Here is a 136,584-nt window from a genome sequence, read left to right as displayed (position 1 = left end):
TATCAACCCATGCCCTGTTGGTTATTCCAGCCAGCCTCTGCCAGTTTTAGGTAACTCTCGCTGTTTTGTCCGCTCATTCGGTGTTTTGCTGACACGCCAATGTATTTGGCTGAGCTGCATCCGGGTTGCCAATTGCCCTTCGCTCCGATCTCTTTTGTGCCCTGTGGATACGGTGACCATATTTTCTTGGAAAACATAAAAGACAACCCTGAAAAAGTGGCAAACCTGAAAGAGGTTCATAAGGACCAAAAAAATTAATTGTTTATGTCTATAGCTTTGCTTTGCAAAGGAAAATGCAAGAGCAAAAACAAGAAAAAAATTACATAACGCATATTCTAATTTAAAAAATCTAAATCATCCGTCCGTATAAATGCATTTTAAAAAGACAATTCAATTTCCATATTTTTCACATGAATGTGAAAAACTGCATTAAGTGGTAACATTTGTATGGTAGACGTTAAATGACCAAAATAAAGGACAAAAGTGAGTTTTTGAAAAATAAGTACATCTAAAGGACAGCTTTCTGAAATAAAGGACCATCCTTTATAATAAAAGAAGGTATGGTCACTGCACCTATGACAAAGCACCAGGGGGGCCTGTGACGGTCTGCCATCGAGATGCCACAAGGGTGCCCCTGTTTTCCCTGTATGGACCAGCATTTGAAAGTGGCCGTGACATCACGCCAGGAAGGAGGCTTGTTTAGCAGGTCCGGAGCAGGCTCCGAGACACAGCAGAGACACAGCACGACATAGTCTAGCTCCCTCCTCTGACAGAAGCAGGGCTGCCGAGGCACCTCCCCAACAGGATAACCTCTGGGAGCTTTAATGCCACAGTCCCCAGAACCTGCCCCAAGGCAGACACTGACTTCTGCCAAATGATTGTGCCAACCCTGCATAGCGTTTTCCAGATTTTCACCAGCCGACTGCTAAACACAGTTTGAAAAATGCACAAGATGGAAGGAGAATGGGAGGAAGGGAGAACAAAGGAGCTTGTGACTCAGTTACAGCACAAGAATCTTTTAGGGCCCTTCCAGATTAAGCCAAATTATAACTGGGGGCTGGGATCAAGCGATGAAAACCAAACAAAGGATTAAGAAGGGAAAAAAGAATCACAGGAGGGGGCAATTTGCAAATAAACCCCTGAACCCATTTTTTGGCAGACCTCTTTCAAGCTGCACAGTTGATATCAAGCTGCATTTGCTAACATTGGTTTCCTGCCATTTTTACATGAAAAACACATGAAAACTAGAGTGGATGTAAAAGAAGCTTATTATTGTAACATTGTAAGTGCACACTGTAAAAATTCCCCAAGCTCAGAAAACACAAAAATGGAAAATCCCAGTTGGCCTCCGTTCTCCACCCATCGCGGCCCTGGATGTATCAAAATGTGGTGGCCTTTGGCAGAGTGGCTTCACACCTGGCGTACAGCTGCTTGCATTGCTGCAGTGACATCTGGGCTGGATCTGTTTACGAGCTTCCTCAGCTCACCTGAAATCCCCATCTTTTCAGAAACCACCCAGCCTCTGCTCCTAACCGTTTTTGTAGGCTTACAGTGAGATTCCCCTTGCACGGCATCGCAGGTAACCCTCCAGTGCTGAGACATTACATGATTGTTCAGCCCCCAAAAACAGAATAGCAAGTGATGTCATCTTCATTTAATAAATCTACCATGTTTTCCCCTGCTTTGTACCTGATTTTTTTAAAAAATGCAGATATCCCAGAGACTCTGAAATATTTTAGTGTGCCCTCCAGCGACTTCTAAAAATTACTAGCAAATTTTTATGTGACATAAGAAGGGGGGGAGGGAGAGATTAAATACATGACTGACTAAATACATGAAGAAAACTCATATTAATTATATTAACTCTTAATTCATTCAAATTAAATAAAAGCCAGCGTGGCGTAGTAGTTAAGATGTTGGCCTGGGACTGAGGAAATCCAGGTTCAAGTTCATTCACAGCCCCGGAAACTCAGTTACGGTTGTGGGAATAAAAATGAAGGGTGATTCTCATCTAAGCAGCCTTGAGTTCCTGGATGGAAAACTCAAGAAAGAAAGAAATCGAACAAATGAAATATAATTTAATCCTGGACTACTATCAATTTTTGACCGTCATTCCAGAAAAGTTTTTTTTAACCTTAGACATAAATCTCTTTAACCATGATAAACATTGGTTTCATTAAAACAAAAACAAAAACAGTTTCTAGTTCCTGTAATATCTAATGCAGTAACACATGCTGATTTTATTCTGCCCAGCACCTATCTGCTTCTTCCTTCCACCTCTTCTTGTAAAGAAATCACAATTTGCAACTGAGGCTAAACATAAAGATAATATTTATCTAGGTATGACTGGGAAAATAGCATCACCAAGCCAAAACAAGAGGCTGTAGCAAAGGCAGAAGACAATGTGCTTTCATTCTTCCTCCCTTCGAAAATCCTCCTTCAAATACTTTTCCTGCCCTGCAAGGACATCATTATTTTACTTAATTTCATTCATTCAGTTTAGGCACCACCTGAATCCAAAGTGACTGTGTGCGGTGCACAATTATATGCATATTATGTTTGAAGAATACCGAGTAACAATCCAGTGTTGTTATCTAATCTATTGTGGGATGGATTTTGTTTCTTTAGATAAATGAAGACAGCTAAACAGTCAAAGGATCAAAATACAGAAAATGTCAAAAGGTTTTACCAAATATCCAAAGATACTGCAGACCAGCGTTTGGTAGGGCTGGGATGAAGGCCTTGGAAAGTATCTTCACATGCCTTGATATGATAAAGGATTAGAATTGTTCACATAATTAGAATTGTTCCTGTGACCTTCTAAGCTGGCCTCAGAAGAAGCAGAATAGAAAGAACATTGATGCATTTCAACTTCGGGGCTGGAGAAGACTTCAAGGATACTGTGGACAGCCAGGGAAACAAGTAGATTGATCAACGAACAAATCAAGTGGAAATTCTCACTCAACGCACTACTGTAGCAACTAATGATAGCACTGACCATCATATTTCAAAGAGATCGTGTGGAGCCCAGTTCCCTCAAGAAGTGTAGCATGCTGGGAAAAGCTGGGGGGAAAAGGAGGAGGAGGAGGAGGAGGAGGAAAAGGCCATCAGCAAGATGGTTGGACTTGGTTACAAAAGCAGTGAATGCACCACTGTGTAAGTGAAAATGCAAAGTTGAAGATTGATCATCCTGGAAAGAATTCATCTATCTAGAGTCATTAAATTGATTGAAGTAGAGAGATATATATGATGGCTGATGGCTGGCTGGCTGGCTGGCTGGCTGGCTAGACAGACAGACAGACAGACAGAGAGTAATGGACTGTGAGAATAACTTGAGTAGCAGGAGGAAGAACCGCAACCAAGATAACGGTCGGATAAGAGAAACCTGAGTCCAAAGCAGAAATGTAATTTGAGAAAGTGTCTTAGACTTGACCCTCCCTAGTTCTCTTTAGGATAAAGTCAGGGTAGGAGGAGGCACATTTAGACTTGCAAGATTCTGTTACTGTAAACCTACAGTATAGTAAGAATAGTTTTGGTATTCATAATTTCATAACTGGTCTACCTTGAAGGGCGGATGGATGGATGGATGGATGGATGGATGGATGGATGGATGGATGGATGATATAGAACCCTAAGAGTAAACACCACCATGATTACATTTAATCAATCCATCATCAAAGTCACTAGAAGAAAGGAGGGAGGTAGAAAAGATATTTTAGGCTGCAATTAAATTCATATTTCCCTAAACTATCTCAGTGAATGCAGCTTGACTTCATTCTAAGTAAATATGCCTGCAAGAGAGTTGTAAGCTTCTCAGTTGCTTTGCAATCATGGTCACGCGGATGGCATTTGGCAAATAAAAAACCAGGCACCATCACTGTCCTTTATGCACTCTCACCGTCCCTCGGCAGCAAAGCCAGCTGATTTCAGGCTAACCAAGGGGCAGGATGAACAGCTGTGAATGCCGTTCTGCACTTGGGACCCTGGGACACTTGAAGCTGGCCGTTTCCAATTAGCAGGGACCCTTGCCACGTCACGGCTCCTGGCAGCTTAGTTCTCCCACTTCCCTGATGGAGACAAGGAGCTGTGGCATCTGCTTACCAGCCTTTTGGAAATGGAAAAGGGCAGGGGGGTCTACAGGGGGAGGTCAAAAAAGTCAAGATGGTGGTTGCGAATGTGTGATCACATGTAAAAAAGGAGTGGGGCTCTGGTCACCCAATCCGCAGCCATCGTTTTGACTTTTTTGACCTTCCCCTTGAAAGTAGGGGTATCTCTGCAAACCCCAACTCCACAAAGTCGTCTTTTTTAAAAAATATTTTTTCTTTTTTAAAAAGAGAGCCAGTTTGGTCTAGTAGTTAGGTCTAGTGGTTAAGGCACCAGGCTAGAAAGCAGGAGACTGGGAGGTCCAGGCCCGCCTTAGGCATGAAAGCCGGCTGGGTGACGTTGAGCCCATCCCTCTCTCTCAGCCCAACTCACCTCACAGGGTTGTTGTTATGAGGAAAATAGGAGGAGGAAGGAATATGAAGTATGTTCATCGCCTTGAGTTATTTATTAAAAAAATAATAATAAAGGCGAGATTAAAAAAATCTAAAAAAAATCATGGCTAAAACAAAGTTTGGATTCAGAGAGGAAGGGAGGCTACTGGTTGGCCGCTGACTTCTGTAGCCTTGATGGGTCAGCTGGACAGAAGGTTGGTCAGTGCACAATCAGTTCATTGTGTTGCAAGATTGGCAGATGCATGAATAGTCACAGGGCACAGTGGATCAGTCTTTGAGTGCTGGGATAGGGGCGGGGGGAACACTGGCAGTGTGGACAAACCCTCCAGTGGCATTGGAAAACAATCCCCAAGTGTCTCCACTTTGCTGGATTCAGAAATGCAGAGAGCCACTAATCACTGCCTTGCCCCAGATTGCTCTGGGGCCTTGGGCAAAAAACCAAAATGGAACAAAAAACCCTTATGCGTGCCCCCCCCACCCACACACACACGCAGAAAAGAGAAAGAAGCAGGGAAAAGCAGCTTGTCACCTTGCACTGGAAAGAGAAGTGGGGTTCTAAACGAATTTTATTGATTTCCCCCTGCTTGCCTGGCCTGGGCTACTGAAAGGGGAGCTGCAAAGCCCTCCAGCCAGCATTCCTCTTACAAAAGTCTATCTTTAGATTGGTATATAGTGTTTTTCAACCTCGGCAACTTTAAGATGGGTGGACTTCAACTCCCAGAATTCCCCAGCCAGCATTCTGGGAGTTGAAGTCCACCCATCTTAAAGTTGCCAAGGTTGAAAAACACTGGCATATACAGCCCACCTTCCTTTTCATAAGCCCTCGATTTGGCCAGCCCTGAGGCTTCATCCACACTTACACCAGTTCCCTTTATTTATTAATTAAATGCACCACCTGCCTTCTGGCCCTTCCACATTCCTGATGGCTTACTGCGATTAAACATTCCAGTGCTAAACCCTAAGAATAAAAACAAGGCGATTAAAATCAGGACAAATTTAAAAGCACTGTCCCTAAACTCCAAATGCAATTCAACTACCAAACGCGAGATGAAAGAGATTTTCCTTTGCCATTTTCCTAAACATTTTCAGGGGGGGGGTCAAACAGGCCCTCTTAGGGAGATCATACCATAGCACGGGAGTTACGCAGCTGAAGGCCCTTTCCTATATCTTAGATAAGCAAAATTCTGGCTTCTTCCAAACAGCCTTTCCTGATGATCTGAGTAACAGAGCGTCAAAAAATTCAAGATGGCAGCCATGACCATGTGATCAAAGTCCTACCTCTTTGCCCGCATGATGCATGTCAAAACAGGGTGGGACCTCAGTTCCACAGTCAGGGCTGTCTGGCGATGCATTTGATTCCATACCAATGGAGTTGTGGTTGTAATACATCAGGAGTTGGAGAAGGCTGGACAATCATTTCTGTTCCCATGGGAAACAAAACCAGCTCTGATTGGATTTCCCGAGGCAAAATTTGAGAGGCCGCGCCCATTGATAGAATGGGGTTGCCGATAGACCGCAGCTCTATGCGCTTACTCCCATGCATGCAGATGCAAAAGACTTGAAATGGAACATGAGCATGGCTAATTCGGCTCCCTTTGAACAGATGGCCGTGTGTGAAAACAGAGTGACGAATGCAGCATGACACGGCCTTTCATGTCTGCTCGGCACACAGTTGGATCTTTGTGCCTCTGACCGTGATGCTCAAGACTCACACTCGCGTGCCAATAGATCAAGGGGCCCAAGTGGGCAGAGAAAGACCATCAGTGAAGGCTTGCATCTTTGCTGTGGCTGGCACAAAATTGGGAGATCCCCTTATAATATAGTTTAACTTGAAATAAGGGGGAGATGTCAGCTAAGAATTCTTTTGTGCAGCTCTGAGGCTCTCTCTATGGTTGACCCAGAGATTGTAGCAGATGCCTAGCCCAACCAGCGGAGCTAGAGTCACGTTCTCAGTTGCTTGGTTGGTGTGCATGAACAGCCTTGAGAACATTTCCTAGTCTGGTGTCCTCCATATCTGGAAGGCTGCGAGGGTGTGGTGCATTCTTATAGGCATGAACATCTGAATACACTTGAAATTCTTCATCGTAACACAACCACTTGCAAGCTTCAGCCCATGTAGAAGTTTCCAACTAAACATTCTCAATACATTTAAAAATAGAACACATTAAAATCAGATTTAAAACTAGTCACAGGAGCATGAGCAGATACATGCACACACACAAACTTACTTAGGAAAATGACAATATACCAAAAGTTGGGTAAAATAAAAACATTTCAGCAGCCTTCCAAAGGTCAACCACAGACACAACTCTTGAAAAGAAATTCTGGCCCATTATTTTCCTGTCAGAGATGTTGGTCAGGATTTTGCTCACCCATCCTCAAGGAGGCCAAAAAGTCTACCATGCTGTCTTCACTGCTGATCCCTCTCCTGCCTTGACTGACACTGTTCCCAGATACTCCGGTCTCAGTGAAACGGATGACAAGGCTTAACAAGTCTTAGACACCTTGAGGCTGCTGTTGAAGGGTGTTGGAATGAGAGGTGAAATACTATTTTAACATGCGTGACTAAACTTCTTGTCTCATTCATGGGCTGGGAGCAAGAAGATGAAGGGATCATCAGGGAAACCCAGAAAAAGAGGTCAAGAGAACATGTTTATGCCTTACTGGTTGGTGCCAGTAAGGAAAAGCCCTCAGCAAATTTCACTTGAGGATGCACTGGAGACTGGAGCTGGTGACTGAGAAGGGCAGATCGTATGTTGAGAGGTTGGTTAGAAGCTTCAGGCTGCAGACCTCACCTGGAAGATTTCTGTCAACCCTATGGGGCACACCAGACCAAGAAATAAACTCCATGGAAGACTAAAGACTACTTTTATTGAGACTGGCTCCAGTAACAAAATCTTGCAAGTCTGATTGTGCTTCCCCTCTTCTCTCTTTTATAACTGTGTGAATTAGGGAGGTGTCTGACTGAGACGTTTGTGCACACTTTCTACAAATCCCAGACTTAATTTGTGTTTTCCTTCTCATCTCCTTGATAACGGTTCTCCCCTCTCTCCCTCAAGGCCATCCTCTTTACACTCTACAGTGTCTGGCCAGAGCAAACTAGAACAAAAAGCCCTTGAACCACACACGGAAACAACAGAGCATATGCTTCTCCAGTGCCTGTACCACAGAAACTTTCATGCTAGCCTCATCTCACCACGACTGCATAAACACCCAGGGCACACAGGGCAGTCCTGCGCCTCCCTGCTGCTTCCAGATACCAACCCTGCCACAACATACAGTGTTGCCAGGTTCTGCGCAGCAGCGTTTAAAATTCATCGGATGAATTTTGCCATAAACTAGACTTAATGAGCATCTAGTGTGCTCTGTAATTTGATAGATATAGTCTGCCATATACTAATCTTTATGCTCCCACACACCCATATAATGCTCCTACCTCCCCTTTTTTAGATCGTTTTAGATCTTTTTAGACTCTTGTTTTTACATATACGACTGTTTTATATCTTTTAGCTTTTCAAAACTTTTTTTTAATAAACTCCAATGTATCTTTTATGCTTTTTAATTGACTGTACCCCACCCTCCTTATGCTGCTCTATGACCGTAATAAAGATTTGATTTGAAGCCCTTGAACCAAAATAATCCACACCAAGTTAGATGCACCAGGAGACGACAGAGAAAAAGACTCTGTGTATCACTTAGTATTGATTGTGTAAACTGGCTAGGATGGCATTTAAGAGAATCTGGCCAAAGAAGAAAAGACAGAGTCCTTATTGCCTGGAGAGCGTTGACTTAGGCTCCTGCTTCCTTCAGGAGCACCTTCTCCAGGTAGAATCTGTCCACCCAGCAAGGTTGCAGGGAGAGGATGCAACAGAGGCTCCATCCAGAGGCATCAGGGTTGGAGAATGGCATTCTCAGTGGAACCACTTGCCCCAGAAACCAGGGTAGCCCCCACCCATTCATGTTTTAAGAAGCTGGTAAAAACAGTCTTCTTCCATAGTACATTGGGGGAGAAATATTCTGTAGCAGGACAGCAGTAAGAATCGCTTTTAGGCTAATATCAGATTGAGTTTATGGATGTTTTAATGTGTGGATAGTAAGCCGCCTCAAGTCATGCAGTCAGGTGGCATACAAAGATTTGTAAAGAAGTAATATTTAATACAAGGGTATCTCATATCATTATCTGAAAAATCCCACTCAAATTACTTTTAGAAACGATCCCATCTTAATGCTATCCTTTCACATGGGGATCTTTAGTGGAAGGGTGCATCCTATGCCTCTGTCACAGCCCGGTACCCAAAGGCAGGAAAGATTAAAATGTTCATAGCTGAAAGAGCGCTCCTTGGTTCTGAGATCTGTTGGAGATCTACAGCAAAGAGCTCTCTAAAACTACGCCCGTTTCAGTCAGGTAGTGCAATAGAATAGTCCCCTATAAGCTTCTAGCAGTCTCCCTCATGGTTCCCCAGAAACCTGTAGAGTCCAACGTGCAGTCTGTCTCTGACTGTAGAGGTGACATACCTCACTGTGGTCTGCAAAGTTATAATGATCATTTTGATTTTTTTTTCCAGTGCATCCAAAGCCACTAGAATCAGTAGCTTCAATGATCAACCAATAGTTCCAAAAGATGAGCATCTAGCCTGATGATCAAACCCACACCCAGGGGCATCTGTAGAAGGGGTTCCAAAAAACCAACATGGCAGCCATGATCATCTTGGCCACGGCCACCATCTCGACTTTTTGACCCCACTCCCCAAAGATACCTCTGCTCACAGTATACGTGAGGCAAAATTGGAATAAAACAGGGAAAGTAATAGGAATAGGTAACCTGAGCTATATACTACTTCATTTACCCAGCTCGGACCCCCAGCTTCCTGTTTTACATCTCTGGAAAGGGTACAATCAAAATTTATTAGAGCAATTCTCCAGATGCCTCGTTGTGTTTCAAATGCACACCTACGGCTGGAGACTGGGCTGATAAAAGTAGAATCAGGAATCTGTATAGCTTCCTTAAACCTCTAGCTAAAGCTTAATTCTTTTCCTCAAGGCCTTGCACCATTAATCCTCCAAGACAAATTCTCCTCTTCAATATATTGCCTAGAATATTATACTTATTCCAGATAGTTCCTATTAAGTTCTTTGACGACTTAAATAAAATTGTATTGAAATACATTTGGCAGGGTAAAAAAGCAAGAGTAAAGCTTAAATTACTACAAGATGCAAAAGTAAGAGGTGGGTTTGCCTTGCCTAACTGGGAATTATATTATCAGGCGACAAATTTGATGTGGGTAAAGGATTGGATAACTTTAAGAAATAATAGATTATTGACGTTAGAGGGACATGACTTGTTGTTGGGCTGGCATGCTTTCCTATGGTATAAGGGAACAAAAACACAGGGCTATTTTAGAAGGCATTATATTCGAGAGGCATTGTTTTTAAACTGGGAGAAGACAAGAAGACAATATTATTTAAAAGTTCCACGATGGATATCCACTATCGAAGCCTTCTCTTATCCAATAACATATAAAAAGGAACAAACAGTTAGATATACTGAGATATTGAATGAAAAGGGTGAACTTAAAACTATGCAAGCGTTGGAAGAACAAGGTATAAAAATGAATTGGTTTTCATATTTGCAAATACAATCTAGATTTGATAAAGATTTTAAAGCAGAAGGTATTTATGATAAGCTGACTGTTCTAGATAAAATTTTGATGGGTACTGATGAAAAGGTGATTAAAAAACTTTATGGACATTTACTAGAATTTAAAATGGAGGAAGAACAGGTTAAAGAAACAATGATTGCATGGGGGAAAATTTTTGGATATGGAATTGATTTAGAGAAGTGGCAAAAACTATGGTCTCAAAACTATAAAATGACAATGTCAACTGCATATAAAGAAAACTTGTATAAGATGTTTTACAGGTGGCATTTACCCCCAGCGAGGATCGCAAGAATGTGTAAGAACAAGTCCGATAAATGTTGGAAGTGTCATCAGATACCCGGCTCATATTACCATATGTGGTGGACATGTTCAGAAGCCAAAAGATATTGGATTAAAATCCACACATGGTTGGAAAAAATGACAAAACAACACATAGACTTTAAACCAGAGACATTTCTACTGGGAATTATACCAGAAACATACAGTAAAGAATTGAAATATCTGATTGTAAATGTTTTGACAGCGGCTAAAATTGTATTTGCTAAGAACTGGAAGAATGAAAAAGTACCTATGGAGGAGGAAGTTATTAAGAAAATTATGGAATGTGCTGAGATGAGTAAATTGACATTTGAAATTAGAGAGCAAGAAGACAAACAATTTTATATGATATGGGATTTGTTTTATCAATGGTTGGACGAAAAGATACAGTAATGTAATAGATTAGGAAATTTTATAATAGAAACTCGATAAACTGATATAAATTAATATATATATATATATATATATATATATATATATATAATCAATGGACAAAAATGATACAAATCTTATAATGAAAGCTATAATTTCTCGTGTTATAGATAGACTAGTCACAAATGATTAATAATTGATAACTGATAAATATATAAATATACGTTGGATAGATAACATGAGAATCTATATAAATGGTGAGTGAAGACTATGAAAGGATGGCACAAATGATTGGTAACTGGCTGACACACAGTTTAAGATGGAAGAGGGTTTTTATGTTTTTTATGTTCTTGTTTGTTTATGTATGTTTGTGTTTGCTGTAAAAAAATAAAAAACTTAAAAAAAAAATTCTCCTCTTCATGGATCAAGGCTGTTGAGTCTAACCTTGCAAAACTAGGCTTTTCTCCTTCCTCAGTACTTGAACAGGCAAAACAAAATTTGAGACAAAGAGTAGAGGACATAGAGAGAGAAATGGACTTAGAGAAAGTTCCATCATTCCTGTCTCCAGACCATACCAGATACACTGTCAATCCTGGCAGATATCTTAGCCAGTTACAAACAAGTGCACCACCGGAAAGCCTTCTCGCTTGCACAATGCCCTGCGCTCCCCTCAGCTGTTCTGGATGGCAAATATGAAAAGATACCATTGGCTGAAAGGCTCTGTCCCTGTGATTCTGGAGAGGTAGAAACCACTGGCCACGTCCTTCTTCGGTGTTCATTCTAGAGACGTTCGAACAACAGTTATTCACCCGATGATTAATAGGTATCCAGGCCGCTCCGATACCGGCTATCTACAGTTCCTGCTCAAAGACGAACAGGCTATAGTCACAGCGCAGGTAGCCAGATTCTGTGCAGCAGCATTAAAGATTTGTCGGAATCTGATGAATACCTTATTGTAAATAGTTTTATATAATCAACACACTTCAATTTTAGATATTATCATTTTATCATCACCTTTATTATAGTTAACAATCAATAATTGTAGGATAATTTAAGGAGTAATAATACACTACGGTGTAGGCTGCTTGACTTCATGTAGTTAGGCGGCCAAATTATAATTATGTTATAGATTTTATTTGGTATTATTATATCTAAGAATTTTTAATTAGATGTGTTTTGTGCATTTTTAGTTGTACTGGTCTATGACTGTAATAAAATTGATTGATAACTACTTCATTTATGGGATTTTAATTGTCCTTCCTTCATACCCCTCCTTCCTTTTCCTGCTATAACTTCTTCCATCAATTTTGTTCTAGGGAAAATCCATTCTGGAAAAAAAGGCAAAACTGCTACATAATGGGTTTTGGTAGGTAATGCTAGGAATTTCCCATCCAGAAGAATCCAGGACTAGCTTACAGAATAAACTCATAAACCGCAGTTTTCCTGCCTTCGAAAAGGAGATATCAAAAGCAAGCAGATACAGAGAATGGAAATGGCATTTTATGCCTAAGTATTATATTTTGGCTGAGAAGATGATGTTTTGAAAAGTTGCAGAAAAGGAGGTAGAATGTTTGCAATATATACTTATTCCAAAAATCATGTGAAGTGTCACTGAATTTTGCATTCGGGCTATATGAATGCCAGAAATATTTTCTTCAACTGGTATTTAATTTCAAAATCAGATATTGTGAACCAAATATTTTGTAATGCAAATTGCAACTGAATTCTCTTGTTCTCATCCTTTGGTACTATGAACATAGGATAGAGATAAAGTTGTTCCTTACCTATACAGATTCAAACAGAAGGGTATTCCTTGGCAGATCTTAATAGACGTTAAACAACACTCCTTGAAAATTAAGTCTGTCTGCCTTTGTGTTATGAGAGCTGTAGCAAGCAAAAACATGTCAACTTTTAAGAAAGAAATCAGGTGAAATTTGTACACCTATTGTTTAATAGGAGAAAATATTTAGAGTAGAAAAAGTCATTGTGAGAACATTAAAAAACATGACAAATAATCTGGTTCTACTAAAAGATGCTTTTAGTGAATGCAAACTAATCATATTGGCAGATTATGCTCAGGAATTTAAATAAAACTCTGGACAAGTATTGATTTTATTGAAATTACTTGCTGGTTGATTGCTAAAAATTAGAAGCAGCTGAAATGTGCAAATCACACTTGCAAAGATTTTTATCTACACAATGGATGCGTCAAACCACAAGCTATCTCTCTATCAGAATTATATTAATGCCATTAAGTGATCTGCAAGCATCATCGGAGCATGTAAAGCTCTAAACCACAAAAACCAGAAAGGTAAAGAGAACTTGTGTCTCAGGAGTATATTTAGATGAAACAATCACAGGCCGGTCCCTCCACGTTCCAGATGGAGAAGGAGCAGTGCCAGAAGCTCTTTTGCATTTAATAATAGTTCTTATTGTCTCTATTTTCAATGGAACGCTCATGCCAAATTAAATAAAGCTTTCACTGGTTCTGCTTGTTTTGTTTATATACTTAACAACATCAGATTAACACTTTTTTCAGAATTCTCTAAGTGGTTTATGGAGGAAAACAACTCTCTTTTTAAAAAATCACACACAAGAGCACACACAGATTTTATGAGCAGGCACCTTTAGTTGCTTCTACAGGACAAAAATTAAACTCTTGTGAATAAGCACTTTGTGATTCTGGGGCTATCTCCAAAATGACTGCTGCTTGTGGATGACAATCAAATATTTATAAAAGACAAATTGGACAAAGAACTGTTCAAAACATGGTTCATACCTCATCTAGGCTGCTTCCTCTCTCCTTCCTTCCTTCCTTCCTTCCTTCCTTCCTTCCTTCCTTCCTTCCTTCCTTCCTTCCGTCCGTCTCTAGATCTGATCCTGTCTTCCAGTCTAGTTTTTTGTAATATCTCTGACAGGGCCACCTCTTCATCAGCAAACCTTCCTCCTTAAATGGCCTCCCATTGAACTTAAATTTTCTTCACAGTGAAGTATATTGTTTATAACAGTTATGTGTTACCAACTTAAAAGAACTAAGCAAGCAAAGAAGACCTAAGCAAGCATAGCTCTTTCTGTTTGAAATGAAAATAAAATTATGTAAGTCTCAAAGAATCCAGAAGAACGTCTTCAGCTTCAGGGCTCGTGGCTGCTCCAGAGCATCAGAGGAACCTTTGCTCCTCCTGGTGGGACATCTATCTTGGGAGAAGTAGGGAGCCCAACTTCATTTTATTTCCCAACAGTATGATGTCAGGACAGCTGCTTTGAAGCTGCCGCAGAAAGAGTACCAAGTTAGTACAATATATACTGTATTCTGCATGTCTCTGAAGTACATTCCAAGATTTTAAAAAATATGTAAAGCATTCAGTGCACAAGATCCTGTTTTCCAGCTTCTTAAACCAATAAAGGAATAAAAAGCAAGGAATTATTTGCAAGCCAAAAACTTAATGCAGGTTTCTTACTGTTGTCCCCAGCCTTTGGCGTGTCAACCCTAATAAGCGTAAGGTGGAATCCAAAGGCTCTGGGGCTTGTGCAGTTATGGCATGGCCAAACTGTTGTTTAGATGTCTGTAATTAACCATTCCCATAGCATCCAATGATTCAAAGGATCCCAAAAGTACAATGATTATTTCTAGGCTTCCTTTGAACTCCTACGGAACGCCAAACATTTGGAATAAAACATAATAATACAACATTTTAAAAACATCAGAAGTGGAAATAAGTTGCCTTGCCACAATATTAAAATAAAGAGTTATAGCTAAAATCCATAAAGAAAAGTAAAGTTTCTTTCAATCTGATACTGAATCCTGGTGATGTCATGGCCATCACTGATTTGCTTTGGTCTTCATCACAGGATTGCCGGGACCTGCCAGAAAATTCCTTGAACAAGACATAGGTTGTAGAGAGTAAAAAAGATGACCTTGATGGAAATATGCACGAAGTGTTACCCAGGCAAAGGGGGCTGAAACAATTTTTAAGCTATGACAAACGAGATGACACCTGGAAGAAACTCAGGCAGACCCTTCCCTGATTCACAGGAGTTTAAAAAGGAGAAGGAGACTCAGGACCACCAGACTTGCAAGATGCTGTTAAAGGAGTTTCAGCCTTCCTGTGGAGTTGATTTCCTGGTCTGGTCTACCTTGCAAGGCTGACATAGACCTTATCCCAAAGTACCTAAGGCTTATTTTTAGGTAAAAACAATTCCCTATAATTCAGATTATCAGAAGCTCCAAATTTAGGGTAAACTCCTTCTTTTCTGCAGATGCTGGTGCATAACTATTTTGCATTAGGCTTCGTGTTTGATGTGAAGTGAGTAAACTGGGAGGGAAAAAAATAAGGTACCTTGTCCAGGAACATGATGGCAATCCAATCCATGGCAAATGTTAGTCTCAAAAGGACATTAGCAGGCAGGAGAACAAACGGCCTTATTCAAAGACTAACCAGTATCTTGCAATATCATATTTTAATAATTGTTGATTGCAGTTTGGGTCTTACAATATCTGGGGCAGACCAAGAGATGCAGATCATAGAAGAGACGGAGGCGAAGTGAAAAATCATTGTTTTTCCCTTAGATATGAAGTAGAAGGTGTTGGATATGTATTGGTGTGTATGTATGTATGTATGTATATATGTATGTAAAGGTGGTACACTTATGTTAGATTTTGCACTATCCTTGTGTGTGCGTGTGTGCACATGAGCACGTGTGCTCGTGTATGTATTTGCCACTTCAAAATAGCCAGGACCCATGCCATTAAATTTTGGCAACTATGGTCAGAGAAGAATCCCAAAGTTTCAAAAGAGCTATTTAGGGACACAATTTAGCTCTGAAGCTGGAAGTTGCCTGTATCTGGATTAGTCCCGTGTGTAGCATTCTATTCTACTCTTTCACCAATAAAGCTCTTAAGATTAACTCTGCAATCCTGGTGGCTGTTTTTGCCTAACATGTTACGCTTGGTCAGTTTTCTTGTATAGCTAAATGTGTTGTGTACACCCAGCTCCTTCCCCCGGGTTAGTTTATACTCCACCGTATTCTCCACCATATTCTGCAAGCCCAGAAAATCACTGAGTTCACTAAAGCGAGTTAAATCTGCCGTGTGAGGCCAGTCTTTGAGTTCTTCCCATCAAAAGTCTCCCACCATCAAAATACATCACAATCATCTCTTTTTCTTCCTCCTTAACAGGTTTTCTAAAGTGAGAAGATAGGAGAAGTGATGGAAAACGAAATTAAGATGGTGGGATTTGGACGGGCTCATTCTATGAACGAGGTAGAATAGCAATTGGGCAGCCAAAGCTTTCCTCTTGTGTAATCTCAAAGTGACCATTCCTGAACTATTTAGAATAGGACTGATTTCGCAAAAGATATTAGGGAGCCCCAAAGCATCTTTGGACAATGGATGAAGCAAGAGACATTCTCCTTTCCAAAACCAAACCCTTATCAGATATTCACAACTGCTTCGGATTTTTTAAAGCCAGAGAAAAAAAGGAAAGGAAAATATGGCAGTTCTTGTCTTAACAAAGCTCAGATTAATTTTAGTTCAAACAGTAGGTGCAGGATTATGGAAATTAAAAGATATGGTATTAAATGGGGCTGGAATTCAGTTTGCTCTTCGGGGTGTCTGCAAAATATAGTTAAAAAACGTCAAGGTGGCAGACACAACAATGCAATCAAAGATCCACGTGAGACACACATAAAAATCAGGCAAAGCTTCGATCACACCATGATGGTCACCATCTTGACTTTTTTGACACACCCTGCAGGTATTTCTCTTGCTCTTTCTTAGATTCTGTCCCAGTATTACAGACTTGTATCACTCTATTCTTTTCAGATAAGCGATGATCTGAAAAACACAGAAAAAGAATAAGAAATAGCAAGCAAACGAAACTTAAAGCAGGAGGAAAAGGAAAAATGGAAACAGCTATTTCTAGTTTACCCCAGTGGCGTTCACTGTACCTGTCTGTACCTTTCTGTCCTTGTAAACCATCTTACAGCCCTTCTAGGTAGACCAGACCAGGAAATCAACTCCACAGGAAGGCTAAAACTCTGCTTAATGAAATTGTAATAACAGCATCTTGCAAGTCTGATTGTGCTGGACCTCTTCCTTCTCATATCCATGTGAATTAGGGAGGTGTCTGCCTGAGCCACTTCTGAATGTTACCTCATTGTTTGGGGCTTAAAAAAATGCTTTAACCCCTTTTGCCCATGCCATGGTTCCCACATATCTACCTCAAGGTCATCTTCTTTACTCTCCACCCCACCTACACACTGTTTCAGACATGACCTTTGGTGCTTTAAGCTTTTCACCTCTCTGTCTTTTTGTGGATCTGATTAACTCTGTCCCAATTGCTTTTTCTGTACAGCACTGTATTCTCTTGCCTTGTCCCCATCCATCCATTCAGGGCACCTGTCAGCCCTTCAAGGTAGTCCAGACAAGAAACCGAAACCATGAGTACTAATATTACCTTTATTGTAGGGTTACAGTAACAGAATCTTGCAAGTCTGAAAGCATTTCTTTCCTCCCCTGCCTTTACTGTCCAGAGAACTAGGGACGGTCCCTTCTGAGATGCTTTCCCCACCCCCCTTCCTTCTGTGGGCTGAGATATCTCTTGCTTGGCCATTGCCTAGGCTCCGGCTCTTCCTCCTGTCTCCCAAGGTTACTCTCACAACTGACCTGGTTGGGTTTCTTGTCTGGTCTACTTGGTAAGGCTGATGATAACTTTCTTTCTTTCTTTCTTTCTTTCTTTCTTTCTTTCTTTCTTTCTTTCTTTCTTTCTTTCTTTCTTTCTTTCTTCCTTCCTTCCTTCCTTCCTTCCTTCCTTCCTTCCTTCCTTCCTTCCTTCCTTCCTCTCTCTCTCTCTCTCTCTCTTTCATTCATTCATTCATTCATTCATTCATTTCATGGGTTAATTCACGCTCTTTTACTTGTCTTCACATTTCAAATCATAGTCTTCCATACAATGTAGTAATCAACAGACCCATAAATATAGACCACAGTTGCCCGTGATGACTTTGGTCAGTTGAGGCTTCCACATAATACTTTTTAGTAAGAGAAGAAGGTTGAATCCAGCCCATCCATTCCCTGCTAGCCATAAAGACGGTACTGGCCAGTTGGGTGCATTTCGGCAGCGTGCCATATGCACCACCAAGCCTGCTCACTCTGTTCTGTGCGAGCTAATGGCAAACCACTTCCAAAAAATCTTGCCAAGAAAACTGCAGGGGCTTGTCTGGGCAGTCGCCAGGAGTCAAGACTGACTCGAAGGCACCCCCCGCCCACAAAGGAAAAAAAGATCCCTGATCTAGAGGCTGCCTTGCAAACCAACCTAGGAAGTACAACTGTTTTTTCCCTTTTATTGTTAATGTTATAAATCTTGATACGTTGTATTATTTCAATGCAGATTTCAATGCGGTAGCATTTATGTAATGTGATTAAAAATTACAGATAGTCCTTGCTTACTGACAGTAATTGGGACTGGCAACTCTGTCACTAAGCAATATGGTCATAAAGCGTGACATCATGTGACCGCGCCAATTTGCAACAGCAGTTCCGGCACTTCCAGTTGCTGTTGTTAAGTGAATCCCATGCAGTTGTAAAGCACAACATCATGCAGTCGCCATTTACAATTTCCTGCTGGCTTCCCCATTGACCTTGTCGGAAGCCAGCAGGGAAGGTCACAAATGGCAATCACATGACTGCAGGATGCTGCAACCATCATAATTGTGAGCTGGTCATGTGACCACAGAGACACTGCGATGGCTGCATCTTTGAGGACTGGTCGTAAATCTCCTTTTTCAGCGCCATCATAACTTCAAAAGGTTGCTAGAACAAGTGGTCAGTAAGTGAGGACTACCTGTATGGGCATTGTATTGTTTAAAAAGCTTAAAGTATTGAAGATAGAAAGAGAAAAGTAAAAATTCTATCAGTATTAATTGCAGTTCAGATTATCAATATTACAGACATAAGATTATGTACTTCATCCAACGTTAAGTATGACATAAAAAAAGAACTGCTGCAATTCACACCAAAATATTAGTTATATAATAATAGTTTCAGTCTTGAACTAATTGCTTAATATTAAGATCTCCATTGTATTGCTACTTAGTCTGGGCGTTTGTGTGCCTGTGTGTATGTATATGTTTATATATTGATAAAAGGAAATAAAAGACATAAATGAAAGAAATTTAATAAATATTAAAATGCCTAAAAAGTAGGAAAAAAAAGAAAAAAGGAAGTAATAATAATGATAATGATTAAAAAAAAAAGCAATGGATTTCTGACTTCCCCCTTTGCTGATCTGTGATATTTGTAAGCATTCAGGCCCCCTTAAAAGCCACACTGGAAGTGGTTATATTTACCAAGCTGCAGGATATGTTGTGTGCCTGGGGACCATTTAGTTAAACTTCTGTAGGACGTACAACCTTGTACGGGCACACCCTCAGGATACAACTCAGATTCGTGGCTCCGTTGATCTCCAGAGGGAGCTGAAAGGAGAGCCAGTGGAAGTCTGGCAGTGGGGTGGCCATCGTGATGCAGCACGTCGTCTTCCCCAGTGAACTGGAAAAGCAGCCGAAAAGTTGAGGGCAATACAAAATCTATTCTCAAGTTTCCAATCCTCTTCCGTGTCTTTTTTTTTCCCAGACTAGACCCAAGTCTATGATCTAGCAAACTGGCTTGATCATGGGACATCATAAAAATGTACCTTTGTTATCCTGTTAGCAAGGTTTGGAGAGTATTATTGAATTCTCTTTAGGATTGTCTAGTGGGTTTTCAAGAACTTAAAGAGCATGATTTAGTTCTGCAGCTATTGTGCAGTAGAAGCTATTTTTGGCCTGTCAGCTGTTTTGTTTGTGCGTATGCAATCAATCCTGAGGTTTCTTTGTGCAACTCTGATCTCTCACGGTCCCAGACTCTGCACAGGGCAAACAGCGTGCCTCAAGAATGAAGGAACCATCAAAGGTGTTGTGCACGTCCTCACTGCTTTGTCTACAATTCCTATCTCCTAGCAACCATTTGCAATGCTGGTGTTATATCAGCTGATGCTTAACCTAAACCTCAGGTTAACACAACACAGTGGCTTAGTTCATATAACATACTGTGCCCAGACAAATAACCACATTATGGGGTAACATGATGGCTCATTCATTCAACCTGGGAAGACAGTGGCTGGGTTCCTACAACCTGCTGAACTCTAAACTCAGTTTAACACGGCAGAATCCTTGTCTTCACAGAAGATGCTGAGGCAGCCCAATCATATTAAGGTTTACCACAATAGCCTGGTTCATCCAATGAACTAAGACAAGGGTAGCATTTCCACAACATGCAGAAACACAAGTGACTAACTCTATAAGAAATGGATTACAATAGTATGAGAGAAAGTGAATCACAGAATCACAGTTCTGAGTTTGTCTTTCTTTCTTTCTTTCTTTCTTTCTTTCTTTCTTTCTTTCTTTCTTTCTTTCTTTCTTTCTTTCTTTCTTTCCTCTCTCTTTCTCTCTAACATGATATCCCATATAAATAACATGATATACTCATATCACACCATATCATCTTATAATATGAGAAAGAGCAATCTGAAAAGTTATTGATTTAATCCATTAATTTAATTCATTTGGATTAAATCAATAACCCTGCAGATAAATGCCTGAACCTCTCCTTTTATACCCCTATTGCATTTATAATATTCTTCTCCTTGAACCACCAGCAATGTGATGGTTCTTTAAAGGCTCATATTTTTATTCTAAGCTTCCATGGACTTTAATCCCTCTGATCAGTTGTACAAAGATTTTGTCCTGACTTAAAGGTTGATTTGCACCAAACTGTAAGCATGTTTAACCTAGTTGCTTTGCATACAGCCCTGAAGCTGGTTAGTGAATTGACCCATGGCCTGGGTTCAAATCATAAACTCTCCTAATAGGTTGGGGTAGCACAGTGCACTACAGGAACTGGGGTCAGCACTCACCAAATGTCATGTGCTGTTCCAATGCTGCCATAGGAGTTTGATTCTGGTTAAGCACCTTGTGTGAGCCGAGCTGTGCCATGTAATTTGAATGAAACAACCCATCTTTCAGTTCACAACTGTTTCACCCACTTCCTGATAATTACCTTCTCTTATCTTACCTCTGATCTTGTAAAATCCCCAGATTTCTATCTCCATGTTACATCATAGTCTGCTTTTTTTCTCACTACACCTATATGGTTTCCTTCCATCTGATCTCCACCTACCTTTCTGACTTTCATTCCTCTTCCCCACATTCTTTCTTTCCTCCTTCATGTCTCTTTCAATCTGTATCTTGTTTGGATCAAATACTAACAATTCTCACATTTACCAACAACATTTTTAAAAACCACTAGATTATGTAAGCTTTGTGCATCAACTTATCTTTTTCTACTTTACATTCCACAAGCTCAGGGCACGGCACGTAATCCTGCCCCGTGTTCTTTCTCATAGCCACCCTGCAGAGTAGGCGAAAGGCTGGGAGAAAGTGACGGGGTTGTACAAAGGGAATAGATTGCAATGCCTTCCGCTTGTGAACCTCCTGCATCTTCTCACTGCTGATTCCATCTTTTCTTCTTTCTCCAAGAATGATTTCAATGGAAAAGACAAGAAATCCACAGGGCCTTTCCACAGCAAGTAGCATCAAGAAGCAACCTGATTTTGTTGAGACTAAACTATTCTAACATGCCAATCTAGTTTTCCCCCAGTTTGGTCCATTCCAAAAGTTGGATCAATTCCCACAATCCTATACCCCTAGGGATTATGAGAGTTGACATCCAATACATCTGGAAAGCACCAGGCTGGGGAAGGCCATTTGCGGTTATAAAAAATAACCAACGGTCTATTGAAGTACCATCACGAAGAATGTAGTGAGTAGGAAAAAGAGTTACACATGCCATGCCTGTCTAATTATTTGGCCATCTGCCAGCAAGATGGCAATTCTCCAAGAGATGCCTTAATTGGAAATGCCAATGGTTGAAATTGGGATCCTCTGGACCATATGTGGACAACTGAAAGCTCTTGGTCTTGTTTCAAAAGCCTTTTGCCAGAAATCAGTTTGGTCTTCTGATCAAAGCTATCTCACTCTTCCCTGGAAGTGGTTGAGAAAGACAATGAGAGAGAGAGAGAGAGAGAGGAAAAGGCATTGTACAGAGGAGGCCAACAAATGTGGAACAAGAAAAGTCACCATAACCCCAACCCATTTGAGGTTCTCACCCTGCCTACCATAAAACACCCAAGAAACTGCCCCTAAGGAAATACAGCCCTGGACAGAACAAGGAGGCTTTAATTTGCATGCAAAATGTGGGTGCTGCTGCCGTGGAAGATTGGTTCACCCATTATATTGTTTTCATATCAAACTGAACAACATCCACCAGAGCTAAAATGAAAACGAATCAGTGGCAAGATCTCTTTCTAGCTCTCAGTTAACCAAAGAGCAGAGAGAGAGAGAGCGAATGCATTGGCTGAGGTTCATGTCCTGACAAAGGGAAAGAAATGGAATGCACAGGTACAGAATGGGGATTTCTTGGGTCAGTAAGAGGATGTCTGAAAAATGACAAGCCAAGTACTAGTCTGCAGTATGATGTGATTGAGAAACAGAGCAGGAGATTTTAGGCTACGTGAAGGAAAATATAGTTTCCACTGTATTCTGTATTAGTCACCATCCACCTCTAGTCACAATGCACATTTTGCCATCATTGTGGCTAGAGACAGACGGACACCTATGGGGCTGATATTTCAAGAACCACAATATTTGGAGAAATGCCTCTTTTCATATGTTTCTACATCAAGCCTACATCCTGTGTGCAGTTCTGGTCACCACAATACAAAAAGGAACAGTGCAGAGGGCAGAGAAGAGCAACAAAGATGGTGAGGGGCTTGAAGTTTCAATCCTATGAAGGATGGTTAAAGGAACTGGGTATGTTTGGCTTTAAGAAGAGAAGGCTGAGGGGAGACGTGATAGCAGTCTTTTGATACATGAAGGGAGGTCACAGGGAAGAGAATGTGGATTTATTCTCCCAGGGCTGAGACAAGAACCCATGCGTGGAAGCTTAACAATGGCCTTGGTGCCCTTTCAAAGCCCCACTCCTTTTATATGTGCATCCAACGTAGAAAGGGAGAGATTCAATCACATGGTTAAATGTGATTCAGACTTTTTTGACCTCCCTCCCACAGACATCCCTGACACCACCACATTAAGGCAGACAGTAGTTTATGATTCTCTATTGTGGGAAGCCACAATGTGTCAATTCAGTAACCAGGTTAAGTGTATTGTGTGAACCTAGCCTGTCAGGCTCACTAATAAGAAGTTGGCAGTGGTTCCCAAACATTCATTATGACATTGCTTGGAGAGGTTCATAGTCGTGAACTTGGCTGAAGTCTCTCAGACACTACATAGCATAGCTGGATGAGAACCATTGACCAGGAATGAGTTCCGAGAACTTGAAAAGGTCAGAGCCACAAACTCATTGATGGAACATCTTTCAGGATGCACAAATTATCACACCATACTGTTTGCACCAATTTCACAGGGAGCCCTGATGATACTGCTATGGTATTACATGCCCACCCAATACTTAATGTGACTGCTTTGATGATCTTTTAGTCCATGACAAGTCCATTTCTTTGTCTTGGGGCACCTGTCACATTAACTGATGCAAGGTATGGAATTTCTCCACTTTGGGCGGAGGAGGGGGTCAGTCTTGCCACGACTCTGCTGCCATATCTCCTCCTCTTCCAGTGTTTCTGCACCAATGAGTGTCCTCAAAATGGCACATTCTGAATGCAGACCGAGCAATTCCCATTTCATCTTCTCAGGAAGATGCTGTTTCCCAATATGTCTATTTGTATTCAGAAAGGTGATAAAACCTTTCGGCCAGGAGGAGGAGTGTCCCCACTTTGAGGACTTTTAGTAGATTTCAGTCCTGATTGCCATGTCATTATTAATTAGGTTCTAATTATACATTGCTGCTTTGGTATTTGTTGGGGTCTGTCCCCTTCCTTCCTTCCTTCCTTCCTTCCTTCCTTCCTTCCTTCCTTCCTTCCTTCCTTCCTTCCTTCCTTCCTTCCTTCCTTCCTTCCTATACACCACCCTGTCAAATTGCCTAAGTTGGGCAGCCATACAAATGCTATCAATCAATCAATCAGTTAATCTCTAAGCCTTATGCTCTGCCTGTCATAGACCTGATTAACTCTCTAAGATCTGCATTTCAAAAACGATTCCCTCCTTGATGATTATTTCAGAGTGCTTTGCAATTGGTCAGTCACTGGCCAAATGTACTTTGCACATTTATGTACAGCTTCATCCTTAGTTCTTGCCCCCCCAAATGTAAATGATTAATCATGTGCGAAATGGGGTAATAAGGGCGGGGGGAGGCAGAACAAGATACCATGTTGTGGTTCCCTTCATTGCATGTGCTCAGATGCCAATAGAAAAGGGGGTGCAAAGAGCAGAGACAATATGGGCTGACCAGTCAACATCCTGGCATCCGATAATGATCAGAATGGAAGTTGATTCCTTGTAGGTCAGGATCCCCACAATAGCTAGAGATCAGTGTGCGATGGTATGTGAGAATGACCTTGGGAGACAGAAGGGAGAGCTGCAGACTGGACAACCAGCATGTAAAAGATGTCTCAGCCAAGGAGGGAAGTTGTGGGAAGTGCCTCAGAAGGGACCCTCCCTGGTTTTCCAGAAAGTAAAAGGAGAGGAGGGGAGAAATACCTTCAGTCTTGCAAGATTCTGTTAACGTAACCTTATAATAAAGGCAGAGTTGGTACTCCTGGATGTGCTTCTTGTCTGGACTACCTCGAAGGGCTAACAAAATTAGAAATTCATTCATTTCCCATTTGAATGTGAACTGATCTGATGTCACCTTTTCAAATTCAAACAGGTGGGCTTAAACATAGGCTCCTGTCTGAAAAGGGGTCTGCTTCTGGATGCAGGAGCATTAAATTGCCACCATGGTTGAACATACAGAAATCTTTTCTGGATGAGGCCAAAGGCTAATCCGGCCTATCATTCTATTCTGTCCTGTCCTTCTTGGTCTGTTTTGGTCTGTTATATTTTGTTCTATTCATTTTATTTATACTGACACCAGTGAAGGAAGCCTTGGAGCAGTTTATGTCAACAATCACAAGTAATAGCTTCTTGGAAAGGTTCTCAAAATATTTTTCCCAGGATGTGGTAGAGCAACACTTGCATGCTGTTGCTTCTATTTGCTTTTATGTTTAAATTGTTTTGCCCCCAAAAGCTAAACCGTGTCAGATCTATTTACTACCTGCATGCAAGGCCAGCAGCAAATCCCATGGATCAGCAAAAGACAAAAGAAAAATCTCAGAAAACTGCAAACGGTGCACCACTTTTATACTGTAGCCAAGAAAATGACATGGACATGGCTGGGATGTCATCGGGAGTTGACCTGAACTGAAAGAAGACCTTACTTTCTACTTTTACCCGTAGAGTAAATTCTACTGCAGTATGGAATCTGGATACAGCCACGTTCTCCTATTAATGGTCATTTTCCACCCAGGACACCCTACAGATGCTCCTCAATATATCATGATATTTGAATTGGGGAAGAAACAGGTGTTTCTAAGACATTTTCCCCAAGGGGTGTTTTGCGGCTGGTCTTTTAATGCCATCTAGTGGTACTTTTCTCCCATTCAGTTCTTTCTGAGGCTTTATATTGTACTTAACCGAAGCTAATGCTTTCTTTAGGTTTTGACCTATCAAGGTGGAGTCTAAACAGGGGCTGGATGTGTCCTGTCCTACATTCCAAGGTGATTGGAGAGGCTGAAAATATACTAACCCCCACCTAACCTAACCAAGATTAAAACTAATCAAGCTTACCCTGTTGGATATTTGAAATGGGAGGTCTTTAACTGAACTGGTTGAGGGTGCCATGGGTTAGTCCTGCCTCTGCAGCATCAGTTATGGGCCACTTTCAGCAACCTTCTTGGGCCATGAGTTAAGGGTGGACATCCCTTTGAGGTCTCTGATTAGCCAGTATGCAAAGCAAAGATGGAACACGAACAGCCTCCAGCAAAGATTGGTTTATGCTTTTAAATGGTTTCCCCTTTTAGCCATGTCAGTTGGTCAACAAAAAGGTGGATGGATGCTACAGTCAAAATGCTATAATTTGGCATGGTGTTGTAGCAGTCTCCAAAGTGGGCTTCCTGTGCTCCAGGGGCTTGCAGGACCATCCATTGAGGGCCAGGAAGAAAATACAATGATCTCTAATCATATTTATTCATCTCATCTTCTGTTTCATCCTTCTATTTTTGGCATATGTTTTATAACATGCATAATATAGTAGTGCAGTGGTACACTTATCTAATTGATAAATAAACAGAAAAATATTGGGGGTGCACGCTCAAACTTTTTTTACTGATCAGGTGTGCAGTCAAAAACATTTGGAGACCCCTGTTCAAGAGAAATCTGAGTGGCTCTTCTGGACTGTAGAAACCTGGGAGGAAACCCAGCAAGGAGGGTTTGTGCAGGTAAAACAGGGGCGGGGCATCGGCCATGCAGGGTCATGGCCACCAACTTGACTTCTTTTGGCCCAGATGCCCTTTAATTATGACAAGGACACAAGCCTTGCATCGTATCTTCGTCTCCTGCTGACAGCCCCAGGATGGAAAAAACAGGTATTCCCTATTGAAGTCACAAGCAACGTTCTGCATCCCAGAGCAGCCCAACATGAAGCAAGTTTCTTAGGAGGAGCTGAGACCATCATCAAGTCCCAGAGTGGGTTGAAGCCTGTATTTATTTATTAAATTTACAGAGAGATACCAGAATTAATAAGGAGAAATTAGAGAGTCAAAGGGATGCAGTAGTTAACATGTTGGATTAGGAACAGGGAGACCCACCATCTAGTCTCACTTCAGCCATGAAAGCTCCCCAGGGGAGTCTGGGCCAGTCCCTCCCTCTCAGCCCCACAGCAAGTGGAAGGTAGTGGTGAAGGTGCTGGACTAGGAGTGTGGAGACCCAGGATCTAGTCTTTTGTCAGCCACGGAAACTCCAGAAGCAGGGCCAGATTAAGGCCAACTGATGCCCTAAGCACAGCCCAACAGTGGTGTCCCTCAACAGAAGCAAAACTCTCACACCATGAGACAGAAACAAATGTGATATCTGACATCTCCAAACCAAACTTTTCAACTTTAGTCACTCACCATGCCAAGGAAAACAGTTTTAACAATGTAGATAAAGTCAAACATGGCAGATCAGGACAATTACAAAAAATTGACTACAGTCGAGTGTGCAGTAAAAGAGTGAAGGGCTAGGAGAAAAAACTCTGTGGTGCCCCCCTTCCCTTGATGCCCTAAGCACGTGTCATCCCTCTGAGGTAGACCAAACAAGGAAACCCAAGTTATGAATGTTACCACTACTTTTATTATAGGGTTACCGTAACAGAATCTTGCAGCTCTGAATGTGCCTCTCCCCAACCTGCCTTTATCCTAAAGAGAACTAGGGAGGGTCAAGTCTGAGATGCTTTTTCAAATTATATTTCTGCTTTGGACTCAGATTTATCTGATCATTATCTTGGTTCTTCCTCCTGTTCCTCAAGGTCATTCTCACAGCCCTTTATAACATGTGGGTTATTTTGCTTAATGGTTAATCCAGGGTGATTCTGGGGGGACTTTGGGCCAGTCATAGAATCATAGGATCATAGGGTTGGGACTTTGGAGGTCTTTTAGTCCAGCCCAGTGCAGGAATCCTCATTCTATCCCAAACAATTCTATCCCCAGACAAATGGCTGTCTAGTCTTTTCTTGAAAACTTCCAATGATAGCACACCCATGACCCGGGAGGCAGGCTGTTCCACTGCTTAAGAGCTCTCACGGTCAGGAAATTCCTCCTTATTTCAGCTTTGGCTCTCTCTTTGTTAAGTTGCCACCCATTAATTCTTGTCCTGTCCTCATGGGCTCTGGAGAATAAATCCACACCCTCTGCCCTGTGATAGCCATTCACATATCAGAAGACTGCTATCATGCCTCCCCTTAGCTCAGCTAAATGTACCCAGTTCCTTTAACCACTTTTCATAGGATTTAGCCTCCAGTCCTCTCATGATCTTTGTTGCTCTTTCTCTGCACTCTTTCCATTTCCTCAGCATCCTTTTCTGCACTGTTGTAACCAGAACTGGACACAGTATTCCAGGTGTGCAGCATAGTCCCTTGCTCTCAGACCGGCCTATGTCATAGGGGAAAATAAGTCTTGTGCTGTTCTTAGATAAAAGTGCATACTACATTAAAATATGAATACAAGATAAAACAGCTAAAATAAACAGCAGTGTGTAAAGAAGAGAAGTAGAGAGGGTGAAAGTAAAATTATAATAATAGTAAAAACAATAGTAACAATTAACAAAAGGCCTACACAAATTTCATAAGCCAGTGTGGGAATTGTGACCCCACTACTGTTCAGACCCATCAACTCCTATCTGATATTAGGAATTTATGCCCCAAATGAAGATAAAGTAACATTTCATAAAGGACTTACGGACAAATTATTGGATTTATTGTATGAAAATTGGTGCCTAATGGGAGACTGGAATGGAGTGGTCTGTCCACAAAAAGATAGAACCTCTGAGAAGGACATTAAGAGAACACAAGTCAAACTACTGAAAATATTTTTTGATATGATGGACAATGTAGAGCTTGTAGATGCATGGAGACATAATACCCGTACTGTTCTGAAAGACACAGATCTTTTTCCAAGAATTGATATGTTCTGGATTTCTAAGAATTTAGCTACCAGTGTCAACAAAGTGGAGATATTGCCAAAGACTTTTTCAGATCATAATATAGTGATTTTAACACTTAAAATGAAAATCAGTTCCTTCAGATGGAGACTGAATGAGACATTATTACAAAAAGAAACAATAGTAGAGGACTGTAAAAAGAAGTTGAAAGAATTTATTGAGAATAATCTTAATAAAGGTACAGATATAAGGACAGTATGGGATGTGAGTAAAGTTTTTATCAGAGGATATTTTATGCAACATAATAGCAAACTTAAAAAGCAGAGACAAGAGAAAACACAAGCAGTTCTAGATGAGATAAAGATGAAAGAAGAGGAATTAAAGAAATATCCAGGAAAGAAAAATATTTTGCAACAAATCGAACTTTTACAGCAACAGTTGTCTATGTACAATAAGGAAAATGAAAAATGAATTATGCAAAGAAAAAAAAACCTCTGAATTTGCAGACAAGCTGGGGAAATGTTTGGCATGTAAATTATGAAAAGAAAAAGTCCAACCTAGCATTTCTCATCTACTTTCTGGTTTACCATACAACAGCAGTGCTCACACCAATTGGGTGGCCAAGACTGTAGTTTGGAGCAGAGATAGAAGTCATAGGGCCTGATTCTGCCTCTCTGTTAGTGCAAGGCAGAATCTTGTTAGTGCAAAGCATGAGCCTTGTCTGGTGCCTCAGACGTCTTCCTTCAATGTCTTTCAGTGGGAGGCGTCCTTGCACAGGACTTTCTTGTTCTTTCTACTGCCATGAAGACAAAACGTTCTTCCTTCCAGACCCAAGTGAGGAGGAAGAGTGTCCCACAAGGCATGGCATGGGACAGCAGTGCCCAGATGTCTTCTGGGAATCTGGGTGCAATCCTCAAGACCTTCTTTGGTCCAGTGGTTTCACAAACCAGGTGACATTGCAGTTATTGAGATGAACGAGAAAATCCACTTGAGAGTCTTGATGGTGAATGACACCGTAACAAGCAATACCAGAGACAAATTATGGCTCCTGTAAGAAAAAGAAAGGAAGCAGAACATTTTGCATACTGAAATATACTTGGGTGGGGGGTGGATGGTGTAGGATTTCAGTGATCTGTAGTTTTTGCAAACCTTGGAGCGTATTGAAGATCGTAAACAGAAAGATCTGTGGAACTAAGAAGACCCCAAAGGACATGAAGGCCAATATCCAGGTTGCCCCCAGGAGGCAGGTCACCACAAGAACTGTTCCCAAATCTTTGCAGGTGTGTTCCTTATGCTGATGGAAAGGGTGGGCTCTAAGCTGTCTAAGTTTCTGCACCACTATAATCAAGACAGCCATGTTGAAGAATATGGTGCCACCAACGTAAGCAAGGGTGGAATAGTGCAAGGTGGAAGAGGTGATCCAACACCTGGAGGAGAGGAAAACACAGTGAGATACTTCTGGGATGCTCCTTTATGCTTCCATAAGATAAAAAGAAAAGTTGTGCAAGAAGAATCCAACGTCAACCCTTTCCACAAGATGAGAGCAGTCACGTTCACACAACATTTTTAATCTAGTTACTAAATTAACTGGAGTTTACCTCATAGACCAAACAGGCCAAGTTTGAACAACACATTAAGTCACACATGCACAAAACAAAACAAAAATCTAACAAAGATTAACACCAGCCAAGTTTACCATGTTGTGTGAATGCAGCTCCTAAGTCTTTAGATGAGTTGGCTAAGTACACTGTGTGAACATAACCTAGTTTTCAACTTTTGATAAAGCTTTAAATGAGCAAGCAATTATTCTTTCTTGTATCTGTTCATTACAGGACAATAGCAGAAAGATGTGAAGATAGGAGAGCTCTGCTAGGTCAGATGGAAGGTCTTTCTGGTATAGCATTCAACTTCCAAAATGCAAATCAGATATTTGGTTATGACAAGGGCAGAAAACTCACGGTTATGGAACTACAACCCCCGGTGTTCTTCACTACTGCCCATGTTGACAGGAAGCTCTTAGAAATTGTAGGTCAACCTTTTGAGGGCCCCAGGCTCCCCGCTCTAGGCCTACAGGAAGCCCATAAGCAGAACATGAGAACAAAAGCATTCTTTCCCCATGTTCTTTAGTAATGGGGTTGAACAGCTTCTTTGCTTTTGATCCAGGAAGTAACAGAGTCTTTAGACGTGACTAGTAACCACTGGTAGCTTTGTTCTCCACAATCCATATCTCCTTGTCTCTTCCAGACATCTCACAGAACGTTTTTGACACAAGCACATCTAAAAGACCAGATTTCATGACCTTGAGCTAGAACACCCACTTGCTTCATCAACTATACAGGAATGCATCCCTCGTTTAAGGGACAGAGGCTTTGTACTGTCACCCCTAAAACAATTTGCAACTCTACTCAACCTCCCTGGTAAGTACCCATAGTGTCCTAATCCAGTGCCTGTGGAGAAAACTAGTCTTCAAGGCTCTCTTGAATGCAAGCAGAGGTGGGGCTCTGTGGACCTTGGGGAGAATGCTGTTCCAAAGGCATGTCTCCTAGGTCCCACAAGATGGCGTTGCTTAACAGACAGGACCCAAAGCAGGTCAACTCAGTTGGATCTTACCAAATAGGCAGACGCAGTGGGAGTCAGGCAGCCCCACAAATACCCAGGTTCTATGCCATATGGGGGTTTATAGAGGACAACCAGCTCCTTGAATTGTATCTAGAAGCTCACTGGTTACCAGTGCAGCTTGTGAAGCAGAAGTGTTACATGAATGTACTGAAGCACACCTATAACACTGCCACATTCTGAACCAGCTATAATTTCCAAGTAGTCTTCAAAGGACAGCCCCATGTAAAACACATGTCAGTAATCCACATGTGAGGCACTAAGGCACAAGTGACTGTGAGTAGGGTCTCCCCATCCAGGAAAGGGCAGAATTGGCACACCAGATAAATCTGTGCAAAGGCTCTCCTGGCCACTGTGTCTCCTTAAATTGAGCACTAGTTGTGTCTGGGAAGTGCAGAGCTCCAGCCTGTTTCTCCCCATCCATGGCTGTGTTTACACCACACAATGAATTGATCCATTTTTTAAAATCTCCACAATCACTGAATCTTAGAATGATAGGATGGAAGGTTGAGCTTTGAGATAAATTTAGTTAAACCCATGTCCAGTAGAGCAACGCACTAATATAGGATTTCCAGACTCTTTTTAAATACCTCCAGCAAAGCTTGCCTTCACTGCTAAACCGCTCTGATCATTAGGAAATTAGGAACAGGAAATCCTGTTCAGTCAAAATCACCTTCCTTGTACTAACTTCTAATGTAAGCTCCATAGGTTGACTTTGTACAGAGCAATAAGCTAAGAAAAAAAGTTAACCACAACAAATTTGTATGTTTGATGCACTCTAGGCCTTTTATTGACTTGGCTCTTTCACCAACCTTGCACCCTTGTTGGAAGTGTAAAAAGTTTGGTTCTGGTAACTGGAAATCCTGGGGGTTACCAACCCTTCTAAGGGGCTCCAGATTGTGAAAGGAGACTTTAAAGACACCTCCAAACTCATGGTAATGGTGAGCAGGTCGATTTCCTGTAACCTGTTTCAACTCCCTCTCCTTTTTTTTTTTTTTTGGCCTCTTCCCTCTGGTCTAACTATAGTCTGTACATTTCCTGCCACTGCCCCCCTCCCCTCCTCTTTATGATGCTTATTAAGGCACAGGGGCAGCAACTTAATATATAATATATACCAGTTAAAATTATGCATTTGAGGCAACTGCTTTCCTGCTACTCACATGGAGCTGTTCTTGTACAGAGAGCTGGTTATGATGGTATAGGGACCATAAATACCTTTCTTGCTAAGGAAGCTGATCAGGATTATGAAGCCAGGGAACCCTGCAGAATGACAGAAGAGATCACGACTGACTGCAAAGCAAGAGTTCAGCAGGCGCATGCAATGTTTCTCCAGAGCAATTACCTACAGAAGTCTCAATCCCCACCCCGGAGGCCCTGCATGTTGGCGGTGGCGCCATCTCTTTGCAGCCTTTGGTTCATAAGGACACATGGTGAGGCCCCAGATAGAGGCAGAGTGTTCACACCACGCCCTGTGGCTGCCTTTCACCTGGCCTGTGGTAGTTAAATGAGTCCCTACGTTTAAAGGACAAAAGGAAACTTCCTCTCTCTCTCTCTCTCTCTCTCTCTCTCTCTCATCAGAAAGAATCTGGTTGCACCTTTTCCAGCTAAGACATTTTATTAAAAGGCATCCACTTTCATGAGCTACCGCCCACCATCGGATGTAACAGAGTGACTAAACTGATATAGAATTTAAACCAGGGTGAGATGGGGAGGGGAGGGAAGGGAAGACAGGTTGGTGATGCAGACACAGGTTACATATGAGACAGAATATAGCTATCTTATCAATTAATAACTGTAATGTGTTAAAAAAAAAAACCATTGTGTTTGTTGAGACCTTCTGGGAGAAGGAGAAGGAATTAGTCACCTCCATCATGGTAGCCATTTTAAAGGAAAGATGATAACATTCTCTATTTCAAATGTACCCACTGGCTGAAAACGGCTGAAGAACCCTGCCCTAACTGAAGTCTGAGTTTCTGCCTGGATTGCTCAACCATCTGCACAACGACTACTAGTTTAAGAGCTAATAACCACCCCACCCCACCCCATTTTAGACTTGCTTTGATTTTTTACTTCCCAGACAGGGTCTTCCAGCATAGCTAAGATAGTATGTGAAGCGATCTCGAGCACTTGGACTCAAAGTCTGGCTAACAGATGCCTTTGCTGCTCTTTCAATGCGAGAGAAGTGGCCGAGACAGGCTACACTAGAGAAGTGCTACATTATGAAATGAGCAGTTTGATGGCTTCTAGTAGGACACACATCTGAATGTTTCTCCTCCTCCTCACTTTATTTCATTTCTGACTTAACCTGTATGCAGCTGCAATGCGCCCCCAGGAAGCACCATTCCCGCTTGAATTTCTGCAAAGGAATGGGGAGCGAGATGAGGCTTTGGAAAAAGGGGGTGCTTTATTTTTGACCTATTTCAGATTTTCATGGCTTCAGATTGGGAACCATTGCTTCATCCAAGCTGCCTAGTCAGGCATTAAGATCTTCACTGAAGTTCTCCTTCGGATGCCTCATCAGCTGAGATGCAGTAAGTCAGCAACAAACAAACAAGGAAAGGGAGCCAGAAGAAGTTCTTCACCTGGGAAGAACTAAATCCTAGGGAGATTTCTTGCCTAGCACTTTTTTTAATGACTTTTGTTTGATTTTATTTATATCAAACCTTTTGGCTCTGGTGAGAATTCAAGACAGGGAGGAGATAGAGCTTGGCTGCAAACAAAACCATGGCAGGCACAAAACCCTTTGATCCACATTAAGCAACCCTGCTAATGGTGTTTCCTCTTGCTCTTTAGAGGACTTCAACTCCCAGAACTCCCCAGCTGGCATGCTGGCAGGGGAATTCTGGGGGTTGAGGTCCATACATCTGAAAGTTGCCAGGGTTGGGAAACACTGATTTAGAGAGTAAGAAGCTGCATCTGAAGCAAGGCTAGATCAGTTGCCATCTTTCAAGCCAACCTCCCTACAGGCTTCTTGTTATGGGGAAACTGGAGGAGGGTGTGCTATGTACATTCCCTTGTGCTCCTGGAGGATAGGAAAGATATAAATTAAGTTCTTGTCATTGTTCCTCATGCCTTCCTTCTACTACTCAGATGAAAAAAGATGTCTTGCTCCCACTGGAGAAGTCCAGGGCAAAGAATTTTTCAACAAGCTGCAGACACTATGTTCCTTGTTTCAGAAAGCAAGCAAGAGACAAGGGAATTCAACAAGATGGGCAGTGACAAATCCGAGATATATATATATATATATATATATATATAAAAACAAGCAAGCAAGCAAGCAAGCAAGCAAACAATAAAATACATTCAGAGGGTTACTTCACTATGATGTGTTTTCCAATACAGTCAGCATACTAATCCTTACCCCACCCCACAGCACCCAGCTTCAGGAGGTAACGGCTTATGTATGCGTTGTAGACTTTGATCACCAGCAGGTAGAGATGGAAGCCCTCCATGGCCATCCAGGTCAAACTACACAGCAAGGAGTAGTGGAGGAAGGCAGCAATGGTGCTACATGGCCATGGGAACTTCACCAAGAGCTGGCTGATCAGGAATGACATGTTGAGAAGGAAAAGGGCTCCCAGAAGATTGATGTGGATCTTTGTTGTGGAATCGTGATAGATTTTCCTGCAAGGAGAAAGGGGAAGAAGATAAATTGGAGAGTTGGAGCTGATAGGGTGCAGAAAGGGGAGAAACACCAGTCAGCCAAGGTCACATCTGCAACATCCAGGACAGTTTGTTGACATTCTCAGTAGCAATTAATACCAAGTGGGAAACTGGCTTTAGGCATTTCACCCATCAGGGATTAGCTTTTTGTGTGTGAAAACAGCCAGATTACTATATGTCAACCATGTATATACCCAGAACTGGGCAACTGAGCATCACATTTAGTTGCGACTTCTGCAAAAAGGGTTGTGCATGTGTGAAAGACCACTCGCCCATTTTGTTCAATACTTTACAAATCCTTCACCCCTTTTTTACCATTATGTATAAAAGAAGGGGAGGGCAGAGGGTCGCCAGTTAAATTTATAATGTGAATCTCCTCAGCACATCAAGAGCAAAATTCCAAACCACAAAATTCTAAACCACAGTGCCATGGGTCAGTTTCCAGAGTAGCGGCACTATTTTCAAATTTCCTCCCAAAAAATCCTTCAAGGAGGACAGAGGATGTCAGCAGCCAAAGCGTGCTCACCTGCTAAATGAAATTATGCATCCTTGTCTTTGGAATAATCTGCTTCTTTGTTTTTGTTACTCCATTGTAAGTCAGAAGCAGAGTTAAAAACAGGCATATTTTACTGATAATTGCAGTGAGTCTTTTACACACTCAGAGGTGGAAAGACTCAATATTATCTACAATGGAAGAATGGATGGTAAAGTTGATGGAGCTAGCTGAGAAAGTGAAATTGATAGCTTTGATTGGAGAAAAGAATGGCTAATTTTAATGCTAATTGGAAGCCCCTTTTGGACTTCTTGCAGGAAACAGAAAAAAAATGAAATTATGAAATATGGATTCAATGATTAGTAAAATTAATAGATTATAGAAATAATGGATGTTAAGTTGTAACCCTAGAGTAAGAACTTAATGTATGTTTTACTCATATCTGCTGTAAAAGAAATCAGAAGTCCTTTTTTTGTATTTCTGTTTCTTTTTCTTTCTTTGTCTGCACTTCTGCTTTCCTTCTTTCTCTTTATTCTTTCTTTTCTTCTATTCTTTTTCCTGATTATTAGTTCTTGTTAGTTTTTATCTTTCTGTTTTTAAAATTTAATAAAGTTATTATTTAAAAAAACAGGAATATTTTACAATTGCCCTACCCGATTGGATTGGATTTCAGAATGTAAAACTTGCAGGTCATTTATGTTTTGACATCCTTCAGAATCCACTGCCTTCTCTTAAAGCAGTGTTTCTCAAGCTAGGCAACTTGAAGATGTGTGGACTTCAACTCCCAGAATTCCCCAGCCAGCTCAAGGCATCATTTGGGAGACTCCACGGAGTAAACAGTATCGGTGAGGGCAGCTCCACCATGTACCTGCTTCCTCAAAGACTCATTTTAGGCTCAGAGAAAGCATTCTCTGCCCACCCTTAAACCAGCAGAAAGCTACGCTGGCTTAACATTTCCTAACCCCACTGCTGATCCCTGTTCTTGAGTCTAGTCTCCATTTCCTGCATTTCTGAGAGTGGGGTGGCATACTGTACAAGTTTAATAATAATTTTTTTTTAATCAACTTGCTATTGGATTGTGATTGATTTGGTTGATTGATTGATGATGACCGATTTGATTTTAGTGTGCAGGGCATGTTAAGCTGAGCAATTACTGAAACCCTCTGCCTCTGCTTTTTCCAATGTCATCTGTTGGTAGGAAATCATCTGCCACTCGCCAGGTTCAGACTATGAGCGAATCCCATACGAACCCATGCCTACTGGGGTGGGCTGTTGTCTAATAACAAGAGAGGGGGGGGAAAGAAACATGGAGCCCATTTGTTCCTTCTTTTTCTTCACAAGCTGCTGCTGGAGACATTTTTCAGAGATTTTGAGAAGGGTTGAAAGAGGGACTGCACAATTATGGTCTTTATATGTATGTATCTAGGTCGAGTAGGAACTAGAGGTTGTTCTAATGTTCTAAAAGCCTGCAAAATCTGAGCAGAGATCAGGGCAGGACAGAATTAATGAGTACACCACCAACTGGGAAGCATTGCTTAAGCCATCTGCCATGTTATGTTATTTTATGTTATTTTATTATTTTACTTTATTTTTAGATATTTTCATTTTATTTTACTTTCCTAAATTAAATTACATTAAATTATTTAAACAATTTATATGGCTACCCATCTCACTAATGTGACCCTGGGCAGCTAACCAAAACTAAAACTGGAAAACAACATTTCCTCGTTTCTCTGTGTCTCACTTTATTACTGTGTCTGGGATAGCCTTTCTCTGACCCCGACCCTGAAAGAATTCGGAGGTTACCTGGAGAAGATGTACAAGAGGATGGTGATCAGACAAGCTGAAGCTGAGACTCCGCAGCCAATATTACTAAGATAGGTTAAAGGGGTCAGTAACTTTTCATCCAGAGGGTCTGAAGAGAGTTGCTGAATAAGGAGAGAAAGAACAAAAGGAGAACCAATTACTATGAGATGCATGTGTATGTCTTGGGTAGGTAATAACTCCTGCCAACTGGATGTCCTCCACTGCAACCCCCATTATCCCAGTCAGCATAGGCCACACTAGCAGAGACTGATGAGAATCACAATCCTACACATCTTCTGGATGGTATCCAGTTGAGGAGCAGGGTCACCAGATTCATCACCTTCAACAACATGTTAATGTAGCAAGTGGCAAGAGACTCATATTGTTGCATAGGGTGGGCAATATGATTCTCAAGAGCACCACTGTGTACCAGATGTTGCTTTTTGGCCTACCAGGCTCTCTGCTCGATTGAATATAAAAAAAAAATCCTTTTAATTTAAAAGTTATTTAGGATGTTGACCTACTACAAACAAAGCAGCAACCTCTAGCATCATACTGAGTTACAGGTATTGGAGTGTCTGAGGTTCCACAAAGATCTCTCTGGGATGGAAGAGAACATCCTGACCATTAGTTCCCCTTCTAGTCAATGGGTGTTTTATGAGTGGCTATGCCATCATATACTTTCCAAATTCTAGAGCTGCTCTACTCCCGAAAGTTGCCTCCTCCTATCTTAGACTGTTACTCTCAAGTAGGCAAATGACACGACTGAACAAACTGCAGACAGAAATAACATCTCAGTTGCCTTTCCTTGGGATTCAGCTTTATGCTAAATAAAACTGGAACTGGGCACACTCTGCCCCAGTATTTTAGGTGAGATTACAAGATAGCTGCCAAGGGACAATATGGAAAAAGACGGAGGTTCTCTAGTCAGGAGAACTTCATTTCCATGGAGGGGCCTTCAACAGAGCAAAAGTTCTACCTGAAGCACTCCAACTTTCCAGAACACCTTCTCAAAAAGGAGGTGATGCAGCAGAGACCTGCAGAGCAACAGCCTTACCAGAAGGACAGCAAAATAGGTGAGATGGCTGCATTTGCAGAGAACAACACCCTCATGGCTGATGCTGGTTTCACAGCCTTCTCGTCTCCATTCCCCCAGGTTGTCCTGTCCTGCAGAACAACAACCACTGTGCTCAGAAAAAGAGCTACAGCTGCCTCTTTAAAAAAAACAGCATGAAGGCTCCATTTGCACAATGCTAGGCTCAGCTAACATGGTGAATTAGGTAACTTGTGGTTCAACACATTGTGAGATCATAGTCTTAGCATATAGTGTATGAATCAAGCCCTCACATCAAGACAGACTTGGGTTTATTTCTTTGGGCATGACATTTTTTATAAGCCCATCCACTGTATTTTCTTAACTCAAGTTTAAGACTAAGCTTGTTGTATCAACCCAGCTTAAGTGTCACACAGGACAGGATGTCATTCACATTTATTTTGCAAAATAGGTAACAGATACAGGAAGCTTGATCCAGGAAGAAAATATGACATGGGGAGGAGGCCTTAGTCTTCACCGACTATCGATAGCCTCAGTTGGGGTCATAGCGGTTGCTCTCTGCTTGGTGCATCTGTGGTTTGAAAGCAGTCTGCAAGTATGGGGGGCCTTACTTCAGGTTGGAAACTGGGGAAGAAATAAGATGCCTTTCTACTAATCACATAGAGGTGTTTTCTTTTAAGTCTTGGAAGTCCCAAGGTCAGCAATCCTGTGAAATACCCCAGATGTTTTGTTATTGGCTCTGCTGGCTATAGCAGCCCTTCTGTGAGGGTGCCCATAATATTCTTGCAAAATGCCAGATGGATCTACTGGTCCAAACACGTCAGGAACCCCTAGTTGATATGCTGGTTTGTTCATTTGCAAGTCACAAGCGGGGGGGGGGGCTTTGATTTCATTTTATATAGCAATACACAACAGTTCTCAGGAGTTCAATAAGTTCTTCAATTATTTATCATCATCAGTTATACATAAAATGTGTTTTATATAAAATGTATAGGCATGTGCACGCACACGCACACACAAAGTTATACTGATCACACGTTTTAAACTCCATCTGCAGGTTTACTGTCTAAAACAATGTTTCTCAACCTTGGCAGCTTGAAGATGTGTGGACTTCAGCTCCCAGAATTCCCCAGCCACCAAGGCTGGCTGGGGAATTCTGGGAGTTGAAGTCCACACATCTTCAAGCTGCCAAGGTTGAGAAACACTGGTCTAAAAGATACAATGCAAAGTATATTGAAAATCAACAGTATGACAACAAAATTAGAAGGATCAGCAAGCATGAGATAGATCTCTACCTATCTGAAAGAGATCTGTGTATGTATTCTTCCCCCTTCCCCAGACACAGAGATACACACCATCCATATTAATCTGGCACTGCAGGGGAGAGCCATGTTACTCCATGGCAGCCTAAAATCAGGAGGAGTCTGGTCACACCTTTTCTAACAATGTACATCAAAAGGCATAAGCTTTTGCAAGTTACAGCTCACCTCATCATGAAAGCTCATTTCATGCACCTGTCAAAGTAAGCTGCACCTCACAAAAACGTACACTTTTTAATAAAATATGTTAGTTGGAAAAGGTGTGACCAGACTCCTTCACATCAGCTGATCCTAATAAAGATATTACCAGACTATGGATTCAAAGTTCTGGGTAGGCTTCCAGATTGTCCAACGTTCAGTCATCAGACTGAATGTTATGCCGAGTGAGGGTAGAAATAGGGGTAGGAGAGATGGAATGGCATCACTATAATAGAAAAAAGCAGGTGAGAAAGGGAGACAAAAATAATTTTGACGTTACCTGTTCCTTCCACCCAAAAAACACAGGTCAGACTGGAATTAACCTAGAATGGTTGAGAGAGAGAAAACAAGAGAAACGCTGATGCAGTTGCTGCTATGGAGATTGGGCAGAGCTCATTCAATGGGTGATGACCTGTAGCAACACTCCTCTCTCCACTATCGTCACTCAAGCTCTAGCCTGGGACCTTTCAACCGTGCTTGTGGCACCTGTTCCCTGCAGGTTTTATGGAAACAGGTTTTTTTAGATATTTCATTCTCAGGGCATGTTTTAGACAACTCCTCAAGAGAGACTGTGAAGTTTGTGCAGAATATTGTTGATCTAGTACTGTAGTTAATAAAGACTGTGACTTTTGGAAACAGTCTTCTGAAATAGTTGGAATCCATTGGCTACTTCCAAACTTCGGAGCTCAGGAGGACAGTTGTGATCTAAGTCCTTTTTGGGAAAATAAGAATCTAGAGTCTCAACCTACAGATGGTCTGCTAGAGTTAGAAGAAAAGCCCTGGAAAAACTGTAAATAATGTTTTTCTGCTTTGCTGGGATCTTCTGGTGGAGTTACATGACTTATCTAGTCTATTGTCTTTCTGCTATCAGCCACAGCTTTACTTTCAGAGGAGCTTTCTCCTTTGTTTCCTCCAGGAACTCTTCACTTCCCACCTCTGATCCTGCAGCGTGGCTCTCTTGCCAAGGATTGTCCTACTAACATTGAGGACCAGTTGTAAATAGTGTACCACTTGTTCAGCACCATCATAAGTTCAAACGACTGCTGAACAAGTGGTTGTTAACTGAGGACTACCTGTATCATACAAGCATTGTATCGTACATTGATTCATCAACTGCATAAATCCTGACCTTGTGGCTGGTCAAAATACTTGAGGATTATGCCTGATGCAATGATGAGGTCTCCATGAGCAGACCCCCAATATCTTCTCTTTTTGGAGCAGTTGAATTTCTTTCTACCAGAGTGCTAAGAGCTATTAGAGACTGATGTCCATGGCAGCGTCGCTACTCACCAATTTATGATTATACCAAAATCGGATTTCCACAGGTTGAGTGAGGTTTGCAATACTCATGTTCCCAAGAGTGGCCCCTAAGATGTCATCATTCAGCAAGGAGCTGTTTTTTCTATCCTGCAAGACAAGGAACAGAAATGCATTGCGCTAAATTAAAATGGGGTGGGGTGATTTATGCTTCAGTATATTGTGGGTTCCAAGCTTTGACTTAGCATGTTGGATGAACCAGGCCATCTCTTTAAGCCATGGTTTGTTTGGGCACAGCATGCTATATAAACAGGACAACTGTGTTTTGCTAATCCATGTAGGGTTTAGAATATTGTATAAGCTCAACCAGAAAGTTTCTGGCTGAGTGAGGGTCTGAATTCTGTTATCTAATCTGATATTCAAATTAAGAGTAGGGAACCTGTTTTGGCCACAAGGGCCAAATAAATTCTAGACAAGGGGCTGGTGACTACACTTCTCAGCAGGCGGGACCATCTCAAAGAAGATGGAAATTCACTCCAACGTGATTGGGGACCCAGTCCAGGCAGCCAGCCTCTGATTCACCTTCCCAGAGTCATCCTGTGTGCACACTCTCACTCTCTCTTAGACACCTTCTCCCATTTAATTACTAAAACGGGAGATGGAGAAAAATCTTGGGTGAGAATTCCAGGCATATAAGGGCAAGGTTTCTGCGGAGAAACAGACTAGAAAAGCTGCCCCATGATATACTCAAGTTTTCTCCAAAACTCTTTTCTTTGAAAAAAAAATGTACTAACTGATTTGATTGCACTTCACTCCATATATTTATGGCTTTTGCATGCCACTCCTTCTATGGTGGTAGAGCTCAGAGATGGGAACGGTGTGCCCACTATGGAGTCCAGCGTTCTCATCTTTTCTACAAATTAACTCACGTTCCTTCTGTGCACGTTGCTATGAATTTGGCTTGACTGTAATGTTTTCCTCAGCAAATTACTTGAAGCTGAAGAAGAATTCTCTCTTTCCAGGAGCTAGATTTCAGGGAAGTTGTTAGCTAATTCTTCAAAAGAGTTGGTTTATATTTTCTCTGTTTTTAAAATAATTTTATTAGATTTTTAAAAGAGAAAGTAGAAAAGAGAAAAAGGTAAAGAATGAAAAAGAAAGCAAGATCAAAAGTGCAGAAAGAAAAAGAAATACAAAAGAAGAATGACTTGGTTTATATTTTCTCAATGACAGAACATCCCAGTTAAACCCTGGGTGGTAGTCTAAATCCGTATAAAGCTATATTTTTATTTTGAGAGTGAAAGACAGAGTCAGCCTGCAGATAATGGCAAAACCTACATAAATAGGACAGAAGATGGACTGGGGTAAATCCTTAGCCAACAAACTAATGGTTTAGTTGTGTTAAGGAGTTGAGTTCAATAGATCTGAGAGATGCCACCTTACAGAAAGCTCTCCAACATAAAAAATATTTTTAAAAAGGGAGAATTGCTAATAAGGAAAGTGAGAGTGAATGCAGTGAGGGTGAAAACAGGAAGACACTGTCGTAGTGCAGCACAGGCTGGCTAGAAAATTTATACCCAAAAGGGGCGATTCCATTGTTCTAAACTGGCATCGTTCATGAGCGATGTCACAAGGAACAACAGGTACTCTTTAGGAACAGAAGCAGAATCAGTCTTGGCAAAGGAAACACAACCAAACAATAAGCGATGTTGAAAAACAGACCGGGGAGGGAGACACCAGGCGAGAAGGCTGGTTCAGGGTCCTTTCTCATTGCTCTCCATGCCAAAAACTCTACCAGCTGGCCCCATTGTCCATCCCTCTCCTGCCCCGACTAATTTAACACGGGTACCACTACGGATGATTTAAGCCTGGGCCACAGACGAGGTGAACGCACTGCCATGAGAACACAGCAGGAAAAATATGCTGCAAGTGGGGAAAAGCCCTTATGTTTGCAGGACTTGGCCCATCTTGATCCCATCTTAGCCCCCAACTATCTTTCTCCATGCAGCAAAATGGAAGAAATTGGAATTTTCTTCACTGTTAGCAGATTCTCACAAATGTTTTGTTACCCGGCTAGGTTACATCTTCAGTGCTAGGATGGAGTGGGGTTTGCTCTCTGCTTATGTACAATAGCTTGCCTCGTCAGTGTTGGAGGGGGTGTTGTTTCCTCCTTGGTAGTTCCTTGATTAGACTGTTGTTTACTGCTTGATTGTTTGTCTGGTGTTAATCCTGGTATTAATCCCTGCTTATCTGGGTGTTGACTGCTGGCATGGAGATGTTCTGGTCTTTTTGTTTCCTTTTAATTGTCTCTTTTGAATAGTGTGTAGTTGTTGTTTATCTCTGTGTGCCTGTTGATGGCTGCCTTGTCTGAATACCAAGCTTCCAGGAATTCCCTAGCATTTTTGGATTTGGCTTGGTCTAAGATGCTGACAGTTTCAGGGATGGGATTGAACACAATGGTAAAGTACCAAGGTTAAAGCAAACTAAGTGCATTATTCCTTTGTTGTAGGCCCATCCTTCTGTCCTAAGATGTTTGTGGCTAGTTGTCAGAAACAGAATCACAAGCCCCCCTGGAACTCTAGTGTATGGTTACAAGTTACAACAGCAGGATCTTGAAAAGCTGACAGAGACTCTCTTATACCCAAGAGAATCAAGACAGGGCAACCTTGAGCTTCTTCCTCACTCCCGTCTCCCTTCCAAGGCTAAGCATGTATCTACATAACAGCTGTTGGATCAATCAATCAAATCTTTATTACAGTCACAGACCAGCATAAACAGCTGTTGAATTCCTTCTTCAAGGCTATCTTCATACTCCTCTACAACAATGGTGTTCATGCATTATTAAGGAGGAAACCCTTTTCATATTCTCAAGAGCATCATCAACCTTCTGCTCTTGCATGTCTAAGGCCAAAATGGAGCTAGGAAGTTGCCACCTGGATATCTTTTGTCTCCAAATGCTAGGAAACTTTGGATAATTGGTGACTGACACTCTATGGCCAATTCCCATCTCCATCTCCTCATGAGAGTTGCAGCAATGGCCTACCTGAAAGAGGCAAGAAGCTTTCAGGTAAATGCAGATCAGCCTCATCTCCTTTGCAGACCTGCTTTGGGCCTTCTCCATGAGTGCTTCTGGAAAATACATGGAATGTCGGCTCTGTCTTGTCCTTGAATCATTGTACTCCTGGAATGCAGCATGAAACAGACATTTAAACAAATTACCATCACTTCAAAGACTAATTGAGCAAGCTGGCAGAACTGCCAGATAGAAATGTGAGCAAGCCCTCTTCTCTTGCCCGTAGCTGCCCCATTCATTTCTGGATGTCAGCCTGACTGGAATTTGCTGTCCCATCACACCTGGCAAAGTGGGGAATTCTGCTTTTTGTCTTTTTTCCACTTCCCTTGGACGCCTTTGCTTTCTTCAGCCTGACTGGAAGAGAACTTACTGGGGTGCAGCACTCTTCAAACAGTCCACTGAGAAAGCCAGAGGTCCTCCCCTGGGGAAGCTTCTCAGGATGTCCTCACTGAGATCAGGAAGAACATGCAAGCTTCCTTGAATGCTGTCTTGTCCATCTTCCCTGTGGCAAGGGCAATGGTGGGCATGTTTTGGCTTAGGGCTCAGTTCATGGGTGAGAGCAAGCACCTAGAGGTTTCAGTGGCACTGATGTAAACAGAGAACCCGCTCCTGGATCTTTTGCAAGGTAACCCCATGGGGAGAAAGAGACACGGGAGGTTGCAGCAGCACAACTGAGCTGTGGTTAAGCGCAAGTGGGGAAGGATCTAGAAAGAACAATCCAATATTTGGTAATAGAAATCTTGTTTGCAGAGCAGAAAATCCCAGGCTCTACACCTGGTATCTCCAGGTAAAAAAGGATCAAACAGCAAGTAACTGGAAAGATGTCTGATTAAGAGCTGTCTGTGTGCAAGATAAAAAGGGAGGCGTACATGCCCTCTAATGTGGCTTTATCTATCTATGAAGGGGTGAACAACCTTCTTCTTGAGGATTGCCCTACTTCTACAAGACTAATGTACTGGAGGCTGCATTATTATGTCAACAATGGGCAGGACTGAAGACAGCAGTGGGTGGGACAGGTCCAAATTTCAGTGGATCACAGGACTGTGTAGGCAATATATTTACTCAATGGCGTCCAAACAGGGTGTCAATATCAGCAAGAAAGCAGACAGAGCATGCTGGAGGTTGCATCACAACACTCCATCCACCATCTTGCCAATTTTGACCCCCCCCCTCCCCCAAAGACACCACTGTGCTTATGGAATTAGCCCATTTACTGTGTATGCACAGTACTGAACCATAAACCAGCAGACTTATAACAAGCTAAACAAAGGATCAACCCAGATTTAACACTAGCTAAGCGTAGACATTTATGTGAACACAGAAATTAGGTATTTCTCTGATCTGGTTAAAGGTATTATTTAAAACAGCCACTCTTTCTTTTTTGCCCCAGTCCTTCTTTTTCTACAAGGGGCAGATAATTTTTGGTACAGATATGAACAAACTTTTCAGAATTGGGCCAAAGACCACTTGAAGTTACTGCTTTTGTCAGAAATGTATGTAGATTCCTTGCCAAAGAAGAAATGTGCTTCAGGCCATACTTTGCAGACTAAGATCTTACATAATCAGGATGGTAGACCTTACATTCCCATCTGCTTAAGAAACATCAAAAGGATTTTGCACAGGAAGCAATTTTGCAGTGAAGAAGCAACAAGTAAGACAGGCTATAACTGTCCCATTGCTTTCATGTTCTTCTACTATAACCGTCAAATAACCCTTTCCCCTTCCCACCCCCAATTCACAAGATTTAAAACCCTGTGTAAACATGTTTGGAACTCCAGGACTGGATAAGGCTGAAATGGGGTTGGGTAGTTGTGGATCAGCCTAGGGAGCCAACTACTGTCTTAGGATGCTGGGTGGGACCTTGTTAATCACATTAATGATAATTAATCACATTAGTTAATATTAATCATGATATCAGTGATAATTGCATTAATGATAATATTCTTTGTATGGGTGCAGTAGCATGCTATTTGAACACAACAACTGTGGGTTTCCAGTACAGGATTTAGCATTTTGTGTGAACCCAGGCTGTGTGTGTAAACAAAGAAAAGGGTGATAGAGAGGAGAAGAACAATACACGGGGGAGCATTAAGCATCTTTCCTCCTCCCCCTCCTCCACTCCAGCATGGATCAAATAACCAGACAGACGGTGAGGAGAAGGAAAAACACTTACCAGTAAGTCCTCACTCCTGATAGTCATCCCTTTGAATTCAGTGGGGTTTATCATGAATATTAATGTTTGAACATCAGGATGAACCGTAGTGAGATTCTCACTCAGATCGACTTTCATCAAGGTCTCCTCCAAATTCTCCATGACTCTATGAAAAGCAAGAAAGAAAGCACAGGCCTTATGAGAGGAATATATTCTGGTGCAATTCAACGGTCAGTCTTCATATTAATTAATTTGTACAGTTGGTAGAGCAACATAAACCCTGAGGATCCAGCTGACAAACAATGCGTCGTCAGCTAGAAAGAGTAGGAAACATCTCTTTTATTTCATTGCTCTACAGGATCCTCCCCTTCCCCCACATTCAAATATGAAAATACTTTGTGCAAGGGTGGACAAATCTGACTATTTCACTCCCTCTCAATTATTCAATTTTGTGACTGTTTTGTTTTTTTCCCATTTGTAAATTCAGTTCCATTCTCATGCTAAAGTAGTTTGAGACTTTTTAACAGCTGCTTTAAAAGCTGCATCTATTTTATACACATTTCTCCATTTTTCACTGGCTATTTTACCTAACACACTTGGATTTTGCAAAATCGTTTTCCCTATTATCATATATTGTGTACATTATTTTTTATAAATAAATGCATTTTGATGCAGGCTTGTCCTTTTTATCAATTGGCAAATCCAAAGAAGTGATAATTTCAAAAGGTAACTATATTTCAATTCATATGTGATTCAAAAGTATGCAATTAATTAATTATTAATTAATTAATTATTAATTAATTAATTAATTAAATAATTAATTATATATGCATTCATATGCAAACTAAACTAATTTCTCCTGCATCCTTAACTATGGAACGAGATAGTATTTTAAAATTATTCCTTTCTGCTTCCCAGAACAAAGTATGATTTGTCGAAGGCTTTCACGGCCGGCATACGATGGCTGGGGTGGGTCTTCCGGGCTGTGGGGCCATGTTCCAGAACACGGCCACACAGCCCAGAAGACCCACACCAGCCAAGGTGTGACTGGGCTATTTTGTTTATGCGCTGACTAGCCCAGTGTTTCTCAGCCTTGACAACTTTAATATGGGTGGACTTCAACTCCCAGAATTCCCCAGCCAGCAAGGCTGGCTGGGGAATTCTGGGAGTTGAAGTCCACCCGTCTTAAAGTTGCCAAGGTTGAGGAACCCTGCCATAAGTCAGTGTTTTTCAAACCTAGCAACTTTAAGAAGGGTGGACTTCAACTCCCAGAATTCCCCAGCCCACCCATCTTAAAGTTGCCAAGGTTGAGAAACACTGGACTAGATAGTTGTTTTCTCTGTATAGGTTAAGTTTCTTCTATGGTTTCCTTTTAAAAAATGCTAAATTCCCTCTAATAAACATCTAAATTCCCTCTAATAAACATTCAGAAATTATACATTCATACCTTCAGATTACAAATAATAAGAACATACTTCTCTCTCCCGACGGAAGGGCACCCTGATTCTAGGTACTGTTCAAAGCTGTTCATAGCTGCTTTCACGTCATTTTTTCCCTTTTCCTGAATGAGATATGAGTCCTGGATGTCTACTTCCAAGTTGGGTGATAAATACCAGGGTCAGCACAGAACGTCGGAAAGAAGTGCCAGAAAGGAGAAAGAAGGGGTCCCCATTAGCATCATAACAGCATGGAGAACAGAGGTTCCAAAGATCTGGACAGGAATGGAAATGTTGGTGGTGACCTTCAAGAGAGATTAAAGGCCTTCAACGCTGAGTTCACCCTCTGTGTGAGGCTTCCTCAAGTAGACATCTTCCAGATGCTTTGGGAGTGCAATTTGCAGAAGTCCTTGCTTGGCTAGAGATGATGGGAACTGCATTCTAACTACTTGGGAGCAACATATGCTTCATAGTGTTTTCTCCGCTACTAGATCTCTCCCAAGAGAATAAAGGGGCACTGGGGATTTTCTAATGCACCTTAATGCACTCAGGGGGATTCAGAAAGTGCCTGGCTTGGCCCCATCTCTAAGCTGATTAAAGGGTAGAATATAGAGGGGAACATTGACTAGTCTGACCTATGTATTATTTTGGGAGCTGAACAAGAAACCCTAATAAATAGAGGAGGATCTAATATGCCAGAAGTTTATTGAAGATGGAGACTTCTAGGCCCTTGAGAGTTGGACAGTGAATTATTTATTTGGTGTGGTTAATATCTGCCTTTGCTGAAAGCACAAAATAATCTGTATCTAAAAAAATTCTTTCCAATGAAACTCGACTCCTATTTGGAGTTTCCTTGGCAACAGCATGGCAGTGATTTCCCTTTTTCTTCTTCCCAGATGATTATTTGACTTCTCAGTCTAACCCATAACCCTCAGATTTTCTGGCAATCTCTCCTCCAAATCCTAAATAGCCCTGACCCTGCTTAGCATTTTTGAAATTAGGCAAGACCAGCTGGGTGTTGCCACCTGCTACGATGAAAAAAAATGCAACATAAACGTTCAGAAATACCCCCGAAAAAAAGATTTTAAAAAATGAAGGATTAACACAACAAAATGAAAACACATTCAAACATACAGATTGTATATCAATGTGGCTAAAAGCAGATGCCCCATTGTGAAAAGCTATGCCTGGAAGGCAACAAGGTGTTAGTGCAGGTTTTTCAACATAGCCTTAACATGTACATTCAATGGGGAAAATCATGAACATTTAGCCCAGGCCCATCTGCGGGGGGTGGGGGTGTGTGTCAAAAAGTCAAGATAGCATCCAAGATGACATCATTTATTTTATTTTATTTTTAAAAATATTTTATTGGTGAAATATAGCAACCAGAAGGTATGATGAAGTAAAACCAAAAATATAACAGTGCTACTAAAATCAGAAGAGAATATACAGAATGGTGATTAAATTAGTGACATTTGAAGAAACTAAAAATATATCTATAAAGTGTTAATATAGAACTAGCCCAATCCTTTAACCTCTTGTTAAATCTAGCCTTATAAACCATCTATAGATGGATCTATTGCTCCATCTTCTCAGTTTGGTACAATATGTTCTTTCAATACAATGATATTTATATAATATACTTGGATTCTTAATATTCTACCATTTAGGTGCCTCTGAGTATTGAATAGGGATAAGAGAAAGAAAAAGTAGATCTTCTATCAATATTAATTTCATCATTGAAGCCTGCCCTTTTGTACATGTATGTTTTACACATGTACAAAACGGGTGGGGTTTGATCGCATGGTCACAGACACCATCTTGACTTTTGTGACACACACGTGCACACTCAGACCCAGGCACAGACACACACACCCACACCCACCCCTACCATGGACATCCCTGTTTCACCACTCCACCCATTGCTCCAACCAAAAATGAGCTACAAAGGTGCTTTCCCGTTCATAAAAGAGAAAATACCTGTTTCGTCTGGAAATGAGAACCATATTGGACTGAGGGCTGGAAGAGAAGGATCAGAATTAGGAATATGGAAATTACTAAGTCAAACCATGAATTTAACCAACCATCACGGAAGCACGCTCAGCCACCCACTGCAGTTCTTAGGCACAACCCTTGCAAGGGGAGCGGCACCCCAACTCCTCCTCCTTAGCCCACCAAGATGTCTCTACCTGATGCAGAGTTCACAAAAGTCAAGCAGGCAAAAAAGCAAAGGCACACTCGGGAATCCATTGCTGCATCACGTAGCACACTCCAAACAGCTGTGAAAAAGAAAAAGAACCAAGATAAAGTTAGGTTTGGGGCATGTTTCTGGCTCTGAACGCTGATAGAACATTGATTGACTGACTGATTGATCTGAGTTTATTATAGCCACCCAGCTCCAATGGACTCCATAAGACACGTTCATGTAACATGTTGTCCCCGTAGCTCAACATGCAAATTCAGTGGGAGAATCAGTAGGGAAAGTGCGTCTGCAGGGGAGTTCAGAAAAGTCAAGAAGGCATCCGCAACCATGCAATCAAAGTCTCATGCTTTTTTGACATGCATTCTAGACTCCCAAAGTTCAACCCAAAGAAATAAGCTATATTTTGCTCATTTATACATCCTCAAATCCATAAAAACAGATACAACAAAACCACACAGGCAGCCCAGACTAAAGTGATCTTAAAAATAGCACAAATCAAAAAAACAGGGCCCCCCAAAATACAATAATACACTCATGCATCAACCCTAGGCCTGCCTGGGGCCAACCCAGGCTTTAAGAGTTTTCTGGTACCCCAGGAGAACAGGTGCCGTCCGTATCTCTGTGGGGAGCCTGCTTCGGAGGGCGGGACGGGCAGCGAAGGGCACGCTTCCTCGGCCTCACCAGATGACAGCCTTTACAGAAGAGACGTGGAGTGCACCCACTCTGCCCGGATGTGCTGGAGGTGGGGGGCAGAAACAATTTCCTTCCTGCTGCAGAAGCAGGATATGCAAATGATCTGAGCATGTTTACTTGCCATTAGAAGAGCTCTTTGTAGAGTTGCCTCCTACAGTCAACTTAAGCTTAAGCTCAGGTTAGCAAAACATAATTGCTGCATTCGCATAACAAGTGGTCCCTGCAGCTTAACATGTAAATTCAGTGGGAGAAATAGTAGGGAAAGAATGTTTAGCCCAAGGGCACCTGCAGGGCAGGTCAAAAAAGTCAAGGTGCCGTCCACAACCATGCAATCAAAGCCCCACCTTTTTTGACATGCATTCTAGACTCCCAAGGTTAACCTCAAAGAAATCAGCCACATTCTGCTTATTGATACATTATTTATAATAATATAAATAATTATTTTTAAAATAACTATAAATAATGCTTATCGAAGCTCTGATTCAACAAGACTGCTGGGCCTCACAGGACAGTCTGCTTCTTGGATACTCATCCTCCCTCTTTATTGGTTTGAGGAGGACTCTTGAGACCAGCTATGACGGTGCCATCCAGACATGCTGGACTACGACACCCATCACCCAGGCCCCTGCTGGAACACAATGAAGGGGGTTTGTAGTCCACACACTTCAGGGGGAAACAGGTTGGGGCCAGTTGGAATAACCAATATGGTCTGTTATGTGAATTCACAGCTAATGGAATATCAGTTGCTCTTCTTGCATGATTTACAGTTTTTTATGTGTAATTGTTTCTATGTATTTATTCTTTTAATTGTTGTATGCCGCCCAGAGTCACCTTCTGTGAGATGGGTGGCTATATAAATATGATAAATAAATACATAAAAATAAATTGTAGGTTGATGTTTCAAACTTTATTTTACATTAAGCTAGAATAATGACATCTTTGGAATTCCCCAACTTTCACTGAGATGCAGCATAACCACAATGAGGAAGAGGACTTCCAGTTTCCTGTTTTTGAGATACTACAAAGCATCTTCGCTCTAAACCTGAAGTCTTTTTCTCTTCTTCCTTCCTTTGCAATCTTGCTTACTTTACAAAAGTTCGCCATCCTTCCCAACTGGAGCTCCTTTTTTTTTTTTTTATAAATTTTTTATTTTTTTTTACAACAAACACAAACAAACAATAGCATAAAAAACATAAAAACCCTCTTCCATCTTAAACTGTGTGTCAGCCAGTTACCAATCATTTGTGCCATCCTTTCATAGTCTTCACTCACCATTTATATAGAGTCTCGTATTATCTATCCAACACATATTTATATATTTATCAGTTATCAATTATTATTCATTTGTTACTAGTCTATCTATAACACCAGCTTTCATTATAAGATTTGTATCATTTTTATCCATTGATTATATATATATATATATATATATATATATATATAGTAATTTATATCAATTTGTCAAGTTTCTATTATATAATTTCCTGATCTATTACATTACTATATCTTTTCATCCAACCATTGATAAAACAAATCCCATATCATATAAAATTGTTTGTCTTCTTGCTCTCTAATTTCAAATGTCAATTTACTCATCTCAGCACATTCCATAATTTTCTTAATAACTTCCTCCTGCATAGGTACTTTTTCATTCTTCCAATTCTTAGCAAATACAATTCTAGCCGCTGTCAAAACATTTACAATCAGATATTTCAGTTCTTTACTATATGTTTCCGGTATAATTCCCAGTAGAAATGTCTCTGGTTTAAAGTCTATATGTTGTTTTATCATTTTTTCCAACCATGTGTGGATTTTGATCCAATATCTTTTGGCTTCTGGGCATGTCCACCACATATGGTAATATGAGCCGGGCTTCTGATGACACTTCCAACATTTATCAGACTTGTTCTTATACATTCTCGCAATCCTCGCTGGGGGTAAATGCCACCTGTAAAACATCTTATACAAGTTTTCTTTATATGCAGTTGACATTGTCATTTTATAGTTTTGAGACCATAGTTTTTGCCACTTCTCTAAATCAATTCCATGTCCAAAATTTTTCCCCCATGCAATCATTGTTTCTTTGACCTGTTCTTCCTCCATTTTAAATTCTAGTAAATGTCCATAAAGTTTTTTGATCACCTTTTCATCAGTACCCATCAAAATTTTATCTAAAACAGTCAGCTCATCATAGATACCTTCTGCTTTAAAATCTTTATCGAATCTAGATTGTATTTGCAAATATGAAAACCAATTCATTTTTATACCTTGTTCTTCCAATGCTTGCATAGTTTTAAGTTCACCCTTTTCATTCAATATTTCAGTATATCTAACTGTTTGTTCCTTTTTATATGTTATTGGATAAGAAAAGGCTTCGATAGTGGATATCCATCGTGGAACTTTTAAATAATATTGTCTTCTTGTCTTCTCCCAGTTTAAAAACAATGCCTCTCGAATATAGTGCCTTCTAAAATAGCCCTGTGTTTTCGTTCCCTTATACCATAAGAAAGCATGCCAGCCCAACAACAGGTCATGCCAACTGGAGCTCCTAAACCAATCCATAGAATAGCCAGTTTAACCTTGATGCCTTCCAGATATTGGGGGATTATAGTCCCCAGACTTTCCAACCAGCACACCGGTGCTTTCTTTATTCCTAAGAAACTGATTTTAACTTGTAGAGGAGCATACAGTGCAACAGAACATCTAGTCTGCTCTTCTCTCCTTAACAAAAGGAGTTTGTTCTACCAGTTTGACATAGCTCTTTTTAACACCCTAAATACTTCATAATTGTCTTAGAAGACAGTCCCATTTCTTTGGTCTCATTGCTCTGTTCGCTGGTCATATAGATTTTGTGGGGTATTGACCCATGAGGAGAATAAAACATTGTTCCTGAAGACAAGAGTTTCAGTGTTAAACAAGATGGCACCAACCTCTAACAATATGGCACAGTCATGTTCCCTGGCCCTTGGTCCTTGCCAAGCTCCCAGACTTGGCTTTTTTGCTTTCCTTTTCATTTTCCACTGAATTCAGTGAGGCATACTCTTAGGTAAATGACTAAAGAATTGCAGTTTTAGGCCATAAGCCAGTCTAGACTCGTTTTCTTATTGCACGGAGGCCCGGAGAGACAGACTGGGTGTCAGTCCTATAAGGCAGACCAGACACTATGTAGGCCTAAAGCTACTTTTATTAGAACAGCTACAGTAACAAAATCTTGCAAGTCTGAATGTGCTCCCCTTCCTCTTTTATCTTCATGAGTATTAGGGTAGTGTCTCTCAGAGGTGTTGTCATAAGCCACTTCCTTGACCTGGGCTCAAGTCTTGTTTATCTCATTGTTGCGCTGGTAGTGGATCTTCCCCCTGTCCTTCAAGGTCATCCTCTATACCCACTACACTGGGTTTGCTCAGCACCTGAACCAGAACAAAGCCCTGCCTGCAGCATTCCCACAACTTGGTCTGAACGTGGGTTGACATGTCATGGGACAGGGACTTGTTCTCATTTGTCTTATTAACAGTCTGAATTGAAGGGTCTCAGAAATCCTTCAGCTGACTCAAAACACTCCTGAGGGAAATTTGCTGGTCCTTCCGCTTTGCATGTCCTGGGCATGGCCAGTCTCCTGATTCTCCTCCAGGGTTTGACACCTCTTGAAAGGCATCACATTAAGGAGGAAGGTACTATTTATACAGCTCAGGATAATTGAAGCCTGTTTTACTCATGGGCTGGGGACAAGCTGAAGGCAAGGTTATGGGTTTCACCCTTCACTGCTATCAACCTTCACAGCTGATATATTTTTAGTCTTAGCAACAATTTTGGTTCCAATGAATAGTTTGTAGAAATATTGGGCTCATAGTTGACACTGTCGGAGGAGAGCTGTGTTAGTCACTCATAGCAAAAAATCACTAGTCTGGTAACATCTTTTCTGACTCACAAATTTTATTAAAAGGCAGAAGCTGCAACTCACAAAAGGTATGCCTTTTAATAAAACGTGTTAGTTGTAAAAGGTGCAACCAGACTCCTTCTGATTTCACGTCCATAGTTTGGTGCTAGTAAAGCTAGGTTTTATTTATTTTCTACATTTTACAATTTAGCTCACTTTTGTCCAGCAATAGCTATCTTTTTGTTTTAGGTGTCATTTTACAGATCTATTAATTATCTGATACAGTATTTTATATTTATAACACATTTTATATTTATAATCTAACACATTATTTTATATTTTACTTTGCATCTTCTTTCTTCTATATAGTCTTAGCATTAATATTTAATAATAGGAGACCTGTGTGAGAGTCACACTAATACTTCAGTCATTTTTTATATTTTATAGACTAGATCAGTGTTTCTCAACCGTGGCAACTTTAAGATATGTGGACTTCAACTTCCAGAATTCCCTAGCTAGCATGGTTGGCTAGGGAATTCTGGGAGTTGAAGTCCACATATCTTAAAGTTCCCAAAGTTGAGAAACACTGGTCTAAATTGATAAAGTTACTGATTGTAAGGTTTACAGTTTTGTTATCTTAAGCTGGTCTATGACCAAAATAAAGTGTTTTTAGTTCAGGGATATGCCAGAAATAAGATGCTGTCAGAGCAGGTTTGTACTGTGGTTAAGTGCAACTGGAACATGGGAATGTTATCAATTACAATCAGTCAATCAATCAACCAACCAATGATCTTACTACCAGCATTCCTGCTTGGAAGATCATTGAGAAATCTGGATGGTGTGTACTCATTTATATGCTTAGTTTCCCTTTTTTTTTTCTACTGACAGACCTATTACTGTAATTACACAGACATAAGTGACCTGGATTTGGTGAGCTTTTGTTTGATGGGGGGTTTTGTTGTCGTTGTTCATATTATATATTTTTAAAAGTTTTTAAAGCATAAGCTTACAAGCACTGTTCCCCACAGCTAGAAGAGACTCAATTGTCTCTATGCAAATAGCCATCCAGGCAGCAAGTGGTGGAACAGTTCCTATTCTATAAAAAGTACAACCACATCCTTTGCATGATGAATCACTCCATGAAATTTCCCTTAGGGTTTTCTTTTTAAAACCATAAAGAAGCAAAGAGACTTAGAGAAAGATACATTTCAAACAATGAAATATAAAGGAGAGCTGCAGAAAAACTTGAGCTTAGAAACCTTCCCCAATCTGATGCTTTCCAGATGTGTTGGAATACAACTCCCATCTTCCCCAGTGCAGCAGGACCAACAGCAACAGGCCTGATGAGTTTTTCAGGCCCTGTTCAAGGATTGTCATTGGCAGTTCCCACAGAACCCTGGTTTTTATAACCTCTCAGGCTGATATAGCTGACTTTATTCTAAATTTTCTTATCCTGCAATGTATCTTCTTTCTTTGTGTTCATTTTCATTTGATTCTGTTGGGAGGTTAATCTACTATTTTTTGTTTGTTCTTTTTTTAGATGTATGATTATGATAATGTGTCAGCTCTTAATGACCACATGGATAGATCTATTCCAGGACAATTTGTCTCCAACTTGGCCCTTCGGAACTTCCAGTAGTGCGTTCAGCACCACTGTAATGGAGTCCATCCACCTTGCTGCTGGTCGTCCTCTTCTTCACTTTCCTTCCACCTTTCCTAGCATTATAGATTTTTCCATAAAGTGTTCAAAGTATGATCATTTGAGCCTCATCGTTGGAGCCCCAAGAGAGAACTCTGGGTTAATTTGTTTGATGATCCATTTGTTTGTTTTCTTAGCTATCCATGATATTCTCAGGAGTCTTCGCCAACACCCAAACTCAAAAGCATCAATACTCTTCTTATCCTGCTTCTTCAAATTCCAACATTTGCTTCCGTTGAGCGTCACAGGGAAGATCACTGCCTTCGCTATTCTAATCTTTGTAGGTATAGACACATCCTAGCACCTGAATATGTTTTGCAAGGCTTTCATTGCTGCTCTACCACACGCTAGTTTATGGCACCTATCAAAAATACTGCTGCTTATGGTCCTATTACTACTTCATAATGGACTTGTATTTTCTCTTTCTGCTGTCATTCTACTTTCACACTCGATTATTTCACCTTTTTTCTTCTTTTCTGTTCAATTTTTCCCCAAAATCCACTCTAGACATTACCAAAACATGGGCTTTCCCACATTTAGAACTTCTCATCATTTTTCAGCACAAATAACCAAATCAATCATGTTTTTTATTTATATTTATTCTTTTGATATGTGTATGTATGAGTAGATTTATATTTAAAACCATATAGTTGAAACAAACTTTTCTAAGCAAACATTCCCTAGATACTATTCTCACTCATTCCTGGATTACCTAAAGGCCCATTCTCTTTTTCTGTATTATCTTTTCATTCCCACCCATCCCTTCATATCACCTCATGTCTCTTTCCTCCCCAGATCACATTCATTCAGAATACTGTACATTTCCCCCCAAAATTCATCCCATTATCACCATTCACTGGAGCACAACATGCAAACCCATAGATTCTTCTTTCATATTCACCAATAATTTTATTTATTTATTTAAATTTATTGGCTGCCCAACTCCAGTGGACTCTAAAACTAAAAAAAAAAAAAAATCAAAACAGTAAGGTAATAAGAATAATCTAGATGACCCATTTTTTCTGACATTTAGCTCTTTCAGACATAATTAAATCTGTGTCTTTTCTTTCCTCCGTGAATTAACCAACTCTAGTCCTCTAGATTACACCACTTTCATTTATATCTATTATTTCCTTTCCCTTCCTCTTAGTTTCAGAGACACACAACCTATTTTTCTTTCATTCATTTCATATGTTCATTCATAATTTTTACTGTTTGCTCCTCTTCCATTCCAAGTTACAATCTTCCATAGAATGGCTGGCGGGGGAATTCTGGGAGTTGAAGTCCACACATCTTAAAGTTGCCAAGGTTGAGAAACACTGCTATAGATATTGGTCTCTACCACTCATCCTGGGTTTGCTCAATCAAGGCTTTCGCATAAAGCTTTCGAAGAGCAAGGAGAAGTTTAGGCTAAGTGGCCACCCTTAGTTGTATCTGTGTCACTGAAAATACCAGTCAGTTTGGGCACACTGTGGCAGGCATACCACGACCACAACCACAGCCTAGTTTACCTCATGCACAGTCACACATTGGTTCACTACTTAGGATTTCTAACCTGAGCTATCAACACTTGCAAGCCAACATACTGTTGCCTGCAACCTGCTAACTATATTCAATACACCTACACACCAGGCTTCTTTGTTGACTTTCAAGCGGCCCATGCTACTTGCTGCTCACGCAGGCACAAACATGCTTGGACAATATATTTTTCCTGAACATGTCCCCATCTTGTCCCCAACCCATGAACGAAGCAGGCTTAAGTCATCCTTAACTGTACCAAGGTTAACAGAGTACTTTAATCCGATACCATCCAAAGGCACCGTTGAGGGGTATAAAATCTGTGTGTCGCCCCTCACTTGGAGAGAAGTCAGGAGATCGCAGGGAAAGGGAACTGTAAAGCTGGAGACGGCCATTCCAAGGCCAGATAAGGCCGTAACAACATACCACAAATCTTTGTCTTTGACACCAACTATTGTGCCAAGAATCGATTAATTCCAAAGGGCCAGAAGAACATACAGTGTCTCAAATTTTAACCTTTAGATCTATAGAGGTCATTTATATCTTGGCACCAACACTGGGCAATCCAGTGCTGCGTAGGCTTCCTTCATGTCTACAAGGAATTATGTCTACAAGCGAGAGGGTAAAATATAAATGCATTTATAATCACAGTCAAAAAGATCGGAAGACCTTTTCGTTTTAGGACTAATGGATAAACAATTAGAAAAAAGCCATGGAAGATTATTTCAATATATGATTACGCCGGCGAGATTATTATATCCACATTGATGGAAAGATTTGGCAATACATACAACAGAGGAATGGTTGGTGAAACTAACAGTTCTCGCTGAGATGGATAAATTAGCTTGTTTGATTAGAAAAAAGACCATATCTACGTTTATCACTGACTCGAAACCTCTTATGGACTTTTTGTGTAAAAATGAAAAAAATGAACTTGTGATTTATGGCTTTGACAGCATAGATTATAGAAAGAACAGAGTAATTGTAACTTTAGAGAGAGAAGTTCAAATGTCATTATAACTGCTGTGAAGAATATTGGAAGCTACTTCTTATATCATTTTTCTTTCTTTTCTATTTTTCTTCAACTTTTTTCTTTTCTTGCACTTTTTACTTTCTCTTTTATTTCTTTCTTTTTCTTTTTTCTTCCTTACTTTATATTAGTTTGTATTAGTTTTTATCTTCTTTTTTAAAAAATCTCAGAAAAATAATAAATAAAAAGATCGGAAGCTGCTTTTTTATAATCTTTTCTTTCTTTCTTTCTTTCTTTCTTTCTTTCTTTCTTTCTTTCTTTCTTTCTTTTTCTCTTTCTCTTTCTTTTTCTTTTTTCTATTTTCTATTTTCTTTCTTACTATTCTTTCTTATTTTGTTTCTTTTCTAATATTTGTGTAGTTTTTATCATGTTAAAAAAATTCTTCAATAAAAATTACGTTTAAAAAAAAAAGGAGCACAGGAGAGCTGCTATTTACTACCATGTCCAGGTCAGGAGTCCAGAGAGGAGCAGAGGCAAGGGAGGTAGGATGGGGAGTGGCAATGGAGGCAGAAAATTTCATACCAGTCTAGTTCTTGGCTGACTCAAAATCACTAGGCTAAGCCATAAACATGGTTCACGCAACATGCTAAGTCCAAATCAAAGGAATTGCATTATGGTGTAAATCTGGAGGTTGAGTCATGGCAACTGGACTGAAGAAGCAGACTGAAGAAGCTGCTTGGACAAGCAGCGCAATGTATGAAACCAGAAGAAAAGAAGTCCAGTTGCCATGACTCAATCTCCAGATAATTCCACCGGGATGACTGAGAATCTTCATCAACATTATGGCATAAACCAACAGAATCCCACAATATGCTTTGCTTTCTTGTGAAAACTGAGTAAAAATTTTCTGATGTCCAATTAGCGCAGCCACTGACTATGCTGCCTGAGGATGATGGGGATCTCAGTCCAACACATCTGGCCAGCTTGCGATTGGAGAAAGCTGCTCTGGCTATTATTTTAACGCATTAAAAAACATCCGCTACCAAGACAGAGACACACTGCACTTCAGACAATAGAACACAAAAAATCTGGGTTGTGCCTCCGTGCACATGGAAAAGCGTTAAATTGATCGTTGCATATCCCGTCTCACCCTTTTCTTTGGGGGTTCCACTGAACCCAGCACACATGGACTCACAGTCAGTCACCCTATTCAAGACCACTTTGCTAGTCTCGTTTTTTTTAATATTAGAATCCATATTGATACTTGCACGACTGTTTGTACAAGTCAACACTCAACTTACCCTCACCCAAAAGAGAAGGAAGGACATTAGGACCTGGTGTCAGTGAGGACTTGGAGTCAATCCTGGTCTGGTTACGCCTTGATCAAGCACTTTAGTAAGAAAGTCTTCAGATGCATCCTGATTCTCCCGTGTTTGGTTTACTCTTTGAGTTCTTTGCTTCTTTGAGTACTTCCCATATCTCAACAAACATCAGCCCATTTCCTGACTCACAAAGACAGCAGGAAAAGGAAGTACAAATGTCAAAATCTGCAAAGCGGCCAGCAGGCATAACCTGCACAACTCAAATCTCCCCTTTGCAAGGTAACCCTTCCCACCTCAGGGCCCCCCAATTGTATTCAGGGTGCGACTCCCAACATGCCTAGCTCCAGCTCCCATATGGAATTCCTGCATATGCCAATTGCATGAACATGTGAATATACTGTGCCCCCCTCCTCAAAACACGCAGAAGAAGAATAAAGAGAATGGAATATGATATATCAAAGTGCGAGGATCACCATCTCAGACCTGAGGACCACGGGGGGCCCTGAAAGTCTTTGGGGTGGGTCCCAGAGACTTTCCAAACATTGCTGCCAAATTATATTACTAAAAATGGGATGTAATCTTATTAACTGCCCATAAATTGCCTTTAATTAGCCTTAAATGTAAATTAAATTACATTTATTTTTTGTCCTGTCCATTTCTTTGGCTCAGCCCTAAGGTTTGGAGCGCAGTCCCAGAACGCCACTCAAAAGCTGGCCAATTTTGGGCTCAAATCCATATATTAATTCAGAAGATTTTGAAAATTAATATACAATCAAAACCAGAGACATTTCTTTTGGGGCTGATGGATAAACAATTGGAAATATCTCATGGACCTCTGCATCAAGACTTTTATATGCTCAAAGGTGGAAAGAATCTATATTACCTACGATGGAAGAATGGATGGTAAAGTTGATGGAGCTGGCTGAGAAAGTGAAATTGACAGCTTTGATTAGAGAAAAATTGGCTAATTTTAATGCTAATTGGAAGCCCCTTTTGGACTTTTTTCAGGAAACAGAAAACATATGATATATGGATTTGAAGTTTAGTAAAATTATAGATTATAGGAAAAAATTGATGTTCAGTTGAATCTTAGAGTAAGAGTTTAATGTATGCTTCACTTATATCTGCTGTCTTTGTGTTTCTTTTTTTTTCTTTACTTTTCTGCACTTTTGCTTTCTTTCTCTTTATTCTTTTTTTTCTATTCTGTTTCTTATTAGTTTTTGTCAGTTTTTATCTTTCTGTTTTTTAAAATTTAATAAAGCTATTATAAAAAAAAAGTCAAATGTGGCTCACAGCCCTGCATTAGCAAAACATCTTCTCTACTTTCCTGGAAACAGAAGATCTCCCACAGCTTGCCATTTTGGAGTTTTGGGGATCCTCTCTTGGGATCCTCTCCCTGCGCATGGACGCCAACTCAAACCAGGTTCAGCTTGAAGGCCACAACTCATTTCACTGGGTGAGTTGCAAACGATTTGCTCAACATCCTAAGCTTGATTTGCTTACATTGCTGTTGAGTATCTTTTGTGAACCCAGCCTGTGTGACTGGTTCAGGGTACAAACTAATGTGCAAACCCAGAAAATGGGTTAATCTGGTAACCAGTGGGTCGTGTGAACACTTAACATACTTGGAAGCCATGTTGGAGCATGGAGCTCTGTCCCCAAAGCAGACAGAGTTAGAACCAAGGATTTGTAAACAGCCGGATGATCATACCCACCATCGTTCTACTTAAAGGTAATGATGTTGGAAGTTGGCAACAAGTCAGGCTGCTCAACACTGGCATCAATCTTAGGTGGCAAACTGCATCCCTGAATTAACGAAATCAATTGAAGAGCCATCTCGGGGGGGCGAGGGGACACACGGGCAAGCATTAGGGGCTGTACAGGACACCCCCCCCCCACGATGTAGAGAATTATACATATTTGCATTTAAGTGGACAATATTTTCTATATAAGCCAAACACAGATGTTTCCATTTAAAAGGAAAAGCTAGTTTGGAGTGATGCCCAGATTAGTTTTGGACATGGGGCTCTGGGAGAACAGGGTAGAGCTGGCCTTTCACGTGCTTTGCCAACGAAGGAGCGATACATCGATCGAATTAAAAGCCCAGAATTAAGACAAAGCAAAGGCAAGACCCTTCGTTAGGTGATTGCATGGGTCATGGAGGAGCTGGATCCCTCATGGCTCATGTTCAACTAGCTTACGTATATGATTTCCTTGTAATTTGGTGCAATGCAGGAAACCAACCCTTGTTCTGGCGTGTTATTGCAAGCCAGGGGTGTCCACACAGTGTGGTCAAAAGTGGACATCACATACACTATTGTAGCCATCTTGAGTTTTTTGACCACACCCTACAGAACCCCGTTTCAAACAAACCTATGTTAAGCCATAACAGGGTTTGTGCATTTTATTGTTTGACCAGTTTTGTGTGTTAATCTGTGGGGCAGGGGGCAGGTGTCAAAGCGACAGATGTATGCTTGACCCAGGCCAACCCTGCGAGTTCTTCAAATCCCATAATGATTTGCCACCCAACTGCATCTCAGGAAATGTATTAAATATTTCTTGGCTAAAGGAGAACCACAGACTCCTTTTTCTGTGGTGCAAAAGTTAGTGTGCGTCCAGGAAACACCACTCACAGAGGCACAGTAGCAAGAACATCTGCTAGCAACTAGAAGGTAAGTAGCATTTCTTCACTAAGTGTCTGGCTGTGTTTGCACAACTCATTTCAGCAGATCAGTTAAAGTATGTTGTGTACACACAGACAATGGCTGAGTTTGCTTGACAGTCAAAACCTAAATCCAGGTCAAAAACCATAATTGTTGTATTCACGGAACATGCTGTGCTCCCCCAGACAAATACAGCAAATTATTGTTTAACCTAAACAACCTGCAAAGGCAATAGCTAGATTCCCACAACACAACGAGACACAAATTGTCCAACCCCATTTGAGCCTAATCTAGTTCTTGGCCTACATGCCCATATTGTTATGCCCATAAAAAGATCTCTGATATTAAAATCTTGATTCTTTATTCTGCTTTAATCAAGTATACATTTAAGGAAGTTACACTTTAAAAAGAATTCAGAGAAATTGGAAATTTGATTGGGTTCAAAGAAGGGCCACAATGGTCAGGGCGTTGGAAATGTATGTATGTATGCATGCATGCATTGGGTTTATCTGCCACTCCAACCACAGGGGGTGTCCATATGCAATATTTATAAATCAGGTTAAAAAATATCAAAATTAAAATATGAAAATCAAAGTATATTACAGATATAAATACTGGAAAAATGGATTATGTTAGACTAGTGTTTCTCAACCTCAGCAACTTTAAGATGTGTAGACTTCAACTCCCAGAATTCCCCAGACAGCATGCTGGGTCCACACGTCTTAAAGTTGCTGAGATTGAAGAACTAGAGAAATACACCAATATAAGTATTACAACATCTCAGCCTCCAAGCCTCCTGGATCTTTGGAACTTGGACATGGCATAATGGATTTAAGTTACAGGAAGGGAGATTCCAATTGAGTGTTTGGAAAGCTTCCTAACAGGAAGTGGAACTGATGGACCAGCGATAGCAGACCCCGCTTCATTGGATGTGTTCAAATAGAGGCTAGACAGCCATCTGCCAGGGACGGTTGAATTTGTTCTGCACAGAGCAGAGGTAGAACTTCAAAGTTTCCCCATTCTGGGATTCTGCAATTCTATGAGAACCAGAGAGAAGACCACCCGGTGCCACTTGAACACTTCATCACCGTACCCCAAGATAAACTAAGCAAATGAAGACACTGGGCCTCTTGCTGCATTGCTAAGGCAAAAGGGCAACGCAGAAGGAGATCTTGGAAGGGTATTTCCAGTGGTGTGAAAGTTGACCGCTGTAGCCATGGTATTCCCTGTGATGCTCTATGGAAGCGAAAGTTGGTCTTTGAAGAAGCAGGAGGTGAAGAGTATTGACACTTCTGAACTTTGGTGTCGGAGAAAACTCCTGAGAATACCATGGACAGCCAAGAAAACAAACCAGTGGATCATCAAACAAACCAACCCAGAGTTCTCACTTGAGGCACAAATTACCAGGGTAAAATTATCGTATCTTGGAGGACGCATTATGCATAGACCTAGCTCTCTGGAAAAGTGGAAGAGAAGATGAGGACCACCAGCAGCAAGGGGGTCAGTAAGGTCAGTAAAAAAGTAAGGTCAGTTTCATCTCCTGGTGACTTTATGAACACCCTGGAAATGGTTTGCCACTGATCTCTCCAGGGATATTTTTCAACTGCTTAGTTGAGCCTTCAGTCCTGGGATATCCTGGTAGTCTCCCCTCCATCAGGTCCAAGCAGGCTTAGTCTTTTCAAGATCAGCCAAGTCTGGCAAGAGTTGGTTCCACCTGCTGGAACCTGCGTACATAAAAGTTACAAGTAGTCCTCATTTAGTGACCACAATTGGGCTCAGCAATTTGGTCGTTAAGAGAAGCAGTCGCTACATGAAACTATGACTGTACTTACAATCTTCCTTCAGCTTTCCTTTGCTTTACAGACCTGCCAAGATCATCAATGTGAGGATTGGTCGTAAAATTACTTTTTCATCACTTTTGTAACTGTGAACAGTCACTAAACAAGGAGTAGCTGTATTAAAAATCTCTCTGACCCCAACCCCACGAAGCCACTACTGACCCCTACTGGACAAAGGAAGCAATTAAAGGGGGGACAGGCATGGCCCCAGCAACCAGGGGTTCTCACTGCTTACCCCTTTGATCTATGAGTGGAAGGACAAAACCCGTCATTCACAACCTCCTGGTGGTCCAGTAAGGTGTAAGCATCCCTTCCACCTAGTAGTATTTTACATTCTGGCTGGATTCACAGAACAGGATGGGGGGGGAGGGGCTGTCAATATTTTAGACAAATCCAGCCAATATCTTAGCAGGTTGTGTAACGCTCATCATAACGTGAAGCTATCATTCGGCTTGTCTGTACATTATTTGAAGAGAGAAGTTGTGGCTTGTTAATTCAGGCTCAGGGGTTGTCTGATCCCTGAGGATGGATGGTCACCAGACTTGAGCAGCCGAGTTCAGTCATCACGCTAAGCCGCATCCTGGCCTGCTGGGGTTTCGCTTATCAATATGTGTAAGGTAAGAAAAGTCCACCTGCAGGCCAGAGTAGATTTCATGGTATTATTTAAGAAAACAAAAGCATGGGAAAATAATGTTCTGAGCTTTATGCATTTAGAGGAAGGTACTGGATTCTTTTATTGTACCCACTTTGTGATGGCCCCTAATGAGAAGCAGAATAAATAAAAATAAATTTTAAGCTAATAAAACAATCAACATGATTTTATGAAGTTGACTCAATGCTTTCTTAGGAAGTACATCCCTCAGCCCACTCCCTCCCCTACGAATAGAAATGTCAGCTGGGGATGGCAGAGAGCATTTCGGAGGCAGAGGAGATAGCAGGACAGAGGCACCTATCTCCTGGCAAGTATGTGTTTTGTGGCTGCATTTTATGCATGGATCATCTCCTCCCCCGTCGCAGCAATGTTCTTATTCTCCCAATTCTGGCCGTGCAAACATCGAGAACTGCAAAACATTTCAGAGGTGCAAAAATGCAATGCCCCCCAACTAGATCCCCAATCTAGTTGATGATCTAGTTTAGTATTTCTCAACCTTGGCAACTTGAAGACGTGTGGACTTCAACTCCCAGAATTCCCCAGCCAGCAAGCTGGCTGGGGAATTCTGGGAATTGAAGTCCGCACCTCTTCAAGTTGCCAAGGTTGAGAAACCTTGATCTAGTTAATCAGGCGTCTAATGCTGCTATTGCCAGAACAGCAGAACACGCAAATGCCAAACTGCCTTGGCCAGACCCGTAGGCACGCTTAGTTGCCGTGGTGGAGGGACGATAGGAACTGTCCCCCACCCACACATCTGGTGCGTTCTACAACCTGCGACCTCCCCATGGTTAGGGCGCATGCTAAAGAGCAGCACCAACTCTGCTTCCCGAGTCTACCCGGGGTGTCTGTGGTGCAAAGCAGGTCCCAGGCCTTCTTCTGCTGATCCATTCCTCAATTTCCCTGAAGCCAGCAGAGCACCCTGCTTGCAACGGCTGCCTGCCTGTTTTCCTGGCTGCACTTTGATCTGTGGCAAAGGGGAGGAGGCTTTGCCTGCCCGCCCCCTCCGTAACTCACTCCAATCCTGGTGGAAAGACCGCCTCTGCCCCGGGGCCCATCCGGCCACCCGCCAGGAATGGCCCTGCACACTGTCAGCAGTGTGGGTGCAATACCACCCCCCACCCCGCTGATTCTGGCAGCAGACTGGAGTTTCTTTCCAAATCTTTCCAGGCAATTTGCAAACATGTGTATTATTTGCCTTTCTCCAAGGAGCTCCTAAAAGCACCCATTACTTCTGTCCTACCTCATTTTGACAACCTTCTTGTGAAATTAGCTGACAAACCAGGGCCAGTTCCTCTAAGTCAAGATTTGTACCTATGCAGGGGGAGATATGCAACACACGCAAAAAACAGGCAGAACTTGGATGGCACCATCACGATTACCATCTTGACTCCTTTGACCGTAACCTGCAGATATACATGCAACTATGGTTTGTTGAATAAGCCACAGCAGCCCATCTCACACAATAGGAGACTATTTTTAACGATGACACCAACATGACAAAATATTTGTCGTTAGGATTACATTAAACAGCTAGTTGTTTTATTCAATAAACCCAGTTAAGGAGCTTCATCAAGTGGCTACATTAGGCTGGCATACAAAGGTCCATACTGGCTGTGTCTGTACGACATTCTAAGCCTGGTTTGCTTCAATCTCAGTTTGTTATGCCACCTCAGGCAATGATGGTTGTCAATAAACCCTGGTTAAACAATTATTCAGTTTGTGTGAATAAGATGATGGATCTCACTACCTCAGGGGTTGAGTCCACACATCATTTTAAGCCATATTGTGGTTTCTTTGGCTCTAGCTTAGCACTTTGTGAGACCAGCCATTTTGGTTTCTTCAACAAACCATGGGTAAAGCAAAGATGGGCTGATGACAATGCTTAAACGCAGAGAGGACATACATACTACAGGATCCAAGTAAATCAACCCTGTGTGTAACTCTCCATAGTGGTTAAAGTATCAGATTCATACCAGGAAGACCTCAACCCAACCCCCTCTATGGCCATGAGGAGTTCTGGGTGATCTCACACCGGTCTCTATTTCTCAGCCCAGGCCGACCTCACAAGGCTGTTGGAGAGGAAGGTGGGGAAAGAGAACCACACGCACTGTTTTCATCTTTGGAGGATAGATGGGATATAAATGTACTGTAATAAACAAGAGGAAATCAGGAGAAATCAGAAGTATCCTGCAGGCAGCCATTAACAACGATGCTCTATTGACTGATTCGGTTCATAAACTGCTTTGACAGCCCAAACCAATTGTGGACGCTGTTCAAGCAACACATTTAATTGGGGTATTCGGCTGGGTCTTGTTCTCGGTCACTGACCGTTAAATCAACCGATGGCTGGATTCACAAAACCCTAAACGAACAGCTGAGCGGCGGGTGAATGGTCCTAGACCATCCAGCTCGGCCGAGCCAACAGAGCCGCGACGTCTCAACGTCCCGCCGCTTCCAGAGCGAAACTTCCCTGCAACTTTCCCGGTCCAAGGCCGAGCCGGCCGGGGATTATGGGGCCGGGGCCAACGCATTGGGAGGACCCGAGGCGGGACGAGCGACCCACGGCCGGTAGCGAGGAGCAAGCAGCGCCCGCGGCCCCTTCCCACGTACGACCGCGGGACGACCCAGCTTCGAGCGCTCTCGCCGGCGGCGGGCGGGCGGGCGCGGGCTGGTCCCTCCGCCTCTCTACCTGCTCCTGGGCCGAGCCCGGCCTGCCCCCGAAGAGAGGCGACCCCCGCCCTCCATCCCGGCCGCTTCCAGGGGGAGGAGACTCCCAGCTCTCCCGCTCCGCTCCGCTCGCGCCGACCGAGGCAATCCCCTCCGCTCGCGCTGGCCGACGGCCGCGGCTCCCCGCGCGCAGTCCCCGCCGCGCGCCGGGCAGGACGGAGGAGCCCCGCCGCGCCCGAGGTGAGCCCCGCGGGCAGGAGGAAGGGGGGAGGAGGAGGAGGAGGAGCGCGCCCGGCCGCCCTGCGGGACCCGCTGGGGAGGGGCGGGGAGGGGTCCTTTCTCTTCGGGACGGCCGGAGGCGGCAGAGGAGAGGACCGGGGAGAGCGCGCGCCGATCGTCCTCGGAAAGCGGCCGCGCCGAGCTCGCCAAGTGCTCGGGCAGGAGGGGGTTAAAATGCGGGGGGGGGGTAAAGTTAAGCATGAACTTTCCCCGCGCGCTGATTCCTGCAGGGGGCGGAGGAGCCCCGAAATCCGCCGCCGCCGCCTGGAGCGCCTGGGTGGGGCGCGGCGCCCGGGGACCGGCGGGCAGCGGCGCTGGGTGCCGGACCCGGACCAGGACCGGCCGGGCGCGCCGAGGCGGAGGCGGCGGGGGCGGGGCGGTGGACGGCCGAGCGCCGCCCGCGGGGAGGTCCTTCCGAAGTGGTTCCTCTCGGATGGACGGCGGCTCCGGCCAATGAGGCGCGGGCGTCCGGCTTTGGCCGCGGCGGGAGGCGCGTCCGGCCAATCGCGGGCGGCGCGGGGCATCGCCGCCAGCCTCCCCCGCAACCCGCGGGCGAGCGGCCCCCAGAAGCTGGCGGGCCGGTCGTGGAGGGCGGCGCTGTGGGGCGTCCGGGCGCCGTTCCTGCAGCGGCTGCCGGGGCCGACGGCGAGCGGACGGGGGGGGCGCCCTCTTTCCGCGCGCGGTTGCGCCGGGTCTGCCCCGTTGCGCTCGGCTCTCCCGCTCCGTCTGGTGGGCGCCGCGGCTCCGAAGTCGCTCCGGAGTCCGGCGGATGCGTGCCGTCGTGCTTGGCGCTCGGTCTCGCCCGCCGGCCCTGTCCGCTCTGCCCCGGGCGCTGGGCCTCGGTGGGGCCGGTTGCCCTCGCCTCGACGGCATCCGGCCCTCGGCGGAGTGGGAAAGCCGCTCTCCGGCCTCTCGTCCGGGGAACGGCCTCATCGCGCGCCCGTCGAGGCGGACCCGATGCCCGCTCGTGGCGCGCGCGCTCTTGCAGCCGCTCTCGGGGGCCGGACCTTGCAGTGAGCCCGGCGGTGGCGCTCCCCCCTCCCCATTGCGCCAAAAGAGGCCGGGTCGCAGTGCTGCCTCGGATGACTTCTGCAAGCGCCCGGTTTTTCATTGTACCCTCTTTCCAGGATCCATTTTCATTCCCATGTTTCTTTTCTTTCTTTCTTTCTTTCTGCATTCTGAATCTGAATTCTGACTCTGACTCTTAATTCTTGCTAGCCATCTTTAGTGCTGGGCTGTCAGACTGCCTTAAAGGGATAACCACAAGCTGTTACATTTGGGGTTTTATTTCATTTTGTCAGCCAAATCACCAGGGAGATGCACGCACTCTTGTGCTGGCAAGCAAGCAAGGCGGTGACGAGAACTTTCAGAGTTCTTGGTATGGTTTATGACAGAAAAGAACAGGGGAGATATTGAGGAAAATAATCCGTTGCTCTTTTCTTTAGTATGATTCCAACTTCATACTGGGCATCTCCACAATTGCTTGCATTTCTCATGAAAAGCTAATTCATGATGATAATAAAAATATTTTATTATTAATAATATAATTATATATATATATATATATATATATATATATATATATATATAAAAATTATTTTTATTATTTATTAAACTTGTATGCTGCCTAACTCTCAGCAGCTTGGCAGCTCAAAACAATCAAATGTCCATCAAATCAATAAAGCATAAAAGTTGCATGTCAGCTAGCTAGAGTTTTGTGGCTTATCTTCTGCATGATTTAAACAGTAAAAAATTCTCTGAATCCATTGAAGACTTTGCTCTGGTTGAAACGGCTGGATTTAGTTACATGTTGCGCTAAAGCAGTGTTTCTCAACCTTGGCAACTTGAAGATGGGTGGACTTCAACTCCCAGAATTCCCCAGCCAGCCATGCTGGCTGGGGAATTCTGGGAGTTGAAGTCCACCCATCTTCAAGTTGTCAAGGTTGAGAAACACTGAGCTAAAGCATCATGTGGCTTTTTGGTTTATACCTTAGAGTGATGTTTGAATCCCCCTCTTACAGCTTGGCTGCCAAGCCCACAAAGTCCAAACCCCAATTTAGAAGAATTCTCGTGAAACCAGGCCTGGTTCAGATAAATGCTCCTTTATTGGTTGGTACATGCAGCTTGAAGCAAAGCATTGCTAAAAGTAAAGCCCGTGTAAATTTCCCTCTACTTATCCCCCCCCCCCACTACATTGGCGCCAAACTCCTTTCTCACAGAATGGTGGCCTTGTGCATTCCTCCCATCGATAACACGGTTCTTCCCAGCCTTCAGACCACCACCGGTTTTGTCTGCCTTCAGGTCTTGCTGTAAATTCCCATATCAGTGTGAGCGCCTCTCCATCTCATGGCAATAACCCAAGCACAACTATAAACTACCATCCCCCCCCCCAGGTACAAATGGTAGAATCAAATCGAGCAAATACCCATTGACTGCTATAGCTTTTTAAATTGACATTTGATTGATGCAGGTTCTGACATGGGCACAGTGATTCTCAAAGTGTGGTTCACGAAGGTCCCCCCCCGCCCCCCCCACTCACTGTCTCAGCCCCCTGTCCCCGCAGGCCTCAACAGCCAGCAGGCTTGTGCAAATGAATCACTGGCTGAAAGCTGGTTACTTGACTTGTACAAACAATACTGCAAGTATCAACATGGAATCTAATATTCAAAAAACTGAGAATAGCGAACAGGTCTTAAATATGGCGACCAACTGCGTGTTCACATGTGTGGTGCTGAGTGGTACCGTGTGATTCTCACATAAGTGACCCCTGAAGAAAAGGGTGAGATAGGAAATGCATTGATCAATTCCCAAAGATGGAATTTCACAGAGCTGGATTTATGCACACACAAACACACACACTGCTTAGTACTCAAAGATTTCTGCTGAAGAAAATTCTAGACCAGGAAATCTGCTGTGAGTCGCTAAAATGATACTTAAATTTGGATTCATTTTTTAGCGACTAATTTTTAAAAAGAAGTCTTTAAAAATGAAGAAGATGGAAAGGCAGACACAAATGCAACCATAATCGTCATCTTATTCACCAAAAAAGGTGAACTCCCATGCTCTTAAAGGTGAAAGTATAATAAATAAATATAATGTACTAAAAAGTTAGGGAGAGGTGTGTTCATTTAATTGTGTATTCCCCATGGTTTTCATTTCTTTAGTGGTCCACAAGTACAGAAAGTTTGAGAAACAGCACTGGATTATTCAAGAAACCCCATTTAAAATTCTTGGTTAGTGTTATGTGTGAATATTGTCAACGCATAGATTCCCTGTTAACTGTGGGGTTTTATTAGTGGTCTCTGTTTCAGGTAACCATATAGAAAAATGCATGCCTGGACATGATTTTGGATTTTCCTTCCTAATCTGTTTGTGGAGCCGAATTATCAAAATTTGGCAGATCTTTGTAGTTTACAAATTAAATCTGGAGGGCCTTTTTCTTCCACCGCAACTTTAACTGCCTTTCTGCTCCAGCATACCCTCCCCATGCAAAAACATTTAAACAGTTTGAATTTTGTTTCGCTTTTGAATGCCCTCCAGACTGAATTCTTCAAAGGAACACTTTGAATTCTTCAGTGAAGTGAGCAGTTGGAATGAAAGTTAAAGGACTTTTATCATCTGATAACTGCAAGAGATTTTTGCTGTGGCCACCAGTCCCTTGTTGACTGCAGCCACACAACATGTTTAACCAACTCGGTTGCAATATGCTAGCCTTGGTTACTGTTAACATGGACAGTTTTTGAGGCTTAGGGTGCTGTGTGCACTCAATTTGTTTAATTTTGAGGTCAGCATGTGGTGCAAATGCAGAGAATTTGGGTTCATTTGGTAACCAAAATAACTGTGTGGTATGAACATGCAGCCAGTAGATGTGGATGTCGTGAATCATATCATCTGATTCAGTTAACCTAGGTCACTTCTTTTATTAAGTTTTCATCTTAGGTTTCTGTGACATGAGGGGCTTGCTAGATAGCCTTCGCTGAGCTGGTTCGTTTCTGGTTTATTGCACACAACAGCCTTAAAACCTCTGTTAAACTCCCCTTAAAGACTAAGGTGAGAATCAGGCTACAGTGTCAGGGCTGCAGAACTCCAGGGATACGGAAGTCCCCATACCCCTCTGCCCTTCACTGATTCTCTGGACTTCTGGTGCCAGCTGTTGCTGGACTCCTTGAGAAGGCCTAATCAAGGACTGGACTCAGGAGGCTTCGGGAACAAGGCTTCCAAAAATGGTTGCAGCTCTTGGATAGAAGTGGACAGCAAGGATTAGAAATCTCTGGGCCTCAAGGCTTCCGTGGTGGCTCAGCTGCTCCCTCAAAATTGCCAGAGACATGTCACATCTTAGAGCCGTGGTGGGGTTAGCCTTTCCCCAGTTCCTACATTGTCAGGTCCTGATGCGCCAAAAGAGACGCTGTGATCCTCAACTGTGAAGGCTAAAGGTGGGGGTTGCAGCCTTCTCTGCTGACCCACACATGCACTCCAGTGGAGGCCCAACCAGTGCAACATCCAAGAACACCAGCCCCACAGCTGGCCGTCTCTCCTCCGGGTTACTGCAGATAAAGTGGATTTCAGCAATTAGCCTGGCTGGAAAGCAGCGGAGTGACCATTCCCTGCATGCTGTACTTATCCAATTAGGACACTCCGGCAGCCTCCCATTAAGGTTTTCTGGGCCGTTTTCTCAGCTTGGCTCAACTGCCTGCTGCCACACTCTGGTTAAAGTGCTTTCCAAAGCCCATCGCAGCTGTCAGAAGCGAGGCAGAAACGCACGAAGAGGACCTCCACAACGCCTCTGAGCTCGACCTCCTGCGCTGCATGGAAGAGAGACTTGTTCTCGGGTAGAAGTGCTTCAGAAACAACTGTGGGAAGTCTTCTGGCAGAAAAGTAGCCGTTGGTCTTGGGAGGGTGGGAATTCCCACGACTTTGTGCCTCTGCGTGGGCAGCCCTTGGCTGACGTTGAAAAAGCAAAGTAGAGTCAGACATGGTTGCATTTGGATGGGAGATCACCAGGAAGTCTCAATCTATGCCTTACACTAGAAGGTAAGAAAGAAAATCCAGAAGGGAATGCTAATTGTTGCTAAGAAAACAACTGGCTACATCCATGTTGCCAGCAGAAGTTAAGGTGGATTCAACAGAGCCCTCACTCTTTTTCCTTTCGTCTGCAGAGAACATAACAATGCCAGGTACTCAGTGTGATTCCTATGTTTCTCTGCTCAAATTCCTTCCCGTAACAAGTGGTGTTTTGTAGCTTGCAAGAAATGTACAGGTTAATTATACTTCTGGATTTTTTTTTTACTTTGTATAGTTGGCTTCCTATTTTTAGAAAAGGCCTTATTTTTCCCTGCTTGGTGCTACTCTTTGAGAAGAGAAAAAAACATAATATTCAGCTATTTCTGAGAATTTACCAGGTATTGATACCGTCAGGCAACAATAAGGACTAAAAACTTGCCTCTAAAATAAATGAAACAATTCTGAAATGATACAGCCACAGCTACATTCTATAACTATTCTATATTTTAATGGATTTATCTACTTATATTGGTCACCCACCTGAAGAAGCCAAGAACAAAAGCCCCCAAAACTATTTCTTAAAACAAGGCAGTATAATAAAGAATGCAACCGTTGCAATATTGTTATCTTTTTAAACGCAATTTGGTCCTGTAGCTGTCCTTCTTCTTCCAAAGGCAGGATAAGCAGGGATGTTTTCATCTCAAAAAAGACCATATGGGAGCCTCCCTCTCAGGCCTCTTACAGAAGGTGGTTCCCTAACTGGGGTGCCACCATTGAGAAGGCCCTACACCACAAACCAGACCAGTTAATATTGGCATAAATTATGCCCTGATATTGGAGGAGTTTCCTGGAACATTTGCTGCTGCTGCTGCTGCTGCTGCTGCTGCTGCTGCTGCTGCTGCTGCTGCTATTGGAAGAAGAGGAGAAAGGAGGAGGAAGGTGGAGGAGAAGAGGAGGAAGATAGAGAGGAAGAGGAAGATGAAAGAAAGAAGGAGGAGGAAGGAGAAGAAGGTGGAGAAGAAGAGGATGTTGGAGGAGAAGAGGAAGGTGGAGGAGAAGAGGAAGGTGGAGAAGAAGAAGAGGAGGACGGAAGAAAGAGAAGGAGGAGGAAGGAGAAGAGGAAGGTGGAGAAGAAGAGGATGTTGGAGGAGAAGAGGAAGGTGGAGAAGAAGAAGAGGAGGACGGAAGAAAGAGAAGGAGGAAGAAGGAGAAGAGGAAGGTGGAGAAGAAGAGGATGTTGGAGGAGAAGAGGAAGGTGGAGGAGAAGAGGAAGATGGAGAAGAAGAAGAGGACGGAAGAAAGAGAAGGAGGAGGAAGGAGAAGAGGAAGGTGGAGAAGAAGAGGATGTTGGAGGAGAAGAGGAAGGAGAAGAGGAAGGTGGAGGAGAAGAGGAGGAAGATGGAGAAGAAGAAGAGGAGGATGGTGGAGAAGAAAAAGAAGAGGGAAGAAGGAGAAGAAGAGGAAGAGGAGGAGGAGGATCTCCTCCATGGTGGTCAATGAAACATGTTACATACATAAAATTGATTAACCAGTTAGGTAAACAGATCAGTCAGACAAACTGCTGTGCATCTTACATATAACATGACAAAATTTGGTCACACTTAAGAATCTGGAATCATTTGAATCTGAAAGTAAAAGTTTTAAATCCAACTGGCCAGAGTGACCAGGATATTTAATTAGGCCAGCAGCTCATGGCAAGTGTCAGCATAAAATGGACAGTATAATAAAACATGTGGTGGTTTCAGTGACTGCTTCACCGCATGGTCCAAGTCTGAATTTAAACAGGGCCCCTTTGTATCCCCCCTCTAAAAGTGCCGGGCCAGCTGCACAGAGCCGTCTCGGGAGTCGGGACGCTCACGCAGGCCCTTGACAGGATCAGGACCTGGCTGGGAACAGAGAAGGATTGGGCCCTCCGAGTCACCTCTCAGCTTTTGGGCTGACCTTGCAGAACTGTGGAGGGAGGGCAGAAAACTCCCTGGCTGGGATCCTTGTTTTCAAAAGACAGTTCAGTAACCAGGGTTACCCTTGCAGAATGAAAAATACCATCAAAAGAAATCAGGCTTCGGGATCAAAACCCCTTCATCCCAGTCCCCATCCCTTCCACCAAGTGGCAGGGTTCCCACCATGCCGCCGAGGCTCACAGGGGGCTGGGTCTTTGGAGGTTCACTTGATTGTGGGAACCCAACTCTTGTCTTCACATGATGTGTGAACTAGATGGTTGCATCAAGCCAGAATATGGTACTTGAATTATTATTCTGCAGCGTACTCTACAAATGCAACCGTTGATTTTATTAACTTGGGCTTAGTGTGTTAGCTGACTCCAGCTAGCGTGTATTAGGTTTCAGCTTCAGTGCTCAATTCCACCCATTCCACTTCCCTTCTTTACTTGCATTTCAGACAAAGGAGAGAGGAAACAGACTTCTTCAAAAGGGGGGAGGCATGGAAAACAAATGCCTTCGTGGTAGGAAACGTGCTTTGTTCGCGCAGCTGAGTTAGTCATTATGCTCGGCACACCACGTCTTGGGCACCGGCCAAACAAGCTCCCTCTTTTGCAACGGCCATTCCTGGTGGAGGACTGGTCGCCTTCATTCTCTTTTGCTTCTTTGACGCAGAACAAAGGAAGAAAAATGCATCAGAGAAGGTTTGGTCCCACTTTTGCAATCTACTGAATATGGTTTCCAACATGAATCTTCTGCTTCCGTTTTGCAGACCATTTTCAATGAGGTGGCAACCCCTGGCTGACATTGGCTGGTCTTGGGAAACTAAGCAGGGTTGGCCCAGGTTAGCACCTGGATGGAAGGCCACCAGCGAATTCAAAAGAGGCCAGAAGAAACCTCCCAGAAAGGAGGCATAGTTGCTTCTGTATTGTTCACAAGGAAACTACATGGTCAGTCCACACCATCCCCAAGAACCAAGCTTGATGTCAAGGCTTTACATAAAGATTACGTGGTGATTCCAGTTTAAAGGGATGAGCTCTGAAAATGGAAAGGATGCAGTTGCTTTAACGTGCTCCACATTCATTCCATGCCCTACAAATCACACTTCGCTTTTTTAATCTGGATTAGCCTGATATTCTGTGCCTGCATCATGGTTGATTTCTCCAAATTTCTGTTGACCAAGCAGAATGATAGCTAGAGGTGGCAACTCCTGGGCATCACAATGCCAAATCGGGACTGGGAGACAGATCTGCTTGCTGGTACTTGTCCCCATGGGGTTGCTCTCAATGTGTGTCCATAGATCTACGTGTTTGTGCATCTATATACACTTTAAAATCAAGACATTAAGAGCAGTTCAACTGTGGAACCAGTGAACCTCTCTCCATCACTGGTTATGTTCAAGTGGAAAGCTGGACAGCCATCTGTCAGGGGTACTAGAACATGGAATCCTACCCTGAGGAAGGGGTTGGACATTATAGCCTCTCTTCTAGTTAATTTAGTTCCTGGGTTAAGAACACTGGTTTACGGACGACCCATAGTTAAGAACAGAGCCTACTGTAGCAAAATTTGAGCTAAATACACAATGATTCGAGTTAAATACACAATGGTTCAAGTTCATTACACAATACTACAATAATACTGTTCCAGCTTCCATACAGAGTCAACTTAAGAACAGACCTTAGGAATGGAACTCGTTCTTAAACTAGGAACTACCTGTATTTCAATTTTGAGGCCACCCAACTCCACAGCCACTCTGGAGAATTACAACTGAAAGAGAATGAATTAGAAAGAAAAACTTACATCAAAGGAAGAGAATACAGGTAGTCCTTGTTTAGTGACCACAATTGGGACCAGCAACTTGGTCGCTAAGCAAAGCGGTCACTAAGTGAAACCACAACTGTGCTTATGATCTTACTTCAGCTTTTCTTTGCTTGACAGACCTGTGCAGGTCATAAATGTGAGGATTGGTCGCAAAGTTATTTTTTCATCAGTGTCATAACTGTGAACAGTCGCTAAATGAGACAGTTGCTAAATGAGTACTACCCGTATGACTGACTGGAAGGCCTACCCTGAAACACAAAAAGACCAAAAAATACCCCAACTCAGAAGGGCTCAACCACCATCCTAACCTGGGAAAATAATCAGTATTTCTACAATTTGCGAAAAATCAGTAAGGTAGGAACACTATGGATCTTCGGGGAGATATCATTCTGGAGGGCAGGAGTTGAAATTCAGCAATAACCAGGAGGACACAATTCCTGCATCCCTGCAGTAGAGCTGCTGAAAAATCTTTTCCTGCCTTCCTTCATATATATCAATTGTGTGTGCGTATATATGCACATATGTCCGTAGATAATGCGTTTCCTAAAAGTAAGAGCAATTTGACGGTGGATGTGATAACTCTGAGAGATCATAGGCTATCCTACGTAGCTGCATTTAAGCAGAGGCTGGACAACCATCTGTTGGGGATGCTAAAGTTTGGTCTCCTGCACTGACCAGGGAGTTGATCCTGGTTGTCCTTTCCAGCTCTAGGATTCTAGCTTTTCCTAGCTGGATTCTTTTCCATCACAACTGCTCAGGGAGTAAATTTATATAACAAGAATTAGTCTTGGCTGAATGTGTGCTGAAAAGGAGGAGGTTTTTTTTAAATTTTCTTTTCTCCTGAGCTGGAACTTCATCCTTCCTCAGCCTAGTGCATAACAGATGTTTTGGCCTACAACCATCAGGTTCTTCTGCTTGAAGACCAGAGGAGTGCAGCTGAATGCAGAGAAGGTATCAAATTAGGGATTTGTGGCTGATGCTTTATCTTCCAGGAACAAGACGTCTCCAGATGGTGGCCATTGAAGAACTCCAGCATTGTCAGATCTCACCCGGATCTCTCTCTCTCTCTCTCTGTCTCACTTGCACCATTGCATGAGACAATGCTTGTCCAGATCCATGTTGGTTTCTCTTGCAAGACGACGCTTTCAGATCTAGCTTGGGTCTCTGTAGGGCTCCCAAAAGTTTTAACAGACAAACATAAAATAGAGATTCTTGCAAAAAGTGAGATTCTGAGATTCTAATTCTGCCTCCAAATATTGCATGAAATATGGGACCATATCTGATTACATCCTAGGTTGGGATGGTGCCAAAACAAGCTGCAGTCTCGCTCCCACCATCGCAGGGAAAAGGTGGGAGTCCCCAAAGGGCCATTTTATTCTACTGCAAATGCAGCTTTGCCAGACCATCCAAATCCATGTATAATCCTCCCATACTTTGCCACCATGGGGAAAATGAAGTTCAGACTCCTCCCTGCAACCCAGCATCCCCAGAGGATTTCTGGGCGAGTCCACCTGGAATCTTGCTGTGGCACAACCAAGGCTGACCGCAAGGGAAGGGGATGTCCAAAAGTCAAGATGGCCATGACTGTGTGATCTGTCTGCATGTTAAAAAGGTGTGGGATTTGGATTGCACAGTCATGGCGGCCATCTTGACTTTTGGGACCCCCCCCCCTTGTAGGCGCCCTTGGGCACAACTGTGCCTTTGCTGTTGGACTCAGTCCTTCAGCAGAGCCTCGCCAAAGCTCTGCAGAAAAGTAGCAAGCCCCAGCTCTGGCTGCTCCGTGTCTGACTGCTGCAAGCCAGGAACTTTCATGTGGGCAAAAGCTTTCAGGAACAGGCCAGTCTGCTAGCAATTAGCGCTCCTTGTGGTCGTCTCGCATGACTCTTGTGGTTGGGGATGGGAAGCCAGCATAAGGGGGCTGTTTCCAAAGGGGGAAAAGGCATGTCTGCGTGAGCTCCCTCCCTCTCTCTCTTGGCTCCTCGTGTTGCCGGGCGTCCCATTTTCTGCAAAACTTTAAGCCTCCATTCGCACGATATTCTATATTTATTCATTTCTTTGTTTGTTTATTTATTTATTTATCAAACTTATCCCCACCCATCTCCCCCCAATCCTAACCCTGCGTTAGCAAAACACAAAAAGTGAAGCCCAAATTCAATACAAGGGTCTAATACAAACAAAATGACTAATATAAGGGTCTGATAAAAATTAAAATGTGTAGGTAGACTCTTTATAAAAATAGACACAGGTAGTCTTTGCATAACAACCACAATAGGGACAGGAAAAATTTTTGTTATGCAGGGTGGTTAAGCAAATTCTGACTGATTTTACAACCTTTTTTGCAGCAGTCATTAAGTGAATCACCACGGCCATTAAGTGAATCATGTGGTCATTAAGCGAATCATGTGGTTCCCCACTGATTTTGCTTGCCAGAAGCCGGGTGGGAAGGTTGCAAATGGCAAACATGTGACCCCAGGACGCTGCAACCATCATACGTGAGAGCAGGTTGGCAAGTGCCCAGATCGCAATCACGTAACTGCAGGAGTGCTATGACGGTTGTAAGTGTGAGGGCCAGTTGTAGGTCCCTTCATTCAGCATCATTGTAACTTCAGACAGTCACTAAACGAATGGTCATTAACTGAGGAGTGCCTGTAGACCAAATAAAATATCCTGCTGCTCCATTGCCATCTTAGCTTGTGTGGGGCTGAGATCTGAGGGTGGGATGAGAAGGTTATTGTCCAACTGGAAGTAGTCCAAAACAGCTTCATTAGGAAGATTTTGGGGCTCCCTCAGGGCACCCCCCACTGCCTATTCCCATCGCTGTTAGAATACATCTTGCACTGTTGGGGCACTATATGAAATGAGAAAGCCTTCAAGAACCCCATCTTGCCAAACTCTTTTTTCTCCATTACACAGCTGGGAATTGCTGGATCAAACTTGCCACCCACCCTACAAAGTTCTCCCTACCACCTTGGGGAGAACATCGCTCTAGGAACAAAGAAAATATTTGGCATCCTTTCAAAAAGATAGGCTTTTTGAAAGGATGCCAATGAAGATGCCACTGCAGTTCAGTCATCCAAATTTTCTTCTTGGCACCATCATTATAAAAAACTAAAACACCCCTCCCAGTACCTGGTTAACAGAGCCAGTGCCTCTCTGAGGAGGGCTTGAACTGAAAGGCTTTGCCTGCAGACCCTGCCCTCCACGTATCTCGAAGAAGGGAGGTTTTGTAAGCTCTGGCTCTGTCCTTGTGGTGCTGGTCAAGTGGAGGACATTGTCCATTATCCACTGCCCCATTTATAATGAGCTCAGGGCCAAGTTACCGATGGTAGGTGAACTCCAGGGCTCAGACCTCGAAAAACTGAACTATCTTGGGGATGTGTTCTCAACTGTCAGCAACCAGGTTGCTACTTTTGCTCTGCTGTCATTTAAACTTCGAAAGAAATACTTGAGTTCTTAGCTGTAGCTTTGGATTTATTTTGCTGTAACCTTTTTACATCTAATACTCTTTTATAAAAAATACAGTGGACCGGTTTCCCCAGCAGGCTGCAACTACAAATGACTCTATTTTAGCATAGTCTGTTGTGTGTGATGAACTCAACCTCAAAGCGCGTAGACTGGCACCTTTTTTAAAAGCTGCATTCTGCAAAATAATAGCCCTGCCTCCCAGCTGTGTCTTAAGACCCAGAAGTGGCAGGTTTGATCCTTTATGGCTCTTCTGTTTCCTCCTTGCTCAGAGCCCAAGGACCAGTCAGAATCCCGTGCAAAGTAACGGTGTTGGGCAAAAACAGATGTAAGTGTAGAATTAAGGGTCGTGTATCTGAGCACAGGTCAGTCCAGGAAATCATGTTTAGTAGTAGTAATGACTTTACACGTCTTTTTACATAGAAGTCTACTCCAAGGTTTTCTTTGTTTCATCCGCCGAGCTGGGGATCTTCTTCTGAGCTATTGCCAGATCGAGTCTTGATGATCATAAATCAGGAAGGAAGGAGCCCAAAATATTGGTACTGCCCATCTCAGCCCAGTCTTTTCCTGGGCCCTTGGGGCCTGAAATAGTTATATAGGAAATGTGGTCCCTAAAGGAAGTTCAGAATTGTGCAAGCCATAGGACTCCCTATGGCACTCTATGGAAGCAAAAGTTGGACTTTGAAAAAGCAGGAGAAGAAGAGCATTGATGCTTTTGAACATCCTGCATTTTTCCCACCCCCCTGCTCTAGTGGGAGATAAGTAACTTTTGCTAGCCACATTTCAAAGAAAAGCTGCAATGCCTTAATTACATTTTAATTGATGAACCAGATCTGGCTTAGTTTTAATTTGTTAATTACTGTACCTTTGCAAATGTAGGCAGAAGCACAAAATGTCTTTTTCCTGGTTTTAGGTCTCATTTTGGAAGAAGCTTTCCTTTGTGCCAGAGAGAACAGGAAGTGTGTCTCTTTTATGGTGTGATAACTTGCTTCAATTTGCAAGGACTTTGATTTGCAGACTAAAGGGATTTGACCTAATTTGCCCTTCCCAAACTGATGGTCTTCAGATATGTGGGGATAATAATTCCCACTTTTCGCCCAGCGAGGGACATCTGCAGAAAGGGGGGCAAAAAAGTCAAGAGGGCGGCCATGACCATGCCATCAAACTCTGCTGTTTTTTTTACATGCACTGCAGACACAACACACCTTTCAAAGACAGGGCTTCAGCTGCATAGCTGTGGCTGCCATCTTGATGTTTTTGCCTCCCCGGGGATGGCCCTGCTCTAGAGAACAGGAGAAGTAATCTGGAGAGTTTGAAGTTGAGTTTGGCTATCCTGTTTTTGTCCTGAGCTCTCTGATTGACTTTTCCAGCTCTTTGCTCCTCATATTCTTTGCAAACAGCACAATGGTGCCTCCAGTTGTGGAACAGAGACACAAATGATTTCTCCCTTCCTCCCCTCTTTATTTTCAAGGAAATCCTAAAAAGGCTCAAGAACCTAGCCCTTCCACAGCCCCAGGTGAGGTGCCTCCAGAGCAGATTTACCAACTTGCCAGTGTCTCCTATCCTGTTTGATTTACTTAACTTAATATCTGAAATTGTTATTCTTGTAGATAAGTCTTCTTTCAGCACAAACGGTACATGTCTAAACTCAACTTTAAACACTGGGAAAAAGATGGTGATATGGAAAAATTGGATGGAGGCAGGGATATTGACTTTGGACCAACTAATAGATGATGAATTTTTAACGTACTCTGTGTTAAGAGATAAATATCATCTATCAGATGTAACCCAATGACAATATTTACAGCTACAACATTTGTTAACAACGTTGTTTGGACTAGCAGCATTTTCACCTTCTGAGACACCTGAGATACTAGAACAACTTGTTAAATCCTTTAGAACTAAAAAACCTACCATTAGTTTGTATATACTGTATATTTGTTATCAATAAATCAATTTGATATGCAGATGTTAATGGATGAGTGGAATAAAGAATTAGAGGTTTCTATATTGCCTAGACAATGGGACAGTGTCTTAACTTCTATGGCAAGAGTGTCAGTGGACCTTAAACTATGACTTATAGAACAAAAAATAATATTTAGAATTTACTGTTACCATTACATTTGTATAGAGAAGGATTGTCAAAACCAGCATTTTGTTGGAGATGTAATAAGGACAATGCCTCTTTAAAGCATATGTTTTTACAATGTCTTATACTTACTAAGTTTTGGGAGAAAGTAGTGGACTATATAAATATGATTGCGTGACAAAAGCTAAAATTTTCAGAGGATAATATTCTTTTGAACTATATACCTAGTTCATGGAATTTGACATCTGGACAATGTAAATGGATTCTCTGTGCCCTTACTATGGCCAAAAGACTGACATTGCAGCACTGGAAAGATAAATGAATGGCCCCGTTTATTCAATGGATTGAAGACCTGATTACATTTGCCACTTACGACCGGATTGCCTATAGACGTAGACTTCGTATGGGCAAGTACAGTGAAATATGGGACTCATTCATACAAAATACAGTAGGTTAAAAAAAACGATAGTCATATAACTCTGTTAAAAATATATATGTACTTGAATAATATTTGCATTAGATAAGCATATATAGAATTGAAATTGTTTGTTGTTATAATGATATACGAATACTTTTTTTGTTGTATTTTTTCACTTTTTTCTTAAACCACTTTATGTATATTTTTTCTTCTTTTTGTAATCAAAAATTTTAAAAAATAAAGTTGCCGAGGTTGAAAAAAAAATAAAAAGCAGTGCGTGTATGGGTTTGCAGAGTCCCGCACTGTGATGCTCCCACCCCGCAGGAAACAGGTCTGTGCCCCAGGCTGGGGATTTCTGAGGTGGAAGCTGAACTCCTGCGGCAGTGCTGATCTTCGCCATGAGAAGCCGGTGATGGTGATGGTGGGCTAATGTACTGCCTTGCGTTTGTCAAAAGCTTTCTCCCCTGTGAAAGAAATTTCGGTTACCTAATTCAGTGTTTCTCAGCCTCAGCAATTTTACGATGGGTGGATTTCCATTCCCAGAATTCCTGGAATGCTGGCTAGGGAGGTCTGGGCTTGAGGTCCACCCATCTTAAAGTTGCCAAGGTTGAGAAACACTGGTCTAGTGCTATGGAGAGTAAATCCACGCCCTCTTCCTTGTGGCAGCCCTTCGTGTATTGGAAGACTGCTATCGTGTCACCCATTTGCCTTCTCTTATTTAGGCTAAACTTAACAATTTCCTTTAACTTTGAAGCAGTGATGAATTTTCTTTTAACTTCCTTCATAGGATTTCACCACCATAAATAGAATCTTTGCTATTCTCTGCACTCTTTCCAATACCTCAGATCCTTCTTGCATTGTGGTCACGAAAATTGGACATAGTATTCCAGTTCTGGTCAACACAAGAGCATATTCCAGTCTTGCAGTCTTCCTGCTCAATGGTTTTTCACCTTCCCTAAGTAGCATTACCTGGTGGTCTCCCATCAAGATATAGTGAGGTTCAACCCTGTTAGCTTTATTGCACGCCATACAATGGGCTACATTTATATAGGGTTGTGTAGTTTGCTATTTGTCATATATCACTGCCTCAGGAGGCTGTGTGAACCAGGATTACAAGACACAAAGTTGTTTATTTGTTTGCACATAGCATGGGATGTGGACACAACAATTATTCTTTATTCTTCTGGAGTCAAGATTTAGCCTTTTGTCTGAACCTGGTCGCACATTTGAGATACAAGTTCGTGTCCCATTTGCTTTGCATAGAAGGGGCTTTTGTAGAACATCAGCCTCTTTCTCATCCTTGTTGCTGCAAGAAGAAATGGGAGAAGACTTCTAAAGCTTTTGACTGCTGAAAAAATCCTTTAAGACAGTGTTTCTCAACCTCAGCAAATGTGTGGACTTCAACTCCCAGAATTCCCCAGCTCAGAAAAAATTGCTGAGGTTGAGAAACTCTGCTTTAAGAGTAGTTATTATGAGTGAAATGATTACTATGGCTAGCAAGATGAAACCTTGGGTGTGTTTTGGCATGGACGTTTGTGCAAATCAGTGGCCAGTGGTAGTAGCCCTGTTGGTAGTCGGAACCCTGGGGGTGAAGGAAAGGGAGGGGGGGAGCCTGAATGTCAGGCCAGAGGTCAGGCCAGTTGATCTAGGCTTGTTCTGGGACAAAAGGGAGGTGTCCGTTGCAGCTGTGCTCCTTGGAGAACAAAGGCTTAATGAACTGATTAGTAATTTATCCAAATGGCTGGGACTGGAGGGCGTTGCGGTCTCTGGAGTTGAAGGGAGAACTTTCATAAATCCAAGGTCTTTGATTCTGGATAGAAGATCCAGATGTTCTTATTCATCATTTACCAAGTACCAGCTGGATTTGTCTAACATGCAGGCAACCAAGTTATGGTATTGTGGGTTGGATTGCTTAATCCTCTTGTGACAATCTTCCTGCATCTGGGGCCTTCTAGACCTGGGGGGCTGTAAATCCTGTTACTCCCCAATCCTACCCCCATCAGCATATTCTAGGAAGGGCCGTGCACCCCTGAGAGCTCCAAAACACCTTTTTGCCTTTGAACCCAAAGGTGCTTTGGTACTCGGGGGCATCATGGCGCACCTGTCGGCAGGTCTTCCACAGCTGACCTCTGCAGGATCTTTTTGCTTTCAGATCCGAAGTGCAGCTCAAAGGTATCCTGGCTGGAGACAGTAAGAGGAACCTGAATATTCCTGCCATTTAGTGGCTTCCTAAAACAAAAGATCTAGGAAATGATGTAGAAGTACACGCCACAGTTTATTGCTCTGTTGCAAGCATTCCTCTTGCTACAACTGTAAGATGGTGTGAATTTTCTGGGCCCAACCCAGCCTTTGGCAGACACTCTGGAAGCATCTTCAGACTCTTCAAGGCCCTCGGCATGTCTTCCCCAAACCATCTGCCCGGCTCCCATTCACTCTTCAGTTCCCCCTGCCTTTTTCTCTCCACCGCCGGTGATTTATGCCAAGTCTCCATTGATTTAACAAGTCATCTCTTTCTTAGCAGCCTTTCCTATAAAAAGGATCAAAAGTCATGGGGGTGGGAAAAAGACCCCTTTAGAGATGGGAAGGGCTGGCCTTCCTTTATTAACACTCCCCCCCCATTCCTGGTGGAATTTTTTAAACCCCCCCTTCCCTCACTTCTGACATCTCAAAGGTACCAAATCAGCAACCACAGGTGAGTCTCTTGAGCTTTTCAACCTTTCCAATGTTGGCTTGGAGTTACCAACTGTTGTGTGCCTGTTGTCCAATTCTTATAGTGTAGACATCTAAGTTCAAAAATGTGATGAAGGAGGCCAGAAGAGAGCAACCAGATTCCCTGTGGTCCTAGTGTGCTGGTCGATCCTTTTCTTGGCATCTGTCACGCTCTCTGTTCCCTTGCTCTATATTTTTGAAGAATCTGCTTAGTTAAAAATAAGTAGATGAAAAGCTGGTATGATGCAAAGCAAAGCAACGTGAATCATCTTGATTTCTAAGACTGTCTCCAGCCCCGTAGATATTTTTGGAAGAGAAGCACAGCAGGTGGCTGCCGCTCGGTATTCTAGTAGCTAGGGCACGTGGCTATCCGTTTGTCTTTGGGAGAAGTGAGTTTTGGAGCTGGCCACACTCAGCTTGGCAGGATCTTTGGTGAATGCACAGCCGCCTCCATCATGGCTACTTTATGAGAGTGCACAGAACAGGTTCACTATGAATAAGCAGCTGTAGAGGGCAACTGCTCGATCCCAGGAAATGAGGCGGCTGCTTTAAAGAGCCGCCAAGAGGCGATATGTTTGTGCCCCCTACATCCTGCAAAGCAGCTTTTTGGAATGGCTTCTGAATACTTCACATCCCCAGTAAGTGTCACCAAGTCCATGCCCTGTTAAGGAAAAGACAAATTCTGCAACCTGCATAATATATGCAAATCACTTCTGCTCTGCCTAGGTTGGGTCACCTGGTGGACTTCATTCTGCTTTTGTTTCCTCTGGAGACAGCCCAGCAATCCAGCTTTACATTCCTGCTGGCTTTTCAAATTCTGCCAAGCTTTTGACACCTACAGTAATTTCAGCCGTATCAACCTAGGCACGAGGGCTAGAAACACTCTAGGAAAAAGGAAAGCTGCGTTTGTCAGAATGCAATGTTCTGCATGTGGTGTCGTGTTCTGGGCCTGAGCGGAGCGCCCAGCACCCTGAACTGAGTTCATCTGGTGGGTCTTTGCCTTCGTGGTTGCTACGGACAGATACTTCTCTAATGGATTTTCCATGTGAGATCAGTTTTCCACAAAACGGTCAACTGCGTATTTTACAAGCTGACATACTCTTGTTCATGCCACTTTCAGGATTTTAAATACACTGTGTCATGGTGCCTGTTCACATATTCATTTCACCTTGTGCCTCTTGGGGGTCAGATTGAAAAATTAGGAATTTCACTGCAGGTCCAAATTGGCTTTTTTTTCTTTTCTTTTTTTTGGCAAGTTGTTGAGAAAGGGCCAGGTACCTCTGAACACCATCCATAGGAGAAGTGACCAGGTAGGACCCTGAAGATCTCAGATCTCAGGCCATCTGCTAGCCGCGTCAAAGTATTTTCCTAGTTGTGAGCATTGCCTACAGCGACTCATGGATTAACTGTGTAAAGAGCAGTAGGTTTTTTGGCTCTGGAGGGAGGCAGAGCAAGAGGCAGCCAAGGAATTTGGAGAGAAGTGCCTAGCAAAGGCTCCCTAGATTTTTTTTGGCCTCTGTGGGTGGAAGGAAATGCAAGACAGGCGTCCTGCGAGAGGCAGCAAAGGGGCCTTGGAGCGGCCAAGCGTCTGGAGCCGTCGAAGCCGAGAGCGTGAGAAAAGATGAGGGCGGGCCGGCAGAGACCCAGGCCCCCCTGGCTGGGAGCCAGTCCCACTCTGGAGGGTTGAGCGGGCGGCAGCAGCAAACATTAACAGCAGCTCTTGTGAAAACCTGAACTAGGATTTCATGCAACCTCCTCCTGCCGACCGCAGCGGAAGGGTAAGTTCGCGCCTTCCTAATGCTGGCAGAGACTAGAGAAGCGTTTAGCCTGTCTTTGGGATCCCTGCTTCTTTTGGAAAGCAGCTGGTCACCCGTGCCCTTGAGTGTGGCGGCTGTTTTTCCTCCTGTCCTCTCCCACCACAGCTCTTCCGCTCCCCTTTTCTCCCCCTGCGCCCAGCCCCTTCCTTTCCTCGGCACCCTCTTTCTCCAACCGTGGTTCATTCGCCAGCCAGTCCATCGGGCCAGGCATCTGCTCAGAAATCCCAGAGGCCCGGTTCCTCTCTTGGGTTGCTCCATTGGTTGTCTCGTCCTGGATGGGGATGATGGGGCTTGTAGTCTAAGCCAGCTCAGTGAAGTCTTTTTCTCCCAGTTTTGCCTTGTTCCCGTGTTCCCCTGGGCGGAGCCTGCCCTTGCTTCATGGAGCTGGGTCGTTCATCAAGGCCCCCTTCCCTGCTGTCTTCCATTTCAAAAGTTCTTCAATCTGGGGGTCCTCTTGGACTCATAGCTCCTGCTTGAAAAGGAGGTAGCAGCCGTGGCCAAGAGGACCTTTGCACAGATCCATCTTGTGCGCTAATTATGCCCGCTCCTGGATCAGGAGGCCCTTCAGACAGTCATTCATATCCTAGGCACCTCACAGCTTGACTACTGCTACACATTCCACGTGGGGCCACCCTTGTAAACTACTCAGAAGCTACAGCTGGTCCAGAATACGACAGCACAGGCAGTAATGGGCAGGCCACAGTATGCCCATGTGCCATCACTGCTCCATGCCAGTTAGCTTCAGGGGGCAAGTCAGGGTGCTGATCATCAACTATAAAACCCTTCATGGCATACGGCCCAGCTATATGAGGGACTTCTTATCTTTGATCATTTCTGCCCATCCTGTATGATCAGGCAGAGTGGGCATGCTCCAGATCCTTTTAATTAAACAATGTCATCTAGTGGGAGCCCGGAAGCATGCCTTCTCTGCAAGGGTATCCCCTCAAGATCCGTATGGCTCCCGCCTTGATGATGTTCCAGAAGGTATTGAAAATCTGATCATTTTCCCAGGCCTTGGGGTAGGATGGTGGTAAGCCCTGAAAGTTTTGGTTTTGGTTTTATTCTCTTTTTTCTGGACACAGATTTCTAGCTTTTTTATGGTGTGAACCTCCCAGAGTTGATAGGAATCGGAGTTTTTAAAAATCTATGGAACAGACAAACATTCTGTAGCTGTCACAGAAATTCAGTCAATAGCTAGGAACAAGATTATAGGCAAGTTTCCACCTATGTGGAACAGGCTTTTTCCCCCAAAATATCCCCATTCTGAGGGTGGAGGCTTTTGCTGGATCTTCTCTTCCAACCAGCTGCAAAACAGCTCATTTTGGAGCACGTTCCAGGAGTGGGGGATCTGTCTGCCTCCTTCTGGGCAGGTGGAGAAAATTGTGGCCACCTCGGATGTCACCCTTTTGGGTGGGCACACAACCTCTGCTCTGTGGCTTCCAATTCCTTTTGTGCATGCATTTTTCTCTGTTTATGTGAAGCTGGATGCCATTATTGTCTCTCTCTTGTTTTGTTCTTTTTTTAGATGTTTTTTAAAAAAATAGGATCCTCCCCTTTTCCTCCGCTTCTGCAAATCTTCTTCCTATGGTTTCTGGGCCCCGTTCCAAGATGAGTGGAAAAATGGCATGATGTCACTGCATACTCTGCTGCTGTTGCCGCCTCTACCAGTTCATTTGCCAGAGTCTGTTGCCAAAACAGACTGAGCTGCTTGCATTAATTTAAATAGGAGGAGGAATTTATCAGCTTTCAATATTTGGAGTTCTTCTCAGGCCCCTCAGGAGTTCTGAGAACACAGGAAGCTGACTGAATGCAAGTCAGACCGCTAACTAGCTGGTCTTGATCAGGATTGAAGAACTGGTAGCCCCCTTGGTATTCCCCAACCCCAAGTCCCGGCAGTCTCAGCCAACTGGGCCAAGCGGAGGTATGCTGAGAGCTGAGGTTGAACAACATCTGCTGGCCCTCACCCTCCTTATCCCCAGTTTCTGTTGACTGCCAGATGTTGGCTTCACCACACGCTTCTCAAACGCTTCTCTCTAAAAGTCATCAAACCAATCTAGGAAGGTCCAGCTGAAAAGCACCAGTGTTGTGGCTTGTAGTGTAAATTCAGTTTTTCTCCCTCTCTCATTTTCAGGTAAGCTTCTGCATTCTCCAGTTGCCATGATAACTTTGATTCGTTAAGACAGACAGCCAGAAGCCTGAGGCACAAGGCCATCCTGCGATATCCGGAAAGTGTCTTCTTCCCTGGAGTTGCAACATCTCTTGTCTTGTAGCTTCTGCTTGGATCTCCTGCTCCCATGGATCTCTGCCATGTGAGGAGTCCCTGAGGGCTTCCTTGTGGCAAACCACTGGGAGCGCATGGCAGCGTGGACACATCCCCCACCCACCGGTGGACAGATGTTTCCACCCCTCGTTGCAAAATGAGCCACGGCACCAGTTCCCACCTGGCTGATTCTCCTCAGCTCTCCAAGAGGAGCCTGCTCAACATCCTCGGGAGCCCCCAGCCTGAGAGGATGAGCCTGTCGGACTCCATGCCCCCTACCCCAAAGAGTGGCACCCCTTCCCCTGGCCCACCACAGCTCCCCCTGTTGAACTCCACCTGCCACGACAGTGACTGGGAGAGCCGGGAAGAGTTGCGCTTGCGAGAACTCGAGGAAGCCCGAGCCCGAGCCGCCCAGATGGAGAAGACCATGCGCTGGTGGTCTGACTGTACCGCCAACTGGCGAGAAAAGTGGAGCAAGGTCCGTGCGGAGCGCAACAAGGCTCGGGAGGAGGTGCGCCAGCTGCGCCAGAAGCTGGAGACCTTGAGCAAGGAGCTGACCAGTCTGAAGCGGGAGAAGCAGGAGGCCCTGAATGAGAACGAGCAGCTGGGCAAGGAAGTGGCCCGTCTGAAAGGAGAAGGCAAGGAGGGGGAGAAAGAGAAAGAGCTGGACAACCGCATCGTCTCTGAGAAGGAGAGCGAGGCCTCCCCGGAGCAGGAGCCAGTGCGAGACGTGGGCTCCGAGAAGGGGGTGAAAAATAAGGTAAGGCAAGGCAAAGCCTTTCTTGCAGCAGGGGCTCTGCTAGCAAACGTCTTCTGGCGTCTGCCCCAGCAACACTCACCTCACCTGAAAAGGGACATGGCAGTCACTGGCTGCGTTGGCTTTATTGACATCATTTTGGTTTGCTTTGGCCGAGCCGTAACAGGGATGAGAACCCCCAGGCTGTAGGCTGCCTCATCTCCACCCCTTAAGATCATGCCGTTGGATCGTCATGACAAATTAGGATGGTGCACAATGTCAAGTTTTCCATAGCTTAATGCAGATAACCCTCACATTTTGCAAAGAGTAGTACCAGCTCCTCGTGGTCACATTTCCTGCCCCCTTGGCAGATAGACTTTGCAGCCCGGGGTGCCAAATTCTGAATTCTCGGAACAGACACAGAGCAGCTACAGTCCCTGAGCAAGGGCAGTTTATGGTTCTCCTGGAGCTAGGAATCCTGCACCAGAGCAGGACGGAGTTAGTTGTAAGCTGAGATTTGGGGAATGCCAAATGTTGTGCATGGCTGGTGCATATGCCAGAGTTTACTCTCGTCCTCCAATGACCTAGAGTGCCCCTTCATCCCGAACAATTACAATCAGTGTTGTTCACATATGATGCTATGCCAGAATGTGACTAGTTTGGTTTTGGCTTAGTGCCACACATGAATTCAGCGATTATGGTTTGTAAAGCATGGTTTATCATGCAATGTGATACTTAAATCAAGCCAAGCTTGGCTTACTCAGCAAAACATGACTAAAATGCAATGGCTTAGTACAGAATGGGAATCAAGCCATTATTTCTGTAGGATGAATTTGATTCCTTTATATTTAAGTATGGAACAGCCCCAGAAAAGCGATTTCCCCCCCAACGTTTGTTGTTGTTTAGTCATTAAGTCGTGTCCGACTCTTCGTGACCCCATGAACCATATTGCGCCAGGCCTTCCTGTCCTTCACTGCCTCCCTGAGTTTGCTCAGTTTCATGCTCATTGCTTCAGTGATGCTATCTAACCATCTCATCCTCTGCCGTCCTCTTCTCCTTTTGCCTTCAATCTTTCCCAGCATCAGGGTCTTTTCCAAAGAGTCCTCTCTTCGCATTAGGTGACCAAAGTATCTGAGCTTGAGCTTCATTATCAATCCTTCCAATGAGCAGTCAGGGTTGATTTCCTTTAAGATTGACTGGTTTGACCTCCTAGCAGTCCAGGGGACTCTTAAGAGTCTTCTCCAGCACCACAGTTCAAAGGCATCAATTCTTCAGCGCTCAGCCTTCTTTATGGTCCAGCTCTCACAGCCATACATTACTACTGGAAAAACCATAGCTTTGACTATGCGGATCTTTGTCGGCAAGGTGACGTCTCTGCTTTTTAATATGCTATCTAGGCTTGCCATAGCTTTCCTCCCAAGGAGCAAGCGTCTTTTAATTTCATGGCTGCAGTCTCCGTCTGCGGTGATCTTGGAGCCCAGAAAAATGAAGTCTGTTACTGCTTCCATTTCTACCCCTTCTATTTGCCAGGAATTGATGGGTCCAGATGCCATGATCTTAGTTTTTTAATGTTGAGTTTCAAGCCAGCTTTTGCACTCTCCTCTTTCACCCTCATCAAGAGGCTCTTTAGTTCTTCTTCACTTTCTGCCATTAGGGTGGTATCGTCTGCATATCTGAGGTTGTTGATGATTCTCCCTGCAATCTTAATTCCGGCTTGTGATTCTTCCAGCCTGGCATTTCTCATGATGTACTCTGCATATAGGTTAAATAAGCAGGGTGACAGTATACAGCCTTGTCGTACACCTTTCCCTATTTTGAACCAATCGGTTGTTCCATGACCGGTTCTAACTGTTGCTTCTTGGCCCGCATACAGATTTCTCAGGAGACAGGTAAGGTGGTCTGGTACTCCCATCTCTTTAAGAACTTGCCACAGTTTGTTGTGATCCACACAATCAAAGGCTTTTGCATAGTCAATGAAGCAGAAGTAGATATTTTTCTGGAACTCTCGTGCTTTCTCCATGATCCAGCGAATGTTGGTGATTTGATCTCTAGTTCCTCTGCCTCTTCGAAACCCAGCTTGTACATCCGGTAGTTCTCGGTTCATGTATTGCTGAAGCCTAGCTTGTAGGATTTTGAGCATAACCTTGCTAGCATGTGAAATGAGTGCAATTGTGCGATAGTTTGAGCATTCTTTGGCATTGCCCTTCTTTGGAATTGGAACATAAACTGACCTTTTCCAATCCCGTGGCCACTGTTGCGTTTTCCAAACTTGCTGGCATATTGAGTGCAGCACTTTAACACCATCATCTTTTAGTATTTTAAATAACTCAGCTGGAATACTGTCATCTCCACTAGCTTTGTTGTTAGCAATGCTTCCTAAGGCCCACTTGACTTCACTCTCTAGGATGTCTGGCTCAAGGTCAGTGATCACACCAGGGTGGACATCAGGGACATTAAGATCTTTCTTGTATAGTTCTTCTGTGTATTCTTGCCACCTCTTCTTAATCTCTTCTGCTTCTGTTAGGTCCCTGCCTTTTTTGTCCTTTATTATGCCCATCTTTGCACTAAACGTTCCTTTCATATCTCCAATTTTCTTGAAGAGTTCTCTAGTCTTCCCCATTCTATTGTTTTCCTCGATTTCTTTGCATTGTTCATTTAAGAAGGCCTTCTTATCTCTCCTTGCTATTCTCTGGAAATCTGCATTCAGTTGCTTATATCTTTCCCTTTCACCCTTGCTTTTCGCATTCCTTCTTTCCACAGCTATTTGTAAAGCCTCATCAGACAGCCATTTTGCTTTCTTGCATTTCTTTTTCTTTGGGATGGTTTTAGTTGCTGCCTCCTGTACAATGTTACGGACCTCCGTCCATACTTCTTCAGGCACTCTGTCTACCAAATCTAATCCTCTAAATCTATTCATCACCTTCACTGTGTACTCACAAGGAATATGATCTAAGTCATACCTGAGTGGTCTAGTGGTTTTCCCTACATTCTTCAATTTAAGCCTAAATTTTGCAGTAAGAAGCTCATGATCTGAGCCACAGTCAGCTCCTGGTCTTGTTTTTGCTGTCTGTATAGAGCTTCTCCATCTTTGGCTGCAAAGTATATAATCAATCTGGTTTCGGTATTGACCATCTGGTGATGTCCATGTGTAGAGTCGTCTCTTGTGTTGTTGGAAAAGAGTGTTTGCTATGACTAGCTTGTTCTCTTGACAGAACTCTATTAGCCTTTGCCCTGCTTCATTTTGTACTCCAAGGCCAAACTTGCCTGTTATTCCGATTACTCCTTGACTTCCTACTTTAGCATTCCAATCCCCTATGATGAAAAGGACATCTTTTTTTGGTGCTAGTTCTAGAAGGTGTTGTAGGTCTTCATAGAAGCGGTCAACTTCAGCTTCTTCAGCATCAGTGGTTGGGGCATAGACTTGGATTACTGTGATGTTGAATGGTTTGCCTTGGATACGCACTGAGATCATTCTGTCGTTTTTGAGGTTGTACCCCATTACTGCCTTTCCCACTCTCTTATTGACTATGAGTGCAACTCCATTTCTTCTAAGAGTTTCTTGCCCACAGTAGTAGATGTAATGGTCACCCGAATTAAATTCACCCATTCCCGTCCATTTCAGTTTGCTGATTCCCAAGATGTCAATGTTCAATCTTGTCATCTCATGTTTGACCACATCCAGCTTGCCTTGGTTCATAGATCTTACATTCCAGGTACCTAGACAATATTGTTCTTTACAGCATCGGACCTTCTTTTCGCTTCCAGATACATCCACAGCTGAACGTCCTTTCGGCTTTGGCCCAGCCGCTTCACTCTTTCTGGAGCTACTTGGAATTGCCCTCCGCTCTTCCCCAGTAGCATATTGGACACCTTCCGACCTGAGGGGCTCATCTTCCGGCGTCATATCTTTTAGCCTTTTAACATTGTCCATGGGGTTTTCTTGGCAAGGATACTGGAGTCGGTTGCCATTTCCTTCTCCAGTGGACCACATTTTGTCAGAACTCTCTGTCATGACCTGTCCTTCTTGGGTGGCCCTGCACGGTATAGCTCATGGCTTCACTGAGTTACGCAAGCCCCTTCGCCACGACAAGGCAGTGATCCATGAAGGGGCCCCCAACGTTTAGGGTCTTATTTTTAATTTCCGTCAGAACCTTTAAAAATAATCCCTTTTAGAGTCAGTTGATTCTTCCCCCTACATCTTTGTCTCTCAGCACTGTTTTCCTGGTCACTGACCTCAAAAAAGATTGTCTTCTACTGTCTTCTTCTGTTTACAAATAGCAAATGTTGAAGAGAAGCAGGGAAGTAAATAATAAGTAACCATGTCATGTGTGCATGACAATGAGGCCTTTTGTCTCTATTAAACATTTCTTGGCTTAAGAAAAAGGAACAAAATGAAGAAGTCTGAGATAGGGACGCTGGTCTGGGAACAGAGCTTGAGAAAAAGATCTTGGACTTGTAGTTGAAAGCTGAATACATCCTAGAGGTGGGATATCACTGCTGAAAAGTATATGTAGATTGCATCGATAACAGCCTGGTTTCCAAAGCAAAAGAAGCAAAAGAATAATTTCACTCTTATTCTTCATTTGTGGTGAGCAACCTTGAGTTTTGTGTCTTCCTTAGAACACCACATTTTAAGAAAGGCTTACAGAAAGTGGAACAGGTTCTGAGAAATGCAGGAAGCTGACTGGAAAGGGATCCCTGAAAAGATAAGTTCAAGTCACCAGGGGCATTTAGCCTTGAATCCTATCACTGAGGGGAATGTGATAGGATCTCTTCAAACACCTTTAAGGATATCCCACAGAAGAAGGCCAGATCTGTTCTCCTACCTCCTTACCTGCAAGGCATGAGAAATGGACAAACATTCCATGGAAAATTGGAGAAAAATTCTTTCAGCAAGAGTAGTTGACCAAAGGGGCAATCCGCATCCTTTGTTCAAGCAGAGGATGGACAGCCATCGGTAGCAATGACATTAATTCGGATTCTTGTACTGACCAGAGAGTTGAGTTTGGTAGTCCCACTGGCCACCTCCCACACTGAAGCTGAGTTTGTATACTATGTTTAACTTAGATGTGGAATTAACTAATCGATAGGTTCATGCAGTACACTGAAGCATTAATGAAATAGGCTGGATTCGTACCTACCTCCCCCCTAAAAAAAACTCAAGCTTTCATATTATGTGAATGCCACTTCTAGTTTTTACTGCCCTGGTTAAGCCTCTTGTGCAAATCCAACTTCGTTTCCTAGTCAAGTAGCTTTGCTGCTTATTTGTAAAGCCACAGCTCTCTCGTGTTCTGCAGTTCAGCTGTTATTCCTGTCCGATCTATTGGGATAAAAGCAGCCAAAAAGAAGGCTTCTTTTCTTTTGATTCTACACACTTCTTGGGGAGCTCTGAAAACTTTGCATTTTCATAAACCCTGGGTGAAATGGTTTTGCAGGCTCTTGTCTCTTCTACATTTTTTTCATCTGAGATGTTACCTTTCTCTGAGCATCACAGTCCTGCCATGGATTTGCCTTGCTTTTTGGCGCTGCTTTTCTTTTTTCTTTTCTTTTCTTTTCTTTTCTTTTCTTTTCTTTTCTTTTCTTTTCTTTTCTTAAAGAGAAGGAAATGTAATTTCTTGAAAGAACAACAAGGCTTATCACAATGCAACAAATACATTCAGCTGAGATTGTTTCTGGGACAGGCAGATTGCCCATAATGAAACATTTTGCTGTGTGAAAGTGCATGGAAGGGAATTGTTGGCTCCCATAAAAAAGCAGCTGGTGTACATCAAAAGAAAATTGCTCAGGCTCAAAGGCAGAGGCTGATGTGAACTGATTGCTAAGATGAGCATGTTTGCATTTACAGAATATAGATCATGAAGAATTAATTGTCCTCAAAGTAGTTACAGTTTGCAAAATTCCTCCCAGTTGCCCATGCTGGGGGATGACAAAATCGTTTGGTGACTTGAGTTAACTAGCTGTGGATCTCTGGGTTCAAGCTAAGTGCAGTTATCTGGGCAGAGAGATGCAATCAGTTTGAATGGCTGACTCCCTCACCTTCACTTGCTGTTGTATTTATGCAAAAGACCACCCAAGGGCAATCTGGCAGATTTTTCTGGATCACTGACCTGATTCTGGTGATCCTCCAAACAATAAGGTAGAAGATTGGCAATGAACCTTATGGGTTTGCTACCTCTTGAACACTCACATCTCTTGTGTGGTTTCCCCTCCAGTTTCCCCTTGGTCAAATCCAGTACCATCATTTGCCATGATGTGCAAACTGGCAATCTTAGTTCCATCCACCGTATCAACCAAAAGATGGTTTGGAGATTTAGTCACTAGGCTGAACTGACATTTACTGTATGGTGAAAATGGAGAGGAAAAGAAGTGGAAGCATGGAACTAATTTCTTATTTTCAAGTAATGGTTTGGAGGATTGCCTCTGTACAACAATTTTTAATAGGAGGGAGGAATCTCCAGATGATGTTGAACTGCTCCATCTCATCAGTGCCACAGAAAGTGTGGCTGGTGGTTAAGAATGATAGATATTGTAATCTGGCAACATCTAGAAGATTACAGGTTACATTTTTGTGTCCTAGCACACCATCAGCTCTATCCTGGTCAAGTTAAGCCCACTGCATGTTTTCAACACTTCCTTCTTTCCAGTTTGGAATCTTCAAAAATATTATGTAAAATCACAAAAGCTCAGCTAGTATCTTGGGTTGGCATATTTGTTGCTTTTTAGCTTTAATCCAGTTGATGACATTTTTATAACCTTATCCCTTGCCCATTCAATAAATCCTGTTAAAGAAGAATCTATGGGAATCTTGCTTTCAGCAGAGTTGGCTACCAAGGACCTGACAGTCCCCTTGATGTTCCTGTCTCCAGCTCAGGAGTGAGGCAAGCTTAAGTTCACTTTAACTAGATCAGTATTACATTAGTATCTTTCTCTTTATTCTGACAGCATGCGGGGACAGCTGCAAGATTTATTTTATTTATTTTACTTTATTTATTAAACTTGTCCCCACCCATCTCCCCCCAATGGGGGACTGGGCGGCTTACAACATATTAAAACAATAAATAAATATACAGTTAAAATTTATAAGAGGACACATTTACAAAAAATAAAGGGAAAAAGAAAAATCCAGGAGGCCGATGGAAGCAACACCAGGCCTCTAGGGGCCTAGCCAACCCCATATCTGATGACCTCCCTCCCTGCCCCAGGCCAGATGGCAGAGCCAAGTCTTCAAATCCCTCCGAAAGGCCGGGAGTGAGGGGGCCTGTCTCACCTCCGGGGGCAAGATGTTCCAAAGGGTGGGGGCCACAGCAGAGAAGGCCCACCTTCTGGACCCCGCTAGTCGGAGTTCTTTTGCCGAGGGGGTCCGGAGCATGCCTTCTCTGTGTGATCGGGTGGGACGGGTTGAAATCGTGGGGAAGAGGCGGTCCCTCAGGTAGCCTGGCCCCATGCCATGGAGGGCTTTAAAGGTGATAACCAACACCTTGAATTGGACCCAGAAGGCTTTGCTATATTATATATTGGAGGCAAAGTCAGGTGACCTGGGTGGGATCAGAGCAGCGCTTATTAGCCATTTCAGGCTGGTGAGGGCACTTCCTTTGCACTGCAGTCCCAGGTCAGCCATGCCTGTTGCCATTTGGCTGTTTTCCATGACACAACAGCATGTGAAAATGTAACAAAATCTATTTGCAAGAATTGGAATACACAGGCTAAGTGTCCAACGCTTTAACTGCAGTGCACAGTTAAGGAAGCAGGAGTCACACAGGCTTTCTTGAATGAGTTTTAGTGCCCAGAATTAGTGCAGAACCTTAAGAACTGAGAGAGGAACTCTCCAGCTCTCTTATATTAATGAGTTCATTAAGGCAGGTCTGTAGATGATCAGGGAGATGACCTTCAGGGAAATAGGCAAGAACTGGGCTGAAAGACTCCTTAAGTCCTAGGAAATAAGGTAGTCCAGTATTCGGGAGAGGCTCAGGCTGGCTCCTCCTGATTCATTACAGTCTCTCTGAAGCTTTTGGATCTCCTTTTGCTGGAATGTTTGCATGACAGTCCGTTTAGCTGAGCAGCCTGTAGTGGAAGCTCCCATGTAATCACTGTTTGCATTGAGAGATGCTTCTCTCTCTTTCTCAGCCATAGCCCAGTCTCTACCAGGAGCCCATTTTAGTATGACAGCAAATGAACCCAGGGCAAATGGCTGGTCTGACATTGGTGAAGGTCACCTGCTGCCATACTTAATTGGGACTCTTAGTCACCAAAGGAATGTAACCTTCTCATACTTTTCCTGTGGTCCAAGTAAAATCTAGTTCATTCTACAGTGATGTTTCTCTGCCTGAAACCATCTCAGACCTGTTCCTGTGCAAGGCATCAGTTGATATGGTCTAAGGAAAGCCTACATTTCTAACCTTTCTGTCTTTGGGATGGGAGGGAGGGAGGGAGGGAGGGAGGGAAGGAAGGAAGGAAGGAAGGAAGGAAGGAAGGAAGGAAGGAAGGAAGGAAGGAAGGAAGGAAGGAAGGAAGGAAGGAAGGAAGGAAGCCTCATTCCCCTCTTCCAGGAGGAAGCAGGCTAGAAGGCAGAGCCTAAGAACAGCAGCCTTCCAATCAGGAGAAAACAGAGGACACACAGGCCAAGAGAAAGCCAATTCTGTTGCTTGCCAACTCTACTGTTAATGCCTTATGATTCAATAAAATAAAAGATGCAAACAGTCAATGCTTCTGCAGCTGCATCTGATAGGATGACCTTCCTTAGGACTTCCAGAGACAGTTTCCTAAAAGAGTGTTCCATATGTGTAAATGCCTTTGTAATTTCTGCCCTAAGAATTCCTATATGTTGATTTACTTGTCTCCTCTATACTTCTGTATCTGAACCATAAAACATTTTGGGCATGGGGAGACATGGGGGTTTTCATGGGGAGCATCCCAGAAGGCTCCAAAGGAGAAGGAGAAAACATCTTTCTCCAAGCCATCACCTGAGGCCTTGGGCTCCCAACCCCTTTAGACCAGTGTTGTCCAAACGTGGCCACTTTAAGAGGAGTGGACTTCAACTCCCAGAATTCTTAAAGTGGCCAAGTTTGGACCACACTGCTTTAGACCCATAGTGGTCAGGGAAGAATGACACTGTAATGAACAGCTTTTTTCAGCCAAGGACTGTTGATTGATTAATTGCATGCCATCACATTGTTTTTTATTCCTAGCAACCACATAGATTTTCTCTGTGATGATCTGTCTCTAATCTGATCCCTCAGGTCTTCTAACGTTGCCCCCATGGCCACTGCAACTGAGTTCATCCACCTTGATGCTGGTTGTCCTCTTCTTGTCTTTCCTTCCACCTTTCCCAGCATTATGGACCTCAAGAGAGCTGGGCCTTTGCATTATGTGTCCAAGATAAGCAGACAGGCAGGCAGGCAGATAGATGATGTATTATCAACTGGAGACCACATGAAGAGACCTTTTTCATGATAATCTGATCCTTCAGGTCTTCCAGCAGTGCACCCATCACTACTGTAACTGAGTCCATCCCCCTTGCTGCTGGTCGTCCTCTTCTCTTTTTTTCCACCTTTCCCAGCATTAGAGCCTTCTCCAGAGAGCTGCTAGGTCTTCACCTAATGTGTCCAAAGTGTTCATTTGTTTGTTATCCCTTTACTTTCCACCACAAGGGACAGGGCATAACACTGATTTAGGGACACCAAGAGCGAAATTTTAGTCTATTTTTACTGGTTTGAGGATGGGGTTTACCCAAGAGAGGTTAGGGTGTACTGAGCATAAAGCTTCAAAGAGGCTTGATGTGTGATGCTTGAGCTTGATGCTTAAATGTTTAAAAACGGTTTTATAATCACCTTTCTAAAATTTGCTATTTTGCTGCCAAATTTGTGTAGCATGATCCTGAATCCCTCTTGGTACAGACTGCAGGTTGACTGTCCCTATTGTATCTTAATGTGTCCAAAGGATGTTGGGTTGCAGAAGATTCCTCTTCAGTTGGAAAATGAATGTAGGGTTGATTCCTTCAGTCTGGTGCTAAATGCCTTAAGAGCCTTTATTTCTTCCATAACTGTGGCCACTTGTGATTCTCAGTCCCTGCAGGAGTTTGAGCTGATGGAGAATCTCCTAAAGAACAAGCAGGAAGAAGGTGAATGCTGGGACCAACGGAGCTCGGTCAGCATCCGTTCATCCTTCACGCGTCAGGAGAGGAATCGGCTGCTTTGGGAAGATGTCTCGGCCATTGAGGAGGATGCCACCAAGATCACTGCCCTGAAGCTGCGGCTGGACGAGTCTCAGAAAGTGCTTCTCAAAGAAAGGGAGTGAGTGGCACCTCTTGACCTCCCTTCTTCCCCCACCACAGGGTTCCTTCAGGAGCAGCAGATCGGGAGCTCTGTGCCTGCAGTGCAGTTTCTCAGCCTTGCTGTTGTCTTGTCTCTTTCAGGGACAAGCTGTCCCTCAGCAAGAACATTGAGAAGCTGGAAGGTGAGCTGAGCCAGTGGAAGATCAAGTACGAGGAGCTGAACAAGAACAAGCAGGAGGTGCTGAAGCAGGTGGGCTGCCCTTCACCCTCTGAACTAAATGCCCTTGGACAGTGACGGAAGCTCTTGCATTGGCCAAGGGTGCAAAGTTGGGGTGGCAAATCAGTTTTGGTCTAACCCTTCTCCAAGCCCCAGGCTGGATGTTAGACAGATGTTCTTTCTGTGTTTCCAAAGGTCTTAAACCTCAGCGTTTCCCTACTCTGCTTTCTCTGATTTGAATCCAAATCCCAAAATTATCTCTTTGAATGTGGCATTTCTGTTTCAACAGATATTCACAGAATGCTCACTGGTGGGTCAGTGACCATTACTTGCGTCATGAAACTTCACAAATAAAGGCAGACATGGGATCGAAGTTTCAGAGGTTCAAGGACCTTGTCCCCAAGTACAGCAAAATGACCATTTTTCAAACTGCTGATGCTCAGAGAAACATACCTGTCCATGCCAAATACAATCAACCCCACAACTTACCTATGAAGCCAGCATGTACACAACACAATTGCACGTTAGTTTTCTCTGCTTGTTCAAAACATGCAAAGATATACACATGTCCACAAGTAAGATGTAACTTGATGACCACCTCTTCCTCTTCCTCCTCCTCCTCCTCTCCCTTCTTACAGCTACTGCTATTTTGGATGTCAGTGGATGCAATCTAGTGAGGTTATGGTAACTGTAGTTACTATATTGGCAGTCCCCACTTTCTGCTGCCCCAATGTGATCCACAAAGACTGAGGCTGCACAAGTGGAATTTCTGACTCCTTCTTCTCCTCTCTCTAGCTGAACATTCTCAAGGAGATTCACCAGGATGAACTGGGACGCATCTCTGAGGATCTAGAAGACGAACTGGGGGCTCGCTCAAGTATGGACAAGAAACTGGTGGAGTTACGGTCAGAGGTGAGGCTGAAGGGAAGAGTGACCTCCCTCTTGCTCATGGGCATCCTGAATGCAATTTTGTCCCATTAAAGTTTAACAACTGCTAAGCAGCAGTGGTGCTTGTGCTTTAGAACTTGTGCCATTGAATTCTGAGGAGCTGAGGTCAAAGTGGTGATTTAGAACTTTAAACCTTTGACTTGGGTGTTGATTTTGGATTTGGGGTTAGTAGGTGGAGGAGAGTGTTAAAGGTCTTTGAGTCAGATTCCAGCAAGAGATTTTGCTGCCTAAATGTCAGAGCTAGAGCAGAGATCACGTAGACCATTGACGGACAACCCTTGCCAAGGAGTCAAGTGCAGCTTCTTCACTTCTCCCAGAATTAGTTACTGTCCCCTCCTCTCTCTGTCTTGGCCTGTTGTTACCTCTGTAAAACTCATCCACGTGTAAGCTTTGTATGGGAAAATATTGTGTTTGCACAAGAAGTCACAAAAAAGCTAACCATGATTAAAATTAACCAAGCTTAGCATGTGCTGAAAATGCAGCTTTAGTCTGGTCTAATATGTTGTGTGAATATAAGCACAAGTGCTGTGTCTGTCTGGCCATTGGGTTGCCGTATGAATCAGTGGCTACATTCCATCACATGCTTAACTTAGTGACTGAAAACCCATTTTCTGGATTCAGACAAGATACTAAACCAGGAACTTCATAAAGCGTGCTAAACCACTAAATAAGTCTTACCAAGAATAAAACAAACCAAGCATTGCATGATGTGTGAATGCAACCTCCAGGCATTTAAGTGGCCTGGTTAGGCATTTTGTGGGAACACAGCCAGTGTGTTAGAGAAAAGGGATGAAGGGACTGTGTGCTTGTCTCTGTGGCTTATACGCTTCCTGGGTTATTTTAAAACTGGGATGAGTTTCATTGAGATATGTGCGAATAGTGATCCCCAAGGACTGTGATCACCCAACACACTTAATCAGGTCAGGGAAGAGGTGATCACTGCTTACTGGAACTGAGGGAGGGAGGCCAGGATCTCTACACAGTATATGAAACCACAACGTGCTGTGATCACCTGGCTAAATCCAGATGGTGGGCTTCCCTTGTAGTCCACCCATGCTGTAGGACACCAGGGGGCCACCTCCAGCCCAATGGGCTTGTTGGAGACCCTTGGGTGGTCTTGCGGCGAGGCCGCCTGGTAACTGATCTGGCTCGACCCCCTTTCCTCCCCTCCCCAAAGATGGAACGCCTCCAGGCCGAGAACGCGGCAGAATGGGGCAAGCGCGAGCGGCTGGAAACGGAGAAGCTGAATCTGGAACGGGAGAACAAGAAGCTGCGGGCACAGATTGAGGACCTGGAGGACGTCCTGGCCCGGAAACGGAGGCAAACCACTTGTGCTCTCGACACAGATTTTAAGACCATCCAAGCAGAGCTGTTTGAGAAGAACAAGGTAAATTGGAATCTAATTTTGGTGGGGAAGAAAGCCCCTGCTGCTCTTCATTATGTCTGGGGGGGCAGGTGCACAACTTTTCTGGGCCAGATTTGGATTCTGAGTAGTACATTGGTGGGGGCACCCTCCCTCCTCACAGTAGTGGGTGGGCTGGGACAAATGCTAAATTAATTTCCTTTCTAATTACGTATAATTTAAATTAAATACTGTTAATATACTGTAACTCCTGTTCCTTGGGTCCCAGGTATTTCTGTAGGTCTGCTGGACCTTGAAATAATGAATTGTATATGTTCCCAGTGCTATTTGTCAACCACAGTTTTGTGTTGTTGTTATTATTACTATTTGGAAACCTTTCAAGTTCTAAATAATTTTGTAATCCAAGCAAAGAACTTTGATTATTGGGCAGATTTAGGTAAAGAAAGGAAAAATCCCTCAAGTCAAAGTCAACTCCTGATGGCTACACGGACATTTTCTTGGCCATAAAACAGAAGTGGCTTCCACTTTTCTTCTCCCAGTTTTTGATTTGCCAGTCTAGCCAAATCCTGGTGGTCTCCCATCCAAGCATTAATCAGGTTTGACTTTGCTTGTGATCTTTCTTTTTTTTTTAGATCAGCCAAGTTGGCTGAGTGCTGCCCCCTACTGTTTCACTGGCTAGATTAATATTTACGAAATAAACATGTCCTTTCTGAAATGTAAAGTTTCCTTCAAGTGGAGTTCAGTTCCTGACGTCTTCATGACACACCCATGTATTTATCTTGGCAATAAGATGGAAGTGTCAGTGTGTTGTGGTGAAGGTGCTGGACTGGCTCCAGACAGACCCGGGTTCAAATCCGCCCTCAGCCATGGAGGCTCCCTGAGTGACTCTGGGCTACTTATCCTCCCAGCCAAGCCTAGAGGGATGTCTGCAAAGTATGGTCAAAAAAGTCAATATGGCAGCCACGACAGTGCAATCCACCCATTTTTTATACATATCAGCTTACAACCAATTACATTTAGGAGTGCCTGCTGATCTCTTATTTAAAAAAAAAATTAAAAATAATCAAAGTCTCATGGGAGAGCTGAGTCTGTTCTTCACATGGCATTTTATGAAACTAGGGCATGGATGGATGGAGAGCCAGATTACTGTATTAATTTTCTTTTTAATGTTCACATGATCAAGTTAATTGCACGAAAGTGCCTGCTCTTTAAAAAAAAAGTGTCCTGATTTTTTTCTGCACTAAGGAGTTTCCTCTGAGCCTGAATTCATCCTTTTCACCTCTGCTTATTGCTGATATGGTGCTGTCTCTTGGGATGGGTGCAATTTAATTAATAAAAAAGGGAAATGGTGATGTGCAACGGATTGGGTTGGACATGATGACCTCGTCCAGTGCATGCCTCTGTCCCACTGACCCCATTCCCAGCTTCTGTCTTGCAGCCCAGAAAGGACACAATATGTAATTTTGAACTGAAATAAGCAAATAGGTGCTTTCTTTGGAGGGCATAAAAAGCAGTTAAAACTGTATTCTGGTTCTGTGGGATCAAAAACAATAGTTGGCTCACATCTTTTTTTTCCCCAAAACATATGATTTTTTATTTAAGGGTTTGAAAGAATATAAATGAAGACGCTCATTTAGAAGAGAGAAGTGAATTGTACTCAGAAAGGCATTTCTAACTCTCAACAGCAGGGGACAGGCAAACCTTGCTATTGGCAAAAAAAGTAATTTTCAATGAGCGTGTCCTTGCAAAAACAGACTTATTGTGGTACAGTGAATGCTGTGGTTTTTTTCTTCTTTCCAATCCAGTGAAAAGGCACTCTGAAAGAGGCATTAGGTAGCCGGACTCAGGCCAATTCTTATGCATGGAGAATGCTTATAAGGAAGGATGCAAACGGGCCCCCTCCGAAGGCTAGGCTTAGCTAGGAAAATAATAATCTCTGTGCATCTTTCCATACATGCTTATACGTGCAAACTTTGTTCTTATTGATAGGAAAAATCAATATGGACTTTAAAGAAAAAAGAACATTGGATGAGCAAAAAACAACAAATAAAAATAAAAATCCAAAGATAACTTATTATCTTATTATCTGAAGCCACTCTGCCTGCAGTAACTTAAACTCCATCACTTTTGAGACCCAGAGTCAAAGTAACAATCAAGTTCTCTTGAAAAGATGCAGTGAAGGAACCCCTGATTCCATCTACATTCTTTTCCTCCTTCTCTCTACTGAGGTTTCCGTTCAGGGCTTTGGACATTTGGAGCTGCTTTTAAGCTGGGTTTGTCTCTTTGAGCAAGCTGCTGCAGCTTTGGGTGATGTGATTATTGCTTGTATCCCAGCTGGACAACCAGGGACTTCCAGGGTTGTAGGCTTGGCTGGGAGGTCGAAACAGCCAAGGAAGAAGGCACTGTCACAACTTCCCTTGTGACTCAGTTTGAGAGCTGCTTTATTTATCCCAACTTTGGGATGGTTTGACTAATCAAAAGAGGGCAGAGGTATTGCTACACAAAGAAAGAATCTGCCTCCAGCTCGGCTGGCTTCCAGACAAGCATTCTTCTTTTGGGAGAGAGAAAGCCATTCCCCCCAGCCCCAAATGGTTTTGTCTCCTTCAGGAGCTGGCTGACCTGAAGCACGTCCATGCCAAGCTGAAGAAGCAGCACCAGGAGAAGATGGCAGAATTGGGCCACACGATCCGGCGGGTGGAGCAGCATGAGGGGGAAGTAAAGAAGTTGCGGTTGCGTGTAGAGGAACTCAAGAAGGAGCTGGCCCAAGCTGAGGATGAGGTGAGTCTCCTGCTGCCTCTCTGCAACTTTGACTTTAGGGAAGTCACAAGTGTAGGACAGCCTGTTGCCGTCCCGTTCTCATTCTGCTGGGGCCGCAGCAAAGCCGAGCTAGCCCATTTGGTCTGAAGGGGCCAAGATCAGCTGTGCAATTTCTCAAGCTTTCTTCCCTTGAAAAGAGGATTCTGTTTTTCTCCTTCATTCTTGGGTTGCTTGCAAATTTCTTTCAGATTTCTCTTGGTGATATTTTTTAGTTCTTTTTTGGGGGAGCGACAAGAGGGAGCAACAGCTGCTGTAGGTTTCTGTTGGGCATCATTCTGATGCCTCCCTGGTTGCCTGGCCCATGGGAGGAACGCTCTCCAGATGTTTTCCCTTGGGATTGAATGAGAAGCCAGGGAGGTTACAGTCTGCTGGAAGAAGGCTTGTGAAAATTACACCAACCTTCTCTTCTGCCTTTCTCTTTAAACAAATACTCAAGGTGTAATATTGTGTGAATGCATTTTTGTAGAACTTAATGGGGAGTGAGACTAAAACTTTATTTTACCCAGCCTTGGGGTTCTTCCAAGATTAGCAGGAGATTTCTTTTAGTTTTTTTTAACCGTACTGAACCTACTTTAGGACTGACGTTACAATTACTGCATGTTTTCCACCTGAAAATAGTAGGTGCACATGTATACAAGATAATTCTTCCTTTGGTTTTCTCCCTGTGAGGTAAGGTGGGCTGAGAGAAGATGACTGGCCTCCAGCCACTCAGAGATCTTCTCTGAATCTGATGGACTTGAATCTGGATCTCCACCACCCACATCTAACGCTTCTATTGTGACACCATGGTGGTGTTCTCAGGCAGATGTGAGATCCTGGGTGGCTTGCTCCTGTTTTACATCATCAACCTCGTTATCAACGGAGGTGTGCAAGGGTTGCTGGGTATTACAGCTTGTCTTCTCCTAAAACCAGCCCTCCCTATCCTAAATCCACCTTCCAGATGTTTGGACCTTGATTCCTAGACTTCTCTAACCAGCATGGGGTGAATTCTGGGAAGGCACCCAAGTTTGGCAAGGCAGCCTAAGTGATCTAGAATTTCAGGGATGATGTTCTCCTATTATGCTCCCAGTTCCTACTGGAGTAGCAAGCCATGTTGTGGCCGGGTCTCAAGATTGGACACCTTCTGATTCTGAGAGGATGGTGTCATTCTGGATTGGCTGTCCAAATCTGCCTTCTTTCCCAGCTTGGGAATTGCTGGCCTCCCACCCTCTCTCTTGAACGCACACTTGTAAATCCTGTAATCCTGCTTAGTGGGTTTAGTTAGGCTCATCTTGAAAGGTATTATGGCTTATTCTTAACCCTCTTGTTTTTCGCTGTTTGTTTGTTTTTCCCCTTTTTTGCCCTGCAGGAAGGCAAAATATTTGCTCTGGGCAATACTAACCAGATTTAGGAGCCAATGAAATAAAACAAAAAATAAGTCAGGATTAATTTTAACAAGCTCTGGAAGTTATTGCCAAAGGAGACCCATTAAGTTCCACCTCCAACCGCAAGGAGGAAGAAAATGCATTTTTATTCAGATGGGTAAATACCTCTTTTTTGGCCCCTGAATTGCCTTGTCGTTCCTAATACTGTATGTACCCTTGGTTGAGCTCATTTTTATTGGCTTCTATCGATTCTGTTGAAATGCTTTACCTTCCTTGTTTTTATGTTGATTGCTTACGTCTAAGTGCTGTATTACGGTATTCATATTTTATAGCTTCTTGAATCACCACTTGATATTAAGACCGGACACACATTGAGCAAATGCTGATAGATCGAATCGTCATAAATCCCATTGATTTCAAAAGGACCAACTGTCTTCTGGTTTTTAATGATTGTCATGCACCAGTTCTAGGCAGGTAGAATCAGACGGTTCAGCTTGGGATGGGAGAACACGCACCACACACGCAAAAGATCCTCTTGGCTCAATCATGGTATCCGTCCATCTCGGGAAGAGACTTCTGTGAAACCCCCTGAGTGCTGTTCCCAGACAGAAAAAAGACAAACAGGCCAGAGATCCAATTTTATATAAGACAGTTTCATCTGAACGTTATAAAAAGAGGTATAAGCATGTTGGTTTCCATTATTGGCTGTCTCAATATCTGTGCAGACATTTATTAAAGACTGCCTGGTTCGGAGTCAGCCATTTGCAGCCCAAGACCTCACTATTTCCATCCCCTTTTCTGCTGGACCTGCAAGCATAGAAGATGCAGGAAGTCCAGGTAGCCGGTCACCTGCGTTCTGTTGATGGGGCTCAGGTTGAATAAGCCTCTGGCAAGCTACAGGAACAGTTGAATGTGGATACTATCCTTCCTAGGACCACTCTTAGGAATTCTCCTCCCCAGGAGCTGAGCTGTGAAGAAAAATGCAGCATATTCCACCCTGATTCTTCTGAAATGTCTCTTCAGCAGTTCCTTCTCCTTAATTATTCTGCAGCTAGTGCATACATTACTACTGTGGCTTGTGTCACCAACTCTGGCACTTAAGCTGACAACTGATGTTTATATGTGTGGAAAAGGAAGCACTGGGGGGGGTGAGGGTGCGTCTCTCCTTTCTCCCTTTCCACCCACCTGCCCACCCACTTTTGGCAGCCTGTTGCACCCATGGTCTGTGTTTCTGCCCCTTGCAGCTTGATGACGCTCATAACCAGGCCCGGAAATTGCAGAGGTCGCTAGATGAGCAGACAGAACAGAGTGAAAATCTCCAAGTCCAGCTGGAACATCTGCAATCCAGGTAGGGAAAAGGAGAAATAAGCGAGCTCTATTTGCCATATCAACATAGGGACTGAGAATAGAAACAGGATTAGTGCAGCAGGCATGTTAAATACTTGTGACTTATTTGGAATGGGGTGTGAAATCTCATCTCTACAGAATGGATTTTGATTGTGAAGGTGGCTGCTTTATGGGTGGGCGTTCATTGCTTGAGGCCTGTAACATCAGCAAATGACACGGTGTTCATGATTCTGAATGACAGCTCTTTCTCTGACGTTTTCTCTACTGCAGCTCTGACTTCTGAAGAGGCTAGCCACTAGTCCATTGTAAAAGTGGCTTGCCTCTTCAACAAGCAACAGTAGAGACAGACTAAAAGAATTTCTTTCTAAACATCTACGGGATGCTCCCAGGTAATTGGAGGGTAGAGAAAGCAAGTGATCGATTGGCAAGCGTGAATAATGATTTGCGGTTTTGCTTTGCCAGCTCAAAATAGTTAATCAGGCTGACAAAGTAGAACTTGGCCTTGGTTAAGGTTTGCGTAGCAGAGCCTGCAATTGTCTCAGGTCGCTCACATAATCATGTATCTCTCAGAAAATCTGATGAGAGGTTTTTCTCCTTTTTTAGATCTCACAACTAGATCAGGTTTCAAGATTTAAAAAGCAGATCAAGTTTTGTTTAGAATTACTTGAACATAATTTGTGTGAACTTTTTTTTTTCATGGAAATAACTTTAGTTTCCAAATGTTCCCCTGCATTTCTACTATCCACCTTCTGTTCACCTCTAACGAAATAGACTTGGCCATAAAAAATAAATAAATACATCTGTTTCACACCTGAGACAAAAATGGGATGTGGGTATACATTGCAGGTAGCAATATCTTTTTAAAATTGCATCTGATTATCTGGGGTGGGGAATCTACTAAGATTCTTGCCCTTTATTTCATTTCCTTCTTACAGCTCATATCATGTAAATGGGGTCTCGGTAACTCTCTTTTTGCTCCTTTTCGGAGATCAGGGAAGATAGGAGATAATTGTAAACCTGGCAGGTTGGGAACGTTTGTTGCAAGTGGGTTAACAGAACCAGTTGATCAGTTTCCATCTTGGAATCATCATGGGTTAGTTTCTTGTGACCACCTCTTGTGATTCTCCAGGGCCAAAGCTCGCTCACATCTATCCACACATTTTGCTCTTCTGTAGGTGTATTCAGACACACACGTGCCTCTCATGTGGGCAACCTTTGGGTAAGAAAGTGCTTTGCTAAGGTCTTCTGATTGTCTAGGATGTGATTCTGCATTCTAGCCTACAGCCCTGAAATTTCCTGGTGGTCTCCCAGTCCATGTACTCACCAGGCTCAAAGCTGCTTCACTTTCCAAATCAGCCACAGTAAACTACACCCTGGACTTGTGGGTGGTGGGACTTGTTCCATGGGCCCGAAAAGAAGGTGTTCCTCCATGGAACAGGAGAGTTCAGCTTTCCTTCCACAGCTGGGACCGGCTTCCTCCATTTGTCCCTTTGTGCACACACATATACACAAGCATACACACACAGCAGTTAAGATGGTCTCCAGGGGGAGGCTAAGGAGAAGGTAGAGACCAGACTGAGATCCCATAAGCCACCTACTCATCTGTAGCCAAGTGTTTCTCAACCTCAGCAACTTTAAGCTGTGTGGACTTCAATTCCCAGAATTCAATTTTAAGCTGTGTGGATTTCAACTCCCAGAATTCCCCAGCCAGCATGCTGGCTGGGGAATTCTGGAAGTTGAAGTCCACACAGCTTAAAGTTGAATTTTGGAAGTTGGAGTCCACACAGCTTAAAGTTGAATTCTGGGAGTTGAAGTCCACACAGCTTAAAGTTGCTGAGGTTGAGAAACACTGATTTAGTCCAATCTAAAAACTCTTCTCCTTCCTCCCTTTTTTCCTCACAGCAATCCTGAGAAAGAAACCTCTGTCACCAGTCTTCCTTTACAGTTCAACCATACAGGGCTTGTGTCCTGGTCTCCATTTCTGTTGCAGCTTCTGGTTTCTCCTCCTCCGCCACCACCATCACCTCCTCCTCCTGTTCTTCCACTTTTAAGATATTTATTGCTCTCTATTCCCAGCTCTGTTCAGCTTCCAATGTTGTTTCCTTCTCAGGAACTCCAAACCAATTAAAATAAAAGACTCCTCCCAGAAAACTCCTGGTAATTCGTTAGCTGAACACAACATGCAAATTGGCTGCAGCTATAATTAGAGAGGAGGGGAACGTGGAGCTTTTGCTCTGAAGAGCGGTTGGGCTAAGAGGGCATCTTGGGTGGGAGGCTGCCAGTCTTCCTTTGCAGTACAACCATACAGGGCTTGTATCCTGGTCTCCGTTGGACCATTGTCTTGTGGATCAGCTGAGGAGGGGAGCAGGAGGGGGCTGCTTCCAATAGCCAGGGGAGAAAAGGGGTTGGGCAGGAGGTATCATGATGGATCAGCAGGCAGTCATGATGAACAGCATCCAGCAGAGAGAAGAAAGGGGCGTTCTTGTGTGCTGGGGGAGAGCAGGCTCAACGTGGGAAGAGCTCACCCCTTCCCCTCCTTTTGACCTGCTTATGGTGCCTCCTAGATGCTGGGCTTCGGCAAATGCTAGCTTATTTTCATCATTTCACTGCTTTTCTTCTTCCAAAAGGTGGCGCTCACCAGGTCAGCCGCAGCCACATATTAATAATATTTATCTAGCTATTTATCAAAGCTAGTTTGGTGTAGTGGCTAAAGAGACCAGGCTGGAAACTGGGAGACCGTGAGTTCGAGTCCCGCCTTAGGCATGAAGCCAGCTGGGGGACTTTGCGCCAGTCCCTCTCTCAGCCCTGGGAAGAGGAAGACCGACAAACCACTTGTGAAAATCTTGCCAAGAAAACTGCAGGGACTTGTCCAGGCAGTCACCAGGAGTCAAGACTGACTTGAAGACACAACACCCCCCCCCACCTTATCTATCTGTAGAGAGCCATGGAGATTGCCCCAAAGGGAATATTGAGAAGCTGTTACAGAAACACACAAGGGCAGAAGCATGCCTTAAGTCCTGGAAGGGAGATAGTATTAGGAAGAGGCTCAGGTTGGTTGATCCCTGACTCCCAGGGGTATAAGAGGGAGGGGAAGAAAAACACAAGCAAACTTGCAAGATTCTCTCATTATAAAGCAGTGTTTCTCAACCTTAGCAACTTGAAGATGTTTGGACTTCAACTCCCAGAATTCCCCAGCCAGCATTCTGGAAGTTGAAGTCTTCAAATTGCCATGGTTGAGAAACTACGAGAAACATATATATGAGAAATATATGAGAAACATCTAGTCTACCTTGTAGGGCTGACTCTCTCTCTCTCGTTCTACCACCCTTCTTCTCCCCCCACTCCACAAAATAGTCTCAGTTGCTTGTACATCATGATCTCCAAAAGCAAATACATGCACCTAGGGCAAATTAAGGCTACCAAGATCTACATGAAATTAGTGGTGTATTTAAGTGAAAACATCTTGTCTCATTTCAAGGGGGCAAAGCCCAGCAGAGATCAACTTGCTCCTAGTCTTGGTTGGCTCCAGAGACTATCTGGCCTGGACATTTGCCAGGTTCTCAAGCCACTTCTTGAAAAGGCGCACAGCACAAATGTCACCTCCGGCTGAACTTTGAGCAAAGAAGCCAAGCAGCTTAGCAGCGCCGTGAGCAAATTCTCAGTTTGCAGCCTGAGATGTTATTTGAGAGCCTTAACCCTCTTATTATCCAAGTTCGTGCTTTTAATGTATTCAGAGATTGCTTAATGCTAAGTTTACATCTTGAGCAGAAATGCTGAGGATTGCATCTGAAAACAAACTCACCTTATTCACCCAACAGTCACTGTTTGCAATTAGTCCCAGGATCTCCTTCTTCTTGTTAATTCCAGGGTTCTCTGTTCTAGAGCACATTCACTTAGGGTATTTAGAACATTTACCTTCTCCGGGTAACCTAAAGCACATTTTCCATATTTGTGAGAGCACGAAGTTACCCATATAGAAAGCTTTCTCCTTCGGATTCCTTCCTGAGGAATCCATTAGCACAATGTTTCTCAGCCTTAGCAACGTGAAGATGTGTGGACTTCAACTCCCAGAATACCGCAGCCAGCGTGCTGGCTGGGGAATCCTAGGAGTTAAAGTCCAAACATCTTCAGGCTGCCAAGGCTGAGAAACACTGCATTAGTAGACTGTACAGCACTTCAGATTCAACCTCCAAATGATGCTCGGGAGCATGTGGGCAAATGAACACGGCTCTCATCTGCAGCACCTTAAGCGGCTCTGTGTCCTGTGGAACGATACCACTGATTTCAGGCGTGGCAGACAGAGCCCATGTTCATAATTCACACCCTTGGAGATCAAATCCAAAACTCCACACAGCCTGACTAAATTGCCTTGGGGATCCGTTCATATTAGCCTCAAGGATTCTCTGGAGGAGGCTCTGATGAAGTTTCTAATTTACAGGAGTCCTGCTGTCTTTGAGGTCCAGAAAAGGTGTCTTTGGGGACCAACTTCCCTCTTACCTATAGAACAAGGAAGAACATCTTCCCACCCGTGGCTTTCACTTCCCAAGACCTCAGAACAGCCTTTTGGAAAATAAGAGATGCTCTTCGGCCAGCCACGAAATAGGGGCCGGGTTCCCACGTCAGGCTAAGCCATAATGTGTCTTGTTTGGTTCTGGCTCAGCATGGTGTGCAAATATCCAGTGGTTGTACTACTTTCCAAAGAAGATGGAAAAGATGGAGAAGCAGTTACATTTTGGAGAGAAGCCCAGGGTGTTGTCAGTGAGGACGCAATGCAGTGTGGGTTGAGATCCATCCCACAATGGGAAGGGTTGGGATTTTCTGGGGGCAGGGTCCTTATTCTGGAGGAAGGTCTTGGCTTTTTAATTGTGTGTTGTAGAGTTAGCACTGCATGTTTTGTGTATTTCCTTCTTTAACATGGTGGAAAATACGACTGCTTTGGGCAGGGACAAAAGAGGTTTGGGGGCCTAACAGAGACCTCAGATTGCTCCCCATAGTTCATAGTTTAGCAGGTTGGGTGTTCCACCCCATTATAGCTTATTCCATGGTTGAGCAAGGTGTGTAAACCATGGTTAGGTTTGGTGGGTGAACCCAGAGAGGCTTTGGGATCAGGTACATATCAGACCCAAAGGAATGTGGAAAAATGTCTCCATCTAACTGGGATTAGCATCCAGTGATGGGCATCTTCTCACAGCTTCCTCCATTTCTGCAGGTAGAGATATCCACAGAGGAGGGGTCAAAAAAGTCAAGATGGCATCTGTGACAGTGGGGTCAAAGCCCCACCTTCTTACATGCATCATGGTGTTTTGTTTAATTTTTTACCACCACCCCGCCTTCCGCAGACATCTTGCTTGCAGGAATCTATTCTGTGCACTGCTCTTTTGTTTAAGTTCACAACGTGCAGCTTCCTTCTGTGACTGGAGAGACAGGAGAATCTTGTGTGGGAAGGACTCACAACCAAGGAAAAGAAAGAGGGACTGGCTGGGAGAAGGAGATCTGGACATGGAAGAGAAAGGTTCAAGAGGGCACACACTGAGCAAAGTGCCTTTAAGAGATACTTTAATTTTATTGCCTTTTAGAAAGGTTTTTTTTTAATTTGCATGTGTGCTTCTCTAGCAATAAAACACTGAAATGCCTGTCAGACAGATCGATTCTGCTCCATCGAAAGACGAGGCAGCTGGCTTCCCTTATTTTCTTTTTTGCAAAGAAAAGAGGGAGGAGGAGAGGGAGGATATGATTTTTATCTTCTTATTTTATTGGGGAGGCTGCCATTAAATCAAAGGAGAATAATGGAGCCTTCCTCTCCACCCCCTCCAAGAGATCCCACCCCCCTCCTTAAATAATTCATGCTTTTTCCAGTAAAAAGCAGCTGAAGTCAGGTAGCTGCATCGAGAGAATTATAGGAGAGGTCTCTCCATTCAGGCTTTGTGGCTTGGATTGGAAATCCGGCACATAAATTTTCACGGGGTGAAACTTAATGCTGGGAAGATCAGGGAGCTAACAATGCTGAGAATGCCCTATTGATGAGGCAAGCGAGGTAAGGGCCCTTCCCTCCCCAGCCTCCCAGCAGCAGAGGGGGGCGGGCAGGCGGCCGCTGGGCCTCCTCCAAACTCACCAGGGTCTTCTGGAGCTGCGCAGCACCTTGAGACGAAGTTTATGGTGGATAACAAGGAAAGCAGCACCTGCCAGCCCTCCCAGGTGGTCCAGTCCAGGAAACCGAAGCCAAGAATACTGTAAAGTTACAGTAACAGAATGTGATGGAGTGGAATTATGAAGGCCAGGCTCAGGGAGATAAGCATTTTCTTAGCTCACCGGAACCGCGTGGGAGGAACAAGAGGATGAGACTGGCACCTCCCTGAGGAATTCACACTGTTGTGGCTGGAGGACTTTGGGAACTGGGGTTTCAGTCTGGGAAGATTCTTGCTAGAGGTTGTAGCTAATAAACATAGCTGGACTGGATTTGCATGGTCTCTTGGAGTTCCTTGGGCTAGGCCTGACACATAGCCTTGCAGGTCTGGAAGCGCTTCCCCCTTCCCCTGCCTCTCCTTTCCAGAGAACTAGGAAGGGCCCCTTCGGAGACGCTTTCTCCACCCCACCCCTCCCCTCCCTTGGACTCTGATTTCTCTCACCAGACCGTTGCAGGCTGCAGCTCTTCCTCCGGTCTCCCAAGGTGACTCTCACAGCCCTTGCAGCACTGCAGGATCCCTTTGCAGTATCACGAAGGGCACCGTAGCACCCGTGTTGCGAGGGATCCTGAACAGCTTCCCTCACCTCGTGCCTTATTCATGGGGGTGCCCGCAAGGTATTGCAAAAAAAGTCAAGATGGGGGTTACAATGGTGCGACTGAACTTTGCGCACCACATACATAAACGAGCGGAATTTTGATAGCACCCTGCAGCCCCCATCTTGACTTTTTTGACCGCAGCCTGCAGACACCCCTACCTGTTCATTCTGCTGTCTAGGCAGCTTTGAGCAGTTGAGTATCCTGTTAGCAGAATTTTCCACCATCACCAAATGCAACGGGGATCAAGTCATTCCTTCCCCGGCACACACATATTGGCATGATTAATCATGGGCATTATTTTTACATCACTCTGGAAGGAGAAGTTCTAATTTAATCTTTGCATGGTTTATTCTGCTTCTCAGTTGGTTAGTGAGAGGAGCACAGATCTCTTCAGAGGCCATCTGGCTCAGCCCTAGCATATCCTTCTACCACACACAGCGCATTGCCCCAATCCCTTTGGCTTCTCTGATGTCACCAGGTAAAGCTAAGCCAGTGTTTTTCAACCTTGGCGAGTTTAAGATGTGTGGAATTCCGGGAATTGAAGTCCACACATCTTCCCACAGTGGAGGAGTGGATCATGAAGATGGCAGAACTTGTGGAAATGGCAAAGTTGACCTGTTTGATCAGGGATAAGGCAACAAGTACTTTTATAAAAGACTGGAAACCTGTTATGGACTTTTTGCTGAAACTGGAAAAAAATGAATTGGTGATTTATGGGTTGAATATGGGAAGAAAAAGGGTTGAATATGGGAAGAAGAGAACCATGTTGTAACTTTAAAGAGGGAGGAGAGATAATGAATTTGTTTGTAACTGCTATAAAGAAGATTGGAAGCCACTTTATATATCTTTTCTTTTTTTCTACCTATTTGTTTATCTTTTATCTCCTTTTTTTTTCTTAATTTCACTCTATATAATTTCATGTTTATATTTTACTTATGTGAAAATCTTTAAATAATAAAGAAAAATCCCCTCTCACCCCTCTAGGTGATATGTGTCTTCCTCAATCTCGGGTCCTCCTCCAGAGGCCTGGGAGTTTGAGGGTTCTGCGCAGGATCTTAGCTGTTCCTGGCACTGCACTCTTCTGGACAGAAGCTCTGATGTTGTTCCTGGGATCTTTTGGAGCCCCTCTCCCAGCTTAGGAGTCACAGCCCCGAGTGCTCCTACCACCACTGGGACCACTTTGGCCTTGACTTTCCACATCCTCTCTAGTTTTTCCTTTAGGCCCTGCTCCTTCTCCAGCTTTTCATGCTCCTTCTTCCTGATGTTGCTGTCACTTGGCACTGCTACATCTATTACTACCGCTGTCTTCTGGTCTTTGTCTACTACCACGATGTCTGGTTGATTGACCAGCATCTGTCTGTCCATCTGGATCTGGAAGTCCCACAGGATCTTAGCCCTGTTATTCTCCACCTTCTGTGGAATCTCCCATCTGAACTTGGGGGGGGTCCAGCCCCCAAGATGCAGATGTTCCTGTACAGAATGCCAGCTACTTGTTGTGCCATTCAGTATATGCTGTTCCTGCCTGCATCTTACACCCTGCCACGATGCGCTGGACTGTCTCTGAAGCCTCTCTGCACCTTGGGTCCTGTCTAGTGTGGTAGACCCCTGCTTCTATGGATCTGGTGCTTAGTGCCTGTTCTTGTCCTGCTATGATCAGTGCCTCAGTGCTGTCTTTTACTCCAGCCCTTTCCAGCCACTAATAGGATTTCCCACTGTCACCCACCTCAGCTATCTGTCAATGGTACATCCCATGCAGGGGCTTGTCTTGCCATGGTGCTTCCTCCACTTGAACTTCCTCCCATGTCTGCTGCTGCCTCAAGCATTCTCTCAGCAGCTCATCTTTGGGTGCCATCTTACTGATGTACTCCTGGATGCTCCAGGTTTCATCTAGGACAGTGGCTTTGACACTCACCAGACCCCACCTGCCCTCTTTCTGGCTGGTGTGCAGTCTCTGGGTGTTTGATTTGGCGTGGAAACCTCCATACACTGTGAGGAGCTTCTGGCTCTTCACATCAGTAGCCTCCATGTCCTCCTTTGGCCAGCTCACTAAACTAGCAGGGTGTCCGATGACTGGCAGGGCATACATGTTGATGGCGTGGATCTTGTTCTTCCCATTGAGCTGGCTCTTCAGGACCTGTCTTATCCTTTGCTAGTACTTGGATGTTGCTATCTTCCTTGCCTCCTCATCATGGTTCCCATGTGACTGTGGGATACCAAGACACTTGTAGCTAGTTTCCTTCTACCTTCCCTCTCTTTAATACCATCCAGCCACACTTCTCCAGTCCAAATAACATCTCAATGTCCTCACTGTAGATCCATGTCAGGTGGATCAGCGAGTCAATGTCTCGTTCACTCTTTGCATACAGGTTGATGTCATCCATATAGAGGAGGTGGCTGATGGTAGTTTAACTCTTGAACTTGTATCCATATCCAGTCCTTGTGATTATCTGGCTGAGGGGGTTCAAGTCTACCCAGAACAGCAGCGGGGACAGTGCATCACCTTGGTATATGCCACACTTGATGGCCACATGTGTAAGCTGTCTTGAGTTGACTTCCAGTGTTGTCCTCCACAGTCCCATTGAGTTCTTGAGGAAGGTCCTTAGTGTTCTGTTGACTTTGTATAGTGCAAGGCATTCACAGATCCATGTGTGTGGCACTGAGTCTTGGGCTTTCCTGTAGTCAAGCCAGGCTGTGCTCAGATTGGTCTGGCTAGACTTTAAGTCTTGGGCAACTGGTGTTTTGAGCCTCTGGCGTTGTTCCCAACACCCTTCTGAGCTGTGCTCATGTACTGGCCCATTTGGTCCTGTAGCTTGGCGGCTATGATGCCTGATAGGACTTTCCATGTTGTGGGGAGGCAGATTACTGGCTGGTAGTTGAACAGTGCTGTTCCCTTGTGTTAGCCAGTCTGGGTGAGAGCCTGCTGCTAGCAGCTGGTTCATTTGTGCTGCTAGGCATTCATACACTGCTGTTAGTTTCTTTAGTCAGTAGATGTGGATCATGTCTGGGCCAGGTGCTGTCCAGCTCTTCATGTTCTTGACCTGCTGTTGGATGTCTGCTACTGTGATGGTTACTGTTCTGGGAGATTGTTATGGTCTGCTCTCAGGTCCTGCAGCCACTTTGCACTGGTGTTATGTGTCTTCTCTTTCTTCCATATGTTCTTCCAGTACTGTTCAGTTTCTGCTGTTGGTGGCTCTGCTGTTACTGTGTGGTTGCACTGCAGTTAGGAGTACACCTTGGATGGGTCTGTGGAGAATAGGCCTTGCTTCTCCTTGGCCTCTGCTTCTCTAGTGTATCTCCTTAGCCTGGTAGCTAGTGCTGTGAGCCTTTGTTGAGCAGTCTCTAGGACTTCAGATGGAGTCAGGCCCATGTATTTTTTCAGTAGCCGAGTCTTATCCTTAATCTCCACACCCTTCTGTAGTTCCACCAGCTGACTGACTTCTCTCCAAGTTGCCTTGATCTTAGCCTCCAATCTCATTTTCCAGGGTGGGTATGTACTGCTGTTCTTCTTGATCGTGTAGCCAAGCATTTCCAGGATTACAGCGGCTGTAGCATATACCAATTCATTGGTTTCAGTTATGGTGGTAGTAGGGATTGTCTGGAGGGCTCTGTTGGCATCTTCTAGCATACTATCTGATGGTGCTTCTCCACTGAGCCTTGGTAATCAGACTTGAGGGTTGACTGTAGCTAGTTTATCCATGATCTGATGCCCCATATCAGCTGCTGTGCTCTGTAATGGAAGGGATGGCAATGACATTCCAGCTTCAGGGGTTGGCTGCACATCTGCTTGTTCTTCCAGGTCTGCTTGAGTCTGGGTTGTAATGTGTAGTTGGTCTATCTCAAGTTGTGAGAGCAGCTTCCTCTTCACTATGTTGAAGCGCTGGGTAACTAGTTGTTTCTCAGTTAGTGTGGATGTAGGCCTTCTGTCTATCCATAGTTCCCTCATACGTTTCATATATCCCCTCTCATTAGGTCTGCTGTTGTAGTAGCATTCCATCATTTCCAAGTTTTCTTGTCTCGTCCATGTATGGGATTCGAACGCTATCCAGCTGTTTTATACTATATATATATATATATATATATATATATATATATAAAAAAATATAAAGTGTGTGTGTATGTGTGTGTGTGTGTGTGTGTACAAAGAATGCTGCATATCTTCAAGTTGCCAAGGTTGAAAAACACTGAGTTAAGCAAAACCTCTTCAAGGCTGCTTGCAGCTTTAAACTCCAAGGTCCAGATTCTCAGTCTGAGAATGTGGCAATTTTTTATAGTTCTTTATGTGTCTTTATTTCTGCTGTATCCCCAGCTCAAGGGGCCCATGAGTCTTGTTCTTGCATATTGAGTGTAGGTTTTAAACGATTCAGCATCCTGTCTGCATCTTCTGTCTTTGGACTGACTTTGTAGGGTGAACCTCAGGGCTCAAGCAGCTGGCCTAGTTTGAGGGAGTCTTTACATCTTCCTCATTCCCTGATTTTTGCAACAACCTGCTTGATAACAAAGTCTGAAGAACTCAGGAGCTCCCACATCCTTCTGCATCTTTTTGGTTGCTTCCTGACAAAACTACCTCTGAGCTACCTACATCTATTATTAGATGGCTGTAAGTACCTGCAATCAGGGGAAGCATTATACTTTTATTAATAAATAACAAAGTTCCAGGGAGATATAAATCCTGGAATGGTCTTCTGTCAACCAGCCCTTCTACTGTCCCATTCCTTGAAGGTTCCAAATAATGGCATTCCAATGTCACATAACTGGGGCCAGAAAATGGATTCAGGAAAAGGTTTGGTTTAATCAAAAATGTGTGTGCTGTTGAAAACATTGGACGGGGGGCAGGGGGGATCGTCCAGATGTGGCTTTATCAGCAAGTGACACCCTCTTAATTGGATGAAATTTAAATATAAAAGAAGAGTTTTGGAAGCAGGTGGGCATGGATTTATTTATATCTCTTAATCTTTTCATGGAAAAGATTGGTTTCGTCTTGAGCATCTAAAGTAAGATGAAGGAGGAAGAAAAATCTATGAGCTGTTGATTATTTATTTATTTATTTATTTATTTATTTATTTATTTATTTATATGGTTTATACTGCCACCCATCTTGCTACTGGGAGTCAGGTAGCTAAAAGTAACGAAGTAAAAGATTATTTCCAAAATTGGCATTCACGATATAATTTATATAACGTATAACCATATAACTTCAGCTAGAAGTTACATCACTTAGTGTTATTCAGACACCCAACTGGCTTTCAATTAGATCGGGCATTATCAATCTAATTAACTGATTTATTATCATTAGCTCCTCTCCCCATATATTTTTTTTTACTCTCCCAAATTTTCCTAAATTCATTCAGCCTTATGAGAATCTCACATGCATTCAGTGTTTTTGCTCCACACTGCATGGGATTTCAGTGTCCTCCCAAGGTTTGGTGGTCTCTTGATATTTTTACCATTGTTTAGAAAAAATAGTGATGTACTGTATATCATGTGGGGAATCTATGGGCACTGACTATGAATGTGGGTGGGCACATTCTTATTTTAAAAGAAAGCTTTAGGGAAAGAGAATGGCTTAGAAAAAATAGTATTGACCGTGCCCCCACAATTAACCAGTCAGGGGCATCTGCGGTGCGTGCGTGTGTGTGTCAGAAAAATCAAGACAGCAGCCACAACTGTGCAATCAAAGTTGCCATCTTGACTTTTTTGACACCCTCCCCCAAACACACCCATACAGATGCCCCCAAGGGCAGTGAAAGGTTAGTCACGTGCATACAATCTGCTCGGCTTGGCTAGTTCTTTCACGGGTTAAAGTGTTTTGCAAATCTACTCAGGCTGAATCCACAAAACGGGATAGCCCAGGAGCCAAATTAAGTCAGTTATTCACATCCAGCTGCACAGCCCCCATGATGGGCTTCAGTTTTTTATTCCCCATGGTAGCTCTCCAGACAGTTCCACGCTGGCTGCAACTTTTCTCACCATAGGATTCCAGATGGAAGGCAGACCAATTTGGCTCCTTTTGAAAGGAAAAGGAGGCTCGCTTGGGACCTAATCCTTACAACAGATCTTACTCAGATCGGACTTATTCTTTGTCACTGTAGGAAATTGTCTTCATCCTCCCAAGTCCAGAAAAAAGGATGGCATTTACACTTCTGCTTAGCTATCTTTGCCTTCTGGAAGAGTAACAGGACATTTTAAAGGCAAAGGTTAGATCATGACTGGGGGGGAAGCAACTAATGTGTTTGTAGAGAGAAGCAGAGCTGCTACAACCCAAGGGGATCATCCAAAGAACCTGAATGATTCAAGACAGGGGAAAGCAGCCATCCTCAACCTGGCACCCCCAGGTATGCTGGAGTTGCAATTTCTGGAATTTTCAGGCTAGGGATGGGAGAGACATTTGCAACTAACCAGGAGGGTGCACAGATAGGAAGGCTGGTAAAAGCAAGTTCCACCAGCAATGCATAATTAAAATGTGCTGATTGACTGGTGTTGGACTAAAACACTCCCCTAGATGAACCTTTGGGTGATCCAGGATGGCTGTTCTTAAAGGTTTGCTCCTCTTTGGGCACCAGTGCTTGCTCCAAAGAGCAGTGACAGAGCAGGGCGAAACTTTCCCGGCTGCTTAGCTGTACTTGTCAAAATATATGCTTAAACATCTAAGGAGGCTTCTTCTCTGTTTTGTGGGACAGACTTCGCCGGCAGCAGAACCTCCCTCTTTTTGGGAAGATCCGTGGGTCGCGCTTTGGTCCAGATGATCCTGGTGATGGCACCAGTGACTTGGATGAGGATGAAGACTTGAAGATCCAAGTTCCATAGCAGCTGGTTCCAAGTCTGGAGATACTGGGGGTTGCATTTGAAAGGCCAGGAAGTTGTGGAGCTGAGCCTAGTGGCTCTTGGGGGAGATAGTTCCTTGTCTCACCCCAGAGCCTCTTCTTTTGCCCAACCTGAAGGATGATCAAAGAGCTCAAAGCAGATGACATCACCCCCACCCCCACCCCATGTGCTGGCCTTCATCAGAAGATTTGTGCAGAAGTTCTGAGAAACTTTCTTGAAAGTCATATCGTATCCCCTTTCTCTTCTCCCATTCAGCCCCAATCCATCAAACACCACTGATGCTAACAAGAAGAACAAAATACTATAAGCTTCATGTGCCCAAAGCAATGGGAATCATCTTCTGGCATGGAGGGAACATGCTAACCGCCCCTCTACAGTCTTAATTCCTGTCCCACTCAAAGCTTCTACTAATGCCACCTTCCTTGAAAGGTTAATTGCAATACTTCAGTCCCTGCAGATCCAAAGACTTAGGGATGAGTTCACTTGCTATGGCAGGCCGGGGAGGGAACCAAAGTGTGGGAGAGAAAAAGTGGGGTTCTCTGTTACCAAAGGTCCCCCTGAGTCCAGGCACTTTTGACATCACTTCTTCCCCAAACCAACCAGTCCAGGATGTTCTGCCACATCACTCCCTCCGTATCTCATGAGTGGAACTGATGTTGAAATGCAACGTCTGAAGAGAAGGCAATAGAAGCACCAGAAAATCTGGGAGGTAGATTTTTCCATCTCATTAGCCTACCTTTTATATATAAATATGTATATGTATATGTTTTGTATTATAACACTGAACTAGCCAAGAAATTCCTGCCTGCCTGCCTGCAGGAGGAAAGTTAACAGTGAATTCTTGATATGCTATGATTCTTCAAGCCATCTGCTTTGTGGCAGTAGACCTAAAATGGGGGTGGGGGGTGGCATATCTCTTTCTTCCCCAGCTGACACTTCTCCAGTTGTTAGTTTTTTAAGAGCCTCCAGTATTAAACCATAGTTTATGTGGCCTTCCCTAACAGGCTGCCCTCCAGGTAGAACAATTTTAATTCTCCTTCTCCTTCTCCTTCTCCTTCTCCTTCTCCTTCTCCTTCTCCTTCTCCTTCTCTTTTTCCTCTTCCTCTTCTTCCTCTTCTTCTCCGCCTCTGCCTCTTATTTTAAATCAACACTTGTGTCCTTAAAATCAGCTAAAAGCCACAATGGCAGGTCTCTTGGGCTTTGGCACTGCTCTTTCACAGAATCCATTCCTGAATCTTCAATAGACCTTTTTTGATGCCTCACACAGCCACACTCAGGACTATTGGGTCTCTTGGCCTTAGCATTCCAATTATTCTTTCTCTTGCATTTAGCAGATGTTCAACAGGTGGATTTCTGGAGATGGTAGGCTTTGAACTCACATCACTGGCACAAAGTGTGTCTCTTATTGTGGTGCTTGCCAAAGGAAGATGTTTGTCATTTTTCTTCAGCCACCAGAATGGCTGAATTCTGAGAGTTCTCATCCCAGTTCTGGTGGGGTTTAGCATTCTACCTGAACGTATGTCTTGTTTACACATTGCATTGTGCAATCATGGTTCCAAGCTCCAGTTTGATTGATACAGTTGGTTGGGTTCACACAAGCTAAGCCCACATTAAACCTCATTATCGTTTAATACATTGGGTGGACCCAGTCACTGTATGTGGGGTTTTTTGCCAATTGAAGGCTCTATGTAAAAGTCAAGGGCCAATCCCTCTCTCTCTGCCCTAGGAAGAAGGAAGTGGTAAGCCACTTCTGAAAAGGTTGCCAAGAAAACTGCAGGGTTTCCTCCAAGCAGTTGCCCGGAGACAGGATTCACTTGAAGGACTAAAATAATTCTTAAGCTCCTCATCCTATTTCAGCAAGTTTCATCTTCCTTTTTACCAGTGCTGAATGTACTTTATACCTGTGGCTTTAAGGTCTGGCCCCTGGAGTGGCTCCTCTGGAAAAGCCTGCCCAAAGCTGGTGCCGTCCAAAGTGGTGGGGACCGCAGCTCCCAAAAGTCCCCATAACACTTTCGGAAGGGTGCCGTTGCCTGAGAATTCTGGGGTTTGTGCTTCCAATGCATCTCAAGAGCACCAGGCTGAAGAAGGTGTTCCAGAGGCCAAGACATTGTTTTACCCACAGGACTAAATGGTGCTAACTAATCCTGTTTGACAGCTTGCAAGGTGCCTTCTTGACACAAAAAGCTTGATACAAAGTCTGGAGCTCCAACTAACCCAGTATGGCAGTTCACAAATGGGGTAGACCTGCTTGATAGCTTAATCTCAAGAGAGAGGAAGCTCTCATGTGGTAGCATTTTGCAGGATCATGGTGCAAATAAGACATTTGGTCACCAGCAAAATGTTAATATATAAACGTTTTTGATCCACTTGTCATAAATTTCAAAACACTTTGCAAACGAAGGCTGAGGAGGATTTCTGAGAGGGCCCCCTCCCAGTTCCATTCCTACCTACTTTTCCTTCTCCCATACTTCCTGCCTTCGCCAAAGGATTCCAGATCCTTTGCATTGGCAACCTCAACTCTTGAAAGCTGGAGAGCTAATAGCTAGTCATGAAATACATGGCAACACTCATGATTTGCTCTGTGTCGGTTGTGTTGGTTAGAGAGTTGGGGATCCTTGTTGCAATACAATTTAGATTTGTTTGGTACTCAACATACAGAACTTTATTTGTAGCTGATCTGATGCTCTTTCTGAAGCTGTGAACAGAAGTTGGGTAAAGCTCCAGGACATGGAGGTCTCCCATAGGTACCATTTACTTCACAGCAAAGGAATGATTCATTCAACTTTTTTCAATAAACAAGAATTTATATTAAATGTGTTGGGTGGATAGAGTTTGATCTCAGAGAGAAGGGCATGCTGTTTTATAAGGTGTTACAAAAGTTTTCTAGAACTTTGCTTCAGGCTGGCAAGGCCATATTTGCACCAAAGTCCGTGCAGGTAGACTCTCCTGCCATAACTCTGTTTGATGGGAAGTTTCCGAATCTCCTGACATTCTGTTATTATTGTCTGGTGGGATTTCCAGTGGGAAGGGAGGAGACTCCCAATGCTGCTTTTTGGCCAAAAATTCCACTTGATAGTCCCTCAATCGATATTCTGACAACATCAAATTCTTCCTTTCCCCCAGTTTTATTTATGTGTACACATGCACGCGTGTGTGCATTTAAAAGGATCTTCTCCACGAGCTGCTCCATGAATAAAACATTGGGTCTTGCAATTACCAGCTCACCAAGGCTTATTCGGCTTGACAGCTAATATGGTTCTTGGAGAGGAGCCTAAAACAATGGTTAAAAATTAAGCAATAATGGCCTATGATAACAATTTTATAGCAAACATGGGGTTTATGTTTCCACCATGGCAGCGTGATGTAACTAGTGTGAGTTCACTTCCTCCCCACACAGAGTTGCAGAGTCGTCCAAGGGTTCCCAAAAATGGTTTCCAGGGAAACTACCAGGTAGCCTTTTTGGATCTGGACCTCTCTTGCAAAGAGGGAGTGTGTTAAAAAGATGGGAAAAGGTTTGCATATGTTTGCAGGCTGGTCTCTTACATCTCCAAACTAAAGGCTTGTTCTCATCATGGCAGTATAGCCTCTTATGAAGCCACAAAGAGACCCCAAGGGACGTGTGCACACGAGTCCAGGCCACACTGATGGGGTAGGAGCTGCCTCAACTCCAACTCTACTAGGAAGTCATTATCTGCCTATTCCAATGATTTGCTTGGAATCTCCCTTCCCCATCTTCATAGCTTTCAAATGTATTGGACTACAGGTGCCATCATCCCAGGTAAGCTGGCCCGGGAGTGATAAGAACTGTACTCCAGCAGGACTCGGATGCTTTGAATAATCCTTTCCCAATTTGCAATTCTTCCCATGTTTCAAATAAGGTGATCCTCTGATGGGCTGGGCAGATACGTCTGCCACTGCAAAGGTAGCTCCAGTCAAGCCACGTTCATGCAGACCACACTGGAAAGGCATGTTTTGGGTTCAGACATGACACAGAAGTGTTCACTCTCACATCACAATCTTTAAATAGGGCCTCCCCCAATAGGCTGCCCTCCAAGTGTGCTAGACCCCAAATCCCACAAAGGGCCCTGCTACTTAGGAATTATAGGAGTTGTAATGGCTCCAGACTGGGAAGGCCAGCCTAAGGGACACCTGCTTTCCCCAACCTAGTGCCCTCCAGACTGCCAACTCTTGTCAATGCTGGCCAATATCCCAGTGGCTCATTAACTTTCTGGGATTCCTATGGTAGGAGATCATCTACTCAGTGAAGAGATTAAGTGGACATCACATTTGCAGTACTTATGTCCAGCTGGCCTAAGTGAGAGGACAAGACCGCTGCCAGGGTGGTCCTCTGGGCCTCTGAGTTGCCTATTTTCTTCATAGCTGTTCATTATAGAAATCTTGAAGCTTTAAGAACCAATTGCCTGAGGTTGTTTTTCTGTTTCCTTTTTCCTCCCCAGGTCCTTTTCTTTCTGCGCAGTATCTTGTTAGATTGCAAGTGTGGGAGCAGGACTGCTAGGCCTTTCATCTTCTGAGAACCATTTAGGCTGAAAGAACCACATATAAATGGAAAAAATAGACAAATGCAGGAAGTCTGTGTCACACCCAGCTGTTCCATGAAGGCCACTATCTGTAGGAAATGTCGCTCCTACATTTCATTTTCTCTCTGACCTCAAGGTTTATTATCCTCCCCTTCAGAAACCATAGCTAGAGATATACCACTCTTTAATGATACAACTCCATGTAACTGATGGTGGACTATAACAGCCTAGGCTGTTGTGTAATAAATTGGTTAGTTTTCAAGGTGCCTTAAGTCCCTTTGATTGCAAAGAAGACTAACCCAACTGCCCATGTGGGAAATATGATTCTTGAATTAATTCTGCAACAAATTATCAAGGAGGGACCCATGATCTAACATGTCTTACCTCTTTATTTGTCTCTCTGAATTCAAGCTGCATCTTCTCTTTTCCTCTCTCCCTGCTTCCAGTTCTTTGTCTGGATGGATTCGAAGAGTCACTGATCCTCATTTCCAAATTCCAATGCTACCTTTATTTCAGATGTTCTTCTTTCATGTATCTGTAGCAGACAACAATAAATCACCTGGACCCTAGAAGCATTCCTCATTCACAATTCCCATTTGGGAGAAAATGGAGGATTCAGAGCTGCTAATCTGTGTAACATTGTGCAGCAATTCCAAAGTGTGCCAATGTCAAAAGTATTCAGGATCTTAAATTTTATGAGAGAAATGCCTGTTCCCTGTAGTGTACACTGCACATTCATTTATTTTTAAAAACAGTCGAGTCTTGTGGCACCTTAAGGATTAATAAATGTATTATCTCGTAGGCTTTATGCATCACAGTGGACTGTAAGTATGAGAAATAAGATAAGTTTAGAGGAAGGCAAATATTGTTTAGTAAGTTTAAGAGGCCTAGTGGAGCAATTCTTAGAATTTGAATATGACAACTGAAAGATATAATTTATTCAAAAGGAACATAAACAATAGAAAGAAAGGAAAGGATCCATTTCCTGCTAAAAAGATCCTCATTTGCATAGAAATCCAAGGGAATGAAGTTGGTGACAGGTTGAGAACATCTACATCTACATGAAACCACCTGGAAGTAAGAATAAAAGTGGCTCCCCCACTGATGGCCAATATTACCTATACCCACAAGAAGATATGGATGATACTTTCAGAAAGAAGCTGCAGATCATTTAAAGCATAAAGTCACAGTCATGAGAGACTTGAATTATTCCAATCGCTGTTGGGAGACAATTGTGCAATGTATGGTCCATCCAGGAAATTCCTGAGTTATCTTGCTAACAACTTCCTCCTTCAGAAAGGGGAGGAAAGAACCAGAGAATCAACTAGCCTTTTCTTTTTCCAAGAAGGAAGAATATTAGTAGACAAAATGCAAATTGTAGGAATTTAGGGGAAAACTGGCCATATAAGCCTAGGATAATATTGAGGGAAGCTACAGTTGAATGTAGTCAACTTGGACTTCCTTGAATCTCAAGAAAGTAGATTTGTATAAGCTAAGAAAAAGGAAAAGTGAAATTCCATGGCTGGGGTGGTAAAGAGAACCAGAACTCAAGATGGGTAGAAGTTCCTAAAAGGAAGATGCTACTACCATAATCACAAAAAATTGCAAAAAAAAAAAGGAAGGCAGTAGAAGAAGCCAGTGTGGCTGCATAAATAAACCAAGGAGATCAGAAAAGAACACAGCATAGGAAGTGGAAAAACAAGGATGTTACCAAGGATGTAACCTAGGCATCTGGTATGTGATGAAAATACAATAAAACATGCGTTATGACCTCAAAACACAAGCCCAGCCTTTCGGGTCTGAGTCCCAACAACTGACACAAGTAGAGGAATCATGGGTTAGATCCCGACGTCAAAATGCCCTTTTGTCACTTCCCCCTTCCCTCCCCGATGGATCCCAGGGCCAAGGAGGAGGATGTACAGTACAGATAAGTGGAATTTATAGGACCGATGTCAGAAAAACTAAAGCTGGAACGAGCTGAGGTTTGGTGAAGAATGCCAGGCATTAAAAAGGGGGCTTCTTACGTTCCAAATTAAAGGAAGGGAAAAGCAACTGTGTGTCAAAATGATAGCAGGCAAAAAGAAAAGGAGGAATCTAATCCACTCTTAAGGAAAGGCTACATGTTTCACTGGGTGACTGAGGAACTGGTGAAAAGGCAGTTTGATTGAAATATAACCTGGGAACATAGCCTCCAGTCCTCTGTTCAGGATCAAATCAACTGCATCTGAAGGAACTTGTTGATGGTCTGGCTCTGTCTGTTATCTCAGAGAAAGGCTGGAGAATGGAGGAAGCATCCGATCCACGAAGCAGCATAAAGTCATCTCCAACTTCAAAGGGGAAGGAAATCCAAGGGAACTGCAGACCAGCCTGATACCCAGAAAGTTTGACAGCAGATCATAAATTGATTAGCCTGTAAACCCAGCAGCGGTGTGGAGGGAGGATGGGACTGGGAGTCAAAAACATCAAGACGGCCAAGCAACTACATGATTGAATTCCCTGCCCCTTTTTTGCAGACATCACCCTCACCATGCATGTGAAAAGGGGGGGGGGGCTTTAATTGTGTGGCCAGGCTGCCATCTTGATTATTTTTATTCCCCTCCCTTCTGCAATTCCCTCTGGGTAAGCACCTTGAAAACAAAGCAATGATTCCTAGACGCCAGCAAGAACTTGTCACAAATGTCATAGCCAGAACTGTTTTATTTATTGATCAGGTAACTTCCTTAGCCTAAGCACTTGTCTCTGGTTGCACCTCTCCACGGGGCAAACATGACCTGAAAGATCTTTTTTTCTCCCATGTTCCCATGGCATTACCTTCACCTCCTCCCTAGTCCATGAGTGAGACACCCTAAGTCATCCTTAGCTGGACCAATACAAAGTAGAGGGAGGAGGGTGTGGATTTATTTTCCAGAGCATCTGAGAGTAAGACAGGAACCACTGGGTGGGAGCTTAACAGAAGGAGATCCAAACTGGAAATAGGGAGGAATTTCCTGACTGTGAGAGCCATTGAGCAGTGGGACAGCCTGCCTCCTGATATTATGGGTGTTCCATCACGGGAGGTTTTCAAGAGAAGATGGACAGCCATTTATCCAGGATGGTCTGACAGTTCCTGCATTGGGCAGGGAGTTGGACCAGAAGTCCTGAAAGATCCCTTTCAAGCTTAGAATTCTGTGATTTCTCCCTTTCTTCTAACGTGGTCCTACCTAAAACTCTCTTCTGTTTTGTTCCTTTGGAGGGAAATCAGGGGGCTGCAGTCAACTTCAAACAGGAGTAACAGAGACAGGATAGGGATCACAAGAGAACAGCAGATTTCATGCTGGTATAGTTTTATCTGATTTAAGAATAATTAATTAGCACTTCAGTCACCAGCAAGGAAAGACCCAACATGTTACAATCACCAACAGTCAAACCAAGTAGCTAACAAATGTCCTTAGCAGAACGTTGTGGACAGAATAGACCTTGATTTAACAAATCATTTGACAAAGTAGCTTATGATTAGTCTGACTAGCAGACTAGCTTCATATGAGATGGCTGGCGTGGCTGTTAGGTGGATTCATAACTGGCTTGAAAATTGTTCTCCCAGAATGTTCGCCGGAAGAGTCTCATCCAATTGCAGAGAGCCTCCAACAGGGAGCCTCAGATATTCGTTCTGGGCTCATTATATTTCAACATTTTGACCTAAGTCCTATATTAAGAGGTAGAAAGAATGCTTATCAAATCTGCAGATGACAAAATTGGTAAGATAGCTAATATTCTTAAAGGGAAAAATAATACTCTAATCTTTAAAAGTTAGAGAAATGGGTTGAAAATAAGATAGTGAAATCTAACAGAGAAAAAGATACATTATTTTAGGAAAAATAAATTAAATGTACAGGATCAGGAGTCTGGCTCACTAATAATATGTCTAAAAAGGATGTTGAAATTGTAACTGATCACAAACTGCTATGAGTCAAGACTATGATCTGTAAAAGGGAATTGCAGTTTTAGGCTCATCAAGGAAAGCAGGGTCAGACCTTGTTAGTATTTGGATGGGAGAAGATCACCAAGGAATTCCAGGGCTGTAGGTTGGACCAGGAAGTTGTGGGCGGGGGGGAGGTCCCAGAAAAAGGCATTGGCCAACAAATGTAATCATGTTGCCAAGAAATTACATGGATGCCAGGAGTCCAGCTCAATTTGAGGGCATCTCTATGTTTATTTTTACAAAGTCTTTTTGGTTTCTGAAGGGAAGGGAAGGGAAGGGAAGGGAAGGGAAGGGAAGGGAAGGGAAGGGAAGGGAAGGGAAGGGAAGGGAAGGGAAGGGAAGGGAGACAAACTATTTGTGTAAAAGTTATGGAGGAAGAACAAAAGATGGTTTCCCTCAATGCTTTGAATTATTTGGGGGTGAGATATAAAGGCTTGGTTGGTAGAAACAATGATGAGGTTGAGAGATGGAGCTTTTAGAAGTGCTTAATTGCAACCTGCTAGCATTCTCCACTCAAACTCTTTTCCCTTCTTGGCATGAGAGCTCTTCTCATTCAGAAGCCATGAGAAAATTATGAAGCGGAACTGCAGTTGGGCATGGAAAATCAAGCTGGACTGATGCACTGAAAGGAACTCGGCGATGCAAGAGTATTAAAAATTGATATTCCAGAGAGATAATTCTGCTTGCTCTACTTTTTAATTGATTGCCTAAAAGACAAGGGCCTGTCCTAGTTGTAGTTGGTTGTTGTTATTGTTGTTTAAATTTGTAGCAAACATTAATATTTCTGCAGCCAAGTAAATCAAGCCCAGAGTGGAAGGAATGTGCTCACCAATCAGCCATGCTCATACAGCAGATTTGGAGGACAGTTCTCATGAAGCAAGCTGATTTTTGGACAGACAGAAATATTTGCAATGGAAGCATTTCTGCAAAGACCTCTCAGCTGTGCAACCAAACAGACTAAGCCACCCCAAAATTAGCCGAGATTGAAGCTAACCAGCAAAACATAGCATGCTGTGCAAATGCAGCCACAGTGACTTCAACCTGGCTGAGGGTGTTGTGAGGTCTCAGCCTATGGATCAGATAAACAGATCGCTGTTAGGCCCCAAGATCATGATACTAGTGTTTTGTGAAAAGGTACCTGGAAGGAACCAGTTATGGAGAACACCAAGTGTTAGAGAGCAACCATTTTGAGATTGATCATTCTGTAAGTGTTAAGTTTGTTTCCAAGAGCCAACATTGCACCCATGGAAATTGGACATAATCAAGCCTCCATAGACACAGTTATGTTTCTTTACCCATGAATAGAACCTCAGTTCTATAGGGACAGGAGATGCAGAGATCCTGACCCTTCTGTATACATGGCTCAAGACACAGAGCTGGCCTGCCTGCCAGTTTAAGATAGATTGCTTTAGAATTCAACCCAAGAATCCCCAGCTGATGGACAAACTGGCAGGGGATTCTGGGAAGCATAGTCCAATACATCTGGAAGGCAGCTGGTTTGCAAAAGATGTTCAGTCTAAAGTTTATGAGACCAAACCATGGTCATCTCCCACCCAGTGACTTTGCTGAGGATGATGGGGCATTGTACTCCAACATACCATGTTAGGTACGTGTAGATGATAGAACATAGCGTAAGCTTTATTATAGTCTTGAATTGTAAACTTGAACTGTGGCACATAAAAGAAGAATGTTTTCTACTTTGTAGCCTTTTGTCTGGGTTCAGAATCTAAGGAGGGTTGGCCTAGTTAAGACTTGGATAGACCACTGGAAATCCCAAGGCTGAAGGCTAGACTGATGAACTGAAAAAAGGGGGCATCGCTACCATAGCGTTGCCAAGAAAACGCACCAGGATGGCCCCATGGGGTCACCAGCAGTTGAGCTTGACTCAAGGACATCCTTACTTCTGTCTCTCTTCTTCCTGCTGTGAAGAAAAGGGGGGTCAGAAACCAGATCACTGGGGGCACGGCTCTGTGTGTCCACTTGTTCTTATCTTGGATGGGAAGACCATTGATTCAGAGCAGGTTCATTCCTGGTTAGGAGCGGGAGTATGGCCGGGTTGCCTAAGAGAATGGTACCTTTCCCCACTTGGCACCTAGAAACCAAGTGGACTAAAATTGCCGTTTTCCCTCCCACCAGCAGGAGAGTCAAGTGTCCCCCACACACATGCACAATGGCCAGCAGGACAGATTATCTGCTGCAGACAGATCTGCCCTCTAAAGCAAGAGAAACAGGTAGCCGAAGCACTTAGATATTTCTTTTCCTCGTTTCAAAGAGAACAATGAAATTTGATCAGAAGTGTGGGAAACGAAAAAGAAAGAGGGCTTCATTTTGTAACACTGTTCATGGTAGTTATTTCTAAATCTTACTTTCGTCAAAATCTATTTTTCAATCATCCCCAAAGAAGGATGAGAGTAGAGTTTAAAACAACTCTCAAAAACAGGAGTACAAAGAGGGCAAAAATACCATTTTAAAAGCCTCAAAGCAGAAAGGCAAGTTAAAAGCAATACAAAAGATACAGTGATCAAGACAATAAAACCATATAAAATTACTGCTTTCCATGTAGTCTTCATGACATGAGAATCTGCAAGGACTTGAGAAAAGACTCATCAGGCTGGTTGGATAAAGATGTCTTTGGCTGGTGCCAGAAACTTTTAAGATTCAATAGCAAAAATAGGTGAAATGAGAAAGGGAGGTCATCATTCTGTAATTTGTGCTCCTGTCCCAGCCACCTCTCTGCTGCCGTGCTGTGCAGAACATTTTTGGGAAAAAGTCAAAGGACATCTTAATGGAATGAGGTGACGGGATGGCTGTGTAAAGGAGAAGGAACTCCTATCCTGATCTTAATGACTTTCAATGCCTTGATTTTGGCTTGGTTCTGCAGCTCTTTCTTCACAGGTAGCTTCCAAATTGTAACAACCGCAGCTAGCAACCACCATATTCTGCCTGGCCCCCTTCTCAAGGCAATCCTTGGCATGAAGCACCTTTGCAAACATCAGTCACGAGGGCTTGGATCATGGTGGCTAGACTACTCTGGCCCAGGTACCTTGCTGGTAAAATGCACTGCTGGCTACAAGTTCAAGCCCAATTACTGTATATACAGTAGTTCAGCCTGCAGCAGGTGGCAGCACCCATCAACCTTGGTTGATCTCAGAAAGCCAAACTGATCAAGACTCTTTAGGTCCTGGACAGGCGACCACCAAGGAGGCAATAGCAAGCCACTTCCATTGCTGTCATGAAGACTACATGGATGCCTTCACAACGTCACCAGGAATCAAACTTGGCTTAAGACCTGGCTTGACCTTTTATATAATCTGCCCAATAACTGAAATGTCATGAAGCGATGGGCAAATGATGACCCCCTGACTCAAAAGAATTCCGCCCCCTACTGTGGTAATTCTGGTATTGCAACATGAAGTGGCCTGGTATTCCAGTGGGGAACCACATTCCCTGACAGCCGTGGAGGTCATTTATTTATTGAATTAATTCAAAGTGTACAACACCCAGCTCTCCGCAACTCTTCAAAGAACGTTTTCTTATGTTCACAAGAAAACATAAAATTTTTAAACAATAGAAGAAGCAAGGATAGCATAACCAGGCAGCAAGGAAAAACACCCCCCCCCCCGAAAGAGGCTGCACCCATCATAGCCAAAAGCCTGGGTGAAGAGCCAGGTTTCCACAGCCCTTCAAAATGTCAGTAGGGTGGGAGCCTCCTGAATCTCAGGGGGAACCTCATTCCAGAGGGCAGGTGTTGCTACAGAGAAGGTGCGCTTCCAGGGTCCCGATAGATCATAGTGTTTAATTGAAGGAACCCAGAATGTGCCAACCCTGCTCGATTGAATTAGCTGAAGAGATGCTATGGCAGACAGGTGGTCCCTCAAGGAACCAGGCCCTGTGCCATGTAGGGCTTTATTGGTAACAACCAGCACCTTGAATTGCACCCGGAAGCAACCTGGCAACCAATGCAGCTTGCAAAACGGAGGTGTTTATAGGGGCATACCGAGGCACGCCCATCATTGCCCGTGCTGCTGCGTTGTAGAACAGCTGAAGCTTCCAGGTGGTCTTCAAGGGCAGCCCCATATAGAGCAGATTTCAATAGTCTAGCCACGAGGTGGCATCACATAATTGTACCAATGACACAAATTATGTAGTTTTGTCAAAATTTGTCACACTCCAGTGAGAAGCAAGATGCTACTGAGGCCATGGAAAACTGGACAAAATGGTTCTAGTGGTACTACAGCTTTTTTGCATCCCAGCAGCCACTTCTGGGTTAGGAAGTATGTAATTATACGTACAGGACTTGTGTGTGTGGGGATTCCTTATTACATGTAGTCCTCAACTTACGACCATTCGTTCAGTGACTGTTTGAAGTTACAACACTGAAAAGTGACTTACAATTGATCCTCACACTTAACAACTGTCATAGCATCCCCGCGATTGCCATTTGCAACCTTCCCAGCTTGCTTCCAACAAAGTTAATGGGAAGCTGGCGGGGAAGGTCACAAGTCGTGGTCACCTGATGCCTCACTTAATGACCATACCACTTAATGATGAATTTTCCAGTCCCTATTGTGGTCGTAAATTGAGGACTACCTATAATGAAAAGATGGTAGTCAAAGGCTACGCATGGTGCCACTACAAGAAATGAAGCCTGGAGGAAGAAACAGTATCTTTGACACAAGCTTAATTAAGCGAGGCTACAGAAATTCCTAGAGCTCAAGCACAGGCTATGTGGAGGCATGTGAACTTCTGGAATAATGCAGAGTGTTTATCTTCCCCATAGACAGCAGACTGGAGGCCTGCCTGGGCCTCTCTGTGCTTTAGTGGAATAATCTGCAGGGGGTCAGGCAAGAGAAGCGTAGCGAGGTCTGCGTATCACCCACTCGCAGGGACCCGGTCTGGTTCTTTTCCTCCTCGCCTCCGTCCGTCTGCATTAGAGGGACCGGCAGAGTCGGCCTCCCCTCCCCAAATTGCCATGTCTGTTTGTGTTAGCTGAGGAGGGGGATGGGGGGAGCTGCTGCACAAGCAAACCGATTCCAAGCTCCAGACTGGTCCCCCTTAGTGCTTGCACTGAAGCCCTGTCCTTACTGGCGATGCCCTTTTAGATTTCCTCAATTTGTAGTGGGGGCAATAGTTTTGGAAAGACCCCACTCCAGAACTAAATTTAATTCCAGTCTTAAATTCCAAAGCAAATCCAGTGCATTTTCACTCCATTTTCTTGGTTAGAATGTGCTGATTTGTGTTTCAGCATGTTCAGCAAACCCAGCCCAACAACATCCAATCATTACTAAAACATGAAGCACCCAGACACCCAACAATGGTAGTTTCTGAAGGCTGGGGACCCACAATCTTGCACCTCAGGCAGGGACACAAAAAAGTGAGAAGCTGGTGGCACCTGTGCCTTCATGATTGACCCTCCTCCTTTTTACACACATCGCGCATGTGGCCGGGGTATTTGTGGGGCAGGCAGGGTTGGAAGAGTCAAGAGGGCAGCCACAACCATGTGACTGAAGCCCCTTCAACTGCACCCCGTCCTTGCAGACACCCTTACGTGGGACTCACGTGAACAAGGAGGTGGTGCTCTGATCACGCAGGGATCCTCCTAACTTCTTTTGACCCCCTCCCCATGTGACCCGCATCCAAAGACTCCCTCCAAAAATTGGCATGAAACTCTCTTTTCAATTTGACAAGTGAAAATGATTAAATGCCTTAATATTGCATATTCATAAATAATAAATATTAATATGCAGTATACATACTGTAATGCTTATTATATATTAATACATGGTATTAAGTAAACTCTCCTTTAAGTTGAGCTAGACTTCTCATGCCTTTATGGGCACATACATGCAGCTTCTTGGCTATAATATGGAAGTTGTCATTGTATTCTTCAACCCTGGGATCTTCTGATGGTCCCCCATCGAATAACTACAGTAATCAAG

General features: G+C 43.5%; 2 protein-coding genes and 1 long non-coding RNA gene across 9 annotated transcripts; 1 reads left to right on the top strand and 2 right to left on the bottom strand.

Moving 5' to 3' along the window:
• Window positions 1-15,098: 15,098 nt before the first annotated feature.
• Window positions 15,099-19,616, bottom strand: LOC148216463 (uncharacterized). Its single transcript, XR_015795321.1, has 3 exons — window positions 19,537-19,616; window positions 19,193-19,391; window positions 15,099-16,679 (listed from the first exon to the last, which is right to left on the bottom strand). It is a non-coding gene; the product is annotated as an uncharacterized LOC148216463 (long non-coding RNA).
• Window positions 19,617-26,610: 6,994 nt separating this feature from the next.
• On the bottom strand, window positions 26,611-60,132 carry ADGRG5 (adhesion G protein-coupled receptor G5). Of its 4 annotated transcripts, none has more exons than XM_025168642.2 (14): window positions 59,884-60,132; window positions 49,782-49,871; window positions 49,573-49,611; window positions 47,632-47,746; window positions 46,178-46,322; window positions 43,975-44,112; window positions 40,968-41,084; window positions 39,958-40,000; window positions 38,164-38,273; window positions 37,107-37,228; window positions 34,506-34,768; window positions 32,305-32,404; window positions 29,678-29,955; window positions 26,611-29,576 (listed from the first exon to the last, which is right to left on the bottom strand). In XM_025168642.2, exons 2-14 carry the CDS (start codon window positions 49,840-49,842, stop codon window positions 29,491-29,493), a joined length of 1,617 nt encoding a protein of 538 aa, XP_025024410.1. In that variant the 5' UTR covers window positions 49,843-49,871; window positions 59,884-60,132; the 3' UTR covers window positions 26,611-29,490. The 4 variants fall into 4 exon arrangements, with proteins under 4 accessions (XP_025024410.1, XP_025024409.1, XP_087992007.1 ...); XM_025168641.2 differs by having other exon boundaries at window positions 59,851-60,130; XM_088135881.1 differs by having other exon boundaries at window positions 47,632-47,743; window positions 59,851-60,130.
• Window positions 60,133-67,763: 7,631 nt separating this feature from the next.
• Window positions 67,764-130,851, top strand: CCDC102A (coiled-coil domain containing 102A). 4 transcript variants are annotated; one of them, XM_088135872.1, is made up of 9 exons: window positions 67,764-67,931; window positions 89,356-90,244; window positions 100,283-100,509; window positions 100,632-100,740; window positions 101,503-101,619; window positions 102,833-103,042; window positions 105,626-105,796; window positions 108,444-108,547; window positions 110,449-112,640. In XM_088135872.1, exons 2-9 carry the CDS (start codon window positions 89,642-89,644, stop codon window positions 110,672-110,674), a joined length of 1,767 nt encoding a protein of 588 aa, XP_087991998.1. In that variant the 5' UTR covers window positions 67,764-67,931; window positions 89,356-89,641; the 3' UTR covers window positions 110,675-112,640. The 4 variants fall into 4 exon arrangements, with proteins under 4 accessions (XP_087991998.1, XP_087991996.1, XP_087991999.1 ...); XM_088135870.1 differs by lacking the exon at window positions 67,764-67,931 and adding an exon at window positions 86,935-87,185; XM_088135873.1 differs by lacking the exons at window positions 67,764-67,931; window positions 110,449-112,640 and adding exons at window positions 86,936-87,185; window positions 112,985-119,339.
• The last annotated feature ends 5,733 nt before the right edge of the window (window positions 130,852-136,584 follow it).

Source organism: Python bivittatus, unplaced genomic scaffold (genome assembly GCF_059951505.1).
Source record: "Python bivittatus isolate LINGU-HERP-01145 unplaced genomic scaffold, Pbiv_v1 ctg000190_np1212, whole genome shotgun sequence".
Taxonomy (NCBI): domain Eukaryota; kingdom Metazoa; phylum Chordata; class Lepidosauria; order Squamata; family Pythonidae; genus Python; species Python bivittatus.
This window is presented reverse-complemented; position numbering and strand designations above follow the sequence as displayed.

Bases quoted from the DNA above. Each gene is read 5' to 3' on its own strand.
- ADGRG5 (XM_025168642.2), bottom strand. From the start codon at position 49,842: ATGGATTCCCGAGTGTGCCTTTGCTTTTTTGCCTGCTTGACTTTTGTG. The intron at 44,113-46,177 runs GTAAGTGTTTTT...GCTGCATTCCAG, and splicing joins TCAGGAGTGAGGACTTACTG to GAGTACAATGATTCAAGGAC. The intron at 34,769-37,106 runs GTAACCTCCGAA...TTCTCCTTGCAG, and splicing joins CTCTTGTACATCTTCTCCAG to GAAAATCTATCACGATTCCA.
- CCDC102A (XM_088135872.1), top strand. From the start codon at position 89,642: ATGAGCCACGGCACCAGTTCCCACCTGGCTGATTCTCCTCAGCTCTCC. The intron at 101,620-102,832 runs GTGAGGCTGAAG...CCCTCCCCAAAG, and splicing joins TGGTGGAGTTACGGTCAGAG to ATGGAACGCCTCCAGGCCGA. The intron at 105,797-108,443 runs GTGAGTCTCCTG...TGCCCCTTGCAG, and splicing joins TGGCCCAAGCTGAGGATGAG to CTTGATGACGCTCATAACCA.